The 144,179-nt window shown below is 42.8% G+C and overlaps 1 protein-coding gene and 1 long non-coding RNA gene across 3 annotated transcripts; one reads left to right on the top strand and one right to left on the bottom strand.

Annotated features, from left to right (window-relative positions):
- The first annotated feature begins 34,799 nt into the window (after positions 1-34,799).
- On the top strand, positions 34,800-128,950 carry LOC117468318 (ras-related protein Rab-37-like). Of its 2 annotated transcripts, none has more exons than XM_034112375.2 (9): positions 34,800-35,161; positions 70,408-70,518; positions 71,366-71,407; positions 71,537-71,603; positions 71,711-71,763; positions 71,943-72,008; positions 87,339-87,395; positions 87,473-87,549; positions 128,040-128,950. In XM_034112375.2, the coding sequence occupies exons 1-9, from the start codon at positions 34,898-34,900 to the stop codon at positions 128,143-128,145; spliced, it is 843 nt and encodes a 280-aa protein (XP_033968266.1). In that variant the 5' UTR covers positions 34,800-34,897; the 3' UTR covers positions 128,146-128,950. The 2 variants fall into 2 exon arrangements, with proteins under 2 accessions (XP_033968266.1, XP_071057918.1); XM_071201817.1 differs by lacking the exon at positions 128,040-128,950 and adding an exon at positions 115,206-115,572.
- On the bottom strand, positions 38,112-39,069 carry LOC139432977 (uncharacterized). The gene is made up of 3 exons (XR_011642547.1): positions 38,968-39,069; positions 38,516-38,576; positions 38,112-38,392 (listed from the first exon to the last, which is right to left on the bottom strand). It is a non-coding gene; the product is annotated as an uncharacterized lncRNA (long non-coding RNA).
- Positions 128,951-144,179: the final 15,229 nt, after the last annotated feature.

Raw genomic sequence — 144,179 nt, 5'->3', positions numbered from 1 at the left:
CACTTTTCATTCAGGAAGTATGACGCTGCGCTGTCAGTGCGCTTCTCCATGTTTGTGATTGGTCGAATGCTCCAAATACCACCCCTTTCATGTGAACGCGCACCTAACTAGATAGGACACGGCTGGCTTGAGCGATCCACTTGATAACCAGCGTCGTAGTACAGTTTAGCGAGAGCGCGTATGTTTTGGATTAAGCCAACCGGCTAACTCAAACATATCCAGGTTAGGTTGAACCAGGTTCGTAGCATAGGCCCCTGGTCTCTTCATCTCTCTTTTCCTTTTCCTCGTTCTGTTCGTCCTGATCACTTCTCATATGTCTTTTTGTTGTTGTTGAATCACTCCTATACTCTGGCCTGCAAGAGTCTACTTGTGAAAAGCACTGGTACAAATGCTTGTATAACTTTACACGTTAGGGCCATGTAGCCTAGCTAATATGTAGCATATCATAAATATAACATCAGAAAGTATTGATCAAGCGCACACAGGCAGCTGTGTTTGGATCCAGTTTTTACGGTAAAGGATGTATCCTGGTTTCATTGATCTGGCCTCATGGCTGTGATGTGTAGTTTACGTGGATTTAATAGTAGGCTACCGCGTAGTTTAGCAAAGTGATCGATCTCCCAGCTAACGCTGTCTGCGTAGTATTTTGTAACGTAACGCCCCAAACAGCTCCCGTCTGTTAAACGCTATCGATTCAAACGGCAACGTTTTATTAATATTTAGTTTCAAGCTCTCGTCCTTAGTAAAAACAAAACTATTTGGAAAGGGAAATGCTCCCAGGGGAAGCTGATCCATAGGTGCTGGGACAGCTCGCTCCCTCTCTGCAGCGGTGTGAGCCGCGGTCTGTGTGAACGCCGCTCCGCAGTTTAATGCAGAGCTGCGTTTTTAACGGGCCTAAAATGATATTTAAAATGATTCAATTGTAACTAATGTAATGCTTGTTTTGTTGCTTGAGAAGCTTGTGGAAATAGTGTAGGTTTGTTTTAGTACAGTTTTAGGGAAACAAAAGTTAGGGGGGCAGCTGCCCCCCCTTGCACCCCCGTAGATCCGCCCCTGTTGGGTACCGAGGCGGTTCCAACATTTTGATTCCAACGGCATCATTTAGAAATGTGAATTTCGGTTCCGCTTTTCGATGCCTGAGGAAATGTTTCTCGCTGCTCTCCGTAGCCTACTGTATGACTGCGGCAGGGCGGGAAATGTAGCGTTGTACCCTGTACCCAGGGGCGGACTGGCCATCGGGACGTTCGGGACGAATCCCGATGGGCCTGAAGTGGGCCGGTCGGACGATGTGGGCCGGCCAGTAACCGGCAGGGCTCGACATTAAATGGCCCGCTGGCCCGGAAGCACTATTTAGACACCCCGGGCCAGCATAACGTACTTTCCACTTGCCCGCTCGGGCCACTAAAAATATTGCTTTAAAAAAATTGTCCTGCAGTATAGGTATTTTGACTAGCAATTTAGTTAAATTGTTTCGTTTATTAACGCTACAACATAGCATTCCGTGAGTCGGTTGTCTTTGTTGGGTGAAAAGCAAACAGCTGTTTGTTGCTGAGTGCAGCGTGAGCAGGCTCCCGTGAGCTTCCCGTGAGCGCGCTCCTTCAATACAGACTATCGCGCCGACATTCGCCAAAATGTTTTAATACCAGCGGTAACCGGACAAGCGCCGTGCAAAAAACAATCTTCAATAAAAGAAAGTCACCGGAGGAGTTAAAGGAGAGTGATGGGGAGCATGAGAAGAAGAGGGAGAGGAAGTTTCAGCTTGATGGATGGAGTTGGCTTCTAGTGGCAGTGACGCGTGCTAAAACCCTTTTTATAATCTATCGATTAGATTTATGATTCGAAAATTATAAAAGAAGGGTAGACATGTGGAGATTATCCGGCTGAACAAAACGTGCATTTATCAAACAGGTTTGTTTTCCACAGACCTTATTTCCAGCTATTTTCCAAAACCCTTGTCGAGGGAACCAGCACCTTACTTCCTGGTTTTAGAACGCGTCACTGGCTGCACCTCTCAATAGAGAACCGCAGTGACGCGTCGTAAAACCCGGAAGTAAGTTAGCATTTTTAGCACTTCCGGTTCCTTCGTCAAAAAAGCAATGCATTTTCTCCATAGGGTTTTGGAAAATAGCTCGAAATAAGGTCTGTGGTTGACACAAATTTAAGAGATAAATCACGTTTTGTTCTACGACAGTAGATACATCAGCAGTGACCCCACTGGTGATTTTTTAAGAGTTTACGTGTCTGAAAAACGATGGTTGTTACCGAGTGGCTGAATAGGACTACAGAAATGGTCGAGGCTGTTGTATGTCATTACGCCTACACACGTAAACACTCGCGCTAAATTTGTTTTCCCCTGTGTTCTGCTTGAAAGCAAGTACCTGCCTATCTTTAGTATCTGTATATCTATATCTGACCATTAGAATCTGTATTTTTGAAATTGTCGTTTTTAACACCGTAGTTTTACAAATTATAGAATAATTAATTACCAGTGTTTTCCAATTTTACTCGGCAGTTCGTTTCGTTAGCTAACGTCAGCTAAAGCTAGCGCTACTAGTTAGCTACGCAATGGTTTGTTGCTTTGCTCCGGGTTGCAGCCACAGGTCTTTGCATGAAAGGTGCTCGTTCTATCGTTTCCCGGCCAATGTTTTCCAAAGGAGAGTCTGGATTCGTGCCATGAGGTAAGCTGACGTTACATTGTTGTCCATGTCACGGTGAAATGTAAATGATGGGTAGTGACTGTATCGCTGTTTTAGAGATGGCGCTTCTGAAAAGACCGCAACATAAGTAAAGATAATGAATACATCCTATTAAAACCTGTGTGGCTTATATGATAAGTCTAATTAGTACAAGCAGCATAACGTTTCACCATGTGACTACAGATTGTATTCAGGGAAATCAGTTTGACATATTGAACTAATAACAAATCACCTCTGGCTGGTAGAGAACGCTCTGCTCCATAGCTTCTCTTGGACGTAAAATCACATGTACATTTTACATTTATATTCAATTTAATATTCCATCCCTCACATACTTTTGTATATATAATAACTTATATTTTGTTTTTCTTGTTATGCTGCTGCAACACAAATATTTCCCAAATTGGGATCAATACAGTAATATCTTATCTTAATTAATTAAGAAATATAACTATTATAATTAGTGTAGCAGCTGACAACTATTTTCAATATGGATTAATCTACCATTTATTTCTTTAGTTCAATTTTCATCTATAAAATGTCAAAATAGTGAAAATGTTCACGAGACAAAGTGCAAGGTTATATCTTTAGATGTTTTGTTTTAGCCTATGTACTGTATGTCTTATATGTGACGGTGTGACTTCCATGAAACTAATATTTGATATCTTCCCAACAGACGAGCTGACAGGAAGCCTAACACTCTAACAACCACAACATTGCAAAGGCGAGTAAATATAAATTAAAAACGATTCACAATTTCTTAATTTCTTCTTCTTTCTTGCAGTGAGGTGAAGCTGACCTTGCACTTGGTGCCAGTAAGGATGCTCCTCACGCAGGCTGAATGTTTCTCCCTCCTTACTGACACAGAAGCCCTTGATTTGCAATGCTTCACTAATTGTCATTTTCCTGGCTCCGTAGGGACACTTTACCTCCAGCACAGCGGAAGACCCTACCAGACCATCTGGAGATACCCCCAACACTCCTGATTGGGAGAGCCACAAACCTGACTCATGGACCTGCATCTGGGTTGCAGTGGTGAATGCCCTGATGCCCTGCAACTATTCATTCATAGTCCCGCACTGTACAGCAGTGATGTACCTGAACGCGTTCAATGAACGATCGTTCATGAACGCGTTCATATTTTGGGCGAACGTGAACTGAACGTACTGTATTTCCGCTAGATGAACGTAATTGAGAACGCGTTCATTCTCAGCGCTGTATAACGGCGTTCAAAAGTGCGTTCATTCTCAGCACTGTATTATAACGGCGTTCAAAAGTGTGCCAGATTTCATATGCCTTTCAGCCGAAAACCCAGTTAAAACACACCGTAAACAGGCTTCAAAATAATGCGGAAAACCACCCAATCTGGCAACAGCAAGCTGCCTGTAACGCGTACGCGCCTGTCACCCCTGGCTGTCGCACTAAAATATAAATATACTAAATATATCAGACTCCTCACAACAAACAATGTGGAACCGCGGAACCGGCGAGCATTGAATGAATGAATGAATTAGTATGGACGAAGCCGAGAGCAGAGTCAGACTCTACGGCAGGGCCGGGGAACCTCCGGCCTCCGGGCCGTTTACGGCCCGCGAGACAATTTGGTACGGCCCTCGAGGTAATTTATAAACACACGCAAAAAATAAAAAAATGAAAGAAATCTAGACCGCAAAAAAATGAAACAAACGAGTGCCTGTTTTTCCTGGCCAAGGTCAGGGTCCTTGAACACAACACGAGCCTAACGATGGTATATGTCTCGACTGACAGGGGTGCAGTTCTGACGGAGAGCACCAGAACGCCACTCCAGCACTTCAGAGATTGCAGTACCGATACATCCATACACATGCCGCAGTTTCTGCGTGTCTGTGTCTTTAGCTGAAAGCCCAGTGGCGATCTGCTCATCTGTCATACTGATCAGACAGTCAATAACTGTGTTGTTATCATTAGCATCTGGTTAGCTAGCTATGCTAACGAATATGCAGGCGGTGGTGGTGGCGAAGTCGATTGGGACTTGGCTTGGCAACTGGAAGGTCACCAGTTCAAGTCCCGGCAAGACCAAGTGCTACCGAGGTGTCCCTGAGCAAGGCACCGTTCCCCACACTGCTCGCCGGGCGCCGTTCAAAATGGCAGCACACTGCTCCTAACACTAGGATGGGTCAAATGCAGAGAAACAATTTCCCCACGGGGATTAATAAAGTATATCAAATCAAATATAAGAAGCTTTTTCTACAACCAGTGAGGTAACGGAAAAAATCAAACCTTTGCCTGTAAACTGTGTCCGCCCGGTTTGAAAAAGCAAGTTCGTACATCGACGACGTCGACAACAAACCTTAAACGGTACATTGAGAATAAGCACACGACTAGCCTTTCACGGTATGTGCGATTGGCGAATAAAAAAGAGAGCCAAAACAGATCCACTACCACCCAGATCCTATTAACATCGGACAGGAGACAAATAATAGCTCGCAGCAACCAGAGTTGGGTGTAACGCGTTACTTTGTAACGCGTTACTGTAATAATATTACTTTGTCGGTAACGGAGTAGTGTAACGCGCTACTTTTATAATCCAGTAATCACACTACAGTTACTAACATTGCCCCGACACGCGTTACTTCGTTACTTTCTAAAATCAGTCATAATCAAACCTCAACAAACACCTGCAAAGAACACATGCTAGGTGAAGCTAACGCACATAGCTGTTGTTTATTTATATCACACACACGTAGTTCTTCTTCTCTGTTTTCCGGTTGTTGCTTGTTTTGAATGACAAATACACACTACCGCTGCCTGCTGGTAAGGAGAGTTATTGCCACTCACGCATGCGCAGTTCGTACGTGCTCGGCTGAAGTCTGGCTCCAGTGCAACACATGGCCAACACGCAGGAGAACACGCTGACGCAACATCGTGAGCAGAGATAGACTGCGCAAATATACAGATAGCAGGAGACAGAGGACAGCCACGGTCAGATAGCAGGAGACAGAGGACAGCCACGGTCAGATAGCAGGAGACAGAGGACAGCCATGGTCAGATAGCAGGAGACAGAGGACAGCCATGGTCAGATAGGAAAACATTCAGGAGCTATCTGGATCAGTCTTATGCGACAATGGAAACTGAACTAAAGAGAACATTTGAAACTTTAGCAGTCTGCGTGATCTGCCTGCAGGGAGGGGCGGGCCGGCCCTGCGAGTAAAGTAACGAGTAAAGTAACGAGTAAAGTAACGAGTAAAGTAACGAATTACTTTATGTAGATAGTAACGAAGTAGTGTAATATATTACTTTTTTTTAAAAGTAATATGTAATATATTACTTTTTTTTAGTAACGACCCCATCTCTGGCAGCAACGTATTGAAAAAATAACTATAAACTATAAATTAGTTCATTTTTGAAACCATGAACTTTAGTTCAACATTTTGAATTATGAACTATGAACTGAACTAGTTCATTTTAAAATTTGTGAACTGTGAACTGAACTAGTTCATGTAGAAAGTGAACTTTCCCAACACTGCTGTACAGACAAAACACCATCAAGGGCCTGTTGTTGCCCTAGCACCCTGGCAATAAGGGAAGCAGTCACGCGCTTTGACCTCAGGACAGCTCCAAAGTTGCTGGCAGTCAAACTTCCTTTCCTGAACAAATGCCAGTTTGGGTTGGTTCGCTGACCAGTGTAGCCACCTTAATTGCCCTCTGTTGCTCCTCAGACAATGCCATGCTTGCCACAATTGCCTCAGGTCCCTGATGCCCAACAGATTTGAGAATTTCAGGAACAGTAAGTATTTACAAGCTGTAGTGTTCCTCTTCTGGCTCGGGGGAGAGAAGCCAAGACATTCCTGAGAACCTGCCCCCGAGTCTGTCCCTCAGCCAGTCACGATCTTCGGAGGTGGGCTCTCTTGTCAGCGGGTTGAGTGAGTTATTGGTTGGAGGAAATAGCTCCTCCACTGAATGCGTACGTTTAGCTGCCGTTGGCTTCTTCCACTGACACACAGGAAGTCAGTGCAGCTGAAAGTGTGGATGGCAAAGATGGCTAATGCAACTGCATGACTGCATTTCCATTCTCCACCTGGGCATTCACATTTTGTGGAGAGAATTCCCTCTTCTCCTGTAGATACCTGTAGTGGTGGGATTGTTTTATTATTTAAAATATATTTACATTTGTAATGCCTTCCCAATTATCCCTTTAATTGTTTATAGCCTACTGTATGTTTATTTCATGGATATTTCTGTGTTTTCTGGTGTGTAATATTTGTAATCTTGGGGCCTCTTCTCTTTAACATCTACATGCTACCACTGGCTCAGATAATGAAGAACAACAAAAATAAGTTACCATAGCTATGCAGATGACACACACATTTACGTAACCATTTCACCAGGAGACTATGCTCCAATTCAAACACTGAGTAAGTGCATTGAACAAATCAATGACTGGATGTGTCAGAACTTTCTCCAATTAAACAAAGATAAAACTGAGGTAATGGTTTTTGGAGCCAAGGCAGAACGTATAAAAGTGAGCGCTGAGCTTTAGCCTGCAATGTTCAAACCAACAGATAAAGCCAGAAATCTAGGTGTAGTCATGGACTCTGACATGAGTTTCAACAGTCACAATAAAACAGTTACTAAATCAGCTTACTATCACCTAAAGAACATATCTAGGATTAAAAGACTAATGTCACAGCAGGATCTGGAAAAACTTGTCCATGCTTTTATCTTCAATAGACTGGACTACTGCAATGGTGTCTTCACAGGTCTCACTAAAAAATCAATTAGGAAGCTGCAGCTGATTCAGAACGCCGCTGCTCGAGTCCTCACTAACACTAAGAAAGTGGATCACATCACTCCTGTTCTGAAGTCTTTACACTGGCTATCACTTACACTTACTATCACCTAAAGAACATATCTAGGATTAAAAGACTAATGTCACAGCAGGATCTGGAAAAACTTGTCCATGCTTTTATCTTCAATAGACTGGACTACTGCAATGGTGTCTTCACAGGTCTCACTAAAAAATCAATTAGGAAGCTGCAGCTGATTCAGAACGCCGCTGCTCGAGTCCTCACTAACACTAAGAAAGTGGATCACATCACTCCTGTTCTGAAGTCTTTACACTGGCTTCCTGTGTGGCAAATAATAGATTTCAAAATACTGCTGCTGGTTTATAAAGCACTGAATGGTTTAGGCCCAAAATACATTACTGACCTCCTGCTAAATGATGAACCATCCAGATCTCTCAGGTCTTCAGGGACTGGTCAGCTTTCTGTCCCCAGAGTCAGAACTAAACATGGAGAAGCAGCGTTCAGTTATTATGCTCCAAACATCTGGAACAAACTCCCAGAAACCTGCAGGTCCGCTGCAACTCTGACTACTTTTAAATCCAGACTGAAGACTTTTCTTTTTGCCGCTGCTTTTAATTGAACTATTCATATCTTAAACTGCACTGTAACTTTTATCCATGTATTTTTTCTTTTAATGTTTATTTTATTAGCTTTTCTTTTTAATGACTGGTTTTAAATGCCATTTCTTAATGTCTTTCATTTTTTGTAAAGCACTTTGAATTGCCATGTGTTGAAAAATGCTATATAAATAAACTTGCCTTGCCTAATAAAGATTTCATGTGACACATAACATGGATTTGTTGATGGGAATTAATGTGAATAAATTAACTCTAGGTTAACGGTACTCTTGCTATCACTACTCACCGACACTCTATAAACCTTCTCCCTCATGCTAGCCCTGACAACACCGGTAAACACACCTTCATCTAGGCTGCACTGTTTTACGTGTCCTGACTTGTAGTGGTTCTCTCCTCTATCTCCAATCTTCTTGTCATCTTTGTAAAACGATATCAGACTGGCAATTGACACAGCCATGACTTCTAGTTAAATTCAGTGTGGCTAAAATTAAAAGCTTTGTTAAAATATGCAAGCACGCGGAAGTCAAAGTCAGCTTATTGTAAACAAATTCTACATGTGTTATACATCCAGAAATATCGTTTCCCACAGTGTGACATGTAGCCTATACATAAAACAAAACAAAAAGGGCCTAGATAAACGGGGTATACAGTTTAAAATGTTAATATATTTAAAGTGTTCAAAGTGCAGTTTCAGTGCAAGTCAGTTGAAACGATCTTAAGTTGGCGTGACGTTGAAGTCGTGCGACCCTGCTGCTGTACTGGCTTGTAGTTCGTTTATAGCATAACGTTAGCATTTCGCTTCTGGCGACTAGATTTATGATTAAAAAATTATAAAAGTAGGGGAGACATGTGGAGATTATCCGGCTGAACAAAACGTGATCCCTCTCTTAAATGTGTGTCAACCACAGACCTGATTTCCAGCTATTTTCCAAAATCCTATGGAGAATTTGCATTGCGTTTTTCACGAAGGAACCGGAAGGAGTTTACATCCGGGTTTTAGGACGCGTCACTGCGGTTCTCTATATGATGCCAATATAAACAAGGTCTTCTGTCGGCTCTGTACATCAATGCCGACCTATGCTGACAAGTAAGTGAAGAGTAGACAATATAAAGGTATTGGCGAAATGTCCCAGCAGTTTAGGATAATGAAGGTTCTAATCAAATCAATTACATATAGCCATTACATGTCTAACTCCTAATGACAGGAAGGCAGAAAGCGCATTATACAAATAATAATACTCATAATAATAGCAGACATATTTTAACAATGACCACAATATCATTATTTTAATAAACCAAATATGAACAATTGAGGAAAATGTGGAAGAACTGATGATTCAAATGTTGTAGTAATGTAGTTAGTGCATAAATTACTATTGCAACAAATGTGTTAATTTTCTTCATTATTAGTCGATTTTTTTTGTTGGACGAATGCTCTGGGCCAGTGGTTACAATGGTGGGGCCAGTGATAATACAAGTCCATTTTACCCCCGGCCGGCGGTACCGAAGTGGGCCGGTCGAGAGTCCCGGGCTGATTTGTAGTCCCAGTCCGCCCCTGCCTGTACCCATAGATATATATACACACGTGTTTATATCATAGGTTTATATCAAGCGGCTAACTCTGGGGAAGAGCCGGGAAGCCAATACGGAAGTGCCACACACTGCAGTTCATATATTGGCCGATAGGCGATGGCTGCAGAAAGGAGCAATTTCCATAGACCCCCATGTTAAAATGCCCAACTTTACAGCAGAAAAAAACATGTTTCTATCCCTGGCTCCATACATTTTTATTATCGATATAGTTAGATTCCACCTTCATGATTATGAATCTGTGAGTGAATTGTTTTCTAACATGACCCTTTTATTTATATTAGGTCTTAAAGTTTTTGCATTAATTAGGGCGTGGTCACGTTGATGGACACGTACATGCCTCACTGTCAGCTAACAGCAACTTGTCCACTCTGCTAGGCTACAACCATAGAGGCTACAACGTTAGTTAGTCGTAGTTACTGTACTTGACCCTTTAGCTTTAGCCGTGTTCGTGGTGATATACCAGACAATTAAGATGTCGTGCTGTGCGCTTGACTGTACTAACAGAACTTCCAAGAAGTCTACTCTCAGCTTTTTTCGGTGAGTAAAATGATAATATTATACATGTTAACCCCGTTAGCAGGTGTTTGTGTGCTTGTTAGCTTAGCTTGTTATGTAGCTTATTAGCCAGCTAAGGACGTAACCCTTTATACATGTGTATATATATATACAGTTTAGTTTATGATTCAGCCTTGGGTAAGACTTTTATAGTCTATGGCTATGACGCCCATAATGCTAAATGGGAGCAAATGTTAAAAGGGGACCCAATTATCCCAGTGGTGGCCGCCGGAAGTCCACCGCCGAAGCTAACCGGAGCCGTAGCTAGCCCTTTGCGGCTCCGTTAGCTTCGGCCAGCGGCGGACAATTAAGATGTCGTGCTGTGCGCTTGACTGTACTAACAGAACTTCCAAGAAGTCTACTCTCAGCTTTTTTCGGTGAGTAAAATGATAATATTATACATGTTAACCCCGTTAGCAGGTGTTTGTGTGCTTGTTAGCTTAGCTTGTTATGTAGCTTATTAGCCAGCTAAGGACGTAACCCTTTATACATGTGTATATATATATATATATACAGTTTAGTTTATGATTCAGCCTTGGGTAAGACTTTTATAGTCTATGGCTATGACGCCCATAATGCTAAATGGGAGCAAATGTTAAAAGGGGACCCAATTATCCCAGTGGTGGCCGCCGGAGTCCACCGCCGAAGCTAACCGGAGCCATAGCTAGCCCTTTGCGGCTCCGTTAGCTTCGGCCAGCGGCGGAGCCCGGCGTTTTAACTGGAGATCAAGGAATGCAGCGAAACGCGGACTTGGTTCGCCTGCAGCCCGCTATAGTATTAGCTAAAGAAATGATGTTGAACAAGGCTTATTAAGCTGAACATCGCCACAATTGTTCTGCTATGTATCGGTACTTATTTTATTTTCTTAACGTGCGAATGACAAGCATTAAGAATAACAACAAATAGCTATTTATCTTGCATATTATCTCGTTTGATTATGAATGTAACGTTTATATAGTGGAACTACACTGTTTTATCAAACCAAAGTGCAACGCAGTTACTTGGTAGGCCCATGCATGTATTTCAGCAGGAAATGTGCAACCCAGATTACATTTACCAACACAGACTATATAGAAATATTTGTAAAAGTTGTTCATGCGTTATTAAGTGAATATGGCTGTGACGAAGGTAACTTCGCCACGGCTTCGGGCTGTGTAATCTTGCACATGGGGGATTTGCACAGTACAGTCAAACATTGCCTATTTGCACATTTTATACTGTTCATTGATGTAGTGGGTATTAAATGAGTCAACTGTATTAAATTGTGATGTCGTCTGGCAGACGCTGGTCGGGCTCTCGGCTCCACCTGGAAAGAAAGGGGAGTTATAGCAAGAGCGCCAAAAGTGTTGGTTTGTGTAGATTGACAGCGGTTGAGATTATGTGCAAGGGATATGTTTAGTGTGTAAAGGTCACGATATATAAGGTGCATTAATGGTACAGGTTACTCCTATAACAGTCAACATCATAACACTCACCTCCGCCTGCTCTCCCGTCTCCGGTCCCAAGGTCCGTCATCGTAAAGGGTCCCCGGGGAAACAGCGGGTCCTTTTTATCGTTCCGGATGGGGTCAAAGGAGCAGGTTGGAGGCGGGGGTGATTTGTTATTAGGTACATTTGGCGTGTTAGTTTAGAACGGGTTTTCTTTTCATACCGTAATTAAATAGAATGTAAGTAAAGGATGTTTGTCATTCTCCAGTAAAGGATGTTTTGTGAATAACTACGGTCCTTATCTGAGCGGACCATCTCTGCACATGCCACCCCTTTTGGATGGTACGGGCCGATGGGTGAGGCTATAAAGGGTGGCATGTTGGGCTCATTTGGGGGAAAATAGTGTGGGAGACAGTCATTGTGAAATATTGATGTGGGCGACCAGGCACCAAATGATGAATAAATACCCACACCGGATTGTATCAAGACGTTCTGCCTCTGTCTCCTTACTTGGTCGGGCCGCTCAAGTGACATCGTTCACATGGCATTAACCCTCCTGTTGTCTTTGGGTCGGTTTTCATGTATTTTTGAATAAAGGTTTCCTTTAGGTGATCCAGACAGGCTGGACCAGTGGGTGCTGAACATCCGGAGGAATACATGGACCCCCAACGTTTCTTCTCGCCTGTGCAGTGAACACTTTGAGAGTCATCCCTTCAGCACGGACTCATGGGTACAGATCCTTTAAAAAAAATAATAACTTGGTTCCATTTGTGAGTGTAAATTGTTGTTACTAATTAAATACATGTTATACATCATACAATGCTAAATAATTGTTATGGCACAGCTTGCACATCAGTGATGAATAATGTTCTTTTGATTAAAAGCCAAATTAAGATTTTGCCAGTTAAGTAAAGAAACATAGAAATCGAATTTTTGCAAACCATCACATTTTTCTTCAATTTATGCAAAGACTCTTTATCATAGATAGAGAATTGCCATTTCCCCCCACATACTCTATGTTAAAAATAGATTAATTATATTACCTTTTTTTACATTATTTTAATAGCAACATTCATTCATCTGTTGTCATCTTAGAACTTATTTATCTTAACAGCTATCACTGTAAAAAAAAAACAATTTAATTTTACTATACAATATTTATTTTTACATTCTGTTCTTGCATATGTCTTATTATATTTACGTGTATATAGATTTCTGCCTGCACTAATTTATTATTCTTAATTTAATTTTGAATTTCTTTTATGTCTTATATAACTATGTTGCATTGTTGGAGGAGCTCGGGACAGATGATTTTCATTGCCATTCCTACACTGTAGCCTATGTGCTATGACATAAATCGAGGTAATCCAAAACAGAAATAAAGTTATCACGTTACATTACTTTTATATCTTGATCTTGATCTTGACTTACATTAAGTTACTGGTTGTGTTTTTGGCAAGTAGCCCTCCCAACCCTGTACATAAGTTATATCATTTTAATTACTGATACAGTTGTTGCACATCTTTAATTTATTTTCTAGTGTACTTAAGTCATACAATGATTCGAAACCTTTACTTTTCATAAAATGCAAGATGTAACTTTCAATGTGGCTTTTCTTAATGCTGAAATAAATAAAAATGGTTTAAGACGACACAAGAAGTGAGGATACCCGGCCCGGAGGAAGCCCGGGGTCCCCTTCTGGAGCCAGGCCCAGAAGGAGGACTCGTCGGCGAGCGTCTGGTGGCCGGGCTTGCCACGGAGCCCGGCCGGGCCCAGCCCGAAAAGGCAACGTGGGCAACACCTCCGCTTCTCCGTCCCGCGGGCCCACCACCTACGGGAAACACCGATGGGGTCGGGTGCGCTGCCAGAAGGGTGGCAGTGAAAGCGGAGGGTGGCAGAAGCTGGCTTTGGGGACGTGGAACGTCACCTCTGGGGGGGAAGGAGCCGGAGCTTGTGCGGGAGGTGGAGCGGTACCAGTTGGATCTGGTTGGGCTCACCTCTACGCACAGCGTCGGCTCTGGAACCTTACTTCTGGATAGGGGTTGGACTCTATTCTTCTCCGGAGTTGCTCAAGGTGTGAGGCGCCGGGCGGGTGTGGGGATACTCACAAGTCCCCGGTTAGGTGCTTCGTTGTTGGAGTTTACCCCAGTGGACGAGAGGGTCGCCTCCCTACGCCTGCGGGTTATGGGGGGGAAAACTCTGACTGTTGTGTGTGCTTATGCACCCAACAGCAGTTCAGAGTATACGGCCTTCTTGGAGACCCTGGAAAGAGTCCTGTATGGGGCTCCTGAAGGGGACTCTTTAATCTTGCTGGGAGACTTCAACGCACATGTGGGCAATGATGGAGACACTTGGAGGGGCGTGATTGGGAGGAACGGCCCCCCTGATCTGAACCGGAGTTGTGGTTTGTTACTGGACTTCTGTGCTAGTCATGGATTGGCCATAACAAACACCATGTTCGAGCATAAGGATGCTCATAAGTGTACGTGGTACCAGAGCACCTTAGGCAGAAGGTCCATGATCGATTTCATTATCGTATCATCGGACCTGAGGCCGTATGTTTTGGACAAAGAGAGGGGCGGAGTTGTCAACTGATCACCATCTGGTGGTGAGTTGGGTCGAGTGGCGGGGGAAGCCTCTGGATAGACCTGGTAAGCCCAAACGTGTAGTTCGGGTGAACTGGGAACGTCTGGAGGAGGCCCAAGTTCAGGAGGCCTTCAACTCACACCTCCGGCGGAGCTTTTCGGGCATTCCTGTGGAGGTTGGGGACATCGAACCAGAGTGGTCGGTGTTCAAAGCCTCTATTGCCGAAGCCGCGGCGGGGAGCTGTGGTCTCAAGGTCCTAGGTGCCTCAAGGGGCGGTAACCCTCGAACCTCCTGGTGGACACCAGTGGTCAGGGAAGCCATCCGACTGAAGAAGGAGGCCTTCAGGGATTTGTTATCCCAGGGGACTCCCGAGGCAGTTGCAAGGTACCGGCAGGCCCGAAGGGCAGCAGCCTCATTCGTGGCCGAGGCAAAGCAGCGGGTGTGGGAGAAGTTCGGAGAAGACATGGAGAAGGACTTTCGGGCGGCACCAAAGTTGTTCTGGAAAACTGTCCGACACCTCAGGAGGGGGAAGCAGGGAACCATCCAAGCTGTGTACAGTAAGGATGGGACGTTGTTGACCTCAACTGATGGAGTGTTGGGGCGTTGGAAGGAACACTTTGAGGAACTCCTGAACCCGACAACTCCGCCCTCTATGTTAGAGGCAGAGCTGGAGTATGACGGGGGATCAACACCAATCTCCCGGGGGGAGGTCACTGAGGTCGTCAAACAACTCCACAGTGGGCCCCGGGGTGGATGAGATCCGCCCCGAAATGCTGAAGGCTCTGGGTGTTGAGGGACTGTCATGGTTGACACGTCTCATCAACGTTGCGTGGAAGTCGGAAACAGTACCGAAGGAGTGGCAGACCGGGGTGGTGGTTCCCCTTTTTAAAAAGGGGGATCAGGGTGTGTGCCAATTACAGAGGCATCACACTACTCAGCCTCCCCGGGAAAGTTTACTCCAAGGTACTCGAAAGGAGGGTCAGGCCGATTGTCGAACCTCAGATTGAGGAGGAACAATGCGGATTCCGTCCTGGTCGTGAAACGACGGATCAGCTTTTTACTCTCGCAAGGATCCTGGAGGGGGCCTGGGAGTACGCTTATCCGGTCTACATGTGTTTTGTAGACTTGGAGAAGGCGTATGACCGAGTTCCCAGGGAGTTACTGTGGGAGGTGCTGCGGGAGTATGGGGTGGGGGGGTCTCTACTCAGGGCCATCCAATCTCTGTACTCCCAAAGCGAGAGCTGTGTCCGGGTCCTCGGCAGTAAGTCGGACCCATTTCCGGTGAGGGTTGGCCTCCGCCAGGGCTGCGCTTTGTCACCAATCCTGTTTGTAATATACATGGATCGGATTTCGAGGCGTAGTCGTGGGGGAGGGGGTCTGCAGTTCGGTGGACTAAGGATTGCACCACTGCTTTTTGCAGATGATGTGGTTCTAATGGCTTCATCGGTCTGCGACCTTCAGCACTCACTGGATCGGTTCGCTACCGAGTGTGAAGTGGCTGGGATGAGGATCAGCACCTCCAAATCTGAGGCCATGGTTCTCAGCAGGAAACCGATGGACTGTCCACTCCAAGTAGGGAATGAGTCCTTACCCCAAGTGAAGGAGTTCAAGTATCTCGGGGTCTTGTTCTCGAGTGAGGGAACAATGGAGCGTGAGATGGGCCGGAGAATCGGAGCAGCGGGAGCGGTACTGCAGTCGCTTTACCGCACCGTTGTGACGAAAAGGGAGCTGAGCCAGAAGGCAAAGCTCTCTGTCTACCGGGCCATTTTCGTTCCTACCCTCACCTATGGTCATGAAGGATGGGTCATGACCGAAAGAACGAGATCGCGGATACAAGCGGCCGAGATGGGTTTCCTCCGCCGGGTGGCTGGTGTCTCCCTTAGAGATAAGGTGAGAAGTTCGGTCATCAGTGAGGGACTCGGAGTTGAGCCGCTCCTCCTTCGCGTCGAAAGAAGCCAGTTGAGGTGGTTCGGGCACCTAGTTAGGATGCCACCTGGGCGCCTCCCTAGGGAGGTGTTCCAGGCAGCTTCCAGCTGGGAAGAGAGCAAGGGGTAGAGGGGTAGACCTAGGACCAGGTGGAGGGAGTATATCTCTTCGCTGGCCTGGGAGCGCCTTGGGATCCCCCAGTCAGAGCTGGTTGATGTCGCCAGGGAAAAGAAAGTTTGGGGCTCTCTGCTGGAACTGCTACCCCCGCGACCCGACCACGGATAAGCGGGAGAAGATGGATGGATGGATGGTTTAATCAATACAAAAGCACCTTTCTTTTTCTACAGTCATATTTCATTAATCACATTTAATTCACGCAACACTGGCCATATCTCTGCTTGTTTACAAAGTTTAGTTACAAATGACATTTATATTTGAAAAACGGTGAAGCACTTAAAAAACAATTGTATAGTGTAGGTTCAAGAACATTTAAATCAAAAGGACAAGTTTTGTAAAGTTACAGGGTATCTTACCTTCAGAATATGCCGGGAACGAGGAGCAGTGACCGCAAGCTGGGTTGTTAGCATAGGTTGTTAGCTTAATACTGAGAGCATGTTAGCTTAGCTTCTTAGCCTGAGCTAGGTCTGGAACGTCACGCTCGGTGGCAGCAGCTCCCGCCCTGTCCCACCTCGGCTCCGCCTCAGCACCGCCTCAGCACCGCCTCTTTGCCCTTATTTGGAGCAGGCGGGAGAAGGAGGGAGTTAGACTCTGACGTCACTGTCGAGCCGTTAGTGGCCGACTCCGCCTACTAAGGGCTTCACGGCAACTCTGCAGAATCCTATGGGTGACGTCACGGACCCTACGTCCATTTATATATACAGTCTATGGTTTATATATATCTCTACGGTTGTACCTACACTTCCTACAGCGTAACCTGAGACCAGGGCCGGCCCGTCGCACTGGTGTTATAGATGTTCGCCTAGGGCGCCAGATCTGTGGAGGCGCTGCGCTGACAGCTCTGGGAGGAAAAAAAAATGTTTTGACCGTTGGTCCAAACATGCTAGGGGGGTTCGGGGGTATACTCCCCCGAGATTTTTGGGATTTTCATGATCTAGTTAGGTGCTTTTTAAGTCCTGTGGGGGTTCACAAATTGGATACTATATTGATTTCAAACCATGTCAGTGGGCTGCAGCATCAATTCTTTTTTAAAGTGTAATGCATAACAATTAGTTTAGTGTTACTATTAATGATCTGGACATGCAGAAGAGGCTAAAATGATCACACAACATTGTCAACATTCATTTTCCATGTCTCTCTCCTTTCCATAACCTGCAGCCTGTCTTCCAACGTCTTTAGTCTCTCTGTCTTCTTCCTGTTCATTACTCTCTCTGTCCTCTACTCTTTCTCTTTGTTCAATCTCTCCCTCGTTGCTCACTTCTTGCTCCTCTTCACTTGTCGCTCCTGCCAGTGAATTAAAATCAATTCAGCAATTTAGTTCATTTCACTTGTTTGTTTGCATTATTTTTTTTTACTTTAAAGGAATGGTATGCTCATGACACTCATTTTTTAAAAATTATCATCCGATAAAACAGACCAGTCTCTGCCAGTCTCTCTTTTTTTTTTTTTAATCCGATGACATTATCAGTGATTTTAAACTGATTATATACCGAAATAACATCAACACTGTGGGCGCCGCCATTTCCCGGACGTGACGTAATCCATGCGTTTGGTTTTCGAAGACACGTTGATCTCCATGTTATTTACTGTAGTTTCTCTATTCAAATATGCCTCACTGTATCGCGAAATATTGCCACAATTCTGATAGGAACAATCCACGGAATGCTCGGTTCCATCTGTTGCCAAAAGGTAAGCGTAAGAAGTACATTCGGAGGCAGTGGCTAGCGAAATGTGGCCGGCCCGAACCGAGAGATTTACAGGCTCATGTATGCAGCGAACATTTCACATTTCCGGACGACTACTCTGAGAGTATGATAAAACATAACATGGGATTTAAAGAACAACCATTACTCAATGGAGATGCAGTACCATCGGTCTTTCTGGTGTCATCACCGACCAGGACACCAGTTCGGCCAGTAGAGAAATCGCCCTCTGCAAGTGTGAAGCGACGGAGGAGCAGAAGTAGTGCTCGGAGTAAGAATAAGGTATGTTATAGCGCATTTCCATTGCAGCGGCTAGCCCCGTTTTAACGTCCAGGCCAGGACAGTTTTTGGTGGCCTTTCCATATAGCGTAGTACCGGCTAGTGTGTATTTCCCCCCAATTTTTCCGGCCCCATAAAATCGTGATTCTATGGCCAGGGACAACGAAGCTGAGTATGCTAAACTAGAGAGGGAATCGCTAGCAAGGGTGGTACTACATGCATACATATAGTATCTTATATCATCTTCCCATTATACACACATGCATTTCCAAACATTTGGACTACCTATGTTGCAAATGTATTATCTTTTCAATTTACACACGGCATCTATTGTACGTCTGTCCGTCCTGGGAGAGGGATCCTCCTCTGTTGCTCTCCCTGAGGTTTCTCCCATGTTCCCTTTAAACTGGGGGTTTTCTTCGGAAGTTTTTCCTTGTACGATGTGAGGGTCTTAGGACAGAGGGTGTCGTATTGTCATACTGATATGTATGGCTGAATTCCCCCATCCAATCTCTTCACATTGGTCAAAACTTGTTCCTCTGCTGACGAGTCCGAACTGAAATACTCCACCATTTTTCTGTGTGTTGACAAAGTGAACGCATGGATGACGTCACGACCATCACGTGACTACTGAAAATGGCAAACATGGCGGCGGCCAGACGGAATATACAGGTCTTGATAAAAAAGAGCTATAAAATCATTATTTACCAGGGAATATCGCTGATTTTTTCAGGGTATGGTTTAAACATAACGTTTCACTAAATACTGAAGTTTTGATTAATTATCTAATTGTGAGGGAAATATTTTTGTTTATGTGTTTGTACCAAAAAGCATTTTGTGTTTCACATAGGTCTGCTATAACTTAGAGCAGGGGTTTAAGAGGTTAAAGGTTAAAGGGTTAAAGGTTCCGCTTTCCTGTTGGGGGACTGTGACTAACTGCCAGAGGACTTTAACAGACTGTCTTTGTCTCTGAATCCAGGTTCTTGTGATTATCGATCAGAAGACGCGCGAAATAGAGGCTCCTCCTTGATTATCTGTGTAGATTTGCGCTGTGTTTCTGTGTAATCTTCAGTGTTGGCTGGGGAATCACATGATGAAGTCGTGTGAGAACCCTGCCAATGCTCCCGGCCGTGGCTCTCAATAAACTCAGGTGTTTGATATAAAGCAGACTCCAGCCTCCATTCCTTCCATCAACATTGCTGAAAAGAAAACCTCTCTCACAGATTGGCGTCACGGAACAGGCACCTTCAGATCTTTCAGACATTTGTGAGTACATTTCTATTTTGAGATTGACTCGCCAGCGTTTGAGATCAACGGTGTATTAAAATTACCTGAGAGAACTGAGCTGCTGCATTTTTTTGGGTTTCTCTACTCATTACATCTGGAGGCTAATCTATAACCTCGGGAATCGGTGTCAAGGGGATATTGTCCTGGCCGATTTCCCCGTGTTTGTTGCTGGGACAGGTGTCTACGAGCAAACACGGCTTATGTGAAAACTATGAGAATATTTGGGGCTAATGATAACCTAGGAATATCGAATTTCATCGATCTCCTCTGTGTGTGCTTCTTGGAATTAACTCACCAGGCAATTACACACAACAAATATTCAGAGAAACTTTTGAGAGATGCACCAGCAAAGTGGATTTTCTGAATTAGAAGCAATGTCGCAAGATTTGTATTTAAACAAATCGCCGAATTTAGGCATTTCTGCTGAGGTGCCGATTCTCCGCCCCCTGGGGAGAGCTGCACGTAGAAAAAAGGAGCATACAGCATTATCCGCGATTATTGACACTTTTGAACTAAAGAAAGTGCTCAATGTGTGGTTTGAGAATGTTGTATGAATTGCCGAATTTAGGCTGTGTTTGCGCAAGATTTGTATTTAAACAAATCGCCGAATTTAGGAGTTTTCAGAGGATAAATAGCATTTCTGCTGAGGTGCCGATTCTCCGCCCCCTGGGGAGAGCTGCACGTAGAAAAAAGGAGCATACAGCATTATCCGCAATTATTTACGCTTTTGAACTAAAGAAAGTGCCTAATGTGTGGTTTGAGAATGTTGTATGAATTGCTGAATTTGGCTGTGTTTGCAGATACACGAGAATTATGAGGATAGAGGGCTCATAATTAGTGGCCCCTCTGAAAGTCTCCCTAATTCGGATTAAAATAGGCTGGAAGAGTTTTTGTCAGGCTGAGTTGTTGAGAGTTTTTATGTTTGTTTAACTGCAGTGTTTGTTTGTATAATTGTTTCGTGTTTGTTTGTCTACCCGCCGTCTTGTGCATGCGTTGTAACAACTCATAATGAATCAGTCCACAGCCAGGGTAAAATGAACTAAAAACTTCAGTTATTTCACCAAAATTAAATGACTTGAGAGAAATAAAACAATAATGTAAAGATGAAAAGCTCAAACAGCTCAATGTTGTATTATTTGTTTCATTTATTCTTAAATCTATGTATTATATGGTAATAATGAATAATAAAAAAACGTAATGTATTGAACACATTCCAAAACAAAGAAGATAAGACAGAACCAGACTCAGACATGAGGACTGGCTTATCTATAGCCAGTTGAGAAGCACTTGAGGTGCTCGGCTCTGTGAGGCCTGATGTACTTATAGGGTTCTGTTTTCTTCAAGGTTGTGTCTTCCTAGTCGAATGTACTTAATGTAAGTCGCTTTGGATAAAAGCGTCAGCTAAATGCAATGTAGTCAGACAGTAATTGAAACTTTTGCGCTGTTGCTGCAAAATGAAAACCTTGTTGATTGTCTGTTTCCAACTGGCCACTGGAATCAGATAATTGATATACGTTGAAGTTCAATTACAGTTTAAATATAGTTTAACATTCTTTATTAAACTGTTTCAAATTATTTCTAGTACAATTGGTCTATACAGACATTACTACAATCCTAATAGTTGTCAAATACTGAGCTTATGAACAATAGAGTAAAGGTCGCTGGTTAAGCCAGGATCAATATACTTGTTGAGGTTTTATTGTGCACATAATAAATGTGTTTAAACGAATTGAGCAATTTTTTTAAGGAGTATAATGTTGCAATTTTTAACATAAGTAATTGCAGTTCAAAGGTAGATGTTTTTTTTCTCCTTCTCTCGTTCACGAGCACACAAAAATAAATCATAAACATTTCCAAATCCGAACAGACAGAGAAGTAAACTAAACTATTTTGCTCTTCATTTTTAAATGGGATTTTCCGCTACATAACAGAAGACTTAATACAGGACTTAAAGAACGTTTTAAAGACAAGTCATGGAGAGGTTTGCATTTTGGACGGAATCTCCCCTTTCCTCTGCTCCTAAAATCCTGCACCCGAGGTCAATCACAGGCGTGACCTTTGGAGGGGCAGAGAATCTGAGCAAGACCACAGAGCGACCATTGGGGGTTTTATGGCCTAAAGGCGCAAAGACGAACATCTGGCTACCCCCAACCAAACAAACACACACACACACACACACACACACACACACACACACACACACACACACACACACACACACACACACACACACACACACACACACACACACACACACACACACACACACACACACACACACACACACACACACACACACACACACACACACACACACACACACACACACACGTGTAAGTGATTTACAGTTACTAAATCAGCCTACTATCACCTAAAGAACATATCTAGGATTAAAGACTAATGTCACAGCAGGATCTGGAGACACGTGTCCATGCTTTTATCTTCAGTAGACTGGACTACTGCAATGGTGTCTTTACAGGTCTCACTAAAACATCTATTAGGAAGCTGCAGCAGATTCAGAACGCTGCTGCTCGAGTCCTCACTAACACTAAGAAAGTGGATCACATCACTCCTGCTCTGAAGTCTTCACACTGGCTTCCTGTGTGTCAAAGAATAGATTTCAAAATACTGCTGCTGGTTTATAAAGCACTGAATGGTTTAGGCCCAAAATACATTTCTGACCTCCTGCTAAACTATGAACCATCCAGATCTCTCAGGTCTTCAGGGACTGGTCAGCTTTCTGTCCCCAGAGTCAGAACTAAACATGGAGAAGCAGCGTTCAGTTATTATGCTTTTAATTGAACTAGTCATATCTTAGACCGCACTGTAACTTTTATCCATGTACTTTTCCTTTTAATGTTAAATTGAACTATTCATATTTTAGACCGCACTGTAACTTTTATCCATGTATTTGTCCTTTTAATGCTTATTTTATTAGCTTTTCTTTTAATGCTTAATGTCTTTCATTTTTTTGTAAGGCACTTTCAATTGCCTTGCGTTGAAAGGTGCTATATACATCTGATGGAGATGGATAGAGGCATTCATTTTAATTGTAGCAGTCAGTTTGTGGTTCTGGCAGCATTGTTGAGCATTTTTCATAGATGTGTTTTCATGCCTCTGGGTAAGGCTTAGTCTTTCTATCTGTATAGCCACTGGTGTAACTAAGTTCATAAAGTCAACAGGTACTATACTTGAGCACTATTTTGAGATACTTGTACTTGATTTGAGTATTTAAATGTTTTGCCACTTTATTCTTCTACTTCTACAGTTCAGAGGTACATGGTGTATTTCTACTCCGCTACATGTATTTCATACCTTTTAGTTACTTTACGGATCTGGATGAATGATGTGAAATCTAATCAAGTGTTAAATCAGACTTTAGTTCCACCTGGAGTAAATCCACCAGCTACCCTGCAGTCTACAAAGTACTTCAGACTAGCTGCACCTTCACCAGCTACCCTGCAGTCTACAAAGTACTTCAGACTAGCTGCACCTTCACCAGCTTTGAGAACACTTTGATGATAAATCATTATAAAACACATCATATATATTATTCTGAAATGGACCAATCTGCACAACGACTGTCGCTATTTCCACTATATTTTGATGAGAATACTTTTCTACTTTCACTTGAGTAACATTTTTAATGCAGTACTCTTGCTGTAACATAGTATGCATACACTCTGGTACTTCTACTCAAGAACAAGCGGCTGCAGATTGTCACGTAGTGATCGTCTTCTTAAATAGGACATCTTTGATAATAGATTCTGGCCTATCAGAATCGAGGTGGCGGCGTGGTGTTGTTGCAGGAAGTCCCGACGGAGAATAATTTTGCGGTAACACATCTCGATATACATTGATACAACATTACGTGTTGATAGAACTCATCACATAATGAAATAGGACCCCACGGTTTGATGATTGATAGGTGTGTGGGCTGTCTTCCGTTTTCACACACAGGACAGTGGGGGATCCACGAATGTAAAGTAATTCACACAGCCTTTTTTCCTCTGTGAGGAGCAGCAGGTTCAGCTTCATTTAAATATGTCGTGTAGTAATACTGTCGATGGATTTCTTTTTCATCTCAAGAGAGAATGTGTATTTTATGTTAGTATTTCAAAAAAAAAAAAACCCAGACAGCGCCGCTGCGGGGTTGGGTTTTCAGCATGTCAATTTTGTCACACAAATGTGCCTTTTTATTTCATACAGTTCCATTTGGATTGAGACAGGGAAATAATCCAAACCTCATGCGTGGCGTTTCACCGTCAAGGGGGCGATATAGCCATCTGTATGTCAAATATGTCTTATATGTCTTAAATGACATGATGAATTGGAAATGGGGGACCCTGATGTAAACAAGACGAAAGTCTTTCTCTGGTCTGCATCCCCTTGACAATTGTATTTTTTGAGCTGTACTGTACCCAATATACAAGCTGTTAATAAACTTTTCAAACAATCAATCAATATGTAATTACATTTCAAATACTGATTTGAGCCCCACCACTGTATGAGTTAGCCCTACCATAGATTACCCAACAAAAAATACTCAGGAGCTGATACGTCAATTAATTGCTTATCATGACAGGCACACAATAAAACAGTGGAAACAAACATGTGTTTGACTTTCATTAGTGAATGACACTGTGTGCCCTTTTATAGTCTGAGTCCAATATTGTGCATTTATATATATATATTATATACATATCCTACATATATGCTAAGGTCCCGCTACTGACACGATAGCAGTCATTTCGTGCGCATGTGTGTAATTAAACCCATGATATCGAAATCTCAATCCAGCCAGGTACCCAGAGTTGGCAACCTTGCCCATGCCCCAAATAATATTTGTATTGCAGATCTACATGAATCACACAAACGACCTAGTTTGGATTCAAAAGGTGACAAGTTTGCATACCTGCTTGTCATCCATTTCATTACAGAGCTGGGAAAATGGTGTATTGATTAGATTCTGATCCGTGCAAGTCCTATTTTAACTGACTTTAGTTTCTAATATTAATGATAATTTGATTTCATCCCATAAGTAATTATTTAAATTAACTCAACATTTCACATGATGGATTAGTGTTCCACATTTCCCCACTAATTTCTTTTATGATTGAGCCACTGGTAAAGAGAGACATTGATGACCCTGTGTTCCGTTTGTTGTCTATGGCTTCGGACGGCTTCACTAAAAGTCACCCAGCTCTGCCCTACTACAGACCGGCTGAGTGCAGTCACAGAGATGCTATGGCTGCGCTACATGACATTAATGGTCTGGTCCGAGAATGGACACCATTCCCTGCTCACAGAGAGAATGACATTCCTCAAACTGAACTTTACAGCCGTTGATACTGTCTCACGTGGGTCTGCTCCCCCCCACCGAGCCATGAACTGAAAGCTTGACGTCTGCTCTGAACACTTGGAAGCCTCCCTGTCACACCAGCTCCAAACCCTTGGGTCAGTCAGATGAGTCAAACGGCTTCACTTGGGCACAGGGGTCAGAAATATGATTCTCGTTACCACAGAGTGGGTTTGTTTGTTTTTTAAGGCTATCCATACTGCTATGCAGAGGATGCCTGCAGGTTGGCAAGCTGTGAAAAGCCCCTACCATTTTTAGTATAGGCCTGTTGTCAGGGGCCTGTTACTGTCTACTACATATATTCACATTATATAGACCATGAGGCTGCACGGAGCTTAGGCTAAAAATACAACCATTCTGTTCTGCTCTAAAGATTCAATTTATAGATTCTATATCAAAATAGTTTGTTCTTATTGTTTCCAATGATAACGTCACCTTAAGTGGAGGAATGCAAACCTGTTTTCAAATGTAAGGTTTTGAATTTGTTTGACATTTCTCAGTAAAGACACCCTCAGACGCCCACTATCATTCATGCTCCTTCAGTGGTGACTCAGATGTTAAGGGGGTTGAAGCTGTTCCTCCCAAATCAGAGATGCTTTGTTTTTTTGTTTTGTTTTTTCAACAAAGGTGTGCATTTCCTGCATAATATATGGTTCTCACAATTGTTTTTGTTAGTTGCGCACAGCTGATACTGAGTTTTCTCGACTGATGGATTATGACCTCTACCATGCTTACATGGACTCGTATGTTTTTATTTCATATCTAACTGAAGTAAGAAAGAATAGAGAGAGAATAGAAAGAGAGAATAGAAAGAGAGAATAGAGAGAGAGAATAGAGAGAGATGTGGAAGAAAGAATAGAGAGATGAGGATAAGAGAGAGAATAGAAAGAGAGAATAGAGAGAGAGAATAGAGAGAGATGTGGAGGAGAGAATAGAGAGATGAGGATAAGAGAGGGATAGGAAAGAGAGAAGAGTTATTTGCAAGTTGCGTGCTGATACTGAGTTTTCTCGATTAATAGCTTATAGACGATACCATGTTTAAATAGACTCCTACGTTGTTATTACATTATGTGACATATGTAAGAAAAGGGAGGGGAGAGTCAATTATATTTGAGTAATTGATCTCATATTGAAACATTCATTTCTCAAACCTATGTTTATGGAAGAGGAAATGTACTTCTGATAAACTAATCTTTTATCAAACGGTAAATGGTGAATTAATATAATATTTAGAATAATTGAGAACGGGTTATATCCACAGGGACTAGCTCACATTTAACTTAAAATAACATTTCTCTGCTTTGGACTGATGAGTATATGATTCTTGCATGTTAAATGACTAACACAAACCTTACATGTATGCATGTGCATGTGTCAGGAAGGCTCCCAAATAATTCTGAGGGGCCTATCCTATTTTTGTAATTGAATGATAATGTGCTAATCCATTACTTTGAGTTGTCTGCACTCAGGAAAACATCCCTATCAAGTGTTAACCCAATCACTAGGACAGCTCTGAAGGTCAAGGGTCAGAGAGAGAGGGTCACACCCTCTGGCTGCAGAGAGCACCCCCAGCCACGGGCAAGGAGGCACGAGGTCTTTCGAGATGAGAGGATTCTAATCTTCAACTTTCTGATGGGATGGGATGCTTCTTCATCTTTCTGCTCAGACAACTCTGCAGGACGAGCGATGGCTTCAGAGGCTCCATGGTTCTTGGAAGGGCAGATTTCTTCCTAACCTCTCCCATCACGGGGGTGGCATCTGGATGTGCCACTTGGAATAGGCTCTGCTCTCAAGCAGATAGCAGAAGGAATGCAGGCAGATGAGCCTCTGGTTCACTGGGAGATCATAAAGTGCTCACTGAATGAGCCACAAAAGCAGAGCAATTGGGGGGTTTTGAAATATGGCGCTCTGGGGAAGAAGAGTTTTGAGCCAATCAGCACCTCAGTGCTAATCTACAGTATCAGGATGCCTTCACACACCAGACATTCTGTGTCATAAAGAGAGGAGGAGAACGAGTCAGGAGGACATGTTCTTCGAGCTCTTGTACAAAGATAACATTTGAATTGAATGACCATATGATTACAGATGTACAATTAATGATTGTTTTTATATTTCCGATGAACAGATATGTGTTACATAGTGGTGACAAATATATTTTGTCAGATCAGATTACACTTTCACACTAAACAAATAAATTAATTGTCAGATCAGATTACACTTTCACACTAAACAAATAAATTAATTGATATTTTCAGATTGATAATGTATTGAACAATAAGATATTTCTAATATTATAACAGACAATGTTACTATCCTTAATCATTACCAGGTAAAATGTACAACGAGGAAACCAGATTACCAGGTTTCCGACCCAGGTGCTGCTGTGTGCGACCTGTCTGAACCAGAGAAAAAAACAAATGTTCCATCCACTCCAAGTAAACACTCAGGAGGTGAGGTAGATTCTTCAAAAAAGGCCTTAATCACTCCTTTTAAACGAACTAAAACTAATTCTGCAGCAAGTTTAATGTTAGACTACGCACATGAACACAATATTAGCAACTGTTTGCTGTGCCAAAATATGCCAGAATCTATGCATTCTCCCATGTTTAGCCCAATTCCTTTCACGAAAGCTGGTTTAGTTAGCTGGACATAGCATCCAGAATTAGCGAGGAGGCTGAGGATTGGTACAACTTTTCCCCACAGACTCTGAGCAATCTTAACAGTACGAGGGCCTAGTCTCTCTCATTGTTGATACAGTAAATACAATTACCTGCCTGACGGTTTCAAACGAATAGATATTTTGACTTTTCTTTCCTCAGGTTGTTGAAATAAAATGCCTAACTTTTCCTTTTCAGATGTTAAACAAATGTATTTGAATAAAATGTATGTAGTAAAGTGCCTTACTCTTGAATAAGTGTATTGAAGTAAACGAAAAGTAATGCTAAAGATTGAGGACACTGTACCTTTACAGATTACAGATTGATCGATTCATCACTGTGAATTTATACCTTAACTGTGAATTTTTAACTGAATCCCTATTGATTCTGATTTTATACCTCAATTGGATTTCTTATAATCCTACATTCTAATTGTGTTTTAATAAGTAATTACCTTAAAGTAAATCTTTAAAGATGTAAGCTGAATTAGAATTTGTGTTTGATGAATGAGATTAACTGAGGGATAAATGATAAAAGATCTTGTTTTTGAAACATATATTTTACTATTATATTTTTGTATTGCACATGTGTTATTATTGTGCTTTTTGACAAAAGAAATCAAACACTGAAGAAAGATGATTTTTCTATTATGGTTGTCTGTATCAACCATTGTGATTGGCTGTTCCAATCTTATTCTGCTTTTGATGTGATTAATGTAATGAGGAATCCACCCAACTCTGAGGACGTTTTATTTGATTCAAGTAGTGACTGAAAATATTCTTAGACTAATGTTAATTGGTTATCAATGAATTGATAAAAGCGTGGATCTGTGAGGGAAATATTTTTGTTTATGTGTTTGTACCAAAAAGCATTTTGTGTTTCACATAGGTCTGCTATAACTTAGAGCAGGGGTTTAAGAGGTTAAAGGTTAAAGGGTTAAAGGTTCCGCTTTCCTGTTGGGGGACTGTGACTAACTGCCAGAGGACTTTAACAGACTGTCTTTGTCTCTGAATCCAGGTTCTTGTGATTATCGATCAGAAGACGCGCGAAATAGAGGCTCCTCCTTGATTATCTGTGTAGATTTGCGCTGTGTTTCTGTGTAATCTTCAGTGTTGGCTGGGGAATCACATGATGAAGTCGTGTGAGAACCCTGCCAATGCTCCCGGCCGTGGCTCTCAATAAACTCAGGTGTTTGATATAAAGCGGACTCCAGCCTCCATTCCTTCCATCAACATTGCTGAAAAGAAAACCTCTCTCACACTAATGAGTGGACCATTCCTTTAAATCAGTTTTGTTTGATTCTCAAAAGAGAACAAAGATGTAAGCAAATTGTGTTTTATACAATTGTATGTTATTATGACATCATAACAAAGATGTTGTTTTAAAATTATGCCTATTGTCTATATTCTAAATGAAGACTACGTTATAGATAGATAGATAGATAGATAGATAGATGGGGTTATTAAGCCTACATTCGTTTGTGTGACTGTACCTGCAGTTCCTCCCTGACTTCCATCACTTTCTCTCTCTCTCTTTCTCTCTGCCTGTCCTGTCTCTTCCTTACCAAAGCTGAGCTTCGACTGACGTAGTCTTTTCATTATATCTGAGTCAGTGTGAAAAGAAAACAATACAATGTTATATCTTCAATGTTTTACTCAAATTGAAATGAAAGAAAAGCATTACAACGTTTGTTAAAAGGTAATCCTTCTGACATTGGATGAATGTAATTAAATGTAGCTCTCTAGCTAGTTTATTCACGCAATTTAAACTAAAGTATTGCCTATAGCTGCAATATAAGTTAGTGTGCATGTTGTCGGACGTCCACTGACTAACGTAGAGCGTTCACACAGGATCTGCTGGTCATATGATGTCCTGATGAACAGAAACACAAGCAGCCCGCTGGACTCAGATCTCTAGATACTTCATCACTCCTTCTCTGCTCCGGTTCAAATCCGGGCTGCGGTGCGGTGGTTTGTTGATACATGTCGTCTTCTTCTGTTTGCTTTAATCGAGGCTATGTAGTTATGCAGCGCCCCCATCGGCAGTAAATGGAAGTACTACAAAGAATCCCTTTTACTGCAATTATATCACAAGTTTTGTATACACAGCTCGGAAAAAAATACCGAGGTCCGGACCTCGGTGACCTCAATGGTGGATACGGCCATGTCTACAATGATGTGGAGGGAGAGTCCTCTCAAGTCAGATTAGGCGCATTCACACTGCGTTATTTTTCCCACAAAGGTTCATGCGAACTTAGTTAATGCGAACTAAAGAGTTCGCATGAACTAAGTACAGATCGCGTTCACACCGGAAAAAGTCCCTGGGGGTGGATTAGGCCAATGAAGCAGCTGACGTCACTTCTTCTTCTTCTGCTTTGGGTTTACTGGCAGGCCGCAAACCACTTCACGGCGTATACTGCCGCCCAAAGTCCCCGGCCGGAAGTCCCCGGAGTTGGGGACTGGCTTCAGTAGAAGCTGCTGGGAAGTCCCAGCAGCTTCTACTGAAGCCTTCCGAGTAAATCGCCAGAACGCCGGCACCTCCTCATCTCTACCGCTCCCATGTTTTATTTTGTGTTGCCATAAATTAGTCTCTCTGCGTTTCTGCGCTGGGCTAATGCTAATAATGCTAATGCGAGGATAATAAAATGGCGGCTTCACAAAACTTTTTGGGAGTTTTACGGGGCGTGGTTTGCAATCCGCCCAGCCAATCAGAAATATAGCTCTTTTCTCACAGAAGAGCCGCTCGAAAGTAAAAAGGTTCGCATGAACTAATTTTAGTACCGGCTCTTTTTGGTGTGAACGCGATCATGAACTAATGGCGCATTTCCACTGCAGCGGGTAGCCCCGTTTAAGCGTCCTTAACCGTCCTCAAGCGGCCAGGCCAGTTTTTGGTGGCATTTCCATATAGCCTAGTACCGGCTAGCAGGTACTTTTTCCGGCCCCATAAAATCGTGGTTCTATCAGACCAGGCCAGGGCTGTGACGTCAACACTCGACTGCTGATTGGTCAGAGAGAATCGTCACAAGATCGCGCGCGAGATCATCCCTAGCGTCGCATATAGATCTAGAAGCAAGCTTGCAGCATTTTGTAAACGGAGGAGCTACAAAAATGGCAACGTCGAAGAAAAGCACACCGAGGAGGTGACGACGTTCCTTAATCTCATTGGGGATGATAAAATCCAGCGGGAGCTCGACGGAACAACGCGAAATGTGAAAGTGTTCCAGGATGTCTCTGCACAGATGTCCGAACGTGGATTTTCGAGGACTTTCCTGCAATGTAGGGAAAACGGCAACGGCTTTACTGGAGTCCCTGCAAGGTACGCTCACTTCTAACAAAGAAGTCTATTTTATCCTTACATTAATGTTCGACAACCCACGCTTTTATGGAGCCCCGAAGAGCTACATAGCTAGTTCGCATGAACCTTTGTGGGAAAAGTACCGCAGTGTGAATGCGCCTATTGAGGCTGATAAATACAGCTCAGTGAGGTAAAGGATTCTTGAGTGTTAGTTAACTTTAGTCTAAGTTATCTCAGTGGGTCTCAAACGTTTTGATCACAATTTATGTAAACACATATTTCCAAGGCACTCCTTTATAATTATTGGGATAAAACAGGTTTGAAATCATTCCAATGTATACTATAGGACAGTAAACCAGACATATCGTTTTAAACTGGAGAGATACAAAAATATGCATAAATAAAATAGTAAAATAAGATATGAATGAACAACAAAAATAAAACACGTTACATGTATTTGTTATTGGCTATGGTAGGTTATTGGTTATGCTCACATACTTATTTAATTATTCAAATGTGAACCGATCTTTTTCATATGGGTGTTTAGAGTTGTACCCCCTAGATCTAGTCTCTAGTAATTCTGCTTAAAGTGCACCAGATTGAAGCATTTTACTTTAAAATGTTCAAACATGTCTTCCCGGTATGCCTGAGAAGGCAGATATGCTTGTTTTTCTCAACAAGAACTGTTTTTAAAAGTTGGACTGTTGCACTGTTGTAGCTTCAGTGGTTCTCAGGTTACAGTTACATAGCAGTGAATATAAACAGACTGATTCATGTGAATATTACTGTAAACTAACCTGTGTAAAAGTTTCTCGAATAAATGTAATTTTTTTGGTGGAAGAAGCAATTTATACTTTTTTTACCCTGCCCCTCAGAGAATCGGAATTGAGAACCGTTAAGAACCGGAATCGAAAAGTAGAATCGGAATCAGAATCGTGGAAATTCAAACGATACCCAACCCTACTTTTAATACTTGTAAATAAAACTTTTGGCCCGTAATTTCAATTCCCCATTTCAGCGACCAGAGAGGGGGGGGGGGGGTACCTCATCACCAGAGATGGGGTCGTTACTAAAAAAAAGTAATATATTACATATTACATATTACTTTTTAAAAAAAAAAGTAAAGTACTCGTTACTTTACTCCTTACTTTACTCCTTACTTTACTCGCAGGGCCGGCCCGCCCCTCCCTGCAGGCAGATCACGCAGACTGCTAAAGTTTCAAATGTTCTCTTTAGTTCAGTTTCCATTGTCGCATAAGACTGATCCAGATCCTGAATGTTTTCCTATCTGACCGTGGCTGTCCTCTGTCTCCTGCTATCTGACCGTGGCTGTCCTCTGTCTCCTGCTATCTGTATATTTCGCGCAGTCTATCTCTGCTCACGCTGTTGCGTCGGCGTGTTCTCCTGCGTGTTGGCCATGTGTTGCACTGGAACCAGACACCGCAAAGACTTCAGCCGAGCACGTACGAACTGCGCATGCGTGAGTGGCAATAACTCTCCTTACCAGCAGGCGGCGGTAGTGTGTATTCGTCATTCAAAACAGGCAACAACCGGAAAACAGAGAAGAAGAACAGAATACGTGATATAAACAAACAACAAATAGCTGTGCGTTCCTTAGCTTCACCTTAGCATGTGTTCTTTGCAGGTGTTTGTTGAGGTTTGATTATGACTGATTTTAGTAAGTAACCAAGTAACGCGTGTCAGGGCAATGTTAGTAACTGTAGTGTGATTACTGAATTATAAAAGTAGCGTGTTACACTACTCCGTTATCGACAAAAGTAATATTATTACAGTAACGCGTTACTTTGTAACACCCAACTCTGCTCATCACATTTGATTCTAAAAAAAATTATATTTATATAAATATATTTGTGTGTATATCTCCGCATCTGTAGCCTGTTATTGTCTCTTTATTATTATTATTATTATTATTATATTATTATTAAAAATAACTTTTATTACAACGTATTTATTAAATTGTCATAAAAGAAAATTGTCTGGCTTCGCTGCAGAGATGCAATGCTGGAGATTCGAGGTGAACAGCAGAGAAAGACTCGAAAAATATAGCCTGGCTCTGGCACCTGTGAAACTAACAGTTTGCTTTGGCTGCTTAGACATAAACATAGTTCCCACAAATCAAGATCAAAGTTGAAATAATTGTAACTCTAAGCGCAGCGCTCTGACACAGTACAGTTTGGTGCAAATCAACAGCACAGCCAGAGCAGTGTCTCTGATCATGTGAAAACAGTGTTTGAGATTAAACCTCTCTTGAAGGGACAGCAAATCATTTTTACATTGCTGTGTTGATACACATATAACATACATATGAGGTGTTAATAAGTGAGTTTTAGAGGTCTCAGCGGGTGTATTTCTGAAGTTTGGAGAGATCATTGGCTAGCAGTTTCCTCCTGTTTGTATTATTGTGCTAAGCTAGGTCTATTGCCTCACGATTCCCGTTCCACACTCATGGAAGTTGAATCTTGTAATTCTTCTCTTTAGTGTATTTCCCCTAAATATTTTTGACATTTTTCATGTCACATTATGACGTGCTATAAAAAGTTTGCAGAGAAACTAGCTCAGACAGGACATGACATACTCCTATGTGAGCTCACCCGCTGAGGTTGAATCGCTGTGGGACCAGAACGTGAATCCATCTCTGCCGGTCCTTCTTACGAACACTCTCATAACATAAGAGGGCAGCTTCTGCAGCGCCCCAGTCAGGTGGTAGTTATTTTGCTTTTCTAAGGCAAGGCAAGTTTATTTATATAGCACCTTTCAACACAAGACAAAGTGCTTTACAAAAATGAAAGACCTTAAGAGCATTAAGAAACATATTACATTTTATTTTATTTAAAAATACTCAGGCAAAGCAAAAGCAAAGATAATAAAACATGAATAACAATGGTTTAGGTCTGACAATCATTGCTAACTTTTTAGCAGAAATAGTTTTCTATGACCTCACTTTCTTTCTACCTAGTGAGATCCATCCGCTTCTACTCATATTACTGATATAATGGTTACAAAAACAAAGTGTAAACATCAGCAATGAGAAAAAAGTAACACTAAAGCAATATGCTTTCCCTCACTTTCCACCTAAAACATTAAGTATACATGTTGACAGTGCAGAGGCATTAAGTGTTGCGCTCACCTGAAGAGACGATGACAGTCAGCAGCTCGGGGGTCATCACAGGAATCCTTCTGAGCTGTTACATGAATACTTTAACTTTCAGACAAACTGTCATTCGCTTCTGACTGAGAGGAAAACAGTCTTTGGGCTCCCCACAACAAGTTGGAAACTAAGACACAGACTTGGTATAAATAAGAATTAACCAGGGGATAAATATGAACACCCTGAAGAGAGGAGGCGGGGAGTTTACTCATCTCAAACTGCCCTCATGTTGGAGTGAAAGGAAAAGTTACTCTTGTGCAAACTCTAGTGGAAGTTAAGGGAGACTGAACCAAACTGTTTCGAAATAATAAAGCACAACAAATCTCTGACATCATTTCTATCATTGCCAACCTAAGATCTTGGTCTGTTTTGTGAAAAGTGCTGCGGGATCCTCAGCCTCCCTGTAATAATGAATAATTGCACATTTGTTATGTCTGATTTAGTGTAACAAAACAAAGGTTGTGAATATGTATTATTTTAGATGTGTTACTGATGTGTATGTAAATATCTACTCTGTAATAATTTAAATGTTGCCTTTTTGATAAACCATAACATGCTCACTCTCCTCAGCCACCCCTCCTCACTCCATTCTCGTCACCCTCCTCTTTCTCATCCTCCTCTTCCTCGTCCTCCCATTGTCCTTCTCCCCATCCCCCTCCTCCTATCCTCCCTGTCAAACTTCACTTCCTTTCCTTCCCTCAGCCTCACCCTCTCTCCAGCAGCACCACCTCCCCCACCTTTCTGTTGTATTCCGCGATCACCACATGCCTTTTAAATGTTAAGTGATGAGAGAGAGTGATTCAGAAGAGAAAGAGAGAGAGGGGGGGGAGAGAGAGAGGGAGAGTCTTATCCCCCTCGCGAGCTGCTCGGCTGCAGAGCGCGCGGAGGACAGGATGGAGCGGATGGAGTCCATGGAGCCGATCTCTGCGCACTACACCACAGATTACCCGGAGATCCATCCTGATAGCGGGTTCGAGTCCAGAGAGAGCTGCGACATCCAGGCGAATACCCCCCCGCCCACCACATATGATGAGGAACTGGTGCACAAGGTAGGCTATGGGAAATATAATATTGTATTTGATTCTTAGGGTGCGTTCACACCTGCCTTGTATAGTCCGGTTGAATCGAACCCTGGTGCGTTTAGCCGCTTGGTGTGGTTCATTTGGGTCGGTGTGAACGCAGTCCGAGACCTCTGAAGTGAACTAAACAACCGGACTCTGGTCCGCTAAAATAGGTGGTCTCGGAGCGCTTGCTTGCAAACTCTGGAGCGGTTCATTGCTGGTGTGAACGCAGTCCGCACCAAAACATAGGAAGCGCAGTATTTACGTGTCACAAGAACGCGGATATCTTCAAAAATCTTTAGCGAAAGAGTCTTTCAAGACATCTGCAGTTGTTTAGTTAAAGAGTAAAGCAGAATTAAGTGTTGAACAGTGACGTGTAAAGTAAAAATTCTCCGTCAGCTACATAAAAGTAAGAACACCTGTCGTCGGTGAAACGCCCCTCCTCTGCAGACTGCAGAACGTCTCTCTCTCTCTGGAGAAGCAGGAAAAGAACACCGACAGGCTGACCAGAGAGGCTTCTCAATACTCAAATTTCCCCTCCTCGACTCCTCGACTCCTCGGTCCTCCGGTAGTGACCCGGAAATGAATTTCAGCGCGCCATTTTGAAGGACGTCTCATTTCTCTAAATGCACACCGAGGACCGAGGATCGAGCATCGAGGAGGCTCTCTGGAGGAGCTATAACCGAGGATACACTGATGGTTCCTCCACGGCTCCTCCGCGGATGCATTTCCGGGAACGGTGGAGGCGTGACGCACGGCCGGACTTATCTCAGCCAATGACAGCTCTGCATGCATCCCCTGGATATTATTTGAGAACCTGCTCTCATCGCAACGCGATGTTTACAGTGAGAACAGCTGTGAGGTCCTGCAGAAAGCAGAGCAGTGTGTAAAATATATATCACTCAGTATAACAGGCCTACTCTCTTTATTTGCTTTAGTTTAGTAGATATCTACAAAGAGTCCATATTTTTCTAAAACCATTTAGTGCTTCACATAATAAAATACACAACGGCTGTAGCCTGATTATGCTTTAGCAGCTGTAGGTGTGTGTGGTACAGTATGTAGGTGTGTGTTGTACAGTGTGTAGGTGTGTGTTGTACAGTGTGTAGGTGTGTGTTGTACAGTGTGTAGGTGCGTGTGTTGTACAGTGTGTTGTACAGTGTGTAGGTGCGTGTGTTGTACAGTGTGTAGGTGCGTGTGTTGTACAGTGTGTAGGTGCGTGTGTTGTACAGTGTGTAGGTGTGTGTGTTGTACAGTGTGTAGGTGTGTGTTGTACAGTGCGCAGATGCCGCGGACAGACGGGTCTCAGTTGGTTTGATGTCCTTACTTTTAATACTTGCAAATACAACTTTTGGCCCGTAATTTCAATTCCCCATTTCAGCGACCAGAGAGAGAGGGGGGGGGGGGGGGGGGGGGGGGGTATATCCAGTCTCTGATTGTGTTACGTTATTATGAGAGTGCTCTCATACTTTAAATTGTATATATTTATATAAATATATTTGTGTGTGTGTGTCCGCATCTGTAGCCTGTTATTGTCTCATTATACCGCACTCTCAATGAATTCAAATAAAATATGTGGGGGAACAATGTTCAGCTGATCTAACAGAGATTATAAAATATGACAAAACACTCGACAGCTGATGCAGCTGTTGCCACGTCATAATGAACGGACGTCGCTTTAATATGACCGCTCAGAGGAGAGGAGTTCTCATTTCTTTAAACGTCTGCTGCTTCCCCTCCTCTCTCCTCGGTTCCCCTCCTCGGTCCTCCGCTCGCATCTCCTGTGGGCGGGTCTAAGTCTCGAGGAGGGGAGTCGAGGAGGGGAAATTTGAGTATTGAGAAGCCTCTCAGGAGCCCGACGCGAAGCGGAGGGATCTAGATCGGCATGAAGGTGTTCTTTTCCTCATAATGACCGCGCTGTTGCACATTATCCCGCTTATTACATGGCCACATTCTCAACAAAGTAACGACATGACTCCCAATATTAATTGAAATGCTTTTGTGGATTTAGAAAATTATTTTATTGATTTAAAAAATAGTTGTATGTATTTACATTGACATGCATCCGCTAAGAAAAGTAGTCCGTTGTTACTGTTTGAACCAGCGCCATATAGATAGAAGAGTTACGACACCGGAAGTCCAAAAACGGTTATCGTCACGTGGTTCATGTAGACGAGGATCGTTCCCCGGAAGTTCATGGCGGGCAATGTGAATGCATTGATAACAGGAGATAGAACTACGATTTTTGTTAATTATTAGTGAATAAAGGTTTTGATTTGCAATATTTATACAACAAATCGATATGTGTATGTATTTACATCAATATGTTTTAAAAAATAAAATCGAATTTGCTAATATTAAGTGATAATATCAGGATTAGTGTGAACAACTAGTTTACATGTTACTAACAGTGCCTTGGTTAAAGAGCCTGTTGCTGTTTATTTATAGCTTTGAATTCTTTCAAACCAATATTATCTTCTTAGACTTGTATGGTAGTCAGGAGCATCACTTTCTAATGTTTATTGATACATTTAGAGGGAGGGGATCTAAAGTAATGCTTTAAAATTCAGATTGGATTCATTTCTACCATTTTCTTAAATTCATGGTAGTTTCAGTAATCCCCTGGTAATTGAGGACACAAGTTATCTAAATGACTAATGTCATCTTTATGGCTTTCAGAAAGGACAGGAGACCGACAGGTGACTATCAAAGGACTAGCAGCAGCATGATGATGATGATGTTAAATGTGTTGTTTTAGGAACATCCATTGCAAATACATGGAATTCAATAAACATTGAATAGCATATCATGCAGTTTGTCGGTGCCTTTTCCTCCGTGTTGTCCTGGTTTGCTGTGCTGCCTCCTAGTCGCCACCATGGTTTGCTGTGCTGACTGGGGATGCTCCAATCGCTCAGAGAAAGGAGCACGAATGTACGGCTTCCCCACTGACACAGAGCGGAGGAAAAAATGGCTGGCTCAAGTCAGCAGGAGCAATTTCACGACCAACAGCAACACAATATGTGATGTAATTATATACAAACACTGCATTTGCACTTTTTCATAAAACGAAAACCACACCATTGGGAAAGCTTAATGTTTTGTTTAATACAAAAAAACAGGGAAAGGCTTGAAAAACACTGAGAGTTGAGACTCAGGGTGCAGGGTGAGGGTCTCAGTGCAGGTATTCAGGCTCCATTGAATCCCCCTCTGGTTCTTGTGCTGAAAGAGGGAGTAACAGACAGGAGAAAGGGTTATACACACCTATATAGCACACCTATTGGATGGGAAATGCCTTGGGGAGATAAGGTGTTTACTTATATAACACAGTAGTATTAAACTTACCTTGTGTTTTCACTCTCACTTAAGTCCCTCTCCCTTTGCCATCAATCCAGAATCAGCTGCGCTGCAACATTATACAGACAGGTAATAATCAACAGAATCACAAGGACACAATATGGCTCTGCTAAAAACACTCACTCATACACGCACCAAAGTTATATTTATCTAATATTTAACTCCCTCCACCCCCCCGCATACAATCCCGTTTAGAAGCCCCTCTTCTCTAATTCAACATGTTGGACGAAATGACATTAAGAGAACGGAATTTACCATTAAAAGGCTGTTCAACGTGTGTTGCTAACTTGCTTCGGTATGCTAGCTTAATCTGTTATCTGTAAACGTTCCCTAAATCTACTAATTTAGGGATAATCCACTGACATCCTTTAATACACATGTTCATTTGAATCAGATGTACTGATAATATCCGCAATATACATCTTTAAACTTCTTCTTACCTTTAAAAGTCCGTCACGAACGGTGTATTATGCTGCAACTCCACAGCTCTGCCAGCCTTGGCGCTAACTTCCGGGGAACGATTGAGAGGCTCCACGATCCGCCATTGCTGTAAAAAAGTGGTCCATTGGAGTGAACGGAGATGTCGTAACTCTTCTATTAAATAGCTCTGGTTTGAACTAACGTAGCAACGGCAGGAACTGCTTCGATAGCGTTTTTGAGGAGCTTCATGATTACAGATTTGAAAAAATCGTTGCTTGCTTTAAAAGTATCACAATTCATGATGTCAAACCTTGGGAAGTATCTAGATATCCCTGCCCTAATGCCAAAGTAACTGCACACTGAATATGTCTCGTCGTCTGACCTATGTCTGGACCGCTGCGTAAAAAGGAGGGTTTCTGCCCGTTACTTCTCCGCTGTTTTCTTGTCGCTCTTGTCTTGTCAGTTAGTTTCAGCCAAACTGTATACAGTCAACAAAGCCATGTAATAATGTTTTTTAACGGACGTTGTCTGATTATATAATCATATGCGCGGGCCGCTAGTGTCTGTTGATCTCCAGACTAACAGCAGCATGAGAATAACCTGCCGAAAGTGCCGATGCTCCATGGCGGAGGCTCCGCTAGAAATGGCCGGGATTTGCGTTTGTACCCCCTTAATGTCTGACCAATGGTTGAACAGCATTTCCGAGCACATGACTTGTGTTTAAAGTTTATAGTCCGTTTGAGTTTTGCCCGTGTGAACGCAAACCGAACCTTCTGAAAAATGAAACAATGTAACAAACTGTGGTCTGGTGCGCACCAGAGAGCGGACTATTAGGTGTGAACACACCCTTAGACTGCATCTCCTATTATGTGTCCATGTCGTACTGGCATTTATGACGTGTGTTCAGTGGCTGCAAACTTCCTCGTATCAGTCCTGGGGCCTATACTACGAACCTGGTTCAACCTAACCTGGATATGTTTGAGTTAGCCGGTTGGCCTAATCCAAAACATACGCGCTCTCGCTAAACTGTGGTTATCAAGTGGATCGCTCAAGCCAGCCGTGTCCTATCTAGTTAGGTGCGCGTTCACATGAAAGGGGTGGTATTTGGAGCATTCGACCAATCACAGACATGGAGAAGCGCACTGACAGCGCAGCGTCATACTTCCTGAATGAAAAGTGAACTTTAATACTAGTCAAAAATGAAGAAGTTAAACTTTAAACATCCATGACTTAAACACTTTATCCAGGATAAAAGCCACAGAGCTGCACCTGCAAGGTGAACACAGCTGGCAAAAGAAAAAGTGTTTGAATGCGTACATTAACAGGTTTATGATATCACTGCCCCGTCTAAAACACGATCTGACTTCAATTACATTTGTCTCGAGTGTTTCGTCAACTTAATGTGTTGCTTAAAATAAACCTTCTGCATACAGTATGTGACACTGTGAGTGTTGCACGGCCAGATACGGCTCAGCTGACTCAGATAAGGAGATATATGATACATTATGAAGTGATATGCCGCGGACTGTACTTAATGTTACTCTGATCCGGTTACTTATGTTGTCGCCGATATTTAAGTAAGCTTTCTTAACGCTAATGTTCTAATAGTCAGATTGCTCTGAAGATGGAGGTGATATTCTATTAATGTTCACGTTCACACAGTCGGTGATTTTTGCCGGCCGTCTTTCCTGCAACGGCAGCTTTTCTGTATTTCCTTTCTCCTGTAATATGACTTGATCGCTTTAAACTCCGTACACTGAGCTCTGATTGGTCAGCAGGCGGTGCTTTCACTGAGTTGAGCTCTTAGCCTGCAACCTAACCTGGTCCCGACCAGGTTAGCCGCTAAGCATAAGTTACCATGGAGATCTAGCCTGCTAAAAAGAGAACCAGCTTCGTAGGACCGGAAAGCCGGAGTTTCCCCTGAATTTAGCCGGCTAAGCGAAAATCCTGCTTCGTAGTATACCCCCCTGCTCTCTCTCTTTCTGTACCGTCTTCGACATGCTCTATCTTCCCATGCACCCCCACTGGACCTCATTATCACTGAGACTGATTATTTTAGTGTTATTTAAATGTACTCTGTGTTACCCACTTCCATTTTGAAATGTGCAATTAGATGGAGTAAGAGTGACTGCAGTAGAGGGATGAAAACAACAACAACAACAATAATAATAATAAGCGTGTGTGTGTCCACAGGCATGTCTCAGTCTAGATTTAGCTGCTTAAGGATCACTTTTGCCCTTTAATTCTTGTTTTTTGGTCTGGTTTTATGTAAAACAGCAGCTTAAAGACAGTTACATCTGAAACCATATGAACCATATACATTTTGTTAGTATGATATTATTCTAAAGACTTTTCATGTGTCTGACACACTTTTCAGGTGTTGATAATAACCATAAAAACAATCTGCTATAACGTCATCATATAGTCTTTCTTCTAAAGAAGGTTTTTGTTCCTTTATTTGCAGTGAGTTACAATAACTGAGATTGCCCAAATGGTTTGTAATGTAACCATGCTCTCTGAACAGCAGCCTTTAATAGCTCCAGCACACGTGTGTCTGTTTGAGTGTGTGTTTAAGACTTTTATTAAGAGGGAGCACATTATCGCAAGACAAGCTGTCCTTTCAAAAATCTAAAACCATCCTTCCAGATGAGTCTGTCTTTCTGTCTCCCCGAGGAACCTCCTGTCTGTGTTCACTTTTTCAATCTCCCCTCAACCCCTTTTGAAAAAGTGATCCAGATCTCGGGCTTAGGGGCATCCGAGGAACCTCCCCGGTGCCATGTTACTACACAGTGAAATCTGGAGTGTTAATTTAACACTCTGTGATAAGGACCATATGTTCACTGGCTCAGTGTTAAACATTTACTCCAAGTGTTAAATTAACAATTAAAGAGTACCCAGGGAATTCTACATTTCACATTTAATACCTGGATCTACTAAGGAAGTTAATGAAGCTTCTTGTTAAGAACATCTGGGCTCAAACAGAAAGAAAGGAAACCCCCTACCGATAAAACCATCTTCTCTCTCACACCACTAACATGCACAATAAGTCCGTCATCCACATCCTCCATGTCTCCTTCCAGAACATCTGCGTCACTGTATTGCCTCCTGCCTTAAGAGAGAGGCCCACTTCCCAGCTCTCCTCTGTTACCATGGAAACAGCATCATACCCCCGCACCACAAACACACTCATCATCATCCTCTCAAATGCCTGTTTAGTGAGGTGGTTTGTGTCCTATGTGCTCAAACACATGCAGCATCATGTGCTCTCAGTGATGGAAACATGATGAGATGAAATATTATTTCTGTTGGTTTGAAGTATGCTCTACCTGTGAGCCCTTTGTTGAACTTTTCTGATAGGTATTGGGTTCTGTTTTTTGTTTGTAATATTTTATTTATAATTTTCAGGTTTATGTAACAATTAAACAAAACAAAAAAAACATGTAGCATAAAAACGCAAAACATCCCCCCTCCTAAATCAAAACACAACGAGATACTACACATACACAGTGCTACTGTATATCCAGAGGCCTGTTGGCTAATCAGATGATATGCCTTTTCCAAGACTATATGTGATCTTTTCAAGAGGAATACAGCTGTTCATTTCTAAAGACCATTTATCAATGAGGTGAGGAGAGTCAGATTTCCATATTATGCATTTCCTAGCCACACATAAAGCAATTTCTATACATTTAATTTGGGATTTAGTTGAAGATCTATTGAGACTTGTGAAATCGCCCAGTAAGCAAAGCTCAGGATCTAAAGGGAAGGTAGATCCTGTGATCTTGGTTAAGGTGTCACAAAAATCGTACCTCAATACCACACCTGAAACACATCTCTGACAGCCAGAGATGGGGTCGTTACTAACAAAAAAATAATATATTACATATTACTTTAAAAAAAAAAAAAAGTAATATATTACACTACTTCGTTACTCTCTACATAAAGTAACTCGTTACTTTACTCGTTACTTTAGTCGCAGGGCCGGCCCGCCCTGCAGGCAGATCACGCAGACTGCTAAAGTTTCCAATGTTCTCTTTAGTTCAGTTTCCATTGTCGCATAAGACTGATCCAGATCCTGAATGTTTTCCTATCTGACCGTGGCTGTCCTCTGTCTCCTGCTATCTGACCGTGGCTGTCCTCTGTCTCCTGCTATCTGACCGTGGCTGTCCTCTGTCTCCTGTTAGTGAATTCTAGAGCCCTGAAGGCAGGAGAGACTGAAAAGAGTCAAGGGAAGCTTATAAAAGTTAACAGCATTTAATTACACAAAAGATGCGGTGGTGTACAACATGAAATGTGCGAGTGGAGGCTCTCCCCTCATCCGCCCGGTCACTCCGGGTCAGCCGGAGGATAGAGATGGGCGAGTCATGATTCATCCGGATCATTAACCCGGATCCTAGTAATGAGCCGGTCGTGACGAGTCTCCCTCTCGATTAACCCGAGTCCTTTGAGTCCTACACCTGATGTGATGTAACAATTAAAACTATAAATTGCGTCACTCTTTACTCTCTTTATAACGACTTCTAACAAAATGGTCATGTTGTGCAGTCTCCTCAGGAAATGCAGCTATTATTACAGGAGACTCTCCTGTAATAATAGCTGCATTTCCAATAAGGAATCGGATCTTACTTGGAAACTCGTTTATTTTGAACATGGCACACAAAAAGAAACAAATTATAGAACATTTCAAAACAGTTAGAATATATAAAATGTAATTATACAATTATTATTATTAAATGAAAACACAATTGTGCAAAATTATCTTAAGTACAGGAACATATTAAAATAACTATATACATACAATGCAAAACACTTATTTTTTTAAATGCACACACAAAAAAATCAAGCATATCTTTTGCCAACAACAAATGAGAGAACAATGTGCAAATCAGTTGGCATATAGGCTAAGATTTTTTTTTTTTTTTTTTAAATTAACACAATTGTGCAAAATGTGCTTAGTACAGGAACATAATCAAATAACTATATACATAATGTGCATTGTGCAAGTGCATTATTTAAGTGTGTCACTCACAAGTTGGCATTAAGAAAGACAAGCTCACGCACTTTTGAAGGGCTGAGCCTGTTCCTCCTGTCTGTAATGATCTGCCCAGTTTTCGAGAAAACACGCTCTGAGGGGACAGATGTGGCCACAATGCAGAGCCTGGTCTTCATGACTGTGCATATATTTTGGTACACCAGGGCTCGAACTCTCCACCATTCCAGGGGGTCAGCCTTTCGGGGGATAAGTGGCTCTGCCAAGAATCCCTTGATCTCCAGCATGGCCCCAGTGGTCGGGTTCTGGACCCCTGGCCTCAGAGTGGTCACTCGCTCCTCAAAGTCAGCCCAGAATTGAGGCACTGGCTCACTTGGAGGATTCACAGTTGTGCCACCCTCCTCCTCCTCCTCCTCCTCCTCCTCCTCCTCCTCCTCCTCCTCCTCCTCCTCCTCCTCCTCCTCCTCCTCCTCCTCCTCCTCCTCCTCCTCCTCCTCCTCCTCTGTGCTGGGTAATGTTGGTGTTGCCGCATGTGTTGCTGCTCCCACCACTCTTGACACAGTTTCCTCTGCGTTCCTTTCAATCACAAAGGCATTCTTTTTGAAGCGAGGGTCCAAAAGTGTAGCTTCAGCAAGCACTCTGACCCTTTCAATTTGCCCAAATCTTTTCTCCAAATCTGCTGCAAGGAAATTAACCATCCCTTTGACAGGTTCGTGGGTGGAGGGGTTTCTCTGCCTGTGGGCAACAATTCACTGGAGCCCCCGTGCCATCAGAATGGCTTTTGAGCCTGTCACAAACCTGTGAAAAAATAAATAGTCATTGAAATTGTGTTTCTTGCAGTTGCAGCCTTCTTTACTAATGACCATCAGGCCTTATACTAATGACCATCAACACAGCATATAATGTATGAAAAATGTAATTCATAAAATTGCGTTATTTTTACATACCTCTCTGAGCTCATCTCCACAGTCACCTCTTCAAAGGGCTTAAGAATATCACACACCTCCTTTGTGATATCCCATTCCTCGGGAGTTAAGGCTGGTAGCAGTGGATTGAGCAGTGCCATTGTGGAGACAAGAGGTTCCTTGATTTCGATGGCACGCTGCATCATGAAGTAGGTTGAATTCCACCGTGTGGCTACATCCTGCTTCATTCGCAACTGGACCTGCCCCATTTGTAGTTGCATTTCCCGAAGCTTTGCAGAGGCCACTGTGCTTCTGCGCACATACTCTGCGATAGATTTGACCTTCAGAATTAAGGCCTGGATTTCAGTTTGGTGAACTGAAGATCTGACCGTCAGATTCAGCAAGTGAGCAAAGCATCTCACATGGTTTCACTTCAAAATGTCATTCACGGCCTTGACAATGTTGCTTGCATTGTCAGTGACACAGGCTGCAATTTTATCTTGAATGCCCCACTCTTTTGCAACCCGGCTCAACTCTTTCGCCAGATTTTGGGATGTGTGCGACTCTGCGACAACAAAACAGTCCAGTAAATTGGATCTGAGTTTAAAGTCAGTGATGTAGTGGCATGTCACTGACATGTAGCTTGTTGTTGTGTTGGAGGTCCAGCAGTCTGTTGTCAAACATACAGCAGGAGCAGTCCTAATCTGCTCTTGGAGTTCAGCTCTGACCTTTTCGAAAAGGTTGGGCAGCATCCGCTTTGATATAGTGCCTCTGCTTGGCAGCACATATGATGGGTCCAGTGCCGCTGTGTATGCTCTGAACCCCCTGTCTTCAACAATTGTGAACGGTTGAAAATCAGTGGCTATCATTTTAACCAAAGCCTGGTCCACTTTACTCTGCTGCAGTGGTTGAATGGGCCTGTTTATAAAGCCTCCCATAGTGGTTTGTTTTGGCCTTTTTCTGGCTGCTTGTGGTGCTGTGGTGGTGGCTGTTGCAAGTTGAGTTGATGTACTTGCCACACCTGAATCTGTGCTGGTTGATGCCGTTGCAGATGTTGTCGCTGCTGCTTCTGCTGTCCCTGTTGTTGTCTGCTGAGTGTCTGCTAAAAGTACAGTGGGGTGCTTAGTTTTTAAGTGCCTCCTCATATTTGATGTGCTCCCTCCATGAACAGATATCAGGTTTTTGCAATACTGACATCTTGCTTGTGCCTGATTTACTCCAACAAAATGCATCCATATATCACTTCTTTTCCGAGTACTCATCTCCAACAAAAAAATCCTCTTATCTTTAGCAAATAATCCTCAGTCAATGTCACTCTCTCTTCTCTTGTCACTTCTGTCTGAGGTGTTTTGGGAGAATCTTGATAGTGGGGGATGGTTGGTGACAAGTAGGGGGAGGGGGACTACCCCTAACCTTCCAATCAGAAAGGTCTTGAAGAGTGTACCTTATTGGGTCAAGGGGTCAACAAATCACCACTGCAACAACTTCACTAAGTATCTCCACCCATGATAAAATAACTTTGAAAAATAAGAAATTAATTAAAATGAACATAGTATATATGTTCATTTTAATTAATTTCTTATTTTTCAAAGTTAATTTCTAAAAATAAGAAATTAATTAAAATGAACAGTTCATTTTAATTAATTAATAAAATGAACAGTTCATTTTAATTAATTTCTTATTTTTCATAGTTATTTGACCCCATCATGACATATTTGTGTCTCGTGCGGACTCAGAGCCGTAACATATAGCAGCAGATCCAGAGCAGACTCGTCGCCATCTTTATATACAGTCTATGGTGGTCGCCATGCACGAATCTACAGCAGACTCAGCCCCTCCTCCGGCTCCCGCGAGAGTCCCGTGAGCCGTGAGTGAGCCGTGAGCCGTGAGCCGTGAGTGAGCCGTGAGCCGTGAGTCCGTAAATCTCTGAGTCTGTGCGACTCGTCGCGGGAGCCGTGGGACTCGCGGGAGCCGTGGGACTCGGAGGAGGGGCTGAGTCTGCTGTAGATTCGTGCATGGGGACGAGTCTGCTGGATCTCTGGATCTGCTGCCTGCTATATGTTACGGCTCTGAGTCCTCGTAGGCTACTGGTCTCTCTCGATCATTGACCTGGATTCACGGATCCCGCGATTTTTCCGGCTCTAAATTAAGTTTCAGTGTAAACTTCTCACAAAATGGTCATGTTGTGCAACAGTCTCCTGTAATAATATCTGCATTTCCAATAAGGATCTTACTTGGAAACTTGTTTATTTTGAACATGGCACACAAAAAGAAACAAATGATAGAAAATTGCAAAACAGTTAGAATATATAAAATGTAATTATACAATTATTATTATTATTATTATTATTAAATGAAAACACAATTGTGCAAAATTAGCTTAAGTACAGGAACATATTAAAATAACTATATACATATAATGCAAAACACTTATTTTTTAAAATGCACACACACACACACACACATGTTTTATTAAAGCAAAAGACACTGTGTAGCGGAGGTTAATGTAACGTTAGTTTAATATGCTGGTTAAATGCAACAACTTTTCGGTTTCACCGGTAGGATTTCTACGGTCTTGGTCATGCTGACTCATATGACTCAAATGACTCAAATGACTCGTATGATCCGGATCTCTTCAATGATTGACTCAGAAGACTCCGAGTCCATAAAATGATCCGGATTTGCCATCTCTACCGGAGGAAGAGGTCAATCATTGGCATGCTCTTCCTGTTGTCATCTGAGGTCTTCTCCTATTGGCCGACGTCGTCGGGGGCGGGTCCAATGCATCCTGCCTTGTTGTATTGTTAAATTACATCATTCTGGTGTCTGTGGTTATTTAAACATTCCCTAATAAACGTTATTCAGCGGCAATAGATGAGTGCTAAACCCAGTGTGCTCAGTGTACAACATCACATGTCATTTCACCATTGATTCATGGTTTGAAAATGCAGCATTTCGCCACATGCTAATGCTAACCGGAAGTGAAGCATTTTCAGAATAAAAGTATTAAGTTAATAGTTAGTGAACTTCAGGTTTTTCAGAATAAAACTGATTTAAATTAAATAGTGTATTTAATTCAAATTACGCCATATCAACATTGATTTTAATTTCTAACAATCCCTCCTTACATACCCTTTAAGGTATGTACATAATATTGAAATCAATGAGTTCTTCATCCGAACATTGCATGGTACATAACTCATAAAAGTACAAAAAATACAAATAAGAATACATATTCATCATAACTATGAAGTTTTTCATTTGTGCATAACTTCTAGCTTAAACCTTTAATGTCACTTCGTAAAATAGCAGCAATTAGCTTGGTATGGAAAACGTCTAACTCCCTCCTTTCACATCATAAATCATCTTCTTACTGTATCTGGTGTAAAAGCACTTGTTCTTTTACAAAGTATAAGAAGGATTAAACTATCTGAAAATAGCTAAATATTACTCTTTATTTACTTTTACTGTGTCTCTGGTGTAATTTCTGAATCTCTGCTGGTTCTAGTAGATATAGTTCTCCCCATCCACATTCTTGTTGGTTGTGGGACAGAGGAATAATAATTCAGAACCTGCTGATATTTGAATCTTACTACTGGGCATATGTTACAAACAAAAAACATCTTCATGGTGAACTAAATAAAATCCTTGTAATCTTTCTCAAATCTAAATATAACAATGAACTATTCCTGTTTGTGGTAAAGACACACACTAACGTTATGTAATACAATTTCATTATGGATTCAAAAACAACTAAAGTCATGATGCTGTCAGAGTGAATGATTTCCTGAGTGTATCTGTCCTGTAAGGTATGTCATTCTCTGCTCGGATCGTGTGCAGAAATCCCATCGATTGCACCTGGCAATACGGCTTCAACCTGTCTATTATCAAGCTGAAAAATGAATACAGAACTCCAACATACTGTCATCAAATGTCTTTCTATTATGAATTTAAATTAAATGTATATCCCCATAATGAACTAAACAATAAAGTCTATGGCTTTTACTTCTAATTCTTTAACAGGCTAGTTACAAGATGTTGTCTAAATTAAATTCTGTGTCTTTACTTTACTATGTTTTAGCTTAACTGTAATATGTTCTTTCTACATTTCAAACCTCAGTTACTCTAATACCTGTTAAAATATTACAAAATTGTTTCATTATCACAGGTCAACTTCTTCGGTATTCCATTCTGGACTTACATCTCTCACAGTAGCCCCTTGGCCACTGATTCTGCATCTGTGTTACCTGTTATAACTCAATCAATATCCATCAAACAGTATCTTATCCCCAGATATGGAGCAGGTTAATTATAAAACTATCATTCAATGCTCAGTTTGAACATCTGGGTTGGGGCGGTAGGTTTCTGTCAATCCTTAAAATAAATTTAAATTGTGAATTTTACAGCCATGTTGACATTATACATTATACACACTCCCCCCTTTTTACACATGAACTCATGTGTAACAAAACCCTGTAATGGGGAGTGGGAAAAAAACTGTCAGGTAAAATATTGGTTAGGGACTTAACGAACATTATTTACAATTTTACATCCATTATCATTATTTCCACAGTGAAAAGAAGTGTTTCTCTCCGTCCTTCCGATTTTAGTTTGAGTTTTACATTTGCAAACCGCCAACTCCTGTGGGAGTAAAATATCAAGTAGATTAGAAACGGGTCACATGTGCAGTTTCCCTTTTTGTGGAATTTTTAGGAAACCTCTCGTTTCCCTTGGAGCTCCAAAATAATATGTTAGTCCAAAAACATGCTTGGTTAGTTATTGTTTTAGAATCATGCAGTTACACTGATCACATGCCGGCATTCATTCACACTCACACCGTCTGGTTGTCACGTCAGGTTTGGTCAGGTACACCCCAGAGTCAGTCATGTACAGTGCTTTTGTCACACTGTCAGTCAGGGTCAAAAGTCATTTGGTCTCTGTCTTTTGGCCATGTCGTGCTCTGCAGAGTCTTTTCAGAGGTAATTCAGCATAGGCGGGTACCCTTTATCTACAAAAATATATCATATGCGGAGCGCCATTCCTTATTCATTCACGATTTCAACTATGATTTTCAAGATGGTTCTAACTTTTCATTGGGACTTCTGCCTCCCACCTTTCCTGAAACTTGGTACAAAACTCACTTCCTTAGAGTACTACTACTACTGCAATTCATTTACACCTAATTAGTATTAAAATGTCTAATAGATCTATTTCAGAAACTTGTGTACATAACTATTATCTTGTGTCAAAACATTACTAGGATCTGTGTAGCTCTGCTATGCATTTCATAGCTCATCTTCAATTCTGGTCCACCTAAAAATCAATGTTAAACTCTTTAGCAGTGTGTGGAACCCTGGATGTCCGAACATGCAACAATTACTCCCTCCTTTATCAAGGATTTAAAAACAGAAGTCATTTCATATTTCCATCTTAAAGCCCTCCTATGGTAATAACTATGCCACAATGGTGAAATCAATTCTTTAGATTGGAATACTATATTTGGCTTGGCACTACTGGAGATAGTTCTGGCTGCAGTCTTGTTGTTGTTGTTTCAGCTCTGGCTCTCTGTCTGTTCGATGGAGAAGGAGGAGTCTCCTGTTGGGTTAGGTATTTTCTCTGCTTGGAGTGTCGGGATCGTAGCCTTTCTAACTTAGAGGGGGAGTCCAGGTCTCGGGACGCATTACCTATAAAAAAGTCTAGCACACTGAGGTTAAATAAATCCAACCCTTTCCACTCTGACTCTTTCTAATCATACTATCTGTCTTAATTGTTAAATGCCATCTAAACAACATAATTGATGTCTACTAATGATATTACAAAAACTCACTCTAAAAATTGTTTCATCCATTGCTACATATTTACCCAACATAACTCTTTCAGGAAACCATTTTCTCCTATAAATTGAAAAACTTACATGTTTCCAGCATCACATATTCCACACACTACGAAAGAACATCTTCATATTTTAAATCCCACTGTTACTTAGAACAATAGTAAACCTGCAGAGCACACTAATCAGATCACAGCAATGAAATTTGACCCAAGTGTAGGCCTATGTCTACTTTCCATTATACTTATTACTTTTGCTGAACATTTATTTATATTGTCTAAATTCCTTGTCTATGATGTGCAAACAGTTCGAGTGTAAAATGTGTTTCTCAATGTATTTACACTACAGATTCTTGAGTTTACTCATCTCCTGGTGCTGTCCTTGTAAAAAATGTTCAATTCCTTATTGTTTTGTACCAGTTTTCCCAAATCAGTTCTAACTGCCGTGCCGTTTCAGGAAAGGTGGCGGTACGGCTACACAATGTGTCAGTTGGTGCCAACATGTTCCTTTTTTAACTTTGATCCGGAGTGCATCTGCAGTGCGTTCTACAACTTCCCATGGTCCACTCCATACAGGTTGCAACGAGTTCATCTTGTGGATTTTTACATTTACCCAATAACCTGATCCAACAGAAATATTCGTCATGGCCCTGGCATATGCTTCCGCCTCAATATTTCTAATATCTAACACTGGTTCTCCTCTGTATTGTGAGGTGCTACCTTGTGGTGGATATTGCTGAGTGGGGCAATCTCTGGCCAGATGTCTACAATCTCCACATATGAAGCAGCCATCATTCCTTCTTCGTCTCCATTGTCCCTTTTGTTGATGCTGTATGGGAGTGTATACCTGTGCTTGCGGCTGTACTTGGGTAGGAAGATACACAGGTGTCTGCTGTTGAAGATACTGTGGTGCTTGTGGCTGTACTTGCTGTTGAAGTTACACAGGTGTTTGCTGAACCTGGTTTGGTGGACATACACTTCCTCCTCCGCTTTGTTGAACTGTTGGAGGTGTCCGCCCTGCCTTCTCTGCTAGTATGGCCATCTGCTTTGTCGATTTGTTGTTTTTATTAGCTTTGGCATCTTTCTCAGCTACTTGTATCTTCAAAAGTCTTAGTTGTAGTGTTTTCATTTCTTCGTCATTTTCCCACTTTGTTGCCTGGTATTTCATATCATGGTGAATGAGATGTAGTCTCCATTCTTCAATGGGTTTAGCGACTAATCCCACCACGTCTCCCAGGTCTGCCTGCACTGATCGGGGAAGGGCTTTAATGACAGCGTTCTTCCACAACATTACAACAGCCGGAAAAACGTCATGGCGTTCTCCAGTGTAGTCCTCCCACACTCCTTCACATCTCTTCAAGAAGGCATGCATTTCTTCCTCCGTGCCTTTCCTCAGGCTGTTGAGGGCATGTAAACTGTGTGTTGTCGGGTAGATGTGACGAAGAGCAGCCCAATAATTCGACCTGATGTAGTTGAATGGAGTTTCATCTGGGTCATTTGTGCAATTGGCCTCGGAATCTATTGCTCTCACTTCAAGTCGTCCTTCAATCCGTCCGAACAGGGCCCTCATGTCTCCCAAGCACAGGTGGTCTTGGGCTGTGTATCTCTCCAGATCATTCACCCACTTTTGACCTCCTTTGGTGAGTGGAGGTAGCTTTGACACTAATGCTTCCATGTCCCTGTGAGTCCATGGTTGGTATTGAAATCCTCTTCTTCCAGCCGCTATCAATGGCATGGAGGTATGTGCACTGGTCTTGGTTCTTTTAGTTTTGGGGCAAGTCCCAGGGTAATGTTTCTCGTTTCCGCTGTCGTCATTTTCATCTCCCTGTCCATTGGAATAGTCAGGAGAGTAGTTTGTCCGGCGTTTTCTTTGAGTTCTTTGTTCTTCCCTCTGTCTATCTGCCATCATGTCCTGGAATCTTACATCTTCTTGTCGTCTTTCCGCCAGAAGTTGTTGGTATTTATCTTCTTCCCTTTGTCTTTCTGCAATAATGTCATTATGGGCTTCATCTGCCTTTCGTCTCTCTTCCATTCCTCTGATGAGTTCTGCTTCCAGTCTTCTGTCGAGTTCCTCCAGTCTTCTGTCGAGTTCTTCCTGTCTTCTGCCGAGTTCTGCTTCCATTCTTCTACTGAGTTCTTCCTCTCTTCTGCCGAGTTCTGCTTCTATTCTTCTGCTGAGTGCTTCCTCTCTTCTGCCAAGTTCTTCCATTACTGGCAGATCTTCTGCTGCTACCACATGTAAGCTGTTTGTCAATCCCTGGCTGGTATATTTTAGATAGAGAATCAGATTTGCAACCATAACTTTTCTTTTTTCAGCTTTTTTCATAGCGTTCTTAGCAGGTCCATACCGAGGGGGTTGTCCGGCTTTGATCCATGCTTTTTCCTGTTGTAGGTATTCAGCATTCTCATGTTCAACTACAGCTTTTCTATGGGCTTGCGTTGGTCCAGGTTGATCATCTGCTGGAATCAATCCTCTCGTTTGCCACTGCTTGAACAGTTCCTCTATTTGGTTCCATGTCTTCTGTCTTTTAGTGGGAACTGTCCCAGCATCTGACCAGGTGTTTACTCTCGCCTTAATATCTGCAGTTGTGCCTGGCACTGGGAGTGCTCTTAACTTGGTGTCTTCTGGCGACATGTTTCTTAAGTACACGGATAATATTATTAAGTTATCAAAAATGAATTACTAATCCTCTGAATTTTTTTTATTTATTTTTTTGAATTTGGAAAAATAAATGTAAATGTTGTAAAACTGAGATTAGAAAATCAAAATTAGACAAAATTAAAATTATGCAAATTTCTAAAATCTAAATAAATAAATGAAAATGAACAGTGTATGGTTTTTACTTTGTAATATGAAAATTGGAATATGGTGCAAATCCAAATAAACCGTGTAGGTCTACAGTGTATACTAAAGTTTATGAAATTATGCAAATGTCATAAAATGTGTTAACTACAATACTTCAATTCAAAGAAACCACATGTAATCTTTATCTGTGTGGTGAAGAATGTATTAACTGTAATACTTAGTATGTCCGCTAGGGGAGCTGTTTCATTTGTAACTCCTCTCAAATGTATCAACTAGTACGTCCGGTTCATAAACCTACTTCCTGTTTATTTCCTCAAAATATAAAGTTCAAATTACTTTCTTTGAAAAGCATGAAAAACAAAACAACTCAATCTACTTAATCTACACCATCCCTGTGTATTTAATCAGTAGTTACCGGTTGTATCTTTACTCAAACTATTTCACCATCTACTAATGCTAACTGGCTAGCTAACTAGCTTAGCAGTATAGCATTAACCACATGTGATTGGGGGAAGGGGAACAATGGGAACACAACATCTGCAGATAAATAACCACACTGCTTGACAATACAAAACAATCTTCATTTATCTTAGCTCTAAATTCTATAAATGCTGACCTTAAAAGCTGATCTCATACCAATCTTGTACACAATCGTTTCGGCTTAGATCATCACACAAAAATATACTTTTCGGCTTAAAAACTCCACACAATATACTTTATTAAACCAGACTACGCAGGTTTAACACATCAAACATATAGACTAACATGAATGGACCCAGTCCAGCGTAAAACAGAGGTATCCCAGATACAATATAGTGCCTCTCCAGAAGGTCTTAATACTATGTAATATTCACATTAATCGGGCGGCGCCGAAGATACAACAGAGACGAATAGAAACACTATATACACACTCCACACCACTTGCAATCACCACGGAATTAAACAGGTAACTGTCTCACCTTTTGTTTAGGCCCAGCCAAAAACCTAGTGTGATGCTAGTTAGCTTGCAGCCTTCCCCTCTATTCCAGCTCAATCCAGCTTCAGAGTCCACCCAGTGACGCCAAATGTTAGTGAATTCTAGAGCCCTGAAGGCAGGAGAGACTGAAAAGAGTCAAGGGAAGCTTATAAAAGTTAACAGCATTTAATTACACAAAAGATGCGGTGGTGTACAACATGAAATGTGCGAGTGGAGGCTCTCTCCTCATCCGCCCGGTCACTCCGGGTCAGCCGGAGGAAGAGGTCAATCATTGGCATGCTCTTCCTGCTGTCATCTGAGGTCTTCTCCTATTGGCCGACGTCGTCGGGGGCGGGTCCAATGCAATTCCTGCCTTGTTGTATTGTTAAATTACATCATTCTGTCTGTGGTTATTTAAACATTCCCTAATAAACGTTATTCAGCGGCAATAGATGAGTGCTAAACCCAGTGTGCTCAGTGTACAACATCACATGTCATTTCACCGTTGATTCATGGTTTGAAAATGCAGCATTTCGCCACATGCTAATGCTAACCGGAAGTGAAGCATTTTCAGAATAAAAGTATTAAGTTAATAGTTAGAGAACTTCAGGTTTTTCAGAATAAAACTGATTTAAATTAAATAGTGTATTTAATTCAAATTACGCCATATCAACATTGATTTTAATTTCTAACACTATCTGACCGTGGCTGTCCTCTGTCTCCTGCTATCTGACCGTGGCTGTCCTCTGTCTCCTGCTATCTGACCGTGGCTGTCCTCTGTCTGCTGCTATCTGACCGTGGCTGTCCTCTGTCTCCTGCTATCTGACCGTGGCTGTCCTCTGTCTCCTGCTATCTGACCATGGCTGTCCTCTGTCTCCTGCTATCTGACCGTGGCTGTCCTCTGTCTCCTGCTATCTGACCGTGGCTGTCCTCTGTCTCCTGCTATCTTACCGTGGCTGTCCTCTGTCTCCTGCTATCTGTATATTTTGCGCAATCTATCTCTGCTCACGCTGTTGCGTCGGCGTGTTCTCCTGCGTGTTGGCCATGTGTTGCACTGGAACCAGACACCGCAAAGACTTCAGCCGAGCACGTACGAACTGCGCATGCGTGAGTGGCAATAACTCTCCTTACCAGCAGGTGGCGGTAGTGTGTATTCGTCATTCAAAACAGGCAACAACCGGAAAACAGAGAAGAAGAACAGACTACGTGATATAAACAAACAACAAATAGCTGTGCGTTAATTGCTACATGCAGATCTGACTCCCATCTCGCTCTAGATTTGTGTAAACCTGCATGGCTTTGGGCCCTCATTCAGCAGTAAAGAGTACATTTTAGAAATACCTTTGTATACATTTCCCTCATGAAGCAGTTTCTCCACATCAGTCAATACCGGTAAAGTCATCCAAGGGCCCAGGTTGGCTCTAAGAATGGATCTTAACTGAAGATAACAGAAGAAGGTCTTGTTGGACAAGTCATATTTCCTCCTTAATTGTTCAAAGGACATGAGTAGTCTTTTTTTTCGTAGCAATCTTCCAAATGTTGGATCCCCTGATGATGCCAAGTTTCCAGAATCTTGTTATTGAGAGTCATGGGTATGAGTTCATTTTGTCTCAGAGGTGACTTTGGTGACAGTCCAACTTTCAGTCCCAGACTTCTATGAGTCTCACACCACATTTTAATCAAATGCCTTAAAATAGGGGTTTCTGTCTTGTTGCATATAATCCTGAGGTTCCATTTATAAATAAAATCGCTGAACACTTTTTCTTTCAGGGGGTGCAATCTAATTTGTATCCAGGATGTGGCACTGTCGCCCTCAAAAAAGGCTAAAACAAATCCCATTTGAGCCGCCAAATAATACTTTTTAAAACATGGTAATCGAAGGCCCCCTAATCTGTAATTCCATGTTAATTTCTCCATAGATACCCTGGCCACCTTACAGTTCCATATAAACTGTCTAAACTGTCTAACATGTTTATTGAGGGTTTACAAAAAAGTTTGAGGCACTCCAGCCGGTCGAAGGCCTTTTCAGCGTCTAAAGCTACAGCTATACTGGGCTCAGTCTTTGACTTTGTTAGGTGGATAATATTAAAGAGCGTACATAAATTATCAGCTGATGAACGTTTAGAAATAAAACCACTCTGGTCCGGATCAATTAATTGTGGCAAACATTGGCCAAGCCTGTTAGCCAGAGCCTTAGATATTCATTTATAGTTCGAATTCAATAATGAAATAGGTCGAAATGAAGAGCACTTTAATGGTACTTTATTTTGTTTGTGGATCACAGTGATTATGGCAGTAGAGAATGATTCGGGCAGAGTTTGAGTCTTTGATGCTAAGTTAATTATATCCATGATGAGTGGGATGAGTAAATCCTTAAATTCTCTGTAAAATGCTGTTGGGAAACCATCTTCCCCCGGCGATTTGATTGCAATGAGCCCAACGCCTTTTCAATTTCTTTCTGAGTGTAGAAGTTTATTTTGGTCTTCTTGGCCAAGCTTTGGCAAGTCAATAGTGGACAGGAATTCATCAATTTTAGTCAGATCTTCTGGTGATACCTTTTGTATAAGAGATTATTTGTCCCCTTAAATAACCGTGTGTCCCATAGTATAAAACTATTGGGGAGGAAGGACAGTTAGTCTCGCAGAATAGCTTTATCTGGTCCCTAATAAACATGCAAAAATCTGGTTTTTGAAGAAGTGTAGGGTTCAGTCACCATCTATATGAGTTAGTTGTTTTTTCTGGCATCAAAATAGACAGGGTCAAAGGAGAATGATCAGACAGGGTCCTAGATACATATTCATATTCCAATGCTCTATGAACTAGCTGCGTTGATAAGAGAAAAAGGTTAATCCTAGTATGAGACTTATGGGGACAGGAATAGAAAGAGTAGTGTCTGCTTTGAGGGTGCATCTGTCTCCAAACATTTGTCAAATTTAGATCTTTCATAAATGCCAGGGTGGTTTTGGCAGCTTTTGATTTAGATATACTGCCAATGATGACTTATCCAGAATAGGATCCAGGCAAACATTTAAATCGCCCCCTACCAGTATGTTTTGTGTATCTTGAATAAAGGATGCATCATCATGGTTGGGTGCGTATAAGTTTAAAAGTGTCCAGGGTTCTGAGTAAATCTGACAATTATCTAATACATATCGGCCTGATGGATCAATAATAGTTTCTCCAATCGTCACTGGAGTGTTTTTATTTATTAAAATAGCTACTCCCCTGGTTTTGGAATTAAAAGATGATGAAACTACATGTCCTACCCATTCTCTCCTCAGTTTCTTATGCTCCTGTGTGATAAGATGGGTTTATTGAAGCAATATCAATTTGCAGTTTTTTCCGGTGTGTCAAGACTCTTTTCCTTTTAACCGGTCCGTTTAGCCCATTCACTTTAAAGCTAACAAATTGGATGGAGTAACGGCCGGAAAAAGCTTGCCAGCGGGCGTGTCTGAAGCTCGACCAACAACCAATCACATGAATCTCCCGCCCCTGACACACAAGCAGCGGTTTGATTGGCTAGAGCTTGTACTGGCATATGATTTGATTGGCTGACGCCTCGACCGAAAGCTTCAGAAACTTCAAAAGTTGAACATTGCTCAACTTTTGCAGCCTGAAACGCCAGGAAAGCTCCGCTCTGCTTCCCACAATGCAGTTCGGCGAAAAGTGACGTCACCCCATTCAAAGTGAATAGGCAGAAGCTTCCAACGCCGCTGTGTGGACGGGCCGTGAGGCAAACGGAATATCCTTAGATCAAAGCTCCGTCTTAACCTGGTCATACTCCTTTCTGCGTTTCACCAAGCTGGCGCTTAGGTCGGGAAAAAACAGCACAGGCTTACCGTCGTACTTGATGGGAACCTTATTTTCTCTGGACCGCTGTGCGGCGATTCGCAGGATCTTGTCTTGGTCTTGGCATTTGAGCAGTCATATCAGAACAGGTCGCGGTCTCTGGTCTGCAGGTGGACGGGGTCGAAGAGCCCGATGTGCCCGCTTTATTATCAGGAGCTCGGTAAAATGGGCGGTGGTGGCGAAGTCGATAGGGACTTGGCTTGGCAACTGGAAGGTCACCAGTTCAAGTCCCGGCAAGACCAAGTGCTACCGAGGTGTCCCTGAGCAAGGCACCGTTCCCCACACTGCTCCCCGGGCGCCGTTCAAAATGGCAGCACACTGCTCCTAACACTAGGATGGGTCAAATGCAGAGAAACAATTTCCCCACGAGGATTAATAAAAGTCCATCCATCCATGACTGATTTTAAATGCCATTTTCTTAATGTCTTTCGTTTTTTGTAAAGCACTTTGAATTGCCTTGTGTTGAAAGGTGCTATATAAATAAACTTGCCTTGCCTTGCCTTGCCTTGCCTTGCCTTGCCTTGCCTTGCCTTGGTTTTGGAGTCAAGTTTACTGGAGAGGGCTTGATTGCCGTTTCTTATCTCTTGAAGGATAAGTGAGTCTTCTCCGCTCAGGTGTTGCTGTGCCACCGCCGCCATTACACGAACTTCTTGCTCACAAGTCTCGGGAGTAATTTTCTCTATAAATGTCAGAATTTGCTCATCAGCTGAATGTATTTTATTTATTTATTTAATCGTTTATTCGAAAAGGGACAATGCACATTGATGAACAATTTAAACAAATAATGCTTCAAATGTAAATATGCCGGATTTTAGCCTTGAGCTCAGTTCCATCTGTAGTCCCCCACATACAACATTTAAGAACATGACATTTATATACATGGCAAAAATAAATACATGATATGCAGAAAGAGCATGAGCAGCATATACAAGTATTTACCACATGGCAGTACAATATAGCAGCTATGACATATAAAGTGCAAATGAAGATAAAAGAGCTACATAAAGTGCGAGAGGAGATACCCTTGTATTAAAGTGCATTTAGCGGTGATTGCACGTTTGTTTGTTTCTCAACCATTCTTTGAGTTGACCTTTAATTGAGAGTGGGACAATCCTTGAGAGTGGGACAATCCTGTATCTCAGTTGGGAGGCTATTCCAGAAAGAGCTGCCTTTAATCAAAAGTTAATCAAACATGTTTTAAATAAAAAGCACATATGGACAGAAGGTGTAAACCTATTAAATGTATAAGTAAACACATTTAGTCAAATAACGTGACAGACTAGGCCTGTGCAGCTGGTATCAGCTTTGCCCAGCATGGGCTCCTCCATCAGGCCTGGTCCTCCTCGCAGAGGAAAGACCCTTAGTCCTCTCCAAACCAACAGACAGGACGTCCATCACACGGAGGTTTCTCCCTGAAGTCTCTGCAGCCCTCTGGACACCATGCTGTCTCAATCCGTCCACACCGAATATGAGAGGGGAAAAATCTAAATAATAAATGCTTTAGACAATAAGAAATATAAAGTTGACTGTTGAGTTGCTCAGTTTTTTTAGATTGTCAATACTATTACTGTATAACTAATATCTCAGGTTAAGAGGCACCTTCAAATAAAGATTGGTCTTTAAATACATTTTGACTTTTGAATTGTTTGTCTAAAGTAAAGGATCTAGAACTGGTACTTAGTTTTAATGATACAGGTTATTATGCTGTTTGGAGGAGGCCTCACAGGTAAGAGCAATGTTCGAAATGGGAGGGAGCCAGGGGGAGTTTGGCTCCCCCGAAGAGGGAGGGAGCTCCCCTGAAGGCCGACTTTGAGATAAATAGGAGGAGCCCAAAAGAATCGTGCATATTTGTGTCACATAGATTAGAAATTTTGAGTTTCTGTAAATAAAAGTTTTTTGGATTCACAAGCAAATAAGCGAAGGAGTCTAAAAATGACAACGTGAACGGAACAACTTTTAGTTGGCCGGCTGTAAGCGGTGTTAGGGCCGAGTTTGACAGCTCCACACCAAGGGAGAGGCCTGCTGATGCGGAGCCTGAAGAGGCTTCAACAATAGCCACAGCCGCTGGCACCACCTGCGCTAGCGAACCTTTCCTGACGATGCCCATGACCTGCCTTTTAACTGGACACAGAAAATATGGAGTGGGTGGAATGAAAGTTATCCATGGCTTTTCAAAAAAAATAAAAAATGTGAATGTGAGATTTGCAAAGAGGCAAAAAGTATATTGATCTCTCTGCCGCTAGCAAAAAATCCACCTTTGTGCACCTTTCACAAGAATGGATTCAGGGAAAAGTCAGCAGTGATCAACAGAATAACCTGCGGAAAAAGATTTATAAGCATTACGGGCCAGGCACACGAAAAAGCGATTGAGATTTCGGAAATGAGAAAAAATATGTCCTACCAAACAAGGTAAGCCTATTGGCAATCAGTATTGATCTAATGCAGGAAACATATACATCTTTCAGGTCTGCCTATATGATTGCCAAACAAATAAATAGGGCTCCCCCGAAAGCAAATGGGTAAATCGAAACACTGACTAAGAGCACTAACTAGTTACCATCACATGTATCTTAGCTTGACTTAAATATATTAAACGTATAATTAAGTGATATCAAAATAGAAATAACTAATGTCATGCAAACATATTAATAGTTGCTGGGTTGTCAATATAGGTTAATCATGGTGAGGGACATTTCCTCAGAAAGTGTGATTTCCACACCAACACAATCAAACTCAATATTAGCTGGAAGAGCAATGGACGCCACGGACCACCACGATACCTCCTGGAGAATCATGGATTAAATACATTCGCTTACATTATAAATGATGGTCGGGTTGCATTTTTCTGGAACTTGTTATGTTAGAAACTACATTGTGGTGATCTATTACGAAGTGTTGGTCTGTGGCGCACTCAGCAGGGCTCGAGTGATTTTTGCTTTTGGGACTCGGGTTTGAGTCCAGCATGAACTTTTTTGTTATTTTCATGTCGATGCACACTGAATATTATGTAGTTTGAATAGAGGATTCCTAATATTGTTTGCCGAGACCAACATTAATGACCCATCAGCATTTTAAAGTCCCATGCAGCAATGACATTTCTGCTGCTATCTTTGCAAAACGAGTTAACAGTCACATCTTATCTGGATGAGTGCTGCAGAATACCGTTTTTATAAGGGATACATGCAGTGGCGGCTGGTGGAAAATATTTTTGGTGGGGCTATGGAAATAGGGACCAAACCATTCTAAGGCGGTCCGGGGGGATCCTCCCCCGGAAAAAATCTTTGAGAAATGACCCCTTAAATTATCTGGTGATGTTTATAGGCTTAAAAATATGAGATAATCCATAATCTTCAGTGTGGTTAGCTATGAATCTTCCAAAACTGTGCAACAGTAGGCCTACAGTAGGCCCACACAAACTGCAGAACACTCGTCCTTTGGGAACACTCAAATGATTTAATTCCAATGTAAAATCAGGAGACTAAATACGAACATTATGTGTGTGTGTGTGTGTGTGTGTGTGTGTGTGTGTGTGTGTGTGTGTGTGTGTGTGTGTGTGTGTGTGTGTGTGTGTGTGTGTGTGTGTGTGTGTGTGTGTGTGTGTGTGTGTGTGTCATACTTGCCAACCCTCCCGATTTTCGCGGGAGACTCCCGATTTCATTGCCCTCTCCCCGGTTTCCTCCCGGGGTCACATTTCTCCCGATTTCTGACAAAATCAGATTACTCACGACTGTTTCCACGCGGACTTTAATACAGCTACACCATTGTTTGGTTTCCATGGTAGCGCGTCTCTTTAGCAGCGCGCGCAACTCAAAGTTTGAGAGGGTGAGGAAGATGAAAACTGAACAAGAATCAACAACTCCACCCTCTGCTCACTCCTTTCCTGTAAAATACAGATGCAGCCCACATATGCTCCATGGTGCTACAGGCACTGCCCTTACAACTACAATAAGCATGTAAATGTTAATCTACAGCTCCATTAGATCCACTAGCACCGAGACGCAGCCATCCTCGACAACTACTGTAGCGTCACCTTGGATACGAGTCCAAACAACTCACAGACACACAGGCCAGGGCGCTGACACGGCGCCCTTTGAGCAGAGTTGGGTGTAACGCGTTACAAAATAACTTTTATGATTCAGTAATCACACTACAGTTACTAACATCGCCCCGACATGCGTTACTTCGTTACTTACTAAAATCAGCAGTCATAATCAAACCTCAACAAACACCTGCAAATAACACATGCTAATGTGAAGCTAACGCACAGCTATTTGTTGTTTGTTTATATCACGTAGTCTGTTCTTCTTCTCTGTTTTCCGGTTGTTGCCTGTTTTGAATGACGAATACACACTACCGCCGCCTGCTGGTAAGGAGAGTTATTGCCACTCACGCATGCGCAGTTCGTACGTGCTCGGCTGAAGTCTTTGCGGTGTCTGGTTCCAGTGCAACACATGGCCAACACGCAGGAGAACACGCCGACGCAACAGCGTGAGCAGAGATAGACTGCGCAAAATATACAGATAGCAGGAGACAGAGGACAGCCACGGTCAGATAGCAGGAGACAGAGAACAGCCATGGTCAGATAGGAAAACATTCAGGATCTGGATCAGTCTTATGCGACAATGGAAACTGAACTAAAGAGAACATTGGAAACTTTAGCAGTCTGCGTGATCTGCCTGCAGGGAGGGGCGGGCCGGCCCTGCGAGTAAAGTAACAAGTTACTTTATGTAGAGAGTAACGAAGTAGTGTAATATATTACTTTTTTTTAAAAAGTAATATGTAATATATTACTTTTTTTAGTAACGACCCCATCTCTGCCTTTGAGCATCAGATCTGACGACGCTGATTGGCTGAAATTATATTTCGGCCGCATAGTATACAGATAGCAACAGTCAGCTTGTTGGCTGCTGCTGCTCTGGCTGAGGGCTCCTTTCTACCGCCCGGACAAGAGAGGGTAATGACACACGCTGCGGCCAGGCAGGAAACATGTGACTTATCAGTAACTTTGACATCGTAAAACTATTTTAAACGAGATTTTATTGTAGATTATACATTTTACTGATACCAACTATATAATATTTACCTTGTTCATTAAAAATAAAAATATATCTTTTTAAATATATTTTTAATGACAATCAAACATGTGGGAAGAGGGTGGGCGGCGCCCCTAGCGCCCCTATAGGCCCAATAGAGTCTGGCTGCAGACCGCAGCAAGGAGGCGTTTCCTATAGGGGCGTTTCCTATAGTGAACGACGGGAGCCGGCTCTCGCCCGCGAACGAGCCGTTTTTTGTTTTGTTTTTGCGGAGGGATCTAGATCGGCATGAAGGCACATTATGCAATGTGCAATGTGGACATTATCCCGCTTATTACACATGGCCACATTCTCAACAAAGTAACGACATGACTCCCAATAATAATTGAAATGCTTTTATGGATTTAGAAAATTATTTTATTGATTTAAAAATTAGTTTTATGTATTGATTTAAATTGACATGCATCCGCTAAGAAAAGTAGTCCGTTGTTACCGTTTGAACTAACGTAACAACGGCAGGAACTGCTTCTATAGTGTTTTTGAGGAGCTTTTTGATTACAGATTTGAAAACATCGTTGCTTGCTTTAAAAGTAGCACGATTCATTATGTCAAACCTTGAAAGATATCCCTGCCCTAATGCCAAAAGTAACTGGCAACTGAATATGTGTCGCCGTAGCTATGATGTCTATGTCTGGACCGCTGCGTAAAAAGGAGGGTTTCTGCCCCATTACTTCTCTTCTTACTTCTATAAGAATAAAACACGGAGGACGGAGATCTCTTTTTGTCCCCCTCTTCTCCCCGCTGCAGCCTAGCAGCTGATCTCAAAGCACGCTCCCCTCTCCTGCAGGGAGAACAACTATATTTATATACTTTATATAGGTTGATACAGTAGCCCCTTTTTTAAAATACTTTTTATAGGTGTTGCCATTTGTTTTGTGTAGCGTGGTTCTACAAGCAAGTCAATGCATTCATTGGGTGGTATCAGAGAGTTACACGGGTCTGTAAATGCAATGAAAACAATTGGCCACAGCAAATAATTTATATTAAACATGTAATTTTTACTTTTGAATACTTTAGTACAAAGGATATCTTGAATAATTTAAGTGATATATGTGTAGGCATACACATATAAATCATTAGTCAAAACAGGGCTACATTTGATTTAATTAAAAGGTATAATATGTGGTAAACTGAAGAGCCCTTTGGGAGCCGAATGAGCCAGCTCTTCTTGGTGAGCCAAATGATCCGGCTCAGCATGAAGAGCCGGAATTCCCATCACTAGAACAATGACTTCGTCTGCGAGGATTTATAAAAGCAGCTGGAATCCCTTAAGTTGCTATTGGATAAAAAAAGTTAGGAAACGCCCCTATAGGAAACGCCTCCTTGCAGCGGTCTGCAGCCAGACCCATCTCTATGGGCCGGCCGCCACTGGATACATGTGTGTGTAGTCTTTCATATTAAACATGATCACTGGTAGATAGCCACAGTAGTCACAGTTTACCCTGGGCGGATCGCGAGTAAACACTGTGTTCTTCACTGGGAGGCTGTCTGAAGGTGTACACAGGTCTCAGATGGACTTAGTATCACATTAGGAACGATATTCAGTGATAAATCGGGCAACAATAGCTGGTTTTAATGATTTATTCGAGCGGATCACAGCTCTCCACAGCTGAAGACTTCTCCACGCTGCTTTCAAACTGTGAGTAAACTACGTGTGCTTCACTTGGAGGCTGTCTGAAGGTGTACACAGGTCTCAGATGGACTTGGTATCACATTAAGAACGATAATCAGTAATTAGTCTGGCAATAATAGCTGGTTTAAATGATTTATTGGAGTTCGCAATGTTTTGAACAGACATCCCCAGTCAATTCGTTTTTCTTTTTGTAGTCCCCGCTGTTCGCGTCCGGATATCTCCATCGTAACCACAACCTCACACACTGGTACTGAATTGCATCAAAGTCTTCCTACAGAGCCAAATATACCAACAAATGTATGTAAACGACAGAAGAAGCGATCGAAAATCACCCCAGTTGATCGGGAAACCAGTTGATCGGGAAACCAGTTAACGAGGGAACCAGTTAATCCGGAACACCGGCGGCGTGTGGAGCTCAGCGGCCGGGCCGCCAGCTGTCAGGTCCGGGACCCGGACACGGGTGGATATCTCTCGATAGCAAGAGACACAGCAGAGCCAAGCCCAATATTCTCCTTTTTTCGTTTTTGTCCCTTTGTTGTGTCAGAGAGAGTCTGCCAGGAGTGCTAGATGAATGAACTGTCGATGACATGCCGACCATAGCCCAATGTTGTTGTTTTTTCCCTGATCTCAAGTCCATGCTGCATTCGTCCGACCAAATTAAAAGTGGGTTCGGGTGTTTTTAAAGGTTTTAAATTGAATTAGGATGGACAGCCCCTGGGCTAGCGTCTACCTAGCTTCGCTGCATCCCGGGTTCTGTTTTTATGAGATTCATAATGATGATGAGTCTTTTATTATGGACCCAGTGTGTTATATGCAGTGACGGTTGACCGGCGTTAGCTTAACCTAAGAAATTATTCTGCACATGTGGCTGTTGTAAGAGTGATACTTGGCATTAAACGCTTCTGGAGGCTGATGCCGTTTTCTTCCCTTTCGGGCAATCTATTATGCCAGTATCATGCAGCTCGCGGATCAGTAATGAGTGACCCGACAGTAAAACTAAACATAGGCCTATCTATAACTAGTTTAGGTAGTTTGAGAGGTAATTAAAATAGCTACGTGTGATATTCTAACCTGACGTGTGTGTGTTTTGTCCGCTCACCGCTGCATGTGATCATGCAGAGCTGCGTGTCCACTCGTCAGCAGCAGCTGATCTCTCTCTCCCGTCAGATTAGACTTCACTCGCGTGTATGTCCATATCGATCAGATCCAGCTAGTTCTAGCTAATGATAGGACTACCTGCTTATTAAAAGACACCTACATAATAAGTGTCGCTGTGCAACTGGGTGAGGCCACAAAGTATTGCGCAGCATTATGCATTTGTTTACATGCCCACCGGTGTTCCGGTTTAACTGGTTCCCCGATCAACTGGTTGACAGATGTGGAGGCGTGGCCTTCGACTGAAATACACATTTCGATCGCTTCTTCTGTCGTTTACATAAATCTTTTGGTATATTTGGCTGGATAGGAACACTTTGATGCACATTCAGTACCAGTGTGTGAGGTTGTGGTTACGATGGCGATATCCGGACGCGTACAGCGAGGACTACAAAAAGAAAAACGAGTTGACTGGGGATGTCTGTTCAAAACATTGCGAACTCCAATAAATCATTTAAACCAGCTATTGTTGCCAGACTTATTACTGAATATCATCTTAATGTGATACCAAGTCCATCTGAGACCTGTGTACACCTTCAGACAGCCTCCCAGTGAAGCACACGTTCTTTACTCACAGTTTGAAAGCAGCGTGGAGAAGTCTTCAGCTGTGATAAACTGTGATCCTCTCGAATAAATCCTTAAAACCAGATATTGTTGCCCGAATTATCACTGAATATCGTTCCTAATGTGATACCAAGTCCATCTGAGACATGTGTACACCTTCAGACAGCCTCCAAGTGAAGCGCACGTTGTTTACTCAGAGTTTGAAAGCAGCGTGGAGAAGTCTTCAGCTGTGTTAAACTGTGATCCTCTCAGGTAAACTGTGATTCACTGATGGGTCATTAATCTTGGTCTCGGCAAACAATATTAGGAATCCTCTATTCAAACTAAATAATATTCAGTGTCCATCGACATGAAAATAACAAAAAAGTTCATGCTGGACTCAAACCCGAGTCCCAACAGCAAAAGTCACTCCAGCCCTGTACGTTATGAGTGCGCCACAGATCAACACAACGTATCGAATCACCACACTAGAGTATTTTAGATTAACCTTGTTAAAAAGTTCTAGAAAAATGCAACTCGACTACCATTTATAATGTGAGCGAATGTATGTACACTTTAAGCCATATAATATACATATTATAATATAGTATACTGACTGAGGTCTGTATCAAGCCTCATTAAGACCCACCGAGATCAGATATCCTAGTTTATACAAGTATAAACGGGTATCAAATCGACTCGACATCATATTAATAACGATATATGATACAAATGTAAGACTGACAACACGAATAGTTTGTAAAGGATTTATTGACGTTAGAACTATTAACAAAGCACTTGTATACTAATAAAGGAATGGCTTATCTAAAGCCAGTTGAGCAGCACTTTAAATGTTTTGGCTCTATGAAACCTGATGTACTTTATGATTCTGTTTTCTTCAAGTTTGTATCTTCTTGGTCTTATGCACTTATTGTAAGTCGCTTTAGGTAAACGTGTCAGGTAAATGCAATGTCATGTAATGTAATTGACGTGAGTGTTTTGAACACTCACGTTTTATTTTTGATTCTCTGGAAGGTATCATGTTAATCCGTGGCGCACTCATAAAGTGCAGGGCTGGAGTGACTTTTGCTGTTGGGACTCGGGTTTGAGTCCAGCATGAACTTTTTTGTTATTTTCATGTCGATGCACACTGCATTATTATGTTTGAATAGAGGATTCCTAATATTGTTTGCCGAGACCAACATTAATGACCCATCAGCATTTTAAAGTCTAAATATCCCTGCACATGCAGCAATGACATTTCTGCTGCTATCTTTGCAAAACGAGTTAACAGTCACATGTGATCTGGATGAGTGCTGCAGAATGCCGTTTTTATAAGGGATGTATGTGTCTTTCATATTCAACATGATCGCTGGTAGATAGCCACAGAAGATGTAACACAGTTTAATCTGGGCGGATCCCATTTTCCCTGGGCAAATCACAGTTTACCTGAGAGGATCACAGTTTACAGTTCACAGCTGAAGACTTCTCCACGCTGCTTTCAAACTGTGAGTAAACAACGTGTGCTTTACTTGGAGGCTGTCTGAAGGTGTACACAGGTCTCAGATGGACTTGGTATCACATTAAGAACGATATTCAGTAATTAGTCTGGCAACAGCTGGTTTAAATGATTTATTGGAGTTCGCAATGTTTTGAACAGACATCCCCAGTCAACTCGTTTTTCTTTTTGTAGTCCTCGCTGTACGCGTCCGGATATCGCCATCGTAACCACAACCTCACACACTGGTACTGAATGTGCATCAAAGTGTTCCTATCCAACCAAATATACCAAAAGATTTATGTAAACAACAGAAGAAGCGATCGAAATGTGTATTTCAGTCGAAGGCCACGCCTCCACATCTGTCAACCAGTTGATCGGGGAACCAGTTAAACCGGAACACCGGAACCCCGAGGCATTACCAACAGATCAACGCACAATCAACCCAAACAGGACATCTATTTCTCCACATTAAGTGTTAGACATTAGAATTGACTATTCTTGTCTGTCACATAAGTGGCGCAACTGAAGCGGTATTGCGCTAATAGGAAATGATTTTGACGGAAGAGATTTAGATTTGCCGGCTAACGGGAACTCTGTTACTGTTATATATTTTTGCACAGTTTCAATATGAAAAATAAAATAGATCTATTGCATTTTGGAGGGAAAAAAACGTGTCATGGATTTATTGCATTTTGGGGAAAAAATGATCAGTTTTTAAAATAAATATTTGAAAATCTAATTCTGGATTTTAATTTGTAATTTTATTATAACCTCAATATGCTATGTGAAAGTTTTAAACATAAAATAGTGGTTTTCACTTGCCACTTTTCTTGGTAAAGAAAATACATTTTTACTCAAATTAATCAACATGGATTTATAGCGTTTTGGAACCAAACTCTTCATTCAAAAAAAGTCGGAGGAGAAACTAACTATCGCCGTAGCAATCACACGGTTTTGTATGACCAGACCCTCTTCACCTACCGGGATACAAACCGGAGGAACCAGGCAGGAGGGAGGTGGCAGAGACAGTGGGTGAAACTGGTAGGTTTTTGCCTGTTTGGGGAGTTTATATATATATATTGCTCCCATAAAATCCCCGGGGTTTTTTGCTTTGTATGTCGGGGGCGGGAGATTCATGTGATTGGTTGTTGGTCGTGTTGCTTGAATAAAATCCCCAAGCTCCAGACACGCCCGGCTCCAAGCTTTTTTTGAAGCTGTAGTGTGGACGCTCCGTTAATGAGCATTACTTCCTGAGCATGAAAGGAACGTTGAAACAGGTCAAAATAAAAGTGTTTCAAATGTGTTACAACTTACACTCTGTGGTAGTCTTGTGTGCTACTATTTGACTTTTAACATTAAAACCTGAGAGTTAATAACTATAAAACATTTTGCTTATTTTTAACTATGCCAAAAAAGTGATTTTGTCAGCGCTTTTAATGAGTTCTCACCAAAGTTTTAACCCAGGCTAACCTTACAAAGGTGCTTACCTCAAGCACAGACTAAACATAATGATTCTTAATCTATTCTCTGCTCTCTGCAGAGTAAACATAAGTGGACGTTGTGGCCATGCCTCAATAAAATGGATATGGTACTTCAGAGGATGCAGCATCCATATTTTATCCTCAACTGAGATGTGACCCACTTCTGAGAGTTTCTAAAATCCCTCTAAAAGCTGAGATCAAAGGCTGTGTGTGGCGTAAAAGCTGCTCCACCTAATCCTCTCAGCCTCTATCATTCATAAAGCCTTTAGACCACCTATTGGCATTTTAGAACTTATGACTGTTTTTTACTTTTTCTTCATGTGTGTGTGTGTGTGTGTGTGTGTGTGTGTGTGTGTGTGTGTGTGTGTGTGTGTGTGTGGTGTGGTGTGTGTGTGTGTGTGTGTGTGTGTGTGTGTGTGTGTGTGTGTGTGTGTGTGTGTGTGCAGAAGGGGAATTATTGTCTGCAGGCCCTGGTGACTAACTTGTATGTTGCCTTTATTCTTTTCATGTCTTCACAGTGATCTCCTGTAGTTTGCGAGTCACACTGTAGCAGACACTCTCATAAAGGAAATGTTATTGGAAAGCTTGAAGGAGACATGTTCACAGTGACACAGAGGCTGACTTACAATCAACAATTATAAAATGATGGTATGGGATAAGCCCGAAATGGATGTTCAAGTTTGATCCTAATTGTTATACATTTCTTTGTTTTTCCTGCAGACCATCCTGGTGGGAGACAGTGGAGTGGGGAAGACTTCTCTGCTGGTGCAGTTTGATCAGGGGAAGTTCATCCCAGGCTCCTTCTCTGCTACAGTGGGCATTGGATTCACGGTGTGTGTGTGTGTGTGTGTGTGTGTGTGTGTGTGTGTGTGTGTGTGTGTGTGTGTGTGTGTGTGTGTGTGTGTGTGTGTGTGTGTGTGTGTTTGTGTGTGTGTGGGCGTGCGTGCGTGTATGTGTGTGTGTGTGTTTATATTTAACAAACAGGACATTCTCGTATTGTAACTGCACAGCAGAAATTACATGTTAAAGTGTCAGGTCACCCAAATCACACAAGAACACACTCACTTTCCTCTGCTGCCACCAAGCCATGGAGATACAAAAAAATAAAAAATCTGCCATCTCTTCTTTACCATGTCATTTTGAATTAAAAAAACAAAAGGTCAACAGCAGAGTTCCCATTAACGTCGTGAAGCCCCCACATAAACATATTTTATTTCCTTTGACTACAGAGGCTTTGCCCTTAAAACTGCCTCCAGCAGAATGTAGGGCAGCCTGTCGGTCAGCAGCTAAACTGCTGTGATGAGCCTGGCCCTTTAGGGCTGTCTGTGTGAGCAGACAGAGACCTTGGCCCTGGCGCCTGTAGCAATTTGGAATTTGCTGATTTTCCTGGAGGGAACAGGTCAGAGTCCTTCTACAGGTCTGCTGGGGCCCTCTTCCTTGGCCAGCCCACTCTTTTTAGATGTAAAAGTTGTCAAACCAGAGAGCCTATCACACTTTGTGTAACAGGAACACTGGTTCTTTGAAGTAATCTTTGTTTGAGTGTAGTGGAGGTAGAAGCCCGACAAATTAAAGAAAAATCTATCCAAGGTTTTCCTTGTTTTGTTTTTTTTGTGAGGTGATTAACTAAAATCAAGTCTTCTGCTCATTCTAACATGAAATCTCTTTCTGCTTATACCAGAACAAAGTGGTGACTGTTGACGATGCAAAGGTCAAGCTACAGGTCAGTTATATATCAGCTCTAGTGAAATGTGCTTCCACGTTCGGATCCTCCTTCTAAAGCACAGGCGAGTTTCCTCTTGAGTCAGCCAAGTGGAACCAGGCCAAACTGTCAGTTTCTTTTTTATTTCAGATTTGGGACACCGCAGGACAGGAGAGGTTCAGAAGTGTGACACATGCATATTACAGAGATGCTCACGGTAAGGCAGATACAAAACCATAACCTACATGTGATTGTCAGATCTACTTTACTCATGTTACTGTGGCCTGCAGAATATAACCATGTGTCATTCATCCTGCTCCAAAGCTCTGCTCCTGCTCTACGACATCAGCAGCAGAACCTCCTTTGACAACATAAGGGTGCGTGTGTGTGTGTGTGTGTGTGTGTGTGTGTGTGTGTGTGTGTGTGTGTGTGTGTGTGTGTGTGTGTGTGTGTGTGTGTTAACCTGCTTTCCAAGTTTGGCCTAATGCATACACACTTCATTTCTGTTTTGTTGGACTGTGTGTGTATTCATGGGTGTGTGTCTCTCTTGTTTCAGGCGTGGCTAACAGAGATCCATGAGTATGCACAAAGTGATGTAGTCATCATGTTGCTGGGCAACAAGGTAAGAGGGACATGTTTGAGAGGCTCAGCAACGAAAAAGTCTTGAGAAAATAGACATGGATGTGATCTTTAGTGAAACCTGACTGAATGCTGTGGCTTTTTATTAAAGTTTATATCCAAAACATTTCTCTGTACAGCAGCAGACTGTTAGTAAGCTTTGGGAACTAAGGAACACATGTTTCAGCTAAAGACACAGATCTTTCTCAGGATTTGGTGTAAATCTGATTAGAATCAATCAGTGGTGTAAAGTAACTAAGTACTGTACCTAAGTAAACATTTGAGAGACTTTTACTTTACTTGAGTATTTTAAATTGTTGCTACTTTTTACTTCCACCCCACTATAAGTACAGCATTGTGTACTTTTTCTCCTACATTTACTTAAATCAGACTTTATTTCCACCTGAAGTAAATTCATAAGCTACCCTGCAATATACAAAGTCATTCAAACTACAGTAGCTGCACCTTTACCAGCTTTGATTCACATATGAAAGCTTCCATAATTAAAATCGAATCATATATTATATTTAGTTTAGTTTAGTTTATTTATTTATAGTGTCGTGGACAGTCCCCATCGATGAACTGTCACAAAAACAGTAAATGGAGCAGCTTTAGCCGACATGGCTAATTTCCAGCCGTTGTCCCCGGCCAGATGGTAATAGACACCCTTAAAATTACAATATATCAACAGCATTAGTTATAAGAAAATATATAAAATAAAATAAAAAGGAGGAAAGAGGATAAAAGACAACCTGATCTCACCAGAATGCGTGACTCCACCACGACTCCTTTACACCACAATGCGTGATGGAGTCACGAACTTTGTTACATTTACGTGTCGGCACCACGCAAACAACCCCAATGTAAAGTGAATGAGTCTCCTTTGTCGTGGTGCACACACGCATTTCTACAACGTCCCGCAGTGAGCTTTTATTCTATACAACGTTTTTTAAATCTACTTTATAGCTTGTAGTAACTCACGGGAGGCTTCTTTTATTTTATTTGTATTCATAATAATTTTTATTTTTCGTCAGAATGTAAAAATTACATTAGTTACGAATTTGTGTTCTCAAAAAACAGTGCATTGTGTGTAATGCAACTGTGATTTTTATTAAATTAGTTAATTTTTAAGGAAGGCCAGAGCTTCAGCTGTGTAAAATAGATTGTTCCCTTTAGTTAACGTTATTTAAAAGATAAAGATCATGTCCCCTCTATTGTATTACGAGCGTCCATTCCCATTGGATAATGGAGAATTTTACACCCGGAAGTAAGAATTCTCCTTACTGTCGATTGATTATACAGTGATATCTGCACTACTCATCGACTAAAAAACACCAAATTGTCCTTGTTAATTACACAACATTGATTGGTTTGAATTGTGTACAATGCTTTTGTATTTTCCCCCTTCGATTCGGAGAAACAAATATTTTTTCGGAGTTTTAGGATGGCCGAAGACACTACACTACCCAGAATCCTCAGCTATCGTTTGGGACTACACCATGTGCTTAGCTTGACAAACCCTGTGATCAGTCCTCAACCTCTGTGATTGGATGCGCGACGTTTACACAGAGCGTCAAAAAGGACTTTGAAATGGAATGAAACCCATCGACGGCAAACTATTCAAAACAGGAATCGAACGTGTCCTACCCCCCCCCCCCCCCTTAGGTCACAGGCTCCTCCAACAGTGCTACGCAATAAAACAGATACACAGAAAAAATAGTGAAATAGTGCAATAAGAGTCTATATACAAGTGATTGGAATATGATATATTAGATACATAATTGCTAAGTAGCAGCCAGATTAATGTTATTTCTAAATTCAGGTGTTTAATAATCGTATAGCCTGTGGGATGAAGCTGTCTCTGTGTCTGGTGGTTTTAGTCCGGATGCTGCGGTACCGCCTGCCAGACTGCAGCAGACAGAACAGTTTGTGGCTGGGGAGATGGGGTCTTTTATAATCCTGAGGGCTTTCTTTAAGGTTAACCTGGTATTTTTACTCCACTACATTTATTTTAGTTACTTTACAGATTTGGATTAATGATGTGAAATATAAACAACCCTTAAATCAGACTTTAGTTACACCTGAGTAAAATTCAGTGAAGGTGATTGTCAAGTGCCAACAATCAGGAGAGATATTTGATAGTTGGGGCTTGAGAAGACTAAATATTTATCTGCAGATCCGTTTAAAGCATATTAATTACTCGTTATTCTCTAATAGTTCATTAAAGACTGTATAGAATTGCTATTTTGCACATCCCTTTCAAGATTTTCTAAGGTTTATTGACATATGATATACACAACAGTGTAGTTATGCAATGAATGAAAAACTTGGGTCACAGGTTCCTCAACAGTGCATTACAAGACATCTATCAATGTGTGTATACTTCCACCATTACACTGTCGTATTCTGCACATTTCTTTAAATAAAGCCTTATTAGTTAGCACATCCTCCTATCAGGCACTAAACTGTTTTACTCTAGATATCATTTGAGTATCTTTTGATATTTTCTATTCTATATTTATATAATTGACCGTCTACTTTCCCACTATTTTGTATGTACTCTTAATATTTAAATGTTTTCATAAAATATAACACATTCAAAAGTGCTTTACAAAAATGAAAGACATTAAGAAAAAGGAATTTTAAACAGTCATTAAAAAGCAACACAATCTACCTGCATTGCAATCACTCTAAACGTGTAATAACGTGCTTTAACCAGTAGGTGGTTTGGGTTAAAAGCATAGGTTAAAAGGCTGTCAAGTTTACAGTGTTTACAAAATAAAATATACTGCTGTTTCCGGTTTAGTTAACGACAAATATTATTTTGTTATTGTTTTGATATTTGTAACACAAAAGCGATGGAAAATACCCATAGCAACAAAAAAAAGATGGTCTTAACATGACCCAGTGGTCTAGAAGTTAATAAAAAACAATAATATCAAAACAAAATATTACTATTAACTTTATTGTGAAATTAAAACAGAACGGTAAAAGAATAGTTTCCGGTCTATTCTAAGCCCGATCTCTGTAGATAAATAAATAACTACGACAGATGTGTAATATTTAATGCAGCCAAACCATTTATTACAATGCATTCATGTGATGACTTTCAAAGAGTAAAGTACACTGCTGAATAAAGTATGATTTTATCTTTTACGAAACGTTTTTTTTCATATGGAATGCAGTTGGAGGTCAACCAATCAAAGAGCTTGAGGACTTATCACGGGGTTTGTCAAGCTAAGCACATGGTGTAGTCCCAAACGATAGCTGAGGATTCTGGGTAGTGTAGTGTTTTTTAGTCGATGAGTAGTTCAGATATCACTGTAAAATCAATCGACAGTAAGGAGAACACTTCCGGATGTAAAATTCTCCGTTATCCAATGGGAATGGACGCTCGTAATACAATACAGGGGACATGATCTTTATCTTTTAAATAACGTTAACTAAAGGGAACAATCTATTTGACCCAGCTGAAGCTCTGGCCTTCCTTAAAAATTAACTAATTTAATAAAAATCACAGTTGCATTACACACAATGCAGTATTTTTTGAGAACACAAATTCGTAACTAATGTAATTTTTACATTCTGACGAAAAATAAAAATAATTATGAATACAAATAAAATAAAAGAAGCCTCCCGTGAGTTACTACAAGCTATAAAGTAGATTTTAAACACGTTTTATAGAATAAAAGCTCACTGCGGGACGTTGTAGAAATGCGTGTGTGCACCACAACAAAGGAGCCTCATTCACTTTACATTGGGGTTGTTTGCGTGGTGCCGACACGTACATGTAACAAAGTTCGTGACTCCACCACGCATTGTGGTGTTAAGAAGTCGTGGTGTAGTCACGCATTCTGGTGAGATCAGGTTGATAAAAGAGAACAATAAACAACACACGTTACTATATACAGTACATGTCACATATAGCACATCACAATCACATCACAGAAACGAGGGGCAACATCCATGATCACAACATGTAACACAACATGTAACACTCACGCCATACTTAACACAGACTAGTGTGTGCAGGTGTAGTTCTCAGTGAACCATGTTTTTAAGTGAGCTGTGAAGGTGGGATGTGTATGTATGTCTTTGATTTGAGTGGGTAGAGAGTTCCAGTTTTGTATTGCTGTGACCGAGAATGATGACTGACCAAAAGTACTCTTCCTGAATGGGACTGATAGGTCGCTATAGATAATAGATATATTAGCCAATCTGCAAGATGTGTACTTTTGGTACAACTTAATATATTTTCATGCTTCTTCCTTGTATCCAGCCATCTTCTACAGTATATCACGTCTTTCTAGTGATTGGCGCAGGCGAGCGCAGCAGCATTTGGTTCGCCCAGGTCATCGGCGTTACATTGTGGGGCTCATGATGTGCTCTATTGTTTGTGATTCGCCAAACACACATGCATCGGAAGTTGATGTTTTCCATTTCTTAATGGACAAGTTGCAACGTCCTTTGGTCTCCAGTACTTCAGTGGTGTCCAGAAAACTGCTTCTGGATTCAAGGCGTTTCTGGGCAGCAGGGTGCTCGTGAAGTGGGGGCTGGTTGTCATTGGCCTGCTCTGTGCGCTCGGCTTTGGTGATGATTGCTCTGCGGATGTCAGGGGGGTTGATTCCAGAAACATACATACAGGCAGTTTACGGGGGTTGTTTTAATACACCCAGTCACAATCCTGCATGTCTCCTTGAGGATAGGGTCTAGTTTACGTGCATGACTGATCTGCTCCATACTGGGCAGGCATATTCAGCAGTGGAGAAGCACAGAGCTAGTGCCGATGTACGCAGTGTACTTCAAATCAAATCAAGTTTTATTTATATAGCACATTTAAAAGCGATTTTTGGTCGAGCCAAAGTGCTGTACATGTAATAAAAACACATTACTAGAATCACAATAAAATAAATATAAAAAACAAAAACACAGGGAATAGTCAGGTGTCGTGCTCCACTCTGACTAGAAGGCCAGGGAGAAGAAGTGAGTCTTTAGTGAGGATTTAAAAAACCCTAGTGTCTCGGCCGACCTCACATGGAGGGGCAGACTATTCCAGAGCCTGGGGCCAGCTGCTACGAAGGCTCGGTGCCCTCGGGTTTTGAGCCTGGTCTTTCAGGCACTATCAGCAACAGCTGGTCAGCAGACCTTAAAGCTCTGGCTGGGGTGTAGCGATGGAGGAGTTTGGCTATATAGGCCCGAGCCAGCCCATTTAGGGCTTTGAAAACAAATAAAAGGATTTTAAAATCAATTCGGAACCGAATTGGAAGCCAGAATTGGGGTGATGTGGTCACGCTTTTTGTGGCGAGTCAGAAGATGTGCAGCTGCGTTTTGGTCTAGCTGCAGGCGTTTAATTGAGGCCTGGTACATACCCACATACAGAGCATTGCAATAGTCCACTACTTGGGTGGGTGGGCCCCCCACTTAGAGTTTGTTAGTTGTTTTAGGAGTTTGTTCCTGGTGGAGAACTTGCCTCTCGTCTTTTGGATGTGTTGTTTGAAACTAAGGATACGATCTAACGTTAGTCCCAGAGAGACTGGGTGCTGGTGGTTTTCAAGCGTTCTTCCCAGTTTACGTCAAGCTCCTGTTTAGCCTCTCTGTTTTTGACATGAAAGCTACAGATTTGAGTTTTCTCAAGGATTGGGCGCGGGTGGTTTTCAAGATAGTAAGCAGACATATCTGAGAGGTCTCGTTCCAGGGTTGACTCTATTTCTTAGTAGGGCAATGATCAGAATCAGAATCAGAATACCTTTATTAGTCCCACAGAGGGGAAATTTCAGCAGGAAAAAGCCACAGGCAGCTTAGTGTTGCATATCTTACATGCGTTAAAAAAGTACTAAGTTATAATATAATAAACAATATGCTAAAAAAGTACTAAGTTATAATATAATAAACAATATGCTAAAAAAAAAAAAAAAGATTAAAAAAGTTAAATAATTTTCAAAAATACAGATCAAAAACAAAATAAACAACAAATCAAATCTACAAATCAAATCCTGTAGCAGTGATAGTAGCTTTCTTCCATATGGCTGGAATTAGCTGGGTCTGGAGCATAGACTGTATATATAAATGGACGTAGGGTCCGTAACGTCACCCATAGGATTCTGCAGAGTTGCCGAGAAGCCCTTAGTCAACACACTCTCACTCCCTAAGCGTCCAGGAGCGACGTTTGGTCAGTGTCCGTGGCGTGCAGTTGTGACGCTCCTAGGCTCCTTCAGCTTCATAAAGGGACGCAAATAGCTTTCAACTGATTGCAATGTATTCCCATCTGCGTCGGGATTTGACGCTCATGGAAGCACGACATTCATTTGCGTCGGCTGCCCTTAAAGGCAATGTGAGCGTCCATTCCCATTGGATAACGGAGAATTGTACACCCGGAAGTAAGTATTCCTCTTACTGTCGATTGATTTTACAGTGATATCTGCACTACTCATCAACTAAAAAACACCAGATTATCCTTGTTAATTACACAACATTGATTGGTTTAAATTGTATGCAATGCTTTTGTATTTTTCCACTTCGATTCGGAGAAACAAATATTTTTTCTGAGTAAAGGATGGCAGAAGACACTACACTACCCAGAATCCCCAGCTATCGTTTGGACTACACCATGTGCTCTGTTTGACTAACCCCGTTTTTTTTTACCATTCATTCCAATGGCTGGCGTCTATGTCACGTGATCTTCAAATTTCTCCCTGCAGAAAAAGAAAACATGGCCGAACTTCGTTTTATTCTCGGTGGAAAATGCCTATTTTAAAGTTAGTTTGGCCACTAAAATGCGTTTTGATGTCATTTGATGCGAGAAATATGAGTTGTTATTTCAGATTATGTGTGCAGTGGATGTACATGATCTTTAGTTTGCTAGTTATTACGAAGATTACTTCAGGAAATCGCGACGTTTTCATTGTTACCAAGGTGGTTGCTAGGGACGCTGCTATCGATATTATTTCTGTTATGTTGTGTAACTATTTAATGGTGTTATCTTTATTGCTACCCCCTTCTCCGTCAATTTATAGTGTTGGTCCACAGCGCAAACGTATTAGTTTAACAAAATCCGCATCTAAAGATAGCCTACGTTATTTCCCCCTGTGCAATTCCAGTCTCACATCTCACAACACATCGTCATTAACAAATACCGGAAACAGATCGAAAACATTTAAAAAAATAATAATAATACTTTATTCCGAGTGTGCTTGCTTTTCTCTTTGAAAGTCATCACATAACGGCATTGTAATACACGGTTCGGCTGCATTACATATTACATATCTGCCGTAGTTCTGTATTTATAGAGCCCTGATGAGAAGACTTCTAGACAAACATGAGGAACTGAAAACGTGACGTGGATCATAAATATATCAGCCATTAAACATCTTACATTTCTTTTCACACAATACGTCTACTTGCAGTATCAACACTAATTCGGCTGACTTTTATATTTGATCCAATTGGTAGATAGGCTGTATTTACACCATAAAGGTGCACAGCTGATATAAAGGGACACCTAGTGGTTAAAGCATGTTATTGAATTTCATTATTTTTATTATTAGATATGAATAGGATCCCTATAAAGCAGGGGTGCCCAACCAGTCGATCGCGAGATGTGTCTAAAAATAGAACAACAATATTCTGTTTTATCGTTAATGTCCTATAACATAATCTTCCTGTGCCAGAATAATGCACTTGAACGCATCAAAGCTTTGTGATTGGCCGGCGTGACCCCATGTGTCGGGGCGTGGCTGGTGGGCAGTATTTCGCTGACGTTGTCCGTGTCAACAGGAGTGACAGTCCGCACACACACAAGACCGCAATTATGGCAGAAGCAAAAGAGCCCAAAATATATCATTTTCACTCCGAGTGGGAGGATGATTATTTGTATCTATTCCAATTCAAAGTCCATCTGTCTCATCTGCAATGCGAGCGTGGCTTTATCGAAGAAGGGTAATTTAGGAGCGGCATTTCAAAACAGTGCACAAACGCTACGAGATGGAATTCCCTCCTAATTCTGCCCTATGCTCCCAATAGGGGAGGGGCCCGATAGGACAGCTAACTGCACAGCAGTCCATTTTCACCAGGCCCAACAACAAGAGCAAGGCTGCTACCAGAGCATCTTATCGTGTCAGTCACGTTCTTGCGAAACACATGCAGTCTTTCAATGATGGCGAAGTTGTGAAAGAAGCATTCCTGGAGGCTGCCGACCATTGCTGCCGACGCGCTTTTGACAGTAAACAACAACAATAACATTTCAACAGGTTTTTGATATAATAAAAACTCAAGTTGGATACCGTTATTAATCAGCTGTGAGTTTTAGTTTGTTTGAACTTAGTCATTATAATTATTGTACAAAATGGTATAAGAATGCAAACTTAAATTGATTATAGTCTATCATCAATTCAGGTTAAGAAACTAGTGTTGCTTGCATCCTATTTTAAAGGCATTTCTTTTTAATCTCTACTAAAATGCAACAAAAAAAAGGGTTTGATTCTATTAATTTTGTCTTATTTATTGTACTTTGGCAGCAGATTCCTGTGTAGCTTCAGATCTGAGTTGTCTTATTAGTAAGCCTAATTTATACTTTTGAAGCAACACTATTTTTATATAATGGCAAAGAAAGGGTTCAGTGTCTTTTATTTTTTTCCTGTGTCATATGTGGCAGCACTGTTCAATATTTCTTGAAAACATTACCCACTGTAGTACGTGACGTGTGAATAAACTCCAACTCTGTATCAACAACACTGTTGTGTAACTTCAGTTACATACTTGTATGTGTGTAGATTAGAAAGAGGTAAGATAAAGGATCTGCAGTATTTTATGAGGTATTAATCGTACAAAGGTCAGTTTTATACAAGTAGAAGTGTGTATTTACCTGGTAGTAGGCTGTCAGTAATGGCTACGCCTCTCTCTTTGGACTGGTAGATCTCGGCAGACTGGCAACTTTAAAAGTAGCTCTCGGTTCAAAAAAGGTTGGGCACCCCTGCTATAAAGTATATTCATTACTCGTTATTCTCTACTAATAGTTAATTAAAGACTGTATATAATGACTATTTTGCACATCCCTTTCAAGATTTTCTAAGGTTTATTGACATATCATATAGGCCTACACAACTACTGTATGGTGTAGTTCTGCACTGAATGAAAAACTTGGGTCACAGGTTCCTCAATAGTGCATTACAAGACATCTATCAATATTTGTGGATACCTCCAGCAATGTTAACTATGTTGAAGCACTTATTTTAACTGATATTATACATAATGTATTATACTCTTATAAGATGTATGTAGATATTTCATCTCCGGCCTTGTCAGGTATTGAATAATCAATAAATAAAGAACACAGAATTGTTGAATATAAAACACAGAATTAGTGTGATTATGCTAAATGATTTTCAAATAAACACCACTGCATATTTAACTGTTACACAAGCTGATGTAACGCAAATGTTCCAACTTGGGATCAATAAAGTATATCTTATCTTAAGCTGATCGATGGCTACTGCCATATTTGCAAAATGTGCCTCTGAACCTTGACAAGTGCATGTTTCAGGCTTATCAATTAATGTAATGTAATGTTATCACAGGGGTCACACACATAAGACCAGCTGTTAAATAAAGCTCTTCTGACCTTAGCTGGCATGTGGGTATATATATTAATACTGCCCATTATGGGCACAAGCAATTTTCACCCATTTATTAATTATATGTTTTAAATGTGTTTCCTGTCCCCTAAACCTCCAGGGATGTACACAGTTTAATACTGGCAACTTCTTATTATGGGAAATACGAAAACGTCTTTTAAAACTACAACTCCCAGTAGAGACGTGCCATAGAGAACATGTTGCGAAACACAATAGCCAGCATGTGTAGTTCTGGGGACGGGGTGGGGGAGGGGGGAACGCGGTGGACCCGTTCAAATCCAGTTTTGGACAGTTTGCCGTGGTTCCATCCCATTTCAAGTGCTGTTCGAGAATCTGCTTAACCCTCGGAGCACACTCTCCAATCACAGAGCTTGAGGACTATCACAGGGTTTGTCAAACAGAGCACATGGTGTAGTCCAAACGATAGCTGGGGATTCTGGGTAGTGTAGTGTCTTCTGCCATCCTTTACTCAGAAAAAATATTTGTTTCTCCGAATCGAAGGGGAAAAATACAAAAGCATTGCACACAATTTAAACCAATCAATGTTGTGTAATTAACAAGGATAATCTGGTGTTTTTTAGTCGATGAGTAGTGCAGATATCACTGTAAAATCAATCGACAGTAAGAGGAATACTTACTTCCGGGTGTACAATTCTCCGTTATCCAATGGGAATGGACACTCACATTGCCTTTAAGGGCAGCCGACATAAACGAATGCCGTGCTTCCATGAGCGTCAAATCCCGACGCAGATGGGAATACCTTGCAATCAGTTGAAAGCTATTTGCGTCCCTTTATGACGCTGAAGGAGCCTAGGAGCGTCACAATTGGACGCCACGGACACTGACCAAACGTCGCTATTGGACGCTTAGGGAGTGAGAGTGTGTTGCCTCATTCTGTTTTCATTTACTCGTTCGTTATCTGACCAGCTTCAATCTTGTAGGCTTCTCACCTCGTTTCTTGTAGCCCTCGAAAGGGTTTTGGAGGTTGATGCCTCGGTGAACGTGAGTTGTTTGGCTTTCTTGTCCGCAGCAGCAGAAAGCATTTTCGAATCTTTGAATGAATCAAAGTGGGTCGTCACCGTCGATTTTCTCTTATGCTCCAACACACAGTTACACGGGCTGCAGAATAGTTTCCCCCCACTTTCGTGCAAGACATCGGGGTACTGCTTTGCCCGGTCTTTAGCAGAAATATTCGTCGGTAAATGAGATGGATTAGATTTTTTCATCTTGGTGTTTTCTCTCTCGTCTGAGTTCCACACGTTCACTCTATGGTGTTGTTTACCTTCTGTGATGCGCGAGCTGATGACGTCGCATCATCATCATCATCACTTCATGTCAAGACGAGTTAACTTTTTTTTGCTCAACTTTGTGTGGAAAAATGTGGGGATTATGCGGCCTTTTGATAAATATGCGGCCTTTTAAAAATCTGCGCCATTTTGCTGATTATGCGGTAAATTCTGCGATCGCAGAATCGCGTTTTTCTGGAGGGTTTAATATATATATATAAATACGCCATTTTCCTGGAGGTGCAAATATCCTGGAGGTGCAAATATAAACAGCTAGCTAACGTAGCCAGGCAGAGCGCACTAGTTTTTTTTTCTGAATTAACGACCGAATAAATCGCTGCATGTCTTCGGATTACATCTCTGGACATGAGGGGTGTGCTCTAGGTCGTTACCAGCGTAAACTAGAGCTGTGTGGGTTGTCGGATTGCCCTTACAGACTACCTGCAGATGTATGGAAAAGCGACCCTCGAAAGTGGCCTTCGTCGATTTTGGCTGCATCTACGTCTAATTTCTGTAAACACCAGGTGAATACCCCACTTGTCACAATAATATTATCATGCCATTGCATATATGTGTTATTTTAGAGTTGACTAGATATTAAGGCAATAGACTATGATATTCAGTACAGGAAGCTTAGCAACACCTAGACGGTGTACGGCTAAACCCTTGGCCTGCTTGCACCTCGCGTAAAATGGCGGATACCGGAAGTACGGTGTCGCCCTCGGCCCAATACCCGTATATATATCCTTTATTTAACCAGGTAAAAGACTCATTGAGATTAAAATCTCTTTTCCAAGAGCGACCTGGCCAAGAAGGGCAGCATGTACAAAGTTACAACAGATAAAACACAGACATGACAGGCAGACAAATACAGCTGTAAAACACAAATACAATGGCACATTAGCCAGTCAATATGCGAAGTAAAACAAACTATTAAAATCATTCAAAACTGGCAAAATGTAAAACCATTTTAGGATATACGAGCACTCACATCTACCAATGGTGTCGTGTTCTCTGTCCTTTAAGATGGACCTGAATTCCCCAATAGTGATTAAATCTGAGAGTTTCAGCTCCTTTTGTACATTGTTCCAAGCTGTGGGGGCAGCATATCTAAAAGCTGTCTCGTATGTGTGTGTGAAAGAATATAAATAAAAGGGTCGCGTTAGAAAACAATTCACTCACAGATTCATAATCATGAAGGTGGAATCTAACTATATCGATAATAAAATGTATGGAGCCAGGGGTAGAAACATGTTTTTTTCTGCTGTAAAATTGGGCATTTTAACATGGGGGTCTATGGAAATTGCTCCTTTCTGCAGCCATCGCCTATCGGCCAATATATGAACTGCAGTGTGTGGCACTTCCGTATTGGCGTCCAGGCTCTACCCCACAGTTTGCCGCTTGGTCTGGAGGCATGCGTTGCACATTTTCATAAGCCATTGTTTTGCGGCTGGGAGTAGGTGAGTGATCAATTCGATCAGGATGTTGTCAGGACCCACTGCTGTTCCATAGTGCAAAGTCCTGCTTTAAGCTCTTCCAAGGTGAAGGGCTTGGTTGGTATTGACATGTTATGTTGGTTACCTGGAATGAATGCGGATTGATGGTGTGGGTTCTAGTGGGCCTAGTAGTGCTTTTTCCATCCCCTCGCTATACTCGGCCCATTTTACCTTCTTGAGGTTGGAACGGCGTCGAAAGGGAACTTCCGACTTTGTTATAGCATGGTTGATCGTGACTGAGATCGGTCACGAAACACAGGTCAGGGTTGTATCCTCTTCTCCAGAGGCAGCTGTTGAAGGATTTGGGAAGTTTGGCATTGTGAATCAGATCTAGCGTGTTTTCAATCCAGCTTTCGACTAGTTCACCATCACTGTTGGTAGAATCATAGCCCCACAATGTGTGGTGGGAGTTAAAATCCCCAATCACAACAGCATACTTCTTCCTTCACTTAGGTGGTAGGTCAGTGTGGGGATCTGTTGCTCTGCCTGCCACTGTTAGCACCCCACTAACAGAGGATGAACTTTTCCTCAAAAGCCTGCTTCCTTCTCTTCAAAGACTGCCAACGCAGCAGAAGAACTTCGTGAAGTTTGAAATTCATAAATTAATTTATGAAGCAAGCACAGTTGTGCTAAATTTGGAATTCGAATAGATTACCTGTTTATTGACAATCTTTGAAGGGAACAAACCAGGCTTTTTTAAATGTAATCTATAAATGTAGATTATAATTTTGTATTCAAATATCAAAATAAAACGTTGTTTAATGTTCCTTTATTCTTTCGCCATCACATACTTTTCTTTAGGTTTCTTTATGGTCATCACATAATTAATAACGTAATTAAGGTGATTACAGTTAGTAAAAGTTAGTTACTTTACAGTACTGTGCACTATTGTGAACAGTACTGTAAAGTAACTAACTTTTACTTGTAACAGAGTATACCTAGTAGCAGTCTGCTACATATAATCCTTTGTAGAAATATAAGGGACTGCATGTTTTCACAATTTCATTACATTTAAAGTCAAAATGCACTTCTATATATGCTTTGCCTTTAATCATAAAGTCATTTAAAAAGCAGAAAGTGGCACTCCCTCACAAAACAATAATTCATGGGTTTAACAGAAATAATTATATGAATAGGTGACCTAAATCTGGTGTTGGGATAGAAATGTTGCTCAATAGTATGTGTGGGTGGCTCTTAAAAGAGCCTTTAATGTGTGCTGGTGCATTACACGTCGTCTTGCCATGGGACCGTTCCCTCTGCATTGAAGTATGATGTGAAGACCTCCCTAACTCTGATGGCCTCTCTTGCGGAGTTGTTGGCTGCAATTCTTCCTAGACCTGGCAGTGGATCAGCAACTGAGATGGCCCTCTGTGTGTTTGCCTGGGTTGTCCTGCACAAGAAGTTATGGAGAATACAGGTGGCCTTCACAAACTTCTCTGCAACTTCTGGCTGGACCTCAATTCGAAGCCTGTACATCCTCCACTGAGATGAAAGAATCCCGAAGGCATTCTCCACAACAAGCCGATTGAGACAGACTTCGTTGAAGATTCTGCGCTCTCTGGGAAGGTTGCGCCCAGGAAATGGCCTCATGAGGTTTTTCCTGAGAGGAAAGGCCTCACCTGCAACAAAGACATGTGGCAGTGGTCAACTCCTGGGAGTGGCAGGCCAGCAGGCAGTTGGAGGGAGTCAGATTTCAGGGCTTGACCAAAAGCAGAGTTGGCCAGAATGCCCCCACCACTAGTTCTTCTATAGCTCGATTTGAAAGTTGAGAAAAGTTCAACTTTTCAAGCGTTGATGGAAGCGCCAGCCAATCAATACCACTGCCACATGTCTTTGGTTGTTGGTCGCACGCCAGACACGCCCACAGGCAATCTTCAACGCCACGCTGCCATGTGGTCGTACCATCACTGTGGTACAGTGTCTGTTGTCAGCATTGCAATCCCCAATTTCATTTTCATGCTAATACTTTTGTAATTCTTTTAAGTAACATTTTGAATGCAGGACTTTTACTTGTCACTGAGTATTTTTGCACTCTGTTACTTCTACTTTTACTTCGGTACAAGATCTGAGTACTTCCACCTCTTGAACCAATATTGTAATTTTGATGAGATCGACAGAAACTAAACTTCCTTAATAGCTAATATTGCTCTGTGTCTGTTGGCTGTGCAGACAACTTTTTCCACGTATGCTGTAAAGACTTAATAAGGTATTTGATTCGAGGTCAGTGTGTGGATCCATTACCTTGCTCCTGTGAACTTGCACCTCTCTAGGAACCAGTTTACACTCCATAATTGGCCATTTCTGGTACTTAAACTGGTTCCCAAGCAAGTTGCCCTTGGACTGCTCATTCTTTCAAAAAGAGAATGGCGCTCAGCACTGTGTATTGAACATAGAAACATACTGAGCTAGCCCGCTAACGTTCACAGTTCTGTGCATGGCATCGGTATTTCCAATGGTATGTGTTAATTGCAATGGGATATTTTCCTCCCATCACTCTGGTTCTGTGCTGAGGCCCGTTCCTCTGTGCTGCTCTGTGTGGTGTAGTGTTAATAGCTTGCCGCAGGTTCATTATATCCTCTGTATGGACTGCTTTTATAACAGTTTCTCCTTTCATTCCGTTGCAGATGTAGGGCAGTTGTTAAAAATATTCCAAAACATGTTTTTGTAAATCTTTTTGTATAATGAGGATCTATTATTTATCACTATAGTTTGTAAGAAAAATGCACAGAAAAGACGGTTTGTTTAAAAAAACAAAAACATTCCAAGTTTGAAAAGGTAGCATGCAACAAAATCCTACTGCAGCCATATTTTCCAAACCTGCAACAAAAAGTAAAATAAAAATGCTGTTTTAATATATGACAGGCTGCAGGGATTCGTTTTATAAATAAGATGTGCTGTTTTAACCCTGCATTGTGTCTGACAGGCTGACATGAGCAGCGACAGAGCCATCAGGAGGGAAGAAGGAGAGAGGCTGGCCAGAGTGAGTGTTTCATTCATTCATTCACTCACACTGTTCCAACTCAGTGATGCTGACACCATGCTCCTCTGCTTCTCCAGGAGTACTCCGTTCCTTTCATGGAGACTAGTGCCAAGACAGGAGTGAACGTGGATCTGGCCTTCACTGCTGTGTCCAAGTATGAAACTCTTTACCTGCTCTATATCCAGTCTGAGAGAACTGAAGGAATTATTAGCTGCTACCTGTCTAACAATATACTAACACTGAAGGGGTTTAATATGATAAAACATTTTCATCCTGTAACGTACGTGCTTACAGATGATGAAATAATACCAACCATTCATGTCAATACTAATTTGTTCACCCATCATCATTAATATGTAAGAACATTAATATCTAAATGTTTGTTGAATGTTTCAGCCCATTTAGCAAACCATTTAATAAATAATGTATTACAATATAAATATTGGTAACATTCCATTGAGAAGTATTTAAAGAGAAATTCATTAATTTCCAGGGATGATTAGATACGAAAATGTCAACGTTAAATAATCTAACAAAAAATGTAATCAAATGTTAGAGCCAATCATTTATTTCTGAAAATGCCATTACAATATTAATCAAGTTGCAAGTTCACGGATGCTATAATGTTGTTTCGTTAAAGGTCCATCCTTTCCTAAAGGTCACCTATTATGGAAAATGTAGTTTTGTATGTCTTTTACACATAAATATGTGTGGAGACCATAGACCAGGGGTGGGCAATTATTTTTTCCATGGGGCCACATGAGAAACAAAAAATATTGTGGAGGGCCGGGCCAAAAGACTGAACTCAATTCTGCATAATATTAATTGTATTTCTTTATAAAAATCAGTAAATAGCATTGTTTTGACAAGCTGGTAAGAGTATATGTTATAGTTGAGCAATGAAAGAGTGAGGTTACCTTACAAAAAATGTAATTTATTCAATCAAATTTCCCAAAACAATGGTAAGCAAAATGTGAACGTTTTTCACCATTTCCGACTCATATTAGTGAACATTTTCAGTCACATTCACTACAAAACACATTTTGAGTTTCATATACTGTTGGAAAGTTGTGCAAAGGTTCTTAGCATTCTTAAGACATCTTTGTGCTCCAAACATTCAGCAAGATACATCATATTGAACTGTCACTGAACATCAATGAACTGTGATTTTGAGAAAAAGGCTTCCACAGAAAGTGTCCCAGTTCACTGCTAGTTGGTACCTAACCACCTCATCTGGTGTTTTTAAGTTATTTTTTCTTGTTCAGTGAGAGAAATCTCTGCTGGGCTTTAACGAGTGCATCGAAGTCAGGTTGAATGTCTGAGGTGGAGATGTGAAGCACAGCTGACAGATGATCATCAATGAGAGAGGATCTATACTTGGATTTCATAAACTTCATCTTTGAAAAATGTTGTTCACATATGTAGGTAGAGCCAAAGAGAACCAACATCTTCTGAGCATGTCTCCTCATGTTTGGAAAGTAGAAATCCAGCAGATCCTGAGTAGAAATCCAGCAGATCCTGACTTAAAGCGCTCTACTTGACTGCAGGTCAATGAGTTCCAGCTGAATATCACTGGGTGCATTATCCATACTGCAGGTAAAGGGAGAGGAAATCATGAGCATTTCATCCTCGATTGTTCGGAGATCAGCCCTCAGTCTGCTGTTTTTAACCTATTGGTTTATAAACTGCAGAGCTCGCGGCATTCCTCTGTCCCAGATATGCCTCCTACACACGGTCATAATAAATCCACGAGCACCGTTATAACGCCTCGTGTGGACAGCATACACACACCTCTCATCCTCTGGGCGTGTACGCGCCTCATGATGAGAGACGGAGTGAAATGCAACGTGTGGAAACTCCCTCGCAGCCCTTTCACCTCACGGGCATGCGGCGGCGATGGCGTGGCTCGTCACCATGATGACCATTACGGCACATCACAGAGAAGCTCCTCCCCCCAGCAGTTCCATGGGATACAAGAAACACTCCTGTCATCCCAGGAAAAGTGTCTTGCGCGGTTTTTCCCCCCCGCTATTTTTCTAAATCTCGGAAAAGAACGGGGGAGTCGCCCCGTGGATGTACAATCAAACATGTGTTGATTTGCACAGACAACAGGCCACGGCTATGGAAGCAGCCTACCTCAATCGCCAGGGAGGAGTACGATCCGCGCAGCGTCTGAACGCAGCCAGGCGGCTGCTGTTCTGGGCGCGCACACACGTTGCTCTCATTAGAGCAATGTATATTCCCGGCTAAATTAACAGAGGGGCTCGCAGAGCGCAGCAGCCATTGTATGCGAGGAGTATGGAGACTCAGACCGGTGTCACGCGCACTGGCGCCTCAGTGGGATTTGGCTTTGGTGTTACGCGCACTAAGCAAAGCCCCATTTGAACCTGATCAGGTTCCCCTTAAAATGTATTCAGCCAAAGTCGTACTGCTTTTGGCTCTAATAGAGAAAAGGGTGAGTAATGGTCTGCTCTCTCTGTGGCTCCGTCATGTCTCTGGATCCAAGGAGATGCAGTTCAGCTGTTTTACACCCTAACCCGGCTTCATGCCTAAGGTCACCACAACTCTTTTAGGTCAAGAGTGATCACCCTGGCTGACTTATTCCCCCCTCCTTACAGGTCGGAGGAAGAAGCCACGTCTCATCTCCTCTGTCCTGTGCGCGCGCTGTCTTGCTATGTGGCGCGCACGGCGGCCTGGCGCCGTTCTCAGCGCCTGTTTGTGCACTATATAGAGCGCTCGATCGGGCACAACGGCTGTCCCACTGGCTGTGTGAAGCTGTGTCACAGGCATATGTCTCCTCTGGGGTGGAGCTCCCGGAGAATATCAAGAGGAATTTCCTCCTCCACGGCTTTGCACGGAGGAATGTCAGTGGAAGATATTTGCACTACTGCATCTTGGTCTTCCCCCTGTTAATTTATTCATTTTTATTTGAGGGATGTCTCCCATTCCTCTCTGACGCACCCTGTACTGGGTGTCCTGTCGGAGTGAGTGACACCAGGGATCCAGCTGTGCGCCTCTCTCCTGCTTCTCGGAACGCGGAGAGCGGCCCCGTTATCCGTCTTATAGGAGGGAGGTTCTTTTTTCATCTGACACACTTTGTACAGAGTGCCTGGTCAGAGTGGGTGACGTCAGGGATCCAGCTGGGCGCTCTCCTACCTGTCTGATACGCAGAGAGCTGCTGTTCCCCCTCTATGACCGCAGGACAAGGTGAGACCTTAGTCTCTACTTTGTCACAGCGGCCGGTATGTATTGTTCTCAGCCTTCACCCCGTCAGGAAGATAGGCATGTTTTGCTATGTTCCAGGGACGGTGATGCACCATTACGCATGGCACAACAGGCAGGGGGTGGTATTGAAGAACAAACAACCACGGCCGGATTCAAGTTGTGTTCCCTGGATGAACTGAGCAGGCAGAGTCCCTGTAGCTTTACGGAGCAGCTAGCAAAGAGACAAGAAGCTAACACAGCAGTCACTTGACAGAACTGTCACTCAATGTGACCACGCCCTAATATATGCAAAAACTTTAAGACCTAATATAAATAAAAGGGTCGCGTTAGAAAACAATTCACTCACAGATTTATAATCATGAAGGTGGAATCTAACTATATTCATAATAATATTTATTGCAGCCAGGGGTAGAAACATGTTTTTTTCTGCTGTAAAGTTGGGCATTTTAACATGGGGGTCTATGGAAATTGCTCCTTTCTGCAGTCATCGCCTATCGGCCAATATATGAACTGCAGTGTGTGGCACTTCCGTATTGGCGTCCCGGCTCTTCCCCAGAGTTTGCCGCTTGGTAGAGAAACACAAAGTGTCCAAAAATACAACCCTCTCTCTTTTCCTCCGTACCCACATCTAAAAGAACGGGGGTACAGCGAAGCAGATTTGCTGCGGTCATGAAGTAATATCGAAAATCTGGGCTGGCTTTACGTTGAACTCCTGGCAACGTTCCGCCCACGTCCCAACCACGTCTTATTCAGCAGGATTTCTACGATAGGGACTTAGAAAAAAGAAGAAGAAGACTTTTTTTTTTACTTTTGCAAAAACACTTTATTTATATACGATCAATTATGTCTTAAAAAACTATGCAAAGTGCAAATCCTCATCCACAACAGAACACACAATATCATTATAACACCAACACTGTTTAAAAGCGTCCAAGTCCCCAATGTGTTTATAAAAACGATGCTCCAGCCAGAGTCTGGCTCTGATGTTGCACAGCCAGATCGCTTTTGCCTCTTCCCCTTTCTTATTTTCAACCCTGTTTTTCCTGCTTAAATAAATGGTCATTCAGGAGCTGACACTTTTCCTTGCTTGTCTTTTTATATGGAGCCCCCATGATAAAAACACTCTCGGTAAAAGCTATACTAAAAAGACTAAAAACCAATGTTAAAAGAGAGAAGAAACCCGTGAGTCTCTTGCACTCTGTAAAAACATGGAAAACAGTCTCTCTAAAACCACAAAATGGACACTTGTTAAAAACAGCAGGATTAATAATGGAGATAAAAGAGTTACAGGCGATGGCACCGTGTAAAATTCTCCACTGGAGGTCGGCAGTACGTTTTTTAATGGGAGGTTTGTATACTGAACAAAAATATAAATGCAACACTTTTGTTTTTGCTCCCATTTTTCATGAGATGAACTCAAAGATCTAAACATTTTCTATATACACAAAATAACAATTTCTCTCAAATATTGTTCACAAATCTGAAAATCTGTGATAGTGAGCACTTCTCCTTTGCCGAGATAATCCATCCCACCTCACAGGTGTGGCATATCAAGACGCTGATTAGACAGCATGATTATTGCACAGGTGTGCCTTAGGCTGGCCACAATAAAAGGCCACTCTGAAACGTGTAGTTTTGCTTTCGTGGGGGGGTCTGAAAACCAGTCAGTATCTGGTGTGACCACCATTTGCCTCACGCAGTGCAACACATCTCCTTCGCATAGAGTTGATCAGGTTGTTGATTGTGGCCTGTCCTCTTCAATGGCTGTGCGAAGTTGCTGAATATTGGCAGGAACTGGAACACGCTGTCGTATACGCCGATCCAGAGCATCCCAAACATGCTCAATGGGTGACATGTCCGGTGAGTATGCTGGCCATGCAAGAACTGGGATGTTTTCAGCCTCCAGGAATTGTGTACAGATCCTTGCAACATGGGGCCGTGCATTATCATGCTGCAACATGAGGTGATGGTTGTGGATGAATGGCACAACAATGGGCCTCAGGATCTCGTCACGGTATCTCTGTGCATTCACAATGCCATCAATAAAATGCACCTGTGTTCCACCACCACCATGGGCCATTCGATTCACAACATTGACATCAGAAAACCGCTCACCCACACGACGCACACACGCTGTCTGCCATCTGCCCTGAACAGTGAAAACCGGGACTCATCCGTGAAGAGAACACCTCTCCAACGTGCCAGACGCCATCGAATGTGAGCATTTGCCCACTCAAGTCGGTTACGACGACGAACCGGAGTCAGGTCGAGACCCCGATGAGGACGACGAGCATGCAGATGAGCTTTCCTGAGACGGTTTCTGACAGTTTGTGCAGAAATTATTTGGTTATGCAAACCGATTGTTGCAGCAGCCCGTGAGTCTCTTGCACTCTATAAACATACGGAAAACAGTCTCTCTAAAACCACAAAATGGACACTTGTTAAAAACAGCAGGATTAATAATGGAGATAAAAGAGTTACAGGCGATGGCACCATGTACAATTCTCCACTGGAGGTCGGCAGTACGTTTTTTAATGGGAGGTTTGTATACTGAACAAAAATATAAATGCAACACTTTTGTTTTTGCTCCCATTTTTCATGAGATGAACTCAAAGATCTAAAACATTTTCTCTATACACAAAATAACCATTTCTCTCAAATATTGTTCACAAATCTGAAAAAATCTGTGATAGTGAGCACTTCTCCTTTGCCGAGATAATCCATCCCACCTCACAGGTGTGGCATATCAAGATGCTGATTAGACAGCATGATTATTGCACAGGTGTGCCTTAGACTGGCCACAATAAAAGGCCACTCTCAAAGGTTCAGTTTTATCACACAGCACAATGCCACAGATGTCGCAAGTTTTGAGGGAGCGTGCAATTGGTATGCTGACAGCAGGAAATGTCCACCAGAGCTGTTGCCCGTGAATTGAATGTTCATTTCTCTACCATAAGCCGTCTCCAAAGGCGTTTCAGAGAATTTGGCAGTACATCCAACCGGCCTCACAACCGCAGACCACGTGTAACCACACCAGCCCAGGATCTCCACATCCAGCATGTTCACCTCCAAGATCGTCTGAGACCAGCCACTCGGACAGCTGCTGCAACAATCGGTTTGCATAACCAAATAATTTCTGCACAAACTGTCAGAAACCGTCTCAGGGAAGCTCATCTGCATGCTCGTCGTCCTTATCTGGGTCTCGACCTGACTCCGGTTCGTCGTCGTAACCGACTTGAGTGGGCAAATGCTCACATTCGATGGCGTCTGGCACGTTGGAGAGGTGTTCTCTTCACGGATGAATCCCGGTTTTCACTGTTCAGGGCAGATGGCAGACAGCGTGTGTGGCGTCGTGTGGGTGAGCGGTTTTCTGATGTCAATGTTGTGAATCGAGTGGCCCATGGTGGTGGTGGAACACAGGTGCATTTTATTGATGGCATTGTGAATGCACAGAGATACCGTGACGAGATCCTGAGGCCCATTGGTGTGCCATTTATCCACGACCGTCACCTCATGTTGCAGCATGCACGGCCCCATGTTGCAAGGATCTGTACACAATTCCTGGTGGTTGAAAACATCCCAGTTCTTGCATGGCCAGCATACTCACCGGACATGTCACCCATTGAGCATGTTTGGGATGCTCTGGATCGGCGTATACGACAGCGTGTTCCAGTTCCTGCCAATATTCAGCAACTTCGCACAGCCATTGAAGAGGAGTGGACCAACATTCCACAGGCCACAATCAACAACCTGATCAACTCTATGCGAAGGAGATGTGTTGCACTGCGTGAGGCAAATGGTGGTCAGATATTGACTGGTTTTCAGACCCCCCCAAGAAAGAAAAACTACACGTTTCAGAGTGGCCTTTTATTGTGGCCAGCCTAAAGCACACCTGTGCAATAATCATGCTGTCTAATCAGCATCTTGATATGCCACACCTGTGAGGTGGGATGGATTATCTCGGCAAAGGAGAAGTGCTCACTATCACAGATTTTTTCAGATTTGTGAACAATATTTGAGAGAAATGGTTATTTTGTGTATATAGAAAATGTTTTAGATCTTTGAGTTCATCTCATGAAAAATGGTAGCAAAAACAAAAGTGTTGCATTTATATTTTTGTTCAGTGTATAAAATCCACTGGTCCGCCTCCTGCACCCAGTCTGGTGCTCCACACAGTGGAGGCCCTGTCCTTCAGCACATTCTTGTTGGTCGTCTTTACAATATTCATGTATAGTGTGTTCTTGTCAACTTTGTGGATAGTCATTTGTCCTTGGTTTGCGACCTTGAGCAGGGGGCCGGTCAGTTCTCCGAGCCCTGGGCTCAGGTAGATCTCCGGGAAGGGGTCTGCTGGGTCCGGCTTGGCTCTTCCCTGTCCGTAGCTCCTTAAAAGTATTTTGTCATTGTAAGGGATTGCATTGCAGCAATGGAGAGTCAGGACTCAGAGAGACACAAGGAGAGTTGGAGCTTTGATGTCAAACACTGATATTTAATACAAGTATAGGCCGGAGAAATTCACATCACAAGTCACACAGTCAAAGGTTCTGACTGCACGGGTGGGTTGCCATGTCAAATCTGATCAGCCTCGCATCTTGGTAGACCCTTTAACTAGTTTACAGAGAGTCAAATCCACATATTGGGGATGGGCGTAAATACCTGGAGACACAGGAGATGTCTCTCACATCTGTGGTGCTTAGAAGCCAGCGTTCTCACAGTCGTAACCCCCCCCCCCCCCTGTGCCCGCTAAATCAGGCCATAAAACCTGGTAGTATCAACATACGACTGCATTATCACATTCCTTATGGGAGATTAGAAGCAGGGTTGGTCGTAAATGTCAACACACAGAATGGTTTAAATATCTAGAAGTAAAGACAGAAATATTCTTTGACAGTCATCAGGGGAGAGGATCTGGCTCCAGAGTTGCAGGATCCTCTCGGCCACCCGGACAGAGTGCAGACCCAGCAGAGAGCCCAAGGCCCGGGTATCGCTCAGCTCCGGCCCCACTACATCCACCAACTGCTAAAGGCCCAGAGTCTTGGATCGGCACAGTGCCACCGTCAGGCCGGGTGTTTCGCTGCTGCTGACGTCCAACCTGGCTTTATGAATCAGAGGCTCTTTCAACAACCAGTACAGAGAGTCAGTGTTTGGACACCTTTCATGGTTAAAAAGGGCCCAATATTTAAAAACACCCTGATAAAAAGGGGGTAACCCACTTAACTTTAAAATGTTTAAATCAGTTAAAAACAGATCAGCATCCAGCCCCAGGTTGCTCACACCCATACTTGCCAACCCCCCCCCCCCCCCGGTTTTTAAATGCTCCCGATTTCTGAGGTCTCAAGGTTGGCAAGTATGCTCACATCTCTCCACACCAAATCAGCCGGGCCGGTCAGATACCTCTGTAAAAACTGTATCCTAAAAGTGGCTGTTCGGCTGGCCAGGTGGATAAGGCCCTGTCCCCCCTCCTCTCTAGATAAAAACAGCACCCCCTGTGGCACCCAGTGTAGACCCTCCCAAAATAAAATAAAATTGAACTTCACCACACTCTCAATCTTATTGTACAACACCTTGATCTTGGCTATGAAACCAGCGCTGAACCCAAACTTCTCCATTACTTTCCAGAGGAAGCTGTGCTCAAAGCGGTCGAAAGCCTTTTCCTGATCTAGAGAAATCAGGCCAGTATTAATGCCCAATGAGCTGGAGACCTCCAAAATATCTCGAATTAGGTGGACATTGTCCACTATGGACCTGCCGGGCACACAGTAGACCTACTGTGTGCCCGGCAGGTCCATGGTGAACAATGTCCACCTAATTCGTCCCGGTAGAGGACCTGCTCCACAGCCCTCCTCAGCCTGGTGGCCAAAGCCTAGGACAGAAGTTTGTAATCCACACACAGCAGAGACACACGGGGGAGCCAGTTTTTGATGTCCTGCAGGTTTCCTTTTTTTAGTAGCAGCGTGATCACCGCTCTCCTGCAGGACATCGGCATAGAGCCAGAGGCCAGACTTTCATTAAAAACGTCTAAAAGGTCATGTGACAAGACGTCCCAGTAGGCTTTGTAAAACTTTCCGGAGAGGCCATCGATACCAGGAGCCCGCCGTCCCTGCATGCCTTGCAGGGCGGTCTGCAGCTCCTGGATCGTTATAACGACCCTTCGAGCTGTGAGTTGGCCTCCTCAGAGACCTGAGGTAGTTCATTGCAGAACCTCTCGGACAGAGTTTCGCCCTCCTCATACTCGCTTGTGTAGAGGGTGGAATAAAAGCTCACAGCTCGCCTCCTGATCTGGCTTGGCTCTGTTATTTCCTGCCCTGTGTCTGACAGCAGTGAGTGGATCACTCGCCTCAGCCCATTCTTTTTCTCCAGGCCGAAGAAGAAGCTAGTGGGAGCATCCATCTCATTGGTGTTGAGGAACCGGGACCTGACTAGTGCACCCTGAACTTTAACGTCCAGCAGGTTGGCTAAAGCCATTTTTTTCTCTTTGAGGATTTCAATATATCCTCGATCTCCTGTGGTTTCACTTATTGTTTCTAGTTCCACGATATCACTCTCCAGGTCTTTCATAGATCTAATGATGTCTTGTGTGACATTGAGGGTGTGCTGTTGGCAGAGCAATCTTATCTCAGTCTTACCATGGTCCCACCACTGCCTAAGACTGCTAAAATCTCCCTTCCTCTGCCTAAAAACACTCCAGAAATAAATAAGGGCCTCTTTAAAATGTTTATCAAATGTTAAAACCGAGTTAAAATGCCAATATGCACTTCTGGGTAAAACATTTCTAATAAAAACATTACATAAAAGCAAAGAGTGATCCGTAAAACCAGCAGGTGATATGCTGCACATTTTAAAAGTGTTAAAATGATGCTTAAAACAATAAAAACGATCTAGTCTAGCTGAAGAAATTCTATTCTCTCTGATGTGGGACCAGGTGTACTGCCTGTTGTCTGCGTGCATCCTTCTCCATACATCCACCAGGCCGTGGGAGTGGACCAGCTGCCTCAGAGCAGCTGCCTCAGAGCATGCTGGGATGCTGCATGATTGCGATCTAAAGATGCATTTTCTGTACAATTAAAATCCCCACCAAACAATAAAAAATCCTCCGTGGCACAACCGTTTGCAACAGCTAGTAAAAACAGCTTCCTCTCTGCACCGTTTGTTGAGGCATACACATTTATAAAAACAACTGTAAAAAGGTCAAACCGATTCATGTAGGTTTTTTAAACACATATGGTACTTTCGCTAACATAGACACACACACACAGCCTTTCACAGTTATGATGAGGATTGTATTTGTTTAGTTTGTTTTTACTCTAAAAGAAGCGAAGGGAGACATTTGTAAAATCACTATTATTATTGTTCTTTTTTTTTTCTTTTTGTTTCCAAGGAAATGGGGAATCAGAAAATAAGCTGTATGTGATGGTTGATATGAAAGTCACCGTTTGAAGGAAAATTTACGCCGTACACGATTTGTATCATTGTCTTGTAATGTACTGTCGAATGTCATGTTTTATGTTATTTGTGGACCCCAGGAAGATTAGCTGTTGTTATGCACCAGCTAATGGGGATCCTAATAAACTAATAAACCGTGCTTTTATTAAAAGCAACCTCCCATTGATAAAGTGCTCGACCTCCAGTGAGACAGGTGTTACGTTCCCTTGTAGATCTAGGGGGTGGCCAACCAGTCAGAGGTTAAGAGCCACATCTTTTCTATGTTACTGCAAAGAGTTTTTTGTTTTCTGGAGACAAGATTTCAACCACGTCACTGATGCATTTTTGTGGCATTGGGATATATATTTTTTAAATCCTCTGGAGCAGAGAGGCGCTGTGGATTATTGTTATTGATTAATGCATCAGGGTTTCTTAGGGTCAAAAACACTAAATGTCTGAGGTCACATGATGTAGTCTTGTTAGATGTGCCAAGAGCAAGGACTGTCTTAGGTAAGACAGCTTTTATGTGCAGCTCCACTTGCTTGGAACAATCTTCAGCAAGAATTGAAACTGAGCAATCTCATTCCTCTGCATGTTTTTAAAGCTAGGCTAAATGAAATGCTTGCTGATACAATGGGCACTTGTAAATGTCTATAACTATGTATCCTGTAAATATAATGTATACTGTCCTTTATTGTTTTATGTTTCATGTGGAACCTATATGCTGCAGGTCTCCCTTGAAAAAGAGATCTATGATCTCAATGGGACCAATCTGGTTAAATAAAGGTTTGAAATGAAATGAAACCCACAACTTAAGATGAAAGCATTTAGTTTATTTAAGAAAAGTGACAGTAGTTATAGATTATTTGCAATTTGGTGCTATATATATATATATTTTTAAATTATATATATATATAACACCTTGAATTTCAGGGGGGGGCGCGGGGCTCCGTTGGCGGGGCGCAGCGCCCCTCCAAGACAATGGTAGGGGAAACACTGGATAGTGTTTAATCAACGATAGGTTTTCCCCCCTCAAAGGTGATTGGTTCACTGCATCGCAGGTATTATTGTGATTGGCTCTTGGGCCACATCAAAATTAGACGCGCTGTCATCCTCACGATACCAACATTTTGGTTTCGATACCAAGTCAAGAATTGCGATTCAGATTCTTTTTCTTAAAAAAAGGGAAACAGTCTTAAATGTAATTGTGCTTTATTTCACACCAGAACCATAACACAAACTTTTAAACAATGAGAACAATAAATAAAATAAATGACAAGAATTCGTATTAAATCAAATTAATACATTTCTCACAGACAGGCCTCGTGGTGTCCGTAGGCTTGCCCTCACTGTCAGAGATATAGCTAAAATACATCAAAATGTCGCTTCTGGCGTCTTTTTTGTCAACAAGCCGAGGCGCAGCGGCAGTTGCACTCCCACTTGCAGCCATGCTTCTCGTTTTCTCACATGCTCTGGCAGCTAGTGCGTGGCCGCGTGCACGAGAGAGGGGAGGGACTTAGAGCGTGCTTGAGAGGGAGGTACTGCAGGCACAGCTGCAGTGCAGGGAGTGGAAGCAGAGCGCTGAACACACACAGCTCTTATTAAAACGGCGCAATCTCATCGGAGTACTTTCCCCCGTCATTCTTAAAGTACCGATACTAATGAAACGGAGGAATCGTAACGTTTTTAACGGCAGGGTATCGCGGTATACCTTTCAAGTATCGGTACACCGTGCAACAATAATCAGACACTCTCGCAGACTTTTCCGGTGTTTCTAAATTAGATGACAATGTATGTGTATCATTTAAGAGGAAAAGATGCCTGGTTTTTTTGTTGTTATTACTGTCAGGAAATGTACAACCTAACCCTGGTCCGCCCAGTAGTAGGCCTAATAGTCAGATCGCTACTCCTGCTGATTTTAAAGCTAGGTCTGGGTTGGGTTTCATCCACTTGAATGTGCGCAGTCTGTTAGGTAAACTAGATTTTGTCCGTATCTGGGCAAAATCGACTGACGCTGACGTCATTGTCTTATCTGAAACATGGCTAAATAAATCTATTTTGGCCTCTGACATTGCCTTAAATGGTTATAATGTGTATCGTACCGACCAGCCTAATAAAGGTGTTGGCGTTGCAATTTATGTTAAGAATAAGTTCACTGTAACCACATTAATTTGCAAATCGATCAGTAAGCAATTTGAATTTTTAGCCTTAAATATAGAAGTGGCAAAGGGTCAACAGGTCATGGTGGTGGGCTGCTACAGACCCCCCTCAGCTGTCAAAGACTCCTTGTCTTCACTAGCAAATCTTTTATCACAACTAGACTACAAGGAAATAGTGCTACTTGGAGATTTTAACTGGGACTGGTTAACTGTAGTGTCAGAGGATTTTAAAAACCTTTGTATCTCATTGAATGTTACTCAGATTGTGGACAGTCCTACTCACCCAAATATTAAGTCCCCTAATAAATCCTCCCTAATTGATCTCATTTTAACTAATGTTCACCATAAATATTCTTCTGTGGGAGTATTTGCAAATGATCTGAGTGATCACTGTGTTGTAGCCACAATTAGGGACACAAAAGTCCAAAAGGTTAAACCTCGCATTATCATCAAGAGAGACACAAAACATTTTGTGGAGCAGGGTTTTGTGCATGATCTGTTTGGTTTTGATTGGGGTAAAATCGATCTGTGTGCTGATGTTGAAACCGCATGGTCTTATTTTTATCTTGGTTTTATGGAGATCATTGATAGACATGCACCCCTGCGTACATTTAGAGTAAAGGGACGAGACAATCCTTGGTTTTCTGCTGAGCTGTCTAGTCTCCTTCATGAGAGAAACAAGGCCTGGGCAAAGGCTAGGAGATCAGGCTCAGAGGTAGAGTGGCTGCGTTGTAGGCAGCTAAGGAATAGCTTCACTTCAAATGTCAAAAGTGCAAAGTCGAAGTACTATTTGTCAGTTACCACAGAAAACCTAAATAATCCTAGGATATTTTGGAAAGCAATAAAATCAATATCAACCGGTGAGATCCGTAATGAGCTACCTCCGTGCCTTACCACAGCATCTGGCCCTATATCGACAGGGCTACTATGCTAAATTGTTTTAATGAGCATTTTGTGTCCTGTGGTTCTCTATTTGATTCTGTCACTAACTCTGCTTCTGTAAACACCCCAATCCGTGACTCTGAACAATGTGGTCTGGAAAACCCTTTCAGTTTTACCCCTTTTACTGTTGATGTTGTTCATGAAGCCTTATCTAAGCTAGATCCTAGGAAACCGGCTGGCCCGGACAACTTAGAACCTTTCTTTTTAAAGATAGCAGCAGACTTTATTGCTCCACCTCTTACTTCTCTTTTTAACCTCTCCCTCAGCACAAATACAATTCCAAAAGTACGGAAGTCTGCTTATGTCTTGCCTTTACTGAAAGGAGGGGAGGCAACTATTTTAAATAACTATAGGCCAATCTCTAAATTGTCAGTTCTGGCTAAGGTTCTTGAACGCTTAGTGAGTGAACAGGTAAAGGTGTTTTTATGTACAAATGACATCCTGTCTAAACATCAGTCAGGATTCAGAAAGAAACACAGCACCATCACTGCCACAATGAAAGTGGTGAATGACATTACTAGTATTTTAGATAATAAGCAGAGTTGAGCAGCTCTGTTTATTGACCTGTCCAAAGCTTTTGACACCGTTGATCATCTCATCTTAAAGCAGAGGCTACGCAGTATTGGCCTATCCAGCCTTGCAGTGGGGTGGTTTGTGAACTACCTCTCTGAAAGGTCCCAATGTGTTCATTTTGATGGACTGTCTTCTGAGTGGTTAAACATTTCTAATGGTGTACCACAAGGTTCTGTTTTAGGACCACTTTTATTCTCCATATATATTAACAGCGTAGGTGATAATGTGGATGAAGCTACTTTACATTTTTATGCGGATGATACTGTGATGTATTGTGCAGGTCCCACCATTAAGGAGGCTGTTGTTAAATTACAGGCTGTTTTTAACACTATTCAGACTCAGTTCTCTGAATTAAAGCTTCTTTTAAATGTGGATAAAACCAAGGTAATGCTCTTTTCAAAAGCAAAAAAGACACCAGAGCCTGTTTTAGATATTGTAACTACGCAAGGAACAAAACTTGAAGTTGTTGCCTGTTACAAATACCTTGGTATCTGGCTTGATGATTGTCTCTCTTTTAAACTTCATGTCAATAACCTGCTAAAAAAACTGAGGGTTAGGCTAGGGTTCTTTTTCAGAAACAAGTCCTGTTTCTCGCTTGAGGCCAGGAAAAGGCTAGTCACTGTGACCTTTTTACCTGTGCTGGACTATGGGGATCTGGTCTATATGAATGCACCTGCCAATTGCCTGGTCAAGTTAGATGCTGCGTATCACAGTGCTCTGAGATTTGTGACAAACTGTAAAGCATTAACCCATCACTGTACCCTGTATGCAAGGGCCGGTTTGCTTTCACTAACTGTACGGAGGCTCAGGCTGCGGCCCCACGAGGACGAATTCGGTCGTTTGCGTTACTGTTTAGTGTCATATAGACCGTTCGGACACACGAGGACGACCGAATACGGCACTAAACGACTGAGGAAACGACAACGGGTCCCAAGGTGGATAGAAATGCATACGCCACTCTCTGGGGGGTCAAACAGCTCCGTGTGTGCGCCCTATACGGACATTTTCAGATCACTGATAGTGATTGCGCAATCGCCCCACCTCTCCCCACCTCTTCTGCTCACCTCCGCTTACCCCGCGCCAGTGCTGAAGTGTTTCGCCACCAACAACAACAGCAATGGCGGATCGCAGAGTTGCTATCGTGCTCCGGACGCTATTGACCATGCTACAGTTGTTTGTGCAACATCTACAGCAATAATGATGAGGCAATAGCCCCGCCTCTCCCCACCTCTGCTGCTCACCCCCACGTCAAAGTAAACTGCACCCTGAATTCAGATTATTTATCTTTCTCTCGCGAGTGAAGTCTAATCTGACAGGACGGAGACACGCAGCTCTGCTCACCTGCAGCTCCTCCCGCTGCAGCAAAACACACACTTCAAGTCAGATCATCACCCTTAGCTATTTTAATTACCTCTCAAACTCCCTAAACTAGTTATAAATATGTTTATTTTTACAGTCGGCCGGGTCACTGATTACTGGATGAGCTGCTGCATGAGACAGACACTGGCGCTGTCCGAAGAGAGGGAGGAAAAAGAGAGGCTCCGTGTATGTTATCATTATATTATATAGAGTCGTTATTCATTTGTTTTAAAGCTCAATAAATAACAAAGAAGACCTTTGACCGGCACTTTTATAATTGTGTCCGGAAGATTTAAACTTTAATACACGCTGACTGGCGAAAAACTCTGCCCGGTTCCCTCGGCCCCCACCGCGGAGAATAAACAGAAGGGCAACCATGACAACCATGCTTCTTCGCTGCTTTTGTGGAGGAAGTTACAGCGCCACGTAGAGGCTCCTGCATATGTACTGCAGCTTCTCCAGCGGTTGGAGCTAAACGGAGCGGTCTCGTGTGGGCAGACACTATCCGGATAATTATTGCATGTGGACGGAAGCCGTTTGCGATTGCGTTTGCGTTAATCCTATGCGTTTAGCCGTTTTCGTCCTCGTGGGGCCGCAGCCTCAGTCACTGGTACATTTTTATATACAAAGCCATTAGGGAAACTTCCATCTTATATCTGCTCCCTGATCTCACGGAGAATTGTAAGTGGCTACTGCCTGAGATCGAATGCAGTGGTTTTATTAAATGTGCCAACTGCTTGGACTGTTTTAGGGAAGACAGCTTTTAGATGCGCAGCTCCTCTGTCTTGGAATAGTCTGCAAATTAAATGGAAACTGAACAATCTGGTGCCACTAAATGTTTTTAAAGCTCGGTTGGATGCTAGTCAATCAGAAGCTATTGGTACCTGCTTATGTGGATAATTATGTAAATGATGCTGGATGATGTCCTTGTGTTGTTCCTGTTTATGCTTTTATGTTTCATGTGGAACTACTTGAACAGGTCTCCCTTGGAAAAGAGATCAATGATCTCAATGGGATTTTATCTGTATAAATAAAGGTTTGAAATGAAATGAAATTAACAGAAAGAGAAGAGCAAGCCACTTGAGCCTTGCCGACTAGCTTGCACTGTACAAGTATGGCCCACACGTCTTCTGGCCAGCGCAGAGCAGCAGCAATGCGCTCAAATGCACCAAAGAACATCTCCACTTCCGACTCAAGAAAGACAGGGACCAGCTGAATGTTGCTACCAACATCAAAAGCAGCAGCAGAACCTGAAGGTGTAACTGCAGAATCACCCACCACAGCTGCTTGGAGCTCTAGCTGACGCATCCGGACAGCAGTGTCTGCCTCCAACTTCCTGATCTCCAGCTCCCTCCTGAGCTGAAACTCTCGCTCACCCCTCTCACACTGGAGACAAGCCATACGCACTTTTACCCTGGCATCTAATTTAGACCCCGTAGGTGAGGATCCTGCCGAAAACGAGTCAAACTGAGGTGTGGTGAAAATGTTTTCCTGTTCCGTAGCACTCTGAACCACCGTGCCAGGAGATTCCACTAAAGCAGGCCGCCTCAAAACCCCCTGTTCAACTAGTCCAGTTATCAAAGTAGCCTTGAGTTCACTTTTTACCAGAGCCGAGGAGACAGAAACATGATAATGGTCAGCAACTAACCGCAAATCAACCTTCCTGCACCCGTCTAGCTGACCCACAGTAGGACAGGCCACAAACTGCTCCAACACAAAAGACATCCTTAGCAACGGCTACTTACAAATATTATTATTTATTTATTTACAAACTTCCCCAGATCCTGCCTACCAAACTTTACTTACCTAACTATCTTCTGGAGCGTGCCGGGCTCGAGGCGACTTTAAAAAGGCAAACATCAGCGGCCGAAACCCTGAATCGCCTGCCCCCAACAGGGAATAAATCCCCACCCAGGATTACCCCGAAAATAAAAAGGCAAAATAAAAAATGAGTGCCTGAAGGAAGGACTGATTCAGTCCAGCTAGACACTCCCCTGTCTAAACTGAGGAAGCTGTTCAACAGTAAATAATTTCACAGCCAATCCTACACTTATATACACTACTGCTCACCACCAAATACAATATCAACACTAACCAACAACCAAATACTCACTCTTTGTCTCAAAGATTGGACGAGCCCCCATGTTACGTTCCCTTGTAGATCTAGGGGTACCAAGGGAAGTAGCGACACACAAGATAGCCGGACGAGAGAAAAAGGAGAGGAAACTGAATGCTGAAGGAGTTTAAGTGAGGTTTTAATTAGAAAATAAGTAAGGCGGCTCACCAGCCAAATTACAAAACAAGCTTACAATAAACAGCACACAACTATGCTGGGTCTCACACAGAGACATGCTGCACACATGCAGCCAGACGAGAAGGAGAGAAAGAAGGCCTCACTGCCGTCCTCCTCCGGTCCTATATGGAAGCCCTGATTGTCAATTAGGATCACCTGGGGAGAGGCTGCACCTGGGGACAATCAGAGGGAGAGAGAGGAAAACACACACACACTACGGCACGTAACACAGGACTAAAAGACTTGGAGAGGAGGGAGCCCACCCCCCCACTGTGAGAGGTGTTGTAGCTTAAAACGACTTCCCCCTCCCACTCTTTCTTCCAGTCCGTCTCATTAAAAACGTCGCTGTGCGTCTCTTTCTTTCCTCTCTGGCTCCATTTACATTTAAACTTCCCACTCTAAAAGTATCCATTGCGAGTGAGATATTAAAAGCAAAAATAAAAACAAATACATTAAACACACACATTGAGGTTTTTAAAATCACTTTTTGCTTCCTTACTTTAGTTGTCACAATCTTAAGGAGAACCCAAATGCAGCAGTCGAGTAAAAAAGGAGAATTGGTAATAAACTTTATTGGAGATTCCACTGGATCTGAGGAATACCAACCGAGCAGTATAACGCACCGGAGGACAGCGGGCAGAAGGTGAGTCAGGGACAGGCAGAGAGTCAGGGAGTAAGCGAGGCGGTCAGCGTAGATACAGGCAGGGTCGGATAACAGGCCAGACAGGATCAGGGAACAGGCAGAGCAGGCAGATCGAGGACAGGCAGGGTCGGAACCGGGGAGGCAATCTAGTATCAAACGCGGGAAAGACAAGCATGAGGCAAAGTACAATCTGGCAAAGAGTGTGTGTAAGGTGCGGGTTTAAATACTGGCAGAAGCTAATGGGTGCAGAAGAGAAAGAGAGTGAGCGGAGAGTGGGTGTGGAAAACAGGTGAGACAGGTGAATGGAAAACTACTGGTGAATGATGGAGTAAAATGGATTTTACTCCAAGTGGTCTACAGTCCAAGTGCATGACATTAAGAATTAGCTTAGATGGCCCTGTGGGCCATCTAAGCTAATTTACAGATGGCCCTGAGCCCAATAGAGATTGCCCTGAAAAATGCACGTGGACAAAATGGCACGAAGGGTTTTGGGGGGCCTCCGTCCCCCTAGAACATTTTGATTTGTGCAGGTCTTAGATGCTGTCTGGTGCATTCTCTAGACTGAATTATAAGATGAACCACCACAATATTATATTGTACAATTTCAATTGTATTCTTCATTTCACTTGTTTGTTTGTTCTTGTGTGTGTTTGCTCGCTTGCATGCCCTGCATAGCTATAAGAAATACTTAAGTTGTTGGTCAAAACACTTTCCATCTGATGAAGGCAAATGCCTTCCCAGATGGAAAAAAGTAGAAAACATTACATTGAGTTATAACTGCCAAAACAAACATTATTTACACTATTATGGCCCCTGTTAAAAATGTTTGTAATGTTAACTAAGCTGACCGAGCAGACCCGAGTAGCAGTCGAGAGGAGCCGAGCGCATCCGGGAAGCACACGTCAGAGTTCCCGTTAGCCGGCAAATCTAAATATCTTCGGTCAAAATAATTTCCCTTTAGTGTTTCTCAAACTTTTTCATACTAAGGACCACTTAACCAATACAAAAACACTCGCGGACCACCTAACTCCACAAATATCCAAAATCACATCGTTTTTCTAGAACAGATTAAAAATCGCCTGAAAATGGTACAAACAAGTGGCAACATGTGTGATGAACGTGTTGCGCTGGGCTATATCATGCAATCAAAAGTGACATTTATGCTCACTCCATTGCGGAGATATTCCCGCGAGAGTGCGTAAAACTTTAATTTTTTTATTTATTTCATATGTGAAATTGTACCAATATACTCACGGACCACTAGGGGGCGCTCACGGACCACCAGTGGTCCGCGGACCACACTTTGAGAAGCACTGCTTTAGAGCAATACCGCTTCAGTTGCGCCACTTATGTGACAGACAAGAAGAGTATGTGACAGACAAGAATAGTCAACTCTAATGTCTAACACTTAATGTGGAGAAAGAGATGTCCTGTATGGGTTGATTGTGCGTTGATCTGTTGGTAATGCCTCGGGGTTCCGGTGGGCATGTAAACAAATGCATAATGCTGCGCTATACTTTGTGGCCTCATCTAGTTGCATAGCGACACTTATTGTGTAGTTAGAACTAGCTGGATCTGATTGATATGGACATAAACGCCAGTGAAGTCTAATCTGACGGGAGAGAGAGATCAGCTGCTGCTGACGAGTCGAGACTTGACACGCAGCTCTGCATAACCACATGCAGCGGTGAGCGGAACAAAACACACACTTCAGGTTAGAATATCACACGTAGCTATTTTAATTACCTCTCAAACTACCTAAACTAGTTATAGATATGTTTAGTTTTACTGTCGGGTCACTCATTACTGGATCCGCGAGCTGCATGATACTGGCATAATAGATTGCCCGATCGGGCAACCAGCAGGTGAGGCTTCATTGCCCGGGCTAAATACTAGATGGCCCCGGGCCATCGGGCAGTCCTTAATGTCGAGCCCTATCCAGTGAGCCAGGGAGTTGGTTATTTTCTCAGACGTGGACTTACTTATCCTGGCCCTGACACCAGTCACCTGGTTGAGTGTGGGTTGGGTCAGGGTGTGGTTCCTTGCACTCGGAGTCGGGCTAACGTCCACGCTAGCTGCTACATGCTTTGCATTTAGGTGATACTTTAGACTTGATGTGCTGCGGTGATATGCAAATTCTTTTTTGTATAATTTCCACACAACCGTGCTCTTATCGACACTTCCATCCGTCCGTTTTTTAAAACAAAATGTCCCATCCACGGGGCCGACTCATCAGCTTGTTCGTTCATGTTTGACTATTGTTCACCGTGGTTTGTTGTTGTTTGAAGTCCCATGCTGAAGTCATGAACGTTAGTTGGTGCTCCAGTATAATCGGTACGCCTGAAACTCATCCAGTGAGAAACGTTCCGCTGTGCAAAAATAAGTGCGATTAAAGTGCGATTAAAATGCGTTAATTTATTTAACGCGTACATTTTTGTGTAATTAATTAATCTTAATTAACGCGTTAAAGTCCCGTCCCTAATTATAACGTTATGTTGGATTTTTGTCTGCACCAGGTAATTTTTTATCATTTCAGCTGAGTACATTTTTTTTTGTTGACTACTGCTCAAAAAACCTGGCACATCGCTGCTGTCAGACACACAATCATCCCAACTCTCATCCGCCTGTTCTTGCTCTCTTCCTTCGTTTCTCTCACTCACTACTTTACTGCTTTTTGCAACGGTTGATATATATTTTGTATCTCTCCTGCGTTTAGTAGCAGTCTTTTTTTTATTTATCATTTCTGTTGCCACCTCCTCTTCCTCCATCTCAGCAACCTCTACCTGCTCACCCCATGTTTTCTTCTCCTCTCCTGTTTTGTCCATATGCGTTTCACTATCCATATCCTCCTCCTGTGTTTTACTGACTTCACCTTCTCTACATTTTCTTTTGCCAAATCACCTTGTGGTTCATTGATTATTTAAGGGTTTTTTTCACCATTTGTCTTTGTTTTTTTATCTTTTTTTCTCCCATCCCCCTTTTCTTCTGCTTCACACAAAACCACCACCTCATTTTCCTGGACATAATCACCCACACCTGTGCAACACCACCGCACCGCAAGCCGGGCACAGCAGCAGAACTGCGCTGTGTAGCACAGTATCATATAAACTTGTCTGCGGTGAGACACTACGTGTTTTACCTTGTACTTGTACAAACATTTCTCTCACCGTGATGCCCGTCTCGATGACGCGGTTCACTTTCTCCACCTGATCCAGAAAGATCACCACCGCGCTGTTCATCCGCGCCAGGGACTTAATGCTGCTGTGCCCGACCTTCTCTCCCACAGCCAGCCCGATCTCCTCCACAGTGCATGGGAAGCCGGCTGAAATTGTAATGCCGTGCTTCCGCGTGAGTTTGGCAAACTCCCCATTTACTATGGCGTCAGACGCCAGCCGGCGAGACACCGGCAGGAAAGGCCAAAAAAAAAAACACAAACACCACCAAAAAGCACGAAAAGTAAAGCAAATCAAACCACCACCGATAAACTAGCCTATATTAAATGACCACCCATTACACAAAAATAAACGGAAAATAGGACGAAAAAGTCTCGCTCTTCTCTTCTGTTGCACTCCAAAATCTCCCAGCATGAAGAAGAAGAAGAAGAAGAAGAAGAAGAAGAAGAAGAAGAAGAAGAAGAAGAAGAAGAAGAAGAAGAAGAAGAAGAAAACCTTTATTGATCCCCAGACTGGGAAATTCTGTTTCCACTCCGTTTTTTTATACAAGCACATGGGCGTCCACCCCGAGAAGGGGGGGGGGGGTTGCATTTTGAATTGAGCCGTCGCAGGCTCCTTTTGAGATGTCCTTGTCCTTGTATCAGAAACTGATGTTACATACTGTAACCCAGCTTCTATGAGTATAGGCGCAGCCCTCTAAGGCTATCGCTATTGGGTAATCCCACTGCACGTGTGCAGCACTGGCAGACTTAATCCACGCCCACCTATGAAGTGGGCCCCACCTCCGGCCTCACTTCCGTATAAATAGGAAGTAAGCCCGTCCAACTGCTCCCACACAAACAGCTTTTCTTCAGCTATTCGCGGAGCCAGTGGGGCCCGAACCTTAGAGGGCTCCGCCTATACTCATAGAAGCTGGGTTACAGTACGTAACCTCAGCACTATGGGTTAAGAGCGAAGCAGGATGTAGTCTACGCCCCACTGGTTCACACAAACACATTACTCAATTAATAACCCATGCGAAAAAGAAAGGAGAATCACAGTCCCTGGAAATATAGCATTATTCCAAATGAATATTCTCTTTAAGGGAATGAAGGTGAATACCCGTCGTTTAAAAAAAGTAGAGATAAACAAATCCCACTTGTTAAAACTATAAAAGAGGGGCAAAAGGGGCAGCTCTCTGAATGCCGATAGGCAGGAGAGAGGGCACGCCGTTTAGTCCCTGACATTACTCAATCTGACAGAACACTCAGTACTGAATGTGTAAGAGAGGAATGGGAGACATCCCTCAAATAAAAACGAATAAAAGAACAGGGGGAAGACGAAGATGCAGCATTGCAAATGTCTTCCACTGTCATTCCTCCATGCAATGCCATAGAGGTTGAAATTCCTCTGGTGCTGTGCACTTTGATGTTTTCTGGGGGATCCACCCCAGAGTAGACATACGCCTGTGACACAGCCTCACAGAGGCTGCCCTATTGAGTGCTCTCTGTAATGCACAAACAGGCGCTGAGACTTGCGCAACGTGGCTGTGCGTGCAATATAACATGACAGCGCACGTACGGGACAGAGGAGATGAGATGTGGCTTCTTCCTCTGATGTGTGAGGAGGAGGGAAGAAACCATCCAAAGTGATCCCTCTCGATTTAAAAGAGCTTGTGATCACCTTTGGCATAAAAGCTGGGTGAGGGCGCAAAACAGCTGAGCTGCCATCTCCTTGGATCTGGAGACATGACGGAGCCACAGAGAGAGCAGACACATCACTCACCCTTTAGCTGATGTCAGAGCCAAGAGCAGAGCTACTTTGGCTGACAAGAACTTCAGGGGGACCTGATCTAAAGGTTCAAAAGGAGCTTTACTCAGTGCGCGTAACACTAAACCAAAACCCCATTGAGGCGCCAAAGCAAGACAAGTGACACATGTCTGAGTCTCTGTGCTCCCCGTAGAAAACGTTTTGTCAGAGGGTGACTAAACACCGTGCTGACCCCAAACCTACGTGGCAAGATGAAATGGCAGCAGCATATGTTTTTACAGTGCTATAAGCCAATTCCTGTCCAGCAACAGCTGGAGGAACGACAGCACGAGGCAGGGGGGCCAACGGGGTCCAGGCTTTTCCCTGCACACCACACGGAACGCTGTCCATTTGGCTGTGTAGGATGTGTGTGCAGCAGCTGAGCTGATCGAACATCTCCCTGGCGATTTATGTAGGCCGCCGCTGCTTTGATGTCTGTTTGAATCAACATATGTTGATTGTACAGCCACGGGACGAAGTGCTGGAGCACTTTCCATACGGAGAGTAATTCCAGCACGTTTATATGGAGAGACATGTGAGCCGGCCACTGTCCCCCCACTGCCTGCGACATGCACGTTCCTCAGCCTGCGAGATATGCGTCTGTGAACACTGCGGTGTGTGACGTCGGTTTATTCGCCTGTGCATCGACCCCGTGCGTCAGAGGCAACACATCCTCACTCCCAGGTCGGCCTATGTTGACGTTATGTCAAGTCCCCTGCCGGCTTTTTCCAACGCAAGGGGGGGGGGCCTTAGAGTCCATTTTCAAAGCAAGGGGGGGGGCCCTTAGAGTCCATTTTCAACGCAAGGGGGGGGACCTTAGCGTCCATTTTCAGCTTTCCGGGATGTCCATATGCTTCTATGGACGCTCATGGAAGCACGGCATTCGTTTGTGTCGACTGCCCTTAAAGGCAATGAGAGCGTCCATTCTCATTGGATAACGGAGAATTGTACACCCGGAAGTAAGTATTCCCCTTACTGACGATTGATTTTACAGTGATATCTGCACTACTCATCGACTAAAAAACACCAGATTATCCTTGTTAATTACACAACATTGATTGGTTTAAATTGTGTGCAATGCTTTTGTATTTTTCCCCTTCGATTCGGAGAAACAAATCTTTTTTCGGAGTAAAGGATGGCAGAAGACACTGCACTACCCAGAATCCCCAGCTATCGTTTGGACTACACCATGTGCTCTGTTTGACAAACCCCGTGATAGTCCTCAAGCTCTGTGTGCTCCGAGGGTTACCGAGCCTCGAACAGCACTTGAAATGGGATAGAACCACGGCAGACTGTTCAAAACTGGATTTGAACGGGTCCACCGCGTCCCCCCCTCCCCCACCCCGTCCCCAGAACTACACATGCTAGCTATTCTGTTTCGCAACATGTTCTCTATGGCACGTCTCTACTGGGAGTTGTAGTTTTAAAAAGACGTTTTCGTATTTCCCATAATAAGAAGTTGCCAGTATTAAACTGTGTACATCCCTGGAGGTTTAGGGGATAGGAAACACTCACATTTAACATATAATTAATAAATGGGTGAAAATTGCTCGTGCCCATAATGGGCAGCATTAATATATATACACACATGCCAGCTAATGTCAGAAGAGCTTTATTTAACAGCTGGTCTTATGTTTGTGACCCCTCCTCTTGTTCATTGATAACATTACATTACATTACATTGATAAGCCTGAAACATGCACTTGTCAAGTTTCAGAGGCAAATTTTGCAAATATGGCAGTAGCCATCGATCAGCTTAAGATAAGATATACTTTATTGATCCCAGGTTGGAACATTTGCGTTACATCAGCATGTGTAACAGTTAAATATGCAGTGGTGTTTATTTGTAAATCATTTAGTATAATCACACAAATTCTGTGTTTTATATTTAACAATTCTGTGTTCTTTATTTATTGTTTGTTCAATATCTGACAAGGCCGGAGATGAAATATCTACATACAGATGTAGCACTCCAGATCAGACTCAAAAGGGTGTGTCCCAGTCAAAAGCCCAGCGGATGCCAGGGGCTGGGGGTGTTGCCAAATTGCTAGAGGGCGTTGCCCAATTTCCCCATTTGTTCAATTACAGGATTTAACCATGAGATGGCGCTTCATTCACAAAATACACAATGGGTGTTGTAGAAACATCAATATTTTAGATCAAATAAAGTATATAGTTTGCTTCATGCAGTATATTTCTTGTAATATTGTTGGGGTGTTTTTACACAGTACAGTAGATTGAAGTAAATCAACTTATATATTAAGATAAGACAAGATGGACCTTTATTAATCCCGTGGGGAAATTCAGTAGTTCAAACAGCAACAGGGTGAGAGTGAAAAACAGGACAGCACAGATTCACACAGATTAATAAAATCAAAAATAAGATGAGCGATAAAAAATAATAATAATAATGAGAAACTATGAAATAAGAAATGAATAAAACTAAAATGTAATTATCATATCATATATTATAATGTATTGTATTATTAAGTAATATCATACATTAACCCCATTATAGCAGATGCCACATTAAATGGATGAACACATGTATGCATCAATAATTACAACAGAGTATTTCTAAATACAAGTTGTAAAAATACTTATATGTATTTAATATTAACCCTTTGGAGTCGACCGTCACGCCGGCGTGATCAGATCACATGACCTGTTCAAGCCGGTGCCGCATAAAAACAACAGTCCGGACAACATTGCCGTGTGTTTCTGTCGAAAGTGCTGGCTTGAAACTACTGTATATCCCAGTCTTTGATTCATGCAAAAAGACCCAGTAAACACGGAGATACGGTGATATAAAGTTAATACATTTCAAAAGTATGAAATATGGAAGCACATATTTGAATATCTTCGCCATAATTGATCATTTTACGAAACGGAAAATACTGGAAACTGTAGATCCTGCTCAACAGGATGTATATGTGTATTTCTGTCGAAAGTACTGGCTCGAAACTATATGCCAGTCTTTGTTTCATGCAAAAATACCCAATAAACACGGACATACGATGATATAAAGTTAATACAGATATATTTCAGAAGTATGAATAATGGAAGCACATATTTTAATATTTTCGCCGTATTTTATCATTTTACGAAACGGAAAATACTGGAAACTGTAGATTCTGCTCAACAGGATGTATTTACCAGGAAGGGGTGAGGTAATCAGGTAAACGGAGTGATACGAAACGAGACGAAAAGAGACGAAGAGGGACGGCGGGAACCGAAGAGAGACCGCGGGAAATGGAGAGAGACGAAGATATACGAAGAGAGGCTGCGGGAGACGAAGAGAGGCTGCGGGAGACTGCGATTGAAGTAAAGTGACAAACAAACATTGAAAATGTAGATATAGTTAGATATATTTAGAGTTTTGAAGACTCAACTATGATGAAGAGAACTCTGAACGTGAGTCAAGCTTTAAGCTTGTTTTTTGACATGGAGGAGGAGGAATCTGTGATGTTGCCCTCTGTGTCGTAGTTGACAGAAACCGCTTTGAAGCGTGGCACAGATAAAGACAGAAAAAACAGATTTTTGTACATAATGTGTATATATATATATATTTGTATTATATTTATAATAACACTTTTGCCTTATCAGAATGAAATCCCATGCTACCTCAATCAAACTTTCACATTATCATAGTCACATCCCATGTATATATTTCCAGCTTTTAAATGGTTTCGTTGTGTATGTTTGTGTTGTGAAAAATAAAATCATTTTCAAAATCTGTTTTTACATATATGTTGTGATTTTGGGTCCAAAATGTTCATATAGTAGAAGATCACCTACATCCAAACGAAATAAATATAATTAATTATGATGAATACGTTAAGTCTTGTTCATTGTTTTTCACTTTTATTAAATGTTTGATATTTCTTTCTCTGTGTGCGGGGGATCACAGGAGGGGGGAGAGCTGTGGAATGTGACTCCACACATTCCGATGGCCAATTAGTTTTAAACAAAGGGTCCCCAACATACATATGAAACATGGGGGGGTTGGGGCTGGAGAACGGTATGGTCCTACCGTTTTCATACTTTATATATCTTAGCATATTCATACACACTGTTCATACTGCTCACAGGCTGATATCTAGTGTATTCATACCCCTCACTGTTTATTCATCATTCAATTAATTATATATTTTATTCTGTAGATTGTGAACATTACTTTTCACTTTACTGCTTGTTGCTCCTGGTTAGAAGCTAAACTGCATTTCGTTGTCTCAGTATCGGCGGTCACTCCTGATGAACCCACCAGGGCTGTTTCCTCAGAACGAGAGGAAAGTTTTTACCAGGACAGCTTTTTTAAGGGACAGCATCGCCCTGAGATCTATGCTGCTAATATGTTCATGGCCATAACGCCATTTGTAACATAGGCTATGGGAGAATGGTGAAAATAACCAACTGGACTGGGACCAATGGGAAAATGCCTCTTCCCCTCAATGTGAAGCAAAAGATTGAGTCCTATGTTTCCAATCGGTTCCCAAATCTGAACATTGACCAGTGGCATAAGATCAGGAGCCGGGTAAACGAGAGACTGAGGAGCCCCAGAAAAACAGATCCCGAAATCGCTCGTCCTGGTTTCCGCAGCAGATAGGCCTACAGCATGTGTCTGTTACTGTATGTCAGTTATTTTAAATAAACTGGTGAAAACTGAACTTGAAAATTGTTTCCTCTTTTTATTTTCGGGATGGGGAGACGTGTGTGATTAAAAATTCATTCGCAGAAATGTAAAGTGATCTAACTAAGTTCTATTCATATTCTTGACGGGAAGAGCCATGTAAATGGGTGGCCATATGCATTTGAAAAGCAATATAAATCACACAGTTATTATGCAATAGGCTATAAAAGCACCACCGATTACCTTTCTCCAATTCAAACTCTTGACGGGAAAAAATGGTTGGGCTATACTGTACTGTATACATACAAAGGCCATTCAATAGACGTTCAATATATAGTATTCGTTTATTAGAGTCGGCTTGACTCGGTTTGCATTCATAAAGAATGCACAAATGTGTTTAATCGTTAATGTCATAGTATTCGTTTATTAGTCCCCGAGGGGAAATGGGTAGCAGCACATCACAGAGGCATTTAAAAAGTGAAGAACATTCAAGTTAAACAATACTAAGTAAACAATTAACACAGTAAATTATGTGGATTAAATCACATTTATTTCGTTAAAAATAAACGAAATGACTCGGTTTGCATTCATAAAGAATGCACAAACGTGTTTAATCGTTGATTTGTCAGATATGTACTAAGTAAATAGCCTACATTAGTTCCTGCTCAAGATTAGATTAAACTTTATTGTTATTGCACAGATTACAGGTACTGAGACAACGAAATGCAGTTTAGCTTCTAACCAGGTGCAACAAGCAGTAAAGTGAAAAGTAATGTTCACAATCTACAGAATAAAATATAGAATGAATTGAATGATGAATAAACAGTGAGGGGTATGAATACACTAGATATCAGCCTGTGAGCAGTATGAACAGTGTGTTAATCGTTAATGTCAGATATGTACTAAGTAAATAGCCTACATTAATTTCATGATGGATTAAAGCACATTTATTTCGTTAAAAATAAACAAAATGATTAAATGCAGGGTGAATTGCCCTAATGTGGAACATTTTTGCATTTCAGACTTCGGGAATATATTGCGACATGAAGCCGATACAATAAATCAAAATCCAGTAACATTCTGAAATCCCCAGGATGTGTCCTAATCAAACCAAAAGAGAACATGCAGATATTAAACTCATACAAGAAATGGTAGACATATTAGTACTCTTAGTGCCAAGTTGTCTCAGACAATCTGTTTTCCTAATGTGGGACAGTTCTGTGCAAAATGTGGGACACTGAAAAGTCTATATTAACAAGCCTCAGTCACCTTCATTCATGTAATAAAAAAATCTCAGGCCAGTAACACTCAAAGCTACAGTAAATGTGCAATACCATGCTATGTTACTATTTATAATGTTATTGTTGTTACAACAGAAGATGTTTTTATTTAAATTGAAGTTAAATGCATCAATCTGGTGCACTGAGGGCAACATTAGTAGATTTGTGGATACGGCTCTCAACACTCATATGAAACAGAACTGTTCTTACAATGTGTGTTGGAAGGTATTAAATTACTATGCATATTTTATTGTGTAAACACACAGCTGATCACCTGAGAGCTGCCGTTTCATTCAGAGCGTTTTAAAAAAAACGACGGCCTGAACTCAATGTGTGATTATTATAGCAGTAATATTAGACACTAATAATACAGTAAACTATGAACACTGTACATATTATTGTTTGCCCGTGGGATTAGGATGATCGGTAGAGAGCCGCTGCGTCGGATGTGATATAAAAACAAAGCGATTATTGTCGTTGTTGTAAACTCACGTGGATTAAATGTAGTGCATTCATTTCAACTCGCGAACATATGATACATTAAATGATCGCGAGGATCACGATCGAACATCGTTTGTTTGACCCTGGATGCATTTCCTGATCTAAAAACATAGCGATGGTTTTGTACTTACGCGGCGTAAATTACGCCAACGTGAATTAAACATTATTTTTGTTAAATAAAAACATGGTGATGTTTAGTAAATGATTACATGTCTCCTACTTAAGCACAGAATGTGATCCTATCCGTGACATATATGGATCTTAACAAATATCCGCTATATCAGATCCCTGTCGATCAGCTGTTTATTTCACATGAGTTCCAGTGTGGCAGCTTTTCACGGCTCCCCCTGGTGGATCCATGATCCATTGCTGCTGGTTTCATTATAATTAAATGTATTTATCAAGGGGGCGTTTCAAGTCCTGCGGGGGGGTTTTCCTTTTCAGCAGGGGCCCACCCCGTGCCGATCACGGACCCGCCCGGGTAGGCGTCTGAAACGAAGCGCTACATCTGTACATCTTATAAGAGTATAATACATTATGTATAATATCAGTTAAAATAAGTGCTTCAACATAGTTAACATTGCTGCAGGTATGCACACATATTGATAGATGTCTTGTAATGCACTGTTGAGGAACCTGCGACCCAAGTTTTTCATTCAGTGCAAAACTACACCATAGTTGTGTAGGCCTATATGATATGTCAATAAACCTTAGAAAATATTGAAATCTTGAACGGGATGTGCAAAATAGTCATTATATACAGTCTTTAATTAACTATTAGTAGAGAATAACGAGTAATGAATATACTTTATAAGGATCCTATTAATATCTAATAATAAAAATAATGAAATTCAATAACATGCTTTAACCACTAGGTGTCCCTTTATATCAGCTGTGCACCTTTATGGTGTAAATACAGCCTATCTACCAATTGGATCAAATATAAAAGTCAGCCGAATTAGTGTTGATACTGCAAGGAGATGTATTGTGTGAAAAGAAATGTAAGATGTTGTTTAATGGCTGATATATTTATGATCCACGTCACGTTTTCAGTTCCTCATGTTTGTCTAGAGGTCTTCTCATCAGGGCTCTATAAATACAGAACTACGGCAGATATGTAATATTTAATGCAGCCGAACCGTGTATTACAATGCCGGTATGTGATGACTTTCAAAAGATTTTTTCAGTCTGTTTCCGGTATTTGTTAATGACAATGTGCTCAGAGATGTGAGACTGGAATTGCACAGGGGAAAATAACGTATATTTAGATGCGGATTTTGTTAAACTAATACGTTTGCGCTGTGGACCAACACTATACATTCACCGGGAAAGGGGTAGCAATAAAGATAACACCATTAAACAGTTACACAACATAACAGAAATAATATCGATAGCAGCGTCCCTAGCAACCACCTTGGTAACAATGAAAACGTTGGACGCAATTTCCTGAAGTAATCTTCGTAATAACTAGCAAACTAAAGATCATGTACATCCACTGCACACATCATCTGAAATAACAACTCATATTTCTCGCATCAAATGACATCAAAACGCATTTTAATGGCCAAACTAACTTTAAAATAGGCATTTTCCACCGAGAATAAAACGAAGTTCGGCCATGTTTTTTTTCTGCAGGGAGAAATTTGAAGATCACGTGACGTCAAACAGAGCACATAGTGTAGTCCAAACGATAGCTGGGGATTCTGGGTAGTGTAGTGTCTTCTGCCATCCTTTACTCCGAAAAAAGATTTGTTTCTCCGAATCGAAGGGGAAAAATACAAAAGCATTGCACACAATTTAAACCAATCAATGTTGTGTAATTAACAAGGATAATCTGGTGTTTTTTAGTCGATGAGTAGTGCAGATATCACTGTAAAATCAATCGTCAGTAAGGGGAATACTTACTTCCGGGTGTACAATTCTCCGTTATCCAATGAGAATGGACGCTCTCATTGCCTTTAAGGGCAGTCGACACAAACGAATGCCGTGCTTCCATGAGCGTCCATAGAAGCATATGGACATCCCGGAAAGCTGTAAATGGACGCTAAGGCCCCCCCCCCCCTTGCGTTGAAAATGGATTCTAAGGGCCCCCCCCCCCTTGCGTTGGAAAAAGCCGGCAGGGGACTTGACATAACGTCAACATAGGCCAACCTGGGAGTGAGGATGTGTTGCCTCTGACGCACGGGGTTGATGCACAGGCGAATAAACCACCTGGAGTCTCCTCACTATGAAGGAGACCCAGGGGAATCACCACGTGACCAGCTGATATCATGCCTAACAGCTGCATCACGGCTGTCACCGCCCCGCGGGGTGTGACGCGCCGGAGGAGAGCTGTCACTTTCTCCCCTCTCCGCTGTGAGACTCGCGCTCTCATGCGGGCTGAGTTCAATTGCACTCCCAGTTAAAAAGATAACCTGGGAGGGACTAGGACAGCTCTTCTTCCAGTTGATAATGAAACCCAGGTTTGACAGATGAGATACGAACTGTATCGTCTGTAAGCCGCTTCCTCCCTTCCTGGAGCGAGCCAGCCACAGCCGGTCGTCCAGGTAACATAACACTCTCATCCCCATTCTGAGTAGCTGCTCCAACCATCTCCATCCACTTTGAAAAAGTGCGTGGAGCCAGGAATGAGAAACACAGGAAATTCTGTGTTTCGGGATGATGGTTACGTGGAGGAATGCATCCTTCAGGACTATGGATATGCACCTCCCTGGTGAACACTCCAGAACCTGTTTGATCGTCGGCATGGGAAAAGGCCATTCCCTTGTTGGACACTGACAGATCGAGGATGGGTCTCATTCCCCCCGCCCCGTCTCCTTCGGGACCAGAAAATACCGGGAGTAAAAAACCCTGATTTTCTTCCCCATGAGGAACCCTGGAAAAAAGCTTTCTTTTAACAAGAGTTCCTGCCGCTCTGCACGGAGCGCGAGCCACTGTTCCCGGGATAACAGGGTTTCCTGTATCCCGAAGAACTGCGGGGGGGAGAGGCAAACTGCAGAGACTACTCTCTGCCCATCCGCCTGCTCATCTATCTGTCCATCAGACACACGCGCCGCCACCCTGAGTACCATCCAGTACTCTGATAGCGCCGGGTGTACATTCTCTGGATGTGCTGTGGTTGGTGGCAAACCACGCCAGAGCCCTCCACACGCTGCATTTCACACAGGCTCTCAATATGTCGCCATTTAGGAGAAGACTCGTAAACTGCGCGTTCACGCTCAACATCACTAAGGGATGAGCGGAGGTGTGTGCAGTGCTGTCCACACGAGGCGTAATAATGGCCCTCCGTGGGTTTATTACGACCGTGGGTAGGAGGTACGTCTGAGACAGAGGAAAAATCCATGCTGCCTAAACCCAAAAAGTTTAAAGGTAGTTTGAATAGTAAGCCCTGCTGTTTTATTAACCGATAAGTAAAAAAAAACAGCCGGCTTAGGCAGCGAGCCGTGCTGCCAAGTAACCAATAGGCTATTGGCAGCCGGCTTAACCGGGGAGCCTTGCTGCATATTATCTTCCATCTGTCCATTGAACACACGCGCCGCCACTCAGCGCGCCAACCTGCTCTGGATGTGCTGTGGTTGTCATGGTGACGAGCCACGCCAGAGCCCTCCAGACGCTGCATTTCACACAGGCTCTCATTATGTCCACTGTAACACATTTTCCTGTCAAACAACAGTAAAGCGCCGGCAGTCTCTTCACAAACGCCTGCACTTCACTGCAATACCACAGTACTCATACTGTGAAATGATTTTACAGCCTTTCTCATTAACAGTAAAATACCGGCAGCAGAGACGACAGCAATACACTGAAATTATACAGTATTCATACTGTTGGACAATTTCAGTTTATCACTGTAAAAAATTTAATAATTCACAGTAACATTCTGGTTAGGGGGCTGCCAGTAGATTAGTGCTGAAAATCGGCTGAAAAATAACAGTAATTGCTTAAAGTGTTAAACTAGACACCGAGGTGCGTTCACGCTCAACACCCCTAAGGGATGAGCGGAGCTGTGTGCAGTGCTGTCCTCACCGTAATAATGGCACTCGTGGGCTCATTACCGTGTGTAGGAGATAGGTTTGGGACAGAGGAGAAAAACCGAGCTGCCTAAAAACCAATAGGTTTTTAAAGACAGCCTATTTATGCAGCGAGCCATGCTGCCTATAACCGACAGGTTAGGGGCAGCCGGCTTACCCGGTGGGCCTTGCTGCTTATTATTATTCATCTGTCCATCGAACACATGCGTCGCCATTCTGAGTAATATTCTGAGAGCGCGGGACATGCTCTGGATGTGCTGTGGTTGTCATGGTGACGAGCCACGTCAGAGCCCTCGCCGCCGTTGCCAGTGAAGCAACCCAAGAGGGGCCCGGACCGAAAAGCTGCGAGGGGGCCTCCACACGCTGCATCTCACACCAGCTCTCATCCTGTCTCTGTTTAGGAGAAGGCTCGTAAACTGGACATTGAGGCGCGTTCACGCTCAACCCCGCTGAGGAATGAGCGGAGGTGTGTGCAGTACTATTCACACAGTGCGTAATAACAGCCCTGGGCTCATTACGACCGTGTGTAGTAGGCACATCTGGGACAGAGGGAAAAAACCATGCTGCCTGCTAACCGACAGGTTAGGAGCATCAGGTTTAAATGTCAAGCCTTGCTGTCTAAAAACCGCCTGGTTAAATACAGCTGGCTTGCGCCACGAGCCCTGCTGCCGCTAACCGACAGGTTAGGAGCATCAGGTTTAAACGTCAAGCACTGCTATCTAATAACCGCCTGGTTAAATACAGCTGGCTTGCGACATGTGCCCTGCTGCCTGCTGACTGACAGGTTACAGCCGGCTCTTGCACCTCGACACGCTGTATTGCACAGCGGCTCTCATCATGTCGCCGTTTAGGAGAAGGCTCGTAAACCGGACATTGAGGCGCGTTCACGCTCAAACCAGCTTGAGGAATAAACGGTGTGTGGAGGCATATCTGTGACATAGGAAACAAGCCCGTGCTGTCTAATCAACCGCCAGGTTTTAAAGACAGCCGGTTTGTGCCGCGAGCCCTGTTGCCTAATAACCGACAGCCTATGAGGCAACCACTTATGTCATCCAGAGGAGAGCTCTCCTGAACCGGGGGAACAGGAGATCTCATTAGGCGGCTGCCTTTCCGATGATCTCCGGGAGTTCCTGGAGAATACCGCCTACACAGCAGAGCCGAGATGGCGGATAGTGTCAGCCCGGCAGCCGAACCTATAGGCTCGGCTGCCGGGCCGACACCGGCCCCCGCCCTGTCTCCCCCGTCCGGAGGAGAGGGAGGATGGGGCCGGGGGAACCACATGGTGATCCATGAATGGAGGGGAAGGAGTCGCCTGACTGCTGCCCGCCACTCGGATCCAATAATCAAGGGCTTGGCCAATCATCCCCGACCGCAGCCGCGAGAGCGTTCGCTCTCTGCTGTCTGTGGGCCAGAGGAAGACGGACACAATGACTGCACGACACCTGGGGAATGAGAGCCGCGTTTGCGTGCTCCAATCCCCAGCAGGACTCACCTGTATCGTCTGTGTAAAGCCGCTTCCTCCCTGAAGCGAGCCAGCCACAGCCGGTCGTAATTCATATGTCGGCTAACCCCGAGCCCTGCCCTGTCTCCCCCGTCCGGAGGAGAGGGAGAATGGGGCCAGGGGGAAATGTTTGCTCTGAAAAGAGCTTGTGCCTGTACAGTGCTTCTGCAACGGAGTGCTGAAGAAAAGGGGGAGCAGTTGGACGGGCCTACTTCCTATTTATACGAAAGTGAGGCCGGAGGTGGGGCCCACGTCATAGGTGGGCGTGTATTAAGTCTGTCAGTGCTGCACACGTGCAGTGGGATTACCCAATAGCGATAGCCTTAGAGGGCGAAGTCCTATACGAAATAGAACAGTGCACAACGTGTTTTGGAAGTAATATGGTCTCTGTTTACATTAGCAAGCATCGCTAACGGCCCGTCCACACAGCGGCGTGCGTTGACGCTTCACCATTCACTTTGAATGGGGTGACGTCACTTTTCGCCGAACTGCATTGTGGGAAGCGACGCGGACCGTTGCTGGCGTTGCTCGCTGCAAAAGTTGAACAATGCTCAACTTTTGAAGCCTCGGCAGAAGCGTCAGCCAATCGAATCATATGCCAGTACAAGCTCTAGCGCTGCTTGTGTGTCAGGGGCGGGAGATTCATGTGATTGGTTGTTGGTCGAGTTTCAGACACGCCCGCTGGCAAGCTTCAACGCTTCAACTCACGCCGCTGTGTGTTGTGTTCAAAATTCCAGGAAAGACAGACGACTTCTAAGTTTAACTATTTATTATGAGAGAGCAATAGATATATATCTCTTGGCCAAGGACTCCGTCACGTCATAAAAATGACAGACAGCAAAGCTGTAATCTGTCAGTCTTTTTCCGGACAAGAGCCTCGAACCTCGTGCGTGCATACATTTTTATTACACAGGGCGTTGCCCGTACATTTATGATTGGTCAAGACTAGCTGAAGAGATACCATGGTTTAGACTTGGTTCTCTTTTGTAGTTGCGCAGACTTGTGTAAAAAAGCCGGATATAGCAGCTACTGACCCAGAATCAGCAGTTCTCTAACAGGGCTGAAAAAGAGGGATATGAGGAATGTCTAAAATGCATGATCTGTTTTGTATTTTGAGCAACACACATCATAGATATCATTATATATTTGTATATATCTGAGACCCATACAAATAGCATGATAGGAGATCTTTAAGACATACCAGCTCACTTTTTAAATTAGGAACACATTTAAACAAGTAATTTCTGTTCTATTGTTAGAGTCCTATTCAGATCAGATATACAGAAAATAAAGTGTGGCATTGCTCCTGGCAGTATGGCAACAAAATAAGTTGCTAATCAAGACCCAGCATCCAGAACTGACAGTATGCTTTACTACCAGTGACAGAGACAGATCTGGTGTATGGCCATGGTAGCGAATGTCTGTGCAGCTGTAGATTTAAATGTGAGATTTGAGATGTCCTCCCTGTAAGCCCTTGGCCGGCACAACCTGTCAGTCTGACTCCAACTCTGAGTCTTACGTCATGTGCCATCCCTCCTTTCCTTAGTGCATATGTCACCACTGACCTTTATAGGGCATGTGGTAACATTTCTCATGACAGTATGGTAACATGTTGCATGATTTCTAAGTTTACCATAAATGTATATCCTTTTTGCCCCTGGGGTGTATTGATACAATGTAGTGTGTAAGAATTTCCCCAACAGGATTGTACAAGTGTGGATGGCGATATGTGTGCCTCTTCCTGTAAATCATAAAAAAAAACATGTTTTCAGAATTATGCAATAATCTAATCTGCTAGGTGTGGCCTGTTTGGTTGGTATAATTGCTAACACTTAGATGTATTATTATCATGATAGTTCCAGTTGCTCATTCCATATTCAGGGGCTTGTTCCTGGAATTGAAGAATTTGAAATTGATAACAAATCTGTCCGCAAGTGTCATCTTTCTCATGCTAAGTGTAATATCAGGAACAGATTATAAAGGAATAGAAAATAACATTAATTGAAGATATATAACAAACGACCTCTCCCTGTTGTTCACCCCCGTAGCACTACAGCTGTGTCCAGTTTAGACAAATCTTGCTGGTGCAGTCGGAAAAAAGCACAATATTGTCAAGACTATATCAGATTTGCTCCACTCTCCATTAGCCTTGGCCCCTTCACTCTCCCCCCTGGAGAGTCATATTAAATGACATCTGCTATAATCAGGATAACCTGTGTCAGCTCCGTGACAATACTACAGATGCCGGGTGGCAGATTGTAAAGGGTTGGAGGAAAGAGAATAGAGATAAAGGAGATACAGCTAGCTTAGGAGTCTTCACATTTACATTAGAGCTTGTAAAGTCTGTCCAAGGGTATAATTAACATATATAAATCAATGCTGGTTCATAAACCAGGCATGGTACAGTTGATAGCACTTGGAGGATTGGAAAAGAAGGATGTATTCAGGGGGTGTAGCTCCTGCTCCGGCTCGTATCACCATTCTAATAGCCTACTGTAGGACATGGAAAATGTGCTCAGAAATCATGCATGTCTCACAGGAGCCTCGCTGGGAAGTGTGGTGGGTTTCCTGCTGGGCTTAGTCCGATAAGAGTCCGCTGACTGACAGCAGACTGAGCAGTTGTCAAAAGTGGCGATGCCTGACCCGGCTCTGGAGCATCAACCACAACCAAAACGCTCTCCTTATCTTCTGACAGTACCATTTGGCACAACCTGTCAGTCTGACTCCAACTCTGAGTCTTACGTCATGTGCCATCCCTCCTTTCCTTAGTGCATATGTCACCACTGACCTTTATAGGGCATGTGGTAACATTTCTCATGACAGTATGGTAACATGTTGCATGATTTCTAAGTTTACCATAAATGTATATCCTTTTTGCCCCTGGGGTGTATTGATACAATGTAGTGTGTAAGAATTTCCCCAACAGGATTGTACAAGTGTGGATGGCGATATGTGTGCCTCTTCCTGTAAATCATAAAAAAAAACATGTTTTCAGAATTATGCAATAATCTAATCTGCTAGGTGTGGCCTGTTTGGTTGGTATAATTGCTAACACTTAGATGTATTATTATCATGATAGTTCCAGTTGCTCATTCCATATTCAGGGGCTTGTTCCTGGAATTGAAGAATTTGAAATTGATAACAAATCTGTCCGCAAGTGTCATCTTTCTCATGCTAAGTGTAATATCAGGAACAGATTATAAAGGAATAGAAAATAACATTAATTGAAGATATATAACAAACGACCTCTCCCTGTTGTTCACCCCCGTAGCACTACAGCTGTGTCCAGTTTAGACAAATCTTGCTGGTGCAGTCGGAAAAAAGCACAATATTGTCAAGACTATATCAGATTTGCTCCACTCTCCATTAGCCTTGGCCCCTTCACTCTCCCCCCTGGAGAGTCATATTAAATGACATCTGCTATAATCAGGATAACCTGTGTCAGCTCCGTGACAATACTACAGATGCCGGGTGGCAGATTGTAAAGGGTTGGAGGAAAGAGAATAGAGATAAAGGAGATACAGCTAGCTTAGGAGTCTTCACATTTACATTAGAGCTTGTAAAGTCTGTCCAAGGGTATAATTAACATATATAAATCAATGCTGGTTCATAAACCAGGCATGGTACAGTTGATAGCACTTGGAGGATTGGAAAAGAAGGATGTATTCAGGGGGTGTAGCTCCTGCTCCGGCTCGTATCACCATTCTAATAGCCTACTGTAGGACATGGAAAATGTGCTCAGAAATCATGCATGTCTCACAGGAGCCTCGCTGGGAAGTGTGGTGGGTTTCCTGCTGGGCTTAGTCCGATAAGAGTCCGCTGACTGACAGCAGACTGAGCAGTTGTCAAAAGTGGCGATGCCTGACCCGGCTCTGGAGCATCAACCACAACCAAAACGCTCTCCTTATCTTCTGACAGTACCATTTGGCACAACCTGTCAGTCTGACTCCAACTCTGAGTCTTACGTCATGTGCCATCCCTCCTTTCCTTAGTGCATATGTCACCACTGACCTTTATAGGGCATGTGGTAACATTTCTCATGACAGTATGGTAACATGTTGCATGATTTCTAAGTTTACCATAAATGTATATCCTTTTTGCCCCTGGGGTGTATTGATACAATGTAGTGTGTAAGAATTTCCCCAACAGGATTGTACAAGTGTGGATGGCGATATGTGTGCCTCTTCCTGTAAATCATAAAAAAAAACATGTTTTCAGAATTATGCAATAATCTAATCTGCTAGGTGTGGCCTGTTTGGTTGGTATAATTGCTAACACTTAGATGTATTATTATCATGATAGTTCCAGTTGCTCATTCCATATTCAGGGGCTTGTTCCTGGAATTGAAGAATTTGAAATTGATAACAAATCTGTCCGCAAGTGTCATCTTTCTCATGCTAAGTGTAATATCAGGAACAGATTATAAAGGAATAGAAAATAACATTAATTGAAGATATATAACAAACGACCTCTCCCTGTTGTTCACCCCCGTAGCACTACAGCTGTGTCCAGTTTAGACAAATCTTGCTGGTGCAGTCGGAAAAAAGCACAATATTGTCAAGACTATATCAGATTTGCTCCACTCTCCATTAGCCTTGGCCCCTTCACTCTCCCCCCTGGAGAGTCATATTAAATGACATCTGCTATAATCAGGATAACCTGTGTCAGCTCCGTGACAATACTACAGATGCCGGGTGGCAGATTGTAAAGGGTTGGAGGAAAGAGAATAGAGATAAAGGAGATACAGCTAGCTTAGGAGTCTTCACATTTACATTAGAGCTTGTAAAGTCTGTCCAAGGGTATAATTAACATATATAAATCAATGCTGGTTCATAAACCAGGCATGGTACAGTTGATAGCACTTGGAGGATTGGAAAAGAAGGATGTATTCAGGGGGTGTAGCTCCTGCTCCGGCTCGTATCACCATTCTAATAGCCTACTGTAGGACTGTAGGAGAGAAAGCGTTTGAGCTCCATACTGTTTCAGAAATAATGCTTGATGTGGTTTGGACATTGATAGTTATGGCCCTATAATATATTGTTCAAATATAGTATGTGGGATTTTTAATGCATTGTAACCCATTCATTAATCCACATTCTGTTATTGATGTGTGGTTCTGTTATGCAGGGAGCTGAAGCACCGGGCTGTCCAACATCCCAATGAACCCAAGTTCCAGATCCATGAGTACATTGAAGCTCAGAAGGAGAAGTCCGGCTGCTGCAGCTACATCTGAGTCTCTCTGCTTTTGAGTGGGAGGAAGCCCCATGAACTAACTGAAGCTCCTAGAATATTCTGCTGCCATCCTTTCACAAGATAAACCCAGCTACACTCACTTAGCCCTTGATTTGCTTTAGCCGAGAGCTTTTTACCCCAGGAACATGTTCAAACTTTGCCTGACTTAGCATACTCAGCCATAAGCACACTCCAACTGAAAACAAATCCGATTTAAATGAATGTTCTTATTTAACTAATTACATCATTAATGCTTTTTTGAACACAGTTTTTTTGTGCTTGCTTTACATAGAACTCAGAGTAAACGTTTCTTACCTAATTTAATGTATCATAAAAAGTGTGTTATAAGACACCACGCTGCCAAAGTGCAAGAAAGCTTCAGGCAGTTTCATAAACCCACACACTTCTGGCACAGGCCAGAGGAGCACACAGTCTTAGTGTGGATCAGCCTTGAAAAATGTACAATTGTACAACCGTGTGTGTTATGCAATCTACAGACAGACACACAAAGGCCATAGATGCAGTTCAAAGACATCCCCTTGGACAAAGCCCTGTCTGTTAATGACGTACATTCTGTTTTCATTATTTGATGTTTGATTGTCAGCTGTTGAAAGCTGGCTGTGAGGAGAAACGCTCAGGGACCACGATGCAGGAAGCTAACATGCTCTGAGCCAGAAGAGTAAGAGCAGCAACTGCTTCTCAACATGCAGAGGAACCCAAATGTTTTGGTCTCCTGAAACATGTCACTCGCAGAAGATTGCTGCATAGGCAACCTGATCTCACCAGAATGCGTGACTCCACCATGACTCCTTAACATCACAATGCGTGGTGGAGTCACGAACTTTGTTACATTTGCGTGTCGGCACCACGCAAACAACCCCAATGTAAAGTGAATGAGGCTCCTTTGTCGTGGTGCACACACGCATTTCTACAACGTCCAGCAGTGAGCTTTTATTCTATACAACGTTTTTAAAATCTACTTTATAGCTTGTAGTAACTCACGGGAGGCTTCTTTTATTTTATTTGTATTCATAATAATTTAAATTTTTCGTCAGAATGTAAAATTACATTAGTTACGAATTTGTGTTCTCAAAAAACAGTGCATTGTGTGTAATGCAACTGTGATTTTTATTAAATTAGTTAGTTTTTAAGGAAGGCCAGAGCTTCAGCTGTGTCAAATAGATTGTTCCCTTCAGTTAACGTTATTTAAAAGATAATGATCATGTCCTCTGTATTGTATTACGAGCGTCCATTCCCATTGGATAACGGAGAATTTTACACCCGGAAGTAAGTAGCCTATTCTCCTTACTGTCGATTGATTTTACAGTGATATCTGCACTACTCATCGACTAAAAAACACCAAATTGTCCTTGTTAATTATACAACATTGATTGGTTTGAATTGTGTGCAATGCTTTTGTATTTTCCCCCTTCGATTCGGAGAAACAAATATTTTTTCGGCGTTTTAGGATAGCCGAAGACACTACACTACCCAGAATCCTCAGCTATCGTTTGGAACTACACCATGTGCTTAGCTTGACAAACCCCGTGATCAGTCCTCAACCTCTGTGATTGGATGCGCGACGTTTACACACAGAGCGTCCAAAAGGACTTTGAAATGGAATGAAACCCATCGATGGCACACTATTCAAAACAGGAATCGAACGTGTCCTACCCCCCTCCCCCCCTTAGGTCACAGGCTCCTCCAACAGTGCTACGCAATAAAACAGATACACAGAAAAAATAGTGAAATAGTGCAATAAGAGTCTATATACAAGTGATTGGAATATGATATATTAGATAAATAATTTCTAAGTAGCAGCCAGATGAATGTTATTTCTAAATTCAGGTGTTTAATAGTCTTCTGGCCTGTGGGATGAAGCTGTCTCTGTGTCTGGTGGTTTTAGTCCGGATGCTGTGGTACCGCCTGCCAGACTGCAGCAGACAGAACCGTTTGTGGCTGGGGTGATGGTGGTCTTTTATAATCCTGAGGGCTTTCTTTAAGGTTAACCTGGTATTTTTACTCCACTACATTTATTTTAGTTACTTTACAGATTTGGATTAATGATGTGAAATATAAACAAGCCTTAAATCAGACTTTAGTTACACCTGAATGAAATTCAGTGAAGGTGATTGTCAAGTGCCAACAATCAGGAGAGATATTTGATTGTTGGTGCTTGAGAAGACTAAATATTTATCTGCAGATCCGTTTAAAGCATATTCATTACTCGTTATTCTCTAATAGTTCATTAAAGACTGTATATAATTGCTATTTTGCACATCCCTTTCAAGATTTCAAGATTTTCTAAGGTTTATTGACATATCATATACACAATAGCGTAGTTATGCAATGAATGACAAACTTAGGTCACAGGTTCATCAACAGTGCATTACAAGACATCTATCAATGTGTGTACCTCCACCATTACACTGTCGCATTCTGCACATTTCTTTAAATAAAGCCTTATTAGTTAGCACATCCTCCTATCAGGCACTAAACTGTTTTACTCTAGATATCATTTGAGTATCTTCTTGATATTTTCTATTCTATATTTATATAATTGACCTTCTACTTTCCCACTATTTTGTATGTACTCTTAATATTTGAATGTTTTCATAAAATATAACACATTCAAAAGTGCGTTACAAAAATGAAAGACATTAAGAAAAAGGCATTTTAAACAGTCATTAAAAAGCAACACAATCTTCCTGCATTGCAATTACTCTAAACGTGTAATAACGTGCTTTAACCAGTAGGTGGTTTGGGTTAAAAGCATAGGTTAAAAGGCTGTCAAGTTTACAGTGTTAACAAAATAAAATATACTGCTGTTTCCGGTTTAGTTTACGACGAATATTATTTTGTTATTGTTTTGATATTTGTAACACAAAAGCGATGGAAAAAATTCATAGCAACCAAAAAAAGATGGTCTTAACATGACCCAGTCGTCTAGAAGTTAATAAAAAACAATAATATCAAAACAAAATATTACTACTAACTTTATTGTGAAATTAAAACGATAAAAGAATAGTTTCCGGTCTATGCTGATGCCCGATCTCTGTAGATAAATAAAGAACTAAGACAGATGTGTAATATTTAATGCAGCCAAACCATTTATTACAATGCATTCATGTGATGACTATCAAAGATAAAGCAAGCACTGCTGAATAAAGTATGATTTTCTCTTTTACGAAACGTTTTTTTTCATATGGAATGCAGTTGGAGGTCAACCAATCAAAGAGCTTGAGGGCTGATCACGGGGTTCATGGTGTAGTCCCAAACGATAGCTGAGGATTCTGGGTAGTGTAGTGTCTTCTGCCGTCCAAAAACTCCGAAAAAATATTTGTTTCTCCGAATCGAAGGGGGAAAATACAAAATCATTGCACACAATTCAAACCAATCAATGTTGTGTAATTAACAAGGACAATTTGGTGTTTTTTAGTCGATGAGTAGTGCAGATATCACTGTAAAATCAATCGACAGTAAGGAGAATAGGCTACTTACTTCCGGGTGTAAAATTATCCGTTATCCAATGGGAATGGACGCTCGTAATACAAGAGATGATAATTATCTTTTAAATAACGTTAACTAAAGGGAACAATCTATTTGACACAGCTGAAGCTCTGGCCTTCCTTAAAAACAAACTAATTTAATAAAAATCACAGTTGCATTACACACAATGCACTGTTTTTTGAGAACACAAATTCGTAACTAATGTAATTTTTACATTCTGACGAAAAATAAAAATAATTATGAATACAAATAAAATAAAAGAAGCCTCCCGTGAGTTACTACACGCTATAAAGTAGATTTAAAAAACGTTGTATAGAATAAAAGCTCACTGCGGGACGTTGTAGAAATGCGTGTGTGCACCACGACAAAGGAGCCTCATTCACTTTACATTGGGGTTGTTTGCGTGGTGCCGACACGCAAATGTAACAAAGTTCGTGACTCCACCACGCATTGTGATGTTAAGGAGTCGTGGTGGAGTCACGCATTCTGGTGAGATCAGGTTGTGCATAGGACCATAACTTGGATCTCCAGTTTTGCCTAATAAATGTACAGTACATCATATTGTGTTTATATATTGTTGGTGAGTGAGACAACAATGTTGTTTGCATTACTTACCTTCCTGTGTGTGTGTGTGTGTGTGTGTGTGTGTGTGTGTGTGTGTGTGTGTGTGTGTGTGTGTGTGTGTGTGTGTGTGTGTGTGTGTGTGTGTGTGTGTGTGTGTGTGTGTGTGTGTGTGTGTGTGTGTGTGATATATATATATAGTCAATATAATTAGTGTATTTTGCTTTTATGGCTTGATGAAGGACTCTAAAGCTCAGCTGCTGGGTTGCATATACCAAATGTGTGCGCAGTACCTCTAGAACATATGGAACTGTTTATATTTGTAAAAAAAAAACTATAAGGTAGCAAACAGGTTTTTCAACACTTCCAGGACACAGAGCGCGAAAACCACCTCTCTGTGGCCCTTCACAGAGCCCCAAAGGACGGACTAAGCAGCTCCAGCATGTCTCCCTAACATGTGCACTTCCATAACCTCGCATACCGTGAGACCCCGGAATAATACAATAAGTTGAACAATGAGGGTTAACTTTAGTTTTGGAATACAACATCTAACATATAGGTCTTCATCAACATATTAAAGCTGCATTATTGGACAGATTCCTTGTCCGTCCATCATTGCTTGTTGGGCAGAAATACTACACTGGTGTCAGCAGAATTTCACATTTTCAGGCAGAAAATCAAACAGAACTATGAGCCTGCTTGAAGTAGCTAAAATACTTTTACATTAATAATACAAAAATATTCATTTGTGCAGCTTTAAGAAACTCTAATGTCTGAACAACAAGGTTCTTTATTGGTCATACGAACATAGCTACAGTGTAGTTATGACGATGAAAATCTTAGGTTACAGGCTTCTCCAACAGTGCAAAAAAACAACACAGATAAACTGAAAAATATAGTGCAAGTAAATAGTAAATAGAAAAAAAAAAGAAAAAATTGTTTAAAAAAGTGAAATAGTGCAATATGACTCTATATGCAAGTTATTGGAATATGATATATTAGGTAAATAGATAAATAATTTATAACTAGCAGCCAGATGAATATTATGGATGTTGTTTCAACAGTTCAGGTGTTCAACATATGTTGTTTCAACAGTTCAGGTGTTTAACAGTCTTACTGCCTGTGGGATGAAACTGTCTCTGAGTCTGGTGGTTTTAATCCTGATGCTGTGGTACCGCCTGCCAGACGGCAGCAGACAGAACAGTTTGTGGCTGGGGTGATGGGGGGTCTTTTATAATCCTGAGGGCTTTATTCCTGAGCCGCTGGGAGTAAAGGTCCTCCATGGATGGCAGCTCCGTCCTGGTGATGTTCTGTGCAGTTTAAAGCCTATCGATTGAGGGCGGTTCAGCTGCCGTACCAGGCCGTGATGCAGCCAGTCAGGATACTCTCTATGTAGAAGTTGCAGAGTATCCTGGAGTCCATGTCGAACCTCCTCAGCCTGCGGAGGAAGTGCTTTGTTGGTGATGGCATGAAGAGTCCATCTCAGGTTCTCAGTGATGTGGACCCGGAGGAACCTGAAGCTGCTGACTCTCTCCACCGTAGTCCCATTGATGGCGATGGGGGCGTGTCCCTCTCTCTGCTGCTTCCTGTAATCCACAATCAGCTCCTTGGTTTTGCTGATGTTGAGATGGAGGTTGTTATCCTGGCACCAAGATGTCCGGTTTTCGACCTCCTCTCTGTACGCCGTCTCGTCGCCGTCGGTGATCTGGCCGATGCCGGTCGTGTCGTCAGCAAACTTCACGATAGTGTTGGAGCTGTGTGTGGTCACGCAGTCGTATGTGAACAGGGAGTAGAGGAGAGGGCTTAGCGCGCAGCCTTGAGGGGCTCCGGTGTTGAGGATCAGGGTGGAGGATGTGATGTTTCCCACCCGCACTGCCTGGGGTCTGCCCGTCAGGATGTTCAGGATCCAGTCACAGAGGGTGCTGTTGAGACCGAGGTCTCTGAGCTTGGAGGGCACAATGGTATTGAAGGCTGAACTGTAATCAATGAACAGCATTCTCACATAATGTTCCAGGTGTGAGAGAGCAGTGTGGATGGTGAGGGCTATGGCGTCGTCTTTGGAGCTGTTTGCTCTGTAGAGGGTCCAGAGAGTCAGGGAGGGAGGAGGTCATGAAGGTTTTGACTAACTGCTCAAAGCACTTCATAATGATGGAGGTGAGTGTTGCTGGGTGGTAGTCGTTGAGGCTGGTGATTTTTGTTTTTTTGGGGACAGGAACGATGGTGGAGTGTTTCAAACATGTGGGGACTACAGACTGCAGCAGGGACCTGTTGAAGATGTCTGTGAACACTTCTGCCAGCTGAACTGCACACACTCTGAGAAAACGACCAGGGATGCAATCAGGTCCAGGAGCCTTGTGTGGGTTAACCCTTTTAAAGGATTTGCATACATCTGCCCTGTTTAAAACAAAAGGGCAGGGCTCCTGGTCCTTCTCTGCCTGGCTGCTCTCGAAGCGAGCAAAAAAACTGTTCAGCTCATCTGGGAGAGATGCGCACGCAGACACTCCCGCAGCAACCCCCGCAGCAACCCCCGCTGCTCCTTTGTAGTATGTCATTGTTCTAAAGGCCCTGACACACCAAGCAGTAACCAGAGAACTCGCCAACGCCGACTGTTGAGTACTTCCATTCGCTTTGTCTTGATCTGTAGATGTGATTTGATGTGTCGTGTGTCTCCCAACTCCTCTCCAAAGTTCAGATACTATATAAAAATACTAAAAGGTAAATAAAACATGAAACATAATGACAAAATAACAACCTGAAAGATATGTATTCTATCTACACATTTCATAATTATCTAATCTAGTGGCCTTATAAAAGTGTTGGCTAAAGTAACGCAGAATATATATATTTTTTAATTGTAAATAATTAGAAACATTATTTATGTGCACAAGTACATGGGACCCCACCATAGCACCCCACACATAACAAGCTGTCCCGAGTTCCTCCGGCTGCAGTTCCGCAGACGGCCGGTGTGTCGCAGCAGAGCGCTGGGAGCAGAGGGAGGTGAGTATATGACGGATATGACGGATGTGACGGAAATACACCCGAACACATCTGGTACCCCGAACACATCTGGTACCTACACCGGTACCGCATCCGCCACCGCAAACACCCGCCGTTGCGAGGCTCTGGCGGCTCCGGCAGGTCCGGCGCAGCGGTGCTATGAAAGTCCACCGCCGTTGCGAGTCTCCGGCTGTAATAATTCACTACCGCTCGCGAGGACCCGGGTTCGATTCCGGCCTGAGGTCCAAACAATTATTTCCCGTTCATCGCGTCCATTCGCCCCACACTTTGAGAAACGCGTAGTCTGTTCTTCTTCTCTGTCTTCCGGTTGTTGCCTGTTTTGAATGACGAATACACACTACCGCCGCCTGCTGGTAAGGAGAGTTATTGCCACTCACGCATGCGCAGTTCGTACGTGCTCGGCTGTAGTCTTTGCGGAGTGTGTTCCAGTGTGACACATGGCCAAGACGCAGGAGAACACACCGACGCAACAGCGTGAGCAGAGATATACTGTGCAAAATACAGATAGCAGGAGACAGAGGACAGCCATGGTCAGATCAACACACTCTCACTCCATAATCGTCCAGGAGCGACGTTTGGTCAGGGTCCCGTGGCGTGCAGTTGTGACGCTCCTAGGCTCCTTCAGCTTCATAAAGGGACGCAAATAGCTTTCAACTGATTGCAATGTATTCCCATCTGCGGCGGGATTTGACGCTCATGGAAGCACGGCATTCGTTTGTGTCGGCTGCCTTTAAAGGCAATGTGAGCATCCATTCCCATTGGATAACGGAGAATTGTACACCCGGAAGTAAGTATTCCCCTTACTGTCGATTGATTTTACAGTGATACACTACTCATCGACTAAAAAACACCAGATTATCCTTGTTAATTACACAACATTGATTGGTTTAAATTGTGTGCAATGCTTTTGTATTTTTCCCCTTCTATTCGGAGAAACAAATATTTTTTCGGAGTAAAGGATGGCAGAAGACACTACACTACCCAGAATCCCCAGCTATCGTTTAGGACTACACCATGTGCTCTGTTTGACAAACCCAAACCCCGTGATTAGTTCTCAAGCTCTGTGATTGGTTGACCTCCAACTGCATTCCATATGGAAAAAAACGTTTCGTAAAAGATAAAATCATACTTTATTCAGCAGTGCTTCCTTTACTCTTTGAAAGTCATCACATGAATGCATTGTAATAAATGGTTCGGCTGCATTAAATATATTACACATCTGTCGTAGTTCTTTATTTGTATTTATCGCAGAGATATTTATTGCTAGCCCTGACGCTCACTCTCCCTGAAGGTAGATCTTTGTTTGAAACTGTGGGGAATTGGATATCATTCATGTTATCCAAAAAAACGTAATAGTACATCATTAAAACGCTTTACACTGTATCAAGACTGTTAATTTGTGAATGTTAGCCAGTAACTAGAGCTTTGTTTGTCACTTACCTTCATAATTGTCGACGTAGCTGGATATGTAGCTACTGTGGTGGTTGCATTCTCCAGCCACCTTCCTTGTGTGTGTGTTTTCCCTTTCCCTGTCTGTGTGGGCGTGGTGCCTGTCACTCCTGGCTCCCGGCTCAAATCTCCACCAGCTGCAAACAGTTGAGCACTCTCCACTGCAACACACCTGATTCCCATCAGCCATTACAGATGGTATATCAGCGGAGGCTCCACAACCTGTCAGCGCCAGATCGTTGTTAAACCCCAGTGGTAAAACTCTTAGCCTTCTCAGCCTTCTTATAGTATAGTGACTATTTTCGCTACACCTGAATTTATTCTTACCTGTTCTTCTTGTGCTCCAGGATTACGCTTCAGTGGATTACGTTCCAGTGGATTAAAACTCCGGAGGATACTCTTCAGTGGATTACGCTCCAGTGGATACTCTCCAGCCGGATTATCTCCTCCAAATAAAACCTTTATAACACACTGCCGTGTCCTGCGTTTGGGTTCTCTCAGATAACCGTAACAGAACGATCTGGCCAGTATGGACCCAGCGGACACCGGCTACCAGGCCGAAACTACGGACGAACTCTGCCAAGCCCTGGCCAGTCAAGGCGCTCTCGTGGGGCATCATGATACAGTTCTCCGTGAGGCATTGGAGACTCTCCGGAACCTCTCCGTTAATGTGCAAAGAATCGGCACGCAGGTAGAACTGCTCACTTCACAGGCTTTTCCTCCGCAGCACGCTGCACAGCCGACAGCCCCTCCCCCCCCTCCTGCCGCACTCCTCCATCAGCTACGAGAGGCTGTCATTCCCACACCTGAACGATACGCTGGAGATTTGGGTAATTGTAGAGCCTTTTTGTTCCAGTGTACGTTTTTGAGCAGCAGCCTAGTACTTATCACACAGATGGGGCTAGGGTAGCATATGTAATGAGCCTGTTGAGGGGGAGAGCTTTAGATTGGGCTACAGCTGTTAGGGAGAGCCAGCCACACATTTGCTGGTCATATGATACTTTCATTTCCGAAATGAAAAAAGTTTTTGATCACCCGGTACGGGGGAGGGATGCTGCTAGGCGCCTTCTTTCTCTCCGGCAGGGCTCCCGTAGTGTAGCCGAATTTTCAGTGGAGTTTAGAACAGTGGCTTCCGACTCACGCTGGAATAACGAGTCACTACAGGATGCTTTTCTTCAGGGGCTGAACGAAGCAATTAAAGACGAGCTAGCGGCTAGGGATGATCCAGGTAGCTTGGATAATTTAATAGCCACAGCCATTAAGATTGATAATCGCCTCAGAGAGAGACGTAGTGATAGGACTAGCCGTCACTCCAATCCCAGCGACTTCTCACTTGATCCCCAAATTGGAACCGCCACTACCCCTATTCCCCGATCTTTCCCAACTCCTTACTCAGCCTCATCCCATGGAGATGAGCCCATGCAAGTGGGAAGGGCCCGCCTCTCACCATCTGAGCGTGCTAGAAGGATCCATGCTGGGGAATGTGTTTATTGCAGCCAAACCAGTCATCTCGTTTCCTCCTGTCCTAGTCTGCCAAAAGGTCAGGCTCGTCAGTAGCTGTGGGGATTCTGGCGAGCCCTTCCTCCTCTCTCAACCCCCGACCCAGAACGCAGCTAGAAGCCATGCTTTGCTGCAACCAACAGTCCCTACCCCTGCTCGCCTTAGTGGACTCGGGGGCGGATGAGAATTTTTTGGACATTGACATTGCAGCTCAGGCAGGAATTTCCTACGAAGTGTTAGATTCACCTCTTAGTGCTAATGCTCTAAATGGAAAATTCCTGGCCCAAGTCACTCACCGCACCAAGCCAGTAAACCTCATTCTGTCTGGAAACCATCGTGAGTTTATTCAGTTTCACCTAATTTCCTCACCTCAGGCCCCCATAGTGTTGGGCCATCCCTGGTTAAGAACTCACAACCCCCAGATTGATTGGGTAACTGGCAAGATCATTAGTTGGAGTTCTTTTTGCTTATCCTCATGCCTGCAGTCTGCCCTACCACCAGCAGAGGCCGCCTCTCCACCACTCAAGATCGAGCCGCCTGACCTGTCATCTGTCCCCACTGAATATCATAACCTAGGAGAGGTGTTCAGTAAACAGCGAGCTCTTTCTCTTCCTCCTCATCGACCCTACGACTGTCCCATTGACCTCCTTCCCGGGGCCCCTCTGCCTTCCTCACGTCTGTTCAACCTATCTCGCCCTGAGAGAAAATCCATGGAAAATTACATCCATGACTCCCTGGCTGCTGGTGTCATTCGGCCATCCTCCTCCCCGGTCGGTGCTGGGTTTTTCTTCGTCTCCAAGAAGGACCGCTCACTGCGGCCCTGCATTGATTACAGGGGTCTCAATGCCATTACTGTAAAAAACAAATACCCACTACCCCTCATTAACTCCGCCTTTGAACCCCTCCAGGAAGCCACCATTTTTTCCAAACTGGACCTCCGCAATGCCTACCACCTCGTCAGAATCCGAGAAGGGGACGAGTGGAAGACGGCCTTTAACACACCACTCGGTCACTTCGAGTATCTGGTGATGCCTTTTGGACTGATGAATGCCCCTGCAGTCTTTCAGTCAATGGTGAACGATGTGCTCCGTGACCTCCTCAACCGATCAGTCTTTGTCTACCTGGATGACATCCTCATATTCTCTCGTAACAAGGAGGAGCACATTATCCATGTCAGGCAGGTGCTGCAGAGACTCCGGGAGAACAGACTCTTTGTAAAGGCGGAGAAATGCGAATTCCATGTCAACACAGTCTCATTCCTGGGCTACATCGTTGAGGAAGGAAAGCTTAGGTCCGACCCTGAGAAGATCCAAGCGGTGGTGGGGTGGCCAAACCAACCTCAGTCAAACTGCTTCAACAGTTTCTTGGTTTCGCCAATTTCTATCGGCGCTTCATCAGGGACTACAGCAGAGTGGCGGGTCCTTTAACCAGACTCACTTCCCCCACAACTGGCTTTTCCTGGACCCCAGAGTGCGATGCAGCCTTTTCAGAGCTAAAGAGACTCTTCACCACTGCCCCTGTGCTCATCCACCCTGATTCCTCTCGCCAGTTCGTTGTGGAGGTCGATGCCTCCAACACCGGTGTAGGAGCAGTTCTTTCCCAGCGCTCGGAACGAGACCAAAAATTGCATCCTTGTGCATTTTTCTCTCGCCGCCTCACCCCAGCTGAGAAGAACTATGACGTGGGTAACAGAGAGCTGCTGGCTGTCAAACTTGCCCTAGAGGAGTGGAGGCACTGGCTGGAGGGAGCTGAACTCCCTTTTATTGTATGGACGGACCACAAGAACCTGGCGTACATCCAATCTGCCAAGCGCCTTAACTCCCGTCAGGCTCGATGGGCCCTGTATTTCGGCCGCTTCTCATTCACCCTCACCTACCGTCCAGGGTCACGGAACCTCAAGCCTGACGCCCTCTCTCGCCAGTTCGCTTCCGATGGACCAGCTGCCAGTCCAGACACTATCCTGCCTGCCTCCTGCGTGGTAGGGGCTGTTACCTTGGAGATTGAGTCATTGGTCAGGGAGGCCCAGCGAGCGCAGCCTAGCCCAGGTAACTGCCCAGCTAATTGTCTTTTTGTGCCTACCCCTGTTCGCTCCAAGGTCCTGCAGTGGGCACACACCTCTCGTTTCTCATGTCATCCTGGTGTCCATCGCACACTGTTCGTTCTCAAACAACGCTTCTGGTGGCCTTCCATGGCTCAAGACACCAGGGCCTTTGTTGCCGCCTGTACAGTGTGTGCCCGCGCCAAGTCATCCCACCAGCCTCCCGCTGGCCTGCTTCGCCCACTGCCAGTACCTAGTCGCCCTTGGTCGCATGTGGCATTGGATTTTGTTACTGGACTTCCACTTTCACAAGGAAATACCATCATCCTAACTATTGTGGACAGATTCTCAAAGATGGTACACTTTGTGGCTCTTTCCAAACTTCCCACTGCCCGAGAGACTGCAGATCTTCTGGTCAACCATGTAGTTCGACTTCATGGGATCCCCACCGACATCGTCTCTGACCCGGGCCCCCAGTTCATTTCCCACGTTTGGAAGGCCTTCTGTCAGGCTCTGGGAGCATCGGTGAGCCTGTCATCTGGCTATCATCCTCAGACGAACGGGCAAACAGAACGGGCCAACCAGGATCTGGGGTCGGCCCTTCGTTGTGTGGCTTTCAAGAACCCTTCGTCATGGGTCCCACATCTGCCATGGATCGAGTATGCCCACAACTCCCTGCCAAGTGCAGCCACAGGTATTTCACCTTTTCATTGTGCCATGGGTTTCCAACCACCTCTGTTTCCAGCCCAGGAAGAGGAAGTTGCTGTTCCCTCCGTTCAGAACCACCTTCGTCGCTGTCGTAAGGTGTGGAGGGACACCCGAGCAGCCCTGCTCCGCTCCGCTGCCCGCAACCGCCTCATCGCAGACCGCCACAGGACCCAGGCCCCCAACTACTTACCAGGTCAGAGTGTTTGGCTTTCATCCAAAGATCTCCCACTCAAGACAGAGTCAAAAAAATTTACCCCACGGTATGTCGGTCCCTTCATCATCGACTCCATTATTAATCCATCTGCAGTCAAACTCAAACTTCCCTCACACATGAAGGTTCATCCAACATTTCATGTATCTCTGTTGAAACCTGTTGCCAGCAGTCCTTTGTCTCCTCCAGTGAGTGTTCCCCCACCCCCCCGCATCATCAATAATCATCCAACGTACACCGTCAGGCGATTGTTGGACGTTCGTCGCCGTGGAAGGGGATTCCAATATCTGGTGGATTGGGAGGGCTATGGTCTAGAGGAGAGGTGTTGGGTTCCCCGGCGAGACATCGTGGGCGCATCTCTGATACGGGACTTCCACCGGGATAACCCTGGAAGACCTGGTAAACCGCCTGGAGGCGTCCCTTAAGGGGGGGGGTACTGTGGTGGTTGCATTCTCCAGCCACCTTCCTTGTGTGTGTGTTTTCCCTTTCCCTGTCTGTGTGGGCGTGGTGCCTGTCACTCCTGGCTCCCGGCTCAAATCTCCACCAGCTGCAAACAGTTGAGCACTCTCCACTGCAACACACCTGATTCCCATCAGCCATTACAGATGGTATATCAGCGGAGGCTCCACAACCTGTCAGCGCCAGATCGTTGTTAAACCCCAGTGGTAAAACTCTTAGCCTTCTCAGCCTTCTTATAGTATAGTGACTATTTTCGCTACACCTGAATTTATTCTTACCTGTTCTTCTTGTGCTCCAGGATTACGCTTCAGTGGATTACGTTCCAGTGGATTAAAACTCCGGAGGATACTCTTCAGTGGATTACGCTCCAGTGGATACTCTCCAGCCGGATTATCTCCTCCAAATAAAACCTTTATAACACACTGCCGTGTCCTGCGTTTGGGTTCTCTCAGATAACCGTAACGGCTACATCTTGAACCCCTTTTCTCTTTTGCTCCTCGGGGCTGAGCCTGCCGCTTGTACCAGCCGATGTACATCACTGATGTTAACCTTCGGTAGGTATTGGAGACATCGAGTGTAAAATAGTGCCAATATAATATCTACAGTATACGCTATCTCTCTCTCTATCTATACGCAGGGTTGGGTTGTAACGGAATACATGTAACGGCGTTACGTAATCAGAATACAAAAATCAAGTAACTGTATTCAGCTCGCGTTACATTTGAAAAACGAGTAATCTGATTACAGTTACTTTCGTAAACCTGAAGTACATTTTGGATTACCTATTGGAATTATTGGTGGAAAGATTTCCTCTCAACATTTAATATTCATTACTAGTAGGTACAGCCGAATCATCACAGCCCACAAAACCTATTACCGCCGCAGAAGGCAATAGAGTCTGGCTGCAGACCGCAGCAAGGAGGCGTTTCCTATAGGGGCGTTTCCTATAGGGGCGTTTCCTATAGTGAACGACGGGAGCCGGCTCTCGCCCGCGAACGAGCCGTTTTTTGTTTTGTTTTTGCGGAGGGATCTAGATCGGCATGAAGGCACATTATGCAATGTGCAATGTGGACATTATCCCGCTTATTACACATGGCCACATTCTCAACAAAGTAACGACATGACTCCCAATAATAATTGAAATGCTTTTATGGATTTAGAAAAAGATTTTGTATTGATTTAAATTGACATGCATCCGCTAAGAAAAGTAGTCCGTTGTTACTGTTTGAACTAACGTAACAACGGCAGGAACTGCTTCTATAGTGTTTTTGAGGAGCTTTTTGATTACAGATTTGAAAACATCGTTGCTTGCTTTAAAAGTAGCACAATTCATTATGTCAAACCTTGAAAGATATCCCTGCCCTAATGCCAAAAGTAACTGGCAACTGAATATATGTCGCCGTAGCTATGATGTCTATGTCTGGACCGCTGCGTAAAAAGGAGGGTTTCTGACCCATTACTTCTCTTCTTACTTCTATAAGAATAAAACACGGAGGACGGAGATCTCTTTTTGTCCCCCTCTTCTCCCCGCTGCAGCCTAGCAGTTGATCTCAAAGCACGCTCCCCTCTCCTGCAGGGAGAAAAACTATATTTATATACTTTATATAGGTTGATACAGTAGCCCCTTTTTTAAAATAGTTTTTATAGGTGTTGCCATTTGTTTTGTGTAGCGTGGTTCTACAAGCAAGTCAATGCATTCATTGGGTGGTATCAGAGAGTTACACGGGTGTGTAAATGCAATGAAAACAATTGGCCACAGCAAATAATTTATATTAAACATGTAATTTTTACTTTTGAATACTTTAGTACAAAGGATGTCTTGAATAATTTAAGTGATATATGTGTACACATATAAATCATTAGTCAAAACAGGGCTACATTTGATTTAATTAAAAGGTATAATATGTGGTAAACACTGGTACAACTCCACAGTGGCAAAGCCCCGGGGGTGGATGAGATCCGCCCGGAAATGCTGAAGGCTCTGGGTGTTGAGGGACTGTCATGGTTGACACGTCTCATCAACGTTGCGTGGAAGTCGGAAACGGTACCGAAGGAGTGGCAGACCGGGGTGGTGGTCCCCCTTTTCAAAAAGGGGGATCAGAGGGTGTGTGCCAATTACAGAGGCATCACACTACTCAGCCTCCCCGGGAAAGTTTACTCCAAGGTACTCGAAAGGAGGGTCAGGCCGATTGTCGAACCTCAGATTGAGGAGGAACAATGCGGATTCCGTCCTGGTCGTGGAACGACGGATCAGCTTTTTACTCTCGCAAGGATCCTGGAGGGGGCCTGGGAGTACGCTTATCCGGTCTACATGTGTTTTGTAGACTTGGAGAAGGCGTATGACCGGGTTCCCAGGGAGTTACTGTGGGAGGTGCTGCGGGAGTATGGGGTGAGGGGGTCTCTACTCAGGGCCATCCAATCTCTGTACTCCCAAAGCGAGAGCTGTGTCCGGGTCCTCGGCAGTAAGTCGGACCCATTTCCGGTGAGGGTTGGCCTCCGCCAGGGCTGCGCTTTGTCACCAATCCTGTTTGTAATATACATGGATCGGATTTCGAGGCGTAGTCGTGGGGGGGGGGGG

This window comes from Pseudochaenichthys georgianus, chromosome 23, assembly GCF_902827115.2.
Source record: "Pseudochaenichthys georgianus chromosome 23, fPseGeo1.2, whole genome shotgun sequence".
In the NCBI taxonomy this organism is placed as follows: Eukaryota; Metazoa; Chordata; class Actinopteri; order Perciformes; family Channichthyidae; genus Pseudochaenichthys; species Pseudochaenichthys georgianus.
Note: the sequence above shows the minus strand (reverse complement) of the source record. Positions and strands in the feature narration are given on the sequence as shown.

Bases quoted from the DNA above. Each gene is read 5' to 3' on its own strand.
- LOC117468318 (XM_034112375.2), top strand. From the start codon at position 34,898: ATGAGAGAGAGTGATTCAGAAGAGAAAGAGAGAGAGGGGGGGGAGAGA. The intron at 71,604-71,710 runs GTAAGGCAGATA...CCTGCTCCAAAG, and splicing joins ATATTACAGAGATGCTCACG to CTCTGCTCCTGCTCTACGAC. The intron at 71,764-71,942 runs GTGCGTGTGTGT...CTCTTGTTTCAG, and splicing joins CCTCCTTTGACAACATAAGG to GCGTGGCTAACAGAGATCCA.